This window comes from Acinonyx jubatus, chromosome E4 (assembly GCF_027475565.1).
Source record: "Acinonyx jubatus isolate Ajub_Pintada_27869175 chromosome E4, VMU_Ajub_asm_v1.0, whole genome shotgun sequence".
NCBI classification, from domain to species: domain Eukaryota; kingdom Metazoa; phylum Chordata; class Mammalia; order Carnivora; family Felidae; genus Acinonyx; species Acinonyx jubatus.
In genome coordinates this window covers 2,828,184-2,969,754 of record NC_069395.1, presented here as the reverse complement: position 1 = coordinate 2,969,754, position 141,571 = coordinate 2,828,184, and the positions used below count along the sequence as shown (strand labels likewise).

Sequence of the window (141,571 nt, the reverse complement as noted above, 5' to 3'; positions counted from 1 at the left end):
TCTGTCCTTGACCGTTTGTGGCCTGGTTTCCTTGACTGACCCGGAGTCTTTCTGACTTTCCTCCTGCCCCCGCCCCCCGTCCCATTTGAATCCGGGACAAAAGCAGCACCCGCGTCTTCCCCACCCAGAGCGCCTCCAATTCCGGGGTGGATTTTGATGAGCAGAGCTGTGGTGGGGAGAGACCTCAGAAGTGCTGACGGGGTTGCAGGCAACATAAGCAGCGTGACCCGGATTCAAATCACTCCAATTCTGTAATCCTACGGCTTCACAATCATTTCCCTAGTGTTACGCCCTCAACTCACAGCTATGAAAACATCAGTGTTTTGTCCTTTGCGATGGCAGATACGAGCTAATCACAGAACGTCTGCAAGAGTCCTCGGCGACCCCAGACTAACCTCACGTGAGCTCTGGTGCTGTCTTGACCACTGTCCGTGCAGAACAGGTGAGTGGCTCGGAAGGAGGGACAGCTGTGGTGAATAGTGAGGTGGCCCAGAGGTGGCCGCGAGGAGAAGGTTCTCAGAGCTGGGTGGTCAGTCCCCACCCGGGCCCTGCCATCACCCACCTTCACGCGCTGTGCCCGCAGTCAGAGGTCTCCACCTGCTCGCGTCCTGTGTCCCGTTGCACAGGGCCACTCGGACGAACGCAGGCTGGTCCTCTTTTGCCAGTGGCGGGTACAACGTGCCTGCGGGGGTGTGCCTGGCCTCCTGCCAGCCCAGCTCCCAGCACACCACGGCCACCTCCTTCGTGTCCCCATCATCGTCACACGTGGTACCCAGCGACCCTTCTGTTCCACCTCTACCTGCCTTTTGCAGAGGTGGGGACCATTCCTACGGCGGACTTTGGATGGGGCTCTGCAAACAGGAGGGGTCAGAGCACAGCCAGACGTGTGGTCTTCCAGCAGAGCGTGGTGCTGGGGGAGGCTGTTTGGGGGTGGGGGTGGGGGGCTTGTGGCGTGGAATCCATCTCCTAAGGGGAGCCCCCACCAGTGACCCCCACCTAGAGACCCTTGGGGAAAGCATCCCTGCGTTCTGAAGACAAGGAATGTGGGGACAGAGGGATTTATGCTTTGACTCAGGAGCACAGAAAGATCTTAGAAAAACAGAGAGAAGAGGCTGGAACTACGTCTGCCTTAGAGATGAAGCCTGGGGCCTGTGCAAAGCTTCTGAAATAAATCACTCGTCCGAGGCCAACCTCTCCCTGGAGCCAGAATCAGAGGAGTACAGCTCCAAGATGCAAACTTACAAGTCGGAATGCAAAACTTGGAAGGAAGATGCCAGCAGGGTGCACGGAGCTCCGGCCCGGAGAGGGGGGGGGGGCGCGTGGTGAAGGGCTCAGCGGGGGGCCGATGACTGTCCAGCAGACGACACCCTCTGCCGGCTCCACAACGATAAACTAGAGGGGAAGCATCGTGGGGCCGCCGTGTCACTGGCCAACTGTGCGTTTTCCTGACGGCCTACGGCTCCACCTTCGCACCCAGTGGCAGAGCGATCCCCCCAGGAAAGTTCCAGCATCTAAATCGCACTGCCTCGTCAGTAGAATGAGCGTCGTTACGGAGACTGAGCGAGAGGATCCCGGTAAAGGTTGGACTCACAGAATTCCGTTCATGGTTTTCCATTTCCTGAGTTATCGACAAGACTTAGCTGAACCTCCTGCTTACCGTGAGCTGTGTGCAAGTAACGGTCCCCGGCCCCCTGCACGCCCCGTGTCCCCGGCTGCCAGCGCGGCTGGGTCCCAGCACAGAGTCCTGCCACCGGGGCGCACCCCAGCTCTCTCATGCTAGAGGGAGGAGCAGGGGCGGGGGATGCTGGGCAGGTTGCAGGGTTAGGGCCCATGCAGAGGAGAGCCTGGAGAGCCGAGCGCCAGCCGAGCTCCCGACAGATGGGAGCTTCCAGTGGGCAGACGTAACTGGTCCCCTGGAAGGAGATATGGACGTGTCCTACCCAGTGGTACAATTCAAAGACCTCCGCCACTCGTCACTCCCTGATGACATAATCCCTCTGCTGGGACTGTAGCTGGGGCTGTACAGTCAGGACCTAGAGCCCCCTTCCCGAATGCCTCTGGCAGAGGCTTCCGAGGATGCTTTCCTGGATGGCCCTGCAAGAAGGGGGGTGGGCTCCTTTGCTTGTTCAGGTCCTTGCCTCCCCTTGGAGGATAGAGGTCCCCAGAACTAAGGACAGTTTGGATCTGCCCCAGCAGGGGAAGGAGACCAACAGGCTGGAGAGGAGCTTGGGGTTTGTGCAGAGGAAGGGGACCCAGCCCCACACGCGGTGACCCAACCCTGCAGCCTGGGGGTCCTGGGGGAAACTTTTCAGCTGACAACTGAGCTGGAAATCCACGTTCAAATTTAAACTTGGAGTTGTAGTGCATCGGGCTGAGTTGCAGAGAAAATGCTTGCCATTCTGATAAAACGCCTAACCCCAGGCCCGACCTTGGGCCATTCTCCTTTGGTGTCAAGAGAGACAGAGTCCGACCCAGAGGAACCGAACAAAGAAAGAGGCCGGGCCGGGAGTGTCTGTTTCCTCTGTGGGCTCTGCCCTCCAGCCGTGACTTGTTTATAGGATCAGATATCACGTAGCTAAGGATGGAAACAAGTCAGGCGTGGTTCGTTTGCAATCCAAGGAAATGGTCAGAAATGGTCCAGTCTTATGCCCGGCATGTCTCTAGCCTCGGGTAAAGGCGTTTTTCATCCCGGCCTCCAGCAGCAACAGAGGGGCCCGAAGCAGGAGAATGTTTGCCCCACAGTAACTGCTGTCCTGCCGCAGGCCCAACAGCAAGCAGAAAAGACTTCGCTGCCTTGACAGGGGTGGGGCAGGCCTTTAGCCCATCACCCAGGCAGGGAGCAGTCGAAGTGACCCTGGAGCGCACCTGCCCGGTGGGGCCCAGCCTCCCCCTCACCCCACCCCAGTCCTGGCCCTTCCCCCACAGCCCCAGGGGTGAGGCGAGACGGACGGCACCCGCCTTGTCTGCAAGAGTGAGCATGAGCGTGCCTCCCGGAGACGGGAGAGAGCACAGAAAGGGTAACTCACCGGACCGAACACCCACAGCAGCTGCGGCAGAAGAGGCAGAGATCACAGGTCTGCACACTTTCTAAAAAGGTTGTAACCTCCACCCAACACCCCCCTGTTCCCTCTGCCTTCCTCCCCCTAACCCCCACTTCTGGCCCCTTCCCTCCTCCCTCCCTCATTCACCTTCGCTTCCTTCCTTCCCTCATTGGCAAACAGCCTCCCGTGGAAACAAGTGCTCATTTTGCAAGACCCCAGCGTTGTGTGAGCATAGTGGCCCCCTTTACCGGAGTTCATTACCATGTAGGCAAATTCTCAAGAAGTTTCAGGCTTCGTCTCCTCCTCTCCCACCTTCTCTTTTTAAGACTATTTTGTTGGAGACAGATTGCCTGCCTGCTGGCAACACAGAAGCCAGGAAGGACGGGGACGGAAACGAGATGTCCGCTGGCATCTCGGGGACACTGTTTCTCCCTCCTTCCCTATTCCGGATCTAGCGCTGCGTTTGCAACCGAACGCGAGAGTCAGATTTCTCAGCAGAAGCTGTGGTCTCACCTACGGTCGGCAGGACTGGAAGCTGCTCCAAAGTGTAGTAATTCTCTCCAAAGAGATCAGCCCCAGATGTGGCGGCTGCGGTGGGGCTGGGGCAGAGTAGGATTTCTGTGGGTTGGAAATCGAATTTCCTCCTTTGATGTCCTTTTAAGAAGTGTGCCAATGTTCTGAGAGATCAAAGCAGAAATGGATGGGTTTTTTTTAATGTTTATTTATTTTTAAATTTTTAATGTTTATTTATTTTTGAGAGAGAGAGACAGAGTGAGTCAAGGAGGGCACAGAGAGAGGGAGACACAGAATCCAAAGCAGGCTCCAGGCTCTGAGCCGTCGGCAGAGAGCCCCATGCGGGGCTCGAACTCATGAGCCATGAGATCATGACCTGAGCCGAAGTCGGACGCTCAACCGACTGAGCCACCCAGGCGCCCCGGTTTAATGTTTATTTACTTTGAGAGAGAGAGAGAGAGAGAGAGAGAGAGAGAGAGCAGGAGAAGGGCAAAGAGAGAAGGAGAGAGAGAGAATCCCAAGCAGGCTCTGCACTGTTAGTGCAGAGCCTGACTTGGAACTTGAACTCATGAACCGTGGGATCATGATCTGAGCCAAAACCAAGAGTTGGACGCTTTACCAACTGAGCCATCAGGTGCCCCAGCAGAAATGGATGTTTTAAGGAGACAGAAAAGTGTCAGTATTTGCAAAAGAGATCCAGAGTCCTTTGTTTTCCTGGGAACCTGTTCTGCTCGGCATGGGTTCCCACGATGCCTGTTGGTCCCGAGTTAGAAGCTGAGGCCCATCCTTCCCAGCAGAGAGATGTGGGCTCGGGAGCAGACTCTGGGATGTCCGGGCACAGGTGGCTCTGCCCCGGCTCCGCCCAAGCCCTGATCCAGTTTCTACTGACCGAGAACCGGAAGCAGCAGCCACAATGTGAGACTGGAGACAAGATGTTATCCCAGTGACAGCTCGGGGCAGCTCAGGTCCTACAGCAGGTCCCTCCCCGTGGACTGGGGAGCCAGGCTTGGGCACTGAGGTTCAGCAGGAACTTTGTAGAAAAATGAGAAAGGCAGTAGGAAAGTTCTCTGCCAGTCGGCATCGTCCCCGCCCTGAGCCTCACAGGTACTGAGAATATAAATGTTCTTCTTCACCAAGGTGCTCGGATGTATGTGTACCGATCAGAAATGCTCCTTACAATGTAAGGTGTCTTCGCCCTATGGCTAAGGTCCCCGTAGGGAAGGCTTTCTAACACCTTTCGGTTCTCAGAGACGGTTGCTTGGGTTGTGAACCTGCAGAGATCCGCATCCCATGCCCGGTTTCTTGCAGGGGGGAATCCCTGCTGTCACACGCCCGGCCTGTGACACGGATCTGGATATTGACACACCTTCCAGCGTGCCAGCGTGGGGGCTGCTCTGCCCAGACCCACCCAGACCACAGGAGGAGACCAACAGGCACCTGTGAGAAACGACGGTGGGGCCGCACACCGGATAACTCTGCGTGTGGTCCGGGGACTCAGGAGGGCGCAAACCCGCCCCACCCTAGCCACCCCTGCCGATGAGATGACCCAGACGCTGCGGTGTTAGCCTGAGACATCAGCTCTGAACGACCCTGCGGTGGTCTGAAGGGCCTCGACACACACAGGACAGCTCAGCTCTGTCCCCTGGCACGCCAGAGTTCAGGAATAAATTTTGGAAGAGAGCCCTCGTATCCGGCTGGAAATAGAATCCATCCTGGTGGTTAAAAGAAGGGGGTTTCATAAAGGGATTGTCAGCCGAGATGTGGGCAGGGTGGAAGGGTTGAGGCCACCCAGAGGCCAGCCATGGGGGGGGGGATGAAAGTCCCACTGTCACCCTTCCTGCACCTGGAGCCCCCTGGCTGCCTCTCACTGATGGGGCCCAAGTGGAAGCCAGAGAGGTTGGCAGATCTTGCAGGAATCAGCTCCCCAGGGGACGGAGCAGCAGAGAAGGGATGGAGGATGGAACCGGGGGGCGGTGGCTGAGTAACTAGCAGAGTCCTCAGTCGTTGGGGAGAAAGGTTTGCACCAGCACTGGCGTCTTCCCGGCAAACATCTCTCTCCGTGTTGAAATCTGCCCGTGTCCACCCAATGCCGCCGGTGGGCTGATTGCTGAGGTGAGATTCAGAAGGCATTTTGGTCAGACAGAACAGAACACCCGGGTCACCTTCAGTCAGTCATTCCAGGAGCAAAACAAATGAACATCCTCTCACTAGCAATTTCAGGTCCAGCTTCCAAAGGGTGCTCCTTTCCGCCTGGCTCCTTTCCATAGCCCCTTATGACTTCTTCTCCCGAAGCCAGTGTGGCCCAGGAATACCCAGTGTGCTCAGGGGTTGGGGCAAGCCAGAGCTTAACTAGGCTAGCAGGTCGCAGGCCTGTCTCTGCTGATTGGTTCATGTTTGGGGTCTGTGGGGAGCAGGAAGCTGGAAGGGGCAGCGTCTGAGGGCTCAGACTCCAGGTCTGCCTTGTTGACTGCGTGGGAGAAGGCAGGGTACCAAAGAAGTCACACCCGCATGCATCCATACGTGTTCTATCTTGCAATCACTTTGATGCTTCACCCTCTAGAAGTGTGGACAAGTACATGTTCTGGGTAAGCTTTCAGTCAGCAGGAGAGAGAGAGGAGAGTGGCTAAGTCAAAGCAATGCCTGAGAGGGGCGCCTGGGTGGCTTAGTCAATTAAGTGTCCGGCTCTTGATTTAGACTCAGGTCATGATCTTGTGGTTCAGGGGATCGAGCCCCACGTCGGGCTCTGTGCTGATGGCACAGAGCCTGCTTGGGATTCTCTCTCTCTTCCCCTTCCCCACTTGTGTGTGAGCTCTCTCTCTCTTTCTGTCTCTCTGTCTCTCTCTCTCTCTCTCCCTCTCAAAATAAATGGATGGACTTTTTAAAAAAGCAATGTCTGAGAAAGAACAAGATGGTGTGACAAAGACGGAGGCGAACAGCAGGATCAGATGCCTCTGGAACGTTCCAACCATGGGCTGATGATTTAACAATAAGTCATGACAGCTATGCAGCAGGCTGGCAGAAAACGTGATGGCTCTTCACTATCACATGCTCCTTGGGATCTTGCTGTAAGGTACAGACACTTTCCCCCCTCAAATACGCAAACACACAAAGGTAGGAGGGTTTTTCAGATAGTTTGGGAGATTCGAAACTTTCAGAAGTGATCCAGGAACATCAGATTAAAATCAAGAGCCACTAGCCCCCTGCAACACAAAGGCTAAGCAGGACAGAGATGGACAATTATGGATTTTCCAAGGACAGATTCCTGAAAGACAGAACTTTCTTGGCAGATGCCAAACGCTAGCTCTCCTCTTTACTGATGACATTACAATTTTAAGCCACAAGAGGAAGCCTGGTGTGCTGTTGCCTGCTTATTACCCAAGCGAGAGAACGCAGGCTCTCTAAGATTTCACGCCAGGCTCCTGTCCTCTGGGGCATCCAGCCCCTCTGGGAAGGACACACAACTGGGGAAAGGGGGGCTTGGGAGCATCTGGAGAGCTCACCCCTGTAGTCTTGGGCAAAAGGGGTTGGACAGGCAAGGGTCACTGAGGCGGGCACCTGACGGCTTTCTGCCTTATGACTCTACAGTCCCTAGAGCTTTAAGAGAACCAAGAGAAGGGAACTCATGAAACTGTGAACACACTAGGGCGTGAAGGTTCTGAGACCAGCGGAGGCGGGACTTCTCACACTTTGAATCTTCCAGCCCTCCCAGAAATTTTGTCCCCAGGAGGGAGGACGTTGCCAGAAGAATGGGGAGGGCCACTGCGGCAATGGGTAACTTCCCTTGACAGTGGGGTCTTATCTGTAGGTCTCTCGTGGCTGCCGGAGCAGGGGGGCCCTGACGTTTCAGGAGCAGATCCAGCTGAGTATGAAATAACCCCCCTCAGCCTCTTGGAAGCTCTTTCCCAGAATCTTTGGCAACACTGCGGGCAGCAGACTTTGTGTCTGATGTGTTGTCCCCACCGGTGTGCATCCCCCACGACGGTCTCCTGCCCTCTACCAACCCAGGTCCTGACGCTGACACAGAAAGATTTTCAAAATCCTCTTTCTCTTTTTTTGGGGGGGGTGGTGGTGGTTGGGGAGTGGTGGTGTTTCAAGATCTAGCACAGCCCGTGAAGGGGCCTGGAATCTGTGGCACATGTGGCCAGTAGGTGGTGGCCACAAAGAATATCTTTTCCCGTCTCTTCATCTCCATCTATAGGTCTGGTCACTAGCCTGAAGTGACCCTGGGGAGAGCCAGGGAACAGTTAGTGACTGTCGTACGGTCCTAGCTATAATAATATACTAAACCCTCATGATCTGATGCCACAGGAATTCCCGTCTCTCCACGACCAAGGATGATCAGGAAAGGCGACAGGGAGAAGCACGAAAGCTCGGATTCAGGCTCCAGAAGTGGGGTGTCACGCAGATATTGTCCAGGAAGATGAGGCCACTTCGGAATATGGGCACCGAAGCCCCTCTCCCGAGAGTAGAGATGCCCAGGGAAGAGTCAAACGGTTTAAGCTGATGTCCAAGGCCACCTTCTGTGCTACCGAGGAGGAAAATGGGGTCCCGTCAGCAAGTGGCAGCTGCCTGGGAAACCACCCTCTTGTTCTAAAAATACCACCCCCCACCCCCGCCATCTGTGTGAGGAAAGCCGCAGTGTACTTCGCCATACCAGTCCAGGCCCATGAACAACAAAACACGAGGCCGCCTCAGACAGGACAGGGGAGCGTCTCTTCCCCAGGACTGGCTGGACCACGGGCCAACGTGCAAGTGGAGACTTCAAGAAGCCGTGTACTGTGGTATTGAAAACAGGGTTACTACCATTTGCAATGTTCCCTGTCATCCAATCTGAGCACACTCGACTACACGGCCTGAATTTGAGGCCCCTGGGGGTGAAACACCGAGGCTTACCCGGACCTCGTCTCCCCTGCAGTGAGCTTAGAGCCCTGTGGAGAGATCTCCAAAGTTAAAGGTGGTGCACAAAGCCTAAAGGGCACACTGACCAGAGATGTGTCCATGAGTTTCTCTGAGTTTAGTTCTTCTGTTTATTTACTTTTTTAATGTTTTTATTTATTTTTGAAGGAGAGAGAGAGACAGAGCATGAGAGGGGAAGGGGCAGAGAGAGAGGGAGACACAGACTCCAGAGCAGGTTCCAGGCTCCGAGCCGTCAGCACAGAGCCCGACGCGGGGCTCGAACTCATGGACCGCGAGATCATGACCCGAGCTGAAGTTGGACGTTCAACTGGCTGAGCCACCCAGGCGCCCCGAGTTTGGTTCTTTTAGATTCCACGTATACATGGGGTCACACAGTATTCATCCTTCTCTGTCTGACTTATTTCATTCAGCATAACGCTCTCAAGGTCTATCCATGTTGTCGAAAATAGATTCCCTTGTTTTGCTTTGTTTTCCAGTGTTTGTTTTTCACGGCTGAGCACTATTCCATGTGTATACACCCCACCTCTTCTTCATCCATTCATCCATCCATGGGCGCCCGTCTGCTTCCGTGCCTTGGCTACTGTAAACAGCCACAAACACAGAGCACAGATATCTTTTTGAGTCAGTGTTTTCATTTCCTCTGGATATATTCCCAGAACTGGATTTCTGGATCATATCATGGTTATATATATATATATATATATATATATATATATATATGTATAATTTTCTGACAGAAAGAGAGCACAAGCAGGGGAGAGGGCAGACGAGAGAGAGAGAGAATTTTAATCAGGTTCCACACTGGGTGTGGAGTCCAAGGAGGGGCTCGATCCCATGACCCTGGGATCATGACCTGAGCCAAAACCAAGACTTGAACACTGAACCCCCCCAGGCGCCCCTATTTTTAATACTTTGAGGATGCACCATATGGTCTCCCACAGTCAGCCTCCAGCAATGCTAATGTCTTCCATTACTGTAGAGCACACCAAACTCAGGAAATTGGCACTGTACAATCACAGAACTCACTCAAATTTTACTAGTTATCATGCATTTATCTGATTTACTTCTGTGCACAGATGGGTGTGTGTATGAAGTTTTGTCATATGTGCGGCTTCATGTTATTATCACAACAATCAAGGTACTTAACTAGAGCTTTGTGGTCCCCCCCCCCACAACACACATCATTCCCTAGCCCCAAGCAGCCATTAACCTGATCTCTACCTGTAAAACTATGTGATTGCACAAGTATTATATAAATGGAATCACGTAGTATGCGCCCTTCTGAGGCTGGCTTTTATTTTCATTCAGCATAATTCCTTATGGCTCACCCAAGTTTTTGCTTGCATCAATAGTTTGTTCCTTTTTTATCACAGAATGCACCACACTTTGCTGAACCATTCATTTGTGGTGTTCAGGTTTGGGCTATTAGGAATAAAGCTGCTGTAAGCACTTATCTACAAGTTTCTGCTTAAAAATAAGCTTTCACTTCTCTGCCCATGAGTACAAGTGCTGGGTTGTACAGTAAGTCCATTTTTAATACATATTTTCAAATCTGCCAAATTACTCTTCTGGTGTGGAGGTGCTGTTTTGCGTTCCCAGAAATGCCCACATGACCTCACTCTCCACATTGCCAGCAGCACTTCATGCCAGCACTATTTTGTCTTTACTTTCAGGTGTACTGTTAGATGTGTAGTGATGTCTCACTGGTTTACGCTGGTTTTTCTCTAGCTGCTGGTGTTGCGCTACTCCTCCTGTGCTTACGTGCTGTTTGTATGTCCTCTGATGGAATGTCTTCCATCTTTAATAGGGTCTTCTGTCGATTTTGCATAGGGTCTTCCATTTTCCTATTGGTTACTTTTGGTGTTTTTAAACTATGGTCTAGATACTAGTGCTTTGTTGGATATGTGGTTTAAAAATATTTTCTCCCAGCCCATAGCTTGGATTTTTATCCTCTTAACAGGAGCCTTTGCAAAGCAAAAGTATGACATTTTTATGAGGTCTGATTTATCAGTTTTTCTTTTCATGAATTGTGTTTTTAGTGTCAAATCTTTTTTTTTTTTTTAAGTAGGCTTCATGCCCAGTGTGGAGCCCACCACAGGGCTTGAATTCATCACTCTGAGGTCAAGACCTGAGCTGACATCAAGAGCAGGACACCCAACCAACTGAGCCACCCAGGTACCCCTTTAGTGTCAAATCTAATAAATCTTTACTTAGTTGTAGGTCCTGAGGATCTTATCCCTTTTTTCCTAGAAGTTTTGTAGTTGTACCTTTAAAAAAAATGTTTATTAATTGAGACACACACAGAGAAAGAGAGAGAGAGGGAATGAGCAGGAAGGGCAGAGAGAGGGAGAAAGAGAACCTCAAGCAGGCTCTGCACTGTCAGTGCAGAGTCTGATGTGGGGCTTGAACTCACGAAACATGATATCATAACCTGAGCTGAAATCAAGAGTCAGACACTTCACTGACTGAGCCATCCAGGCGCCCCTAATTCTATACCTTTTATACTTACCTCCATGATCCATTCTGAATATTTTCTGTGTAAAACATGTGACTTAGGTTGAGAGTTTTGTTTTCATTTCTAGCTTTGCCTATGAGCGTCCAATGTTCCAATACCATTTGTTTAAAAGACTATTCTTCCCCATTGACTTGTTTTTGCTCCTTTATCAAACATTAACTAGACTTATTTGTGTGGTTCTATTTCTGGTTCTTTATTTCGTCCCCCGGTCTTTGTGTCTGTCCCTACAGTACCATGCAGACTTGTTTACTGTAGCTATGCGGTAAGTCTTGGCATTGGGAAGAGTGATTGATGCTGCTGTGTTCTTTTTCAAAACTGGTTTTGCCCATGCTTAGCATTTCCCTTTCCATATAGATTTTAGAGTAAGCTGGTTTATATCTACAGAAACCTTGCTGAGATTTAGATAGCAATTTTGTTAAACCTACAGACCTATATAGAAAGAATTGAAATGTTTACTACACTGAGTCTTCCAACCCACAAATAGTGTGTCTCTTCAAGTACGTGGGCCTTCTTTGATCTCTTTCATTTGCATTTTGTAATTTCCAGCATGCAGATCGTGTATATAATTTTGTTGGGTTAATACCAAAGTCTTTCATTTTCTTTGAAGAAATTATAAATAACATGTGCTTTTATTTTTATTTCCACTTGTTTGCTGTCAGTACACAGAAACATGGTTGATTTTTGTGTGTTGATCTTGGGTCCCTTGAGCTGACAGAACTCACTTTTTAATCCTAGAAAGGGTCTTTTTGTTTGTTTTTGGTAGATTTTGGGGGGTTAGCTATGTAGACAATCCTGCCGTCTACACATAGAGGCAGTTTTATTTCTTCCTTTCTAATTTTTATGCCCTTTTCTGTCGTTGTTCTTGTCTTATTGTAGTGGTTAGAACTTCTGGTCTTATTAAGAGTGGTGAGGACATATATCCTTGTTTCATTTCTAATCTTAGGGAAGAGATATTTGGTATTTCACTATTAGGTATGATGTGAGATGCAGAGTTTCAGTACACACTCTTTATACGTTTGGGTCTACTACGTTGCTTGATTTCCACTTGTTGGAAGATTTTGCTGTTCTTTTCTGTCATTCATTTCTATTTTTATTCTATTATGGTTGGAGAACATATTGTGTGATTTCAATTATTTTGTACCTGTTAAGGTTTGTTTTATAGCCCAGGAAAGTCTGGAAATAGTCTGTTGTGGTGAATGTTCTGTGCACGCTTGGAGAGATGGTGTCTGTTGCTGATGGTGGAGGGTCCTGGGAAAGTCACTTAGATCCATTGCTCAGCATGTCGTCCAGCGATTCCCCATCTGTGTCTGTTTTCTGTGTAACAGCTTCATGAGTTGCTGAGAGCGCGGTGGGTGCTGGAGTTTCCAACTAGTATTGTGGATTGATTCCCAGGGTTCTCTTTTTTCCCTCGGCTTTATGATTCCCATGGTTTTGAAATAACACGTTCACATATTATGGAGCTTGCGTTCTTTAGTGTTCTTTCAAAATTTCTCTGACCATCCTCATAGGCTTATCTCCTCATGTAAGCTTGAGAATGAGCTTAGCTAGTAAACACAACAAAAATGAATTCAGCATTTTTATCAAAACTACGTCGAACTTTCGGACACATAAAAAGGGAACAAATAAATAACTACAAATAACATACATGAAAAATAAATATATAAATAACATTCATGATACTGAGAGTCTGAAAATAGGGTTTGCATTGTAGTGTTATTTGAACCTTGTGTTATCTTACTCATTAGAGCTTGAAAATGTGTTTATGTAAGTTCTGCAATTTTTTGCTTGGCTTGTTGCGAGGTACCCCATTTTTTTTTCTATTTACAAACAAGATCTGTTACTCTATTTTCTTACTAATGGTTGGCCTTGGCTGTTGTAAAGCTCTTTTTTAATTTTTTCCAACATTTATTTATTTTTGAGAGAGAGAGAGAAAGAGAGAGAGAGAGAGCATGAGCAGGGGAGGGGCAGAGAGAGAGGGAGACACAGAATCCGAAGCAGGCTCCAGGCTCCGAGCTGTCAGCACAGAGCCCGAAGGGGGGCTTGAACCCACAAACTGTGAGATTGTGACCTGGGCCGGTTAACCTACTGAGCCACCCAGGCGCCCCTGCAAGGTTCTTGGTTCATATTGTCAAAGGCTTTCTAGAATCACTGTATGTGTGCATTATCCTGCTCCAAGCCTCCTCACATGGTAGGGTCGTTGGGCATGATGGAAACTCTCAAAGCTCCCCTGAATGACTTTCCATGTCCCATTAAAGTAAAAGCCCGAGTGCTCACGATGGCTATGCTGTCTGGCTCCCGGATGCACTTTCTGGCTTGTCTCCCATTGCTTCCCCGCATGCTGTCGACCATGGCAGCCATCTTGGCCTTCCTGGAAAATGCTCAGCACACCCTTGCATCAGGACCTTTGCACTGGCTCCTCCCTCTGCTTCGACTGTCCCTGAGCCAGCAGCATGGTTCGTCCTCTCGTTTGTACCCGTGTCGCCCTAACAGCGAGGCCTCGCCAGGCCAGCTCACCTGGAAGGGCAGCTCTTCCCTTGTCTCCTTCACCTTCTTTGTAAAACAGCACTTACTGATACACGAAACACCACGTAGTTTATTTATGTTTTCTCTCCCCACCGGAATGTAAGCTCCACGAGGCCAAACACTTGGCCTTGTGTCTAACGCCACATCGTCCATGTCCAGCGGTGCCCATTCCACGGCTGTGCTCAGTAGGTCTTAGTGGAAAGAATGAATGGTATCCCTCACTTTGCTGGCTTGAAAAAGGGGGACCCCCCCCCCCGCCCCAGGGTCTGTAAAACTCCATGTTGCCTCAGGTGGCCCCACGCAGGATGCCCCTGCTTTCCCTTCTCACGCGGGAGGGGCTCTGGGCCTTGAAAGGAGAAGAGAGGACAGGATGTGCGAACTGGGGGCACGTGCACAGGGGGTCGGACTGGCACACAGATGTCAGGAAGCACTGCGAAATCGCTTCCTTTTCTCTGTCTGGGAAGCACGTGTCTGGGTATAGACCCAGCACTCAACTTCTGCGTTTGTGAAGGGGGCTGCCAGAGCTTCCCAGAAGGGAGAAGGGCATTTCTGAGGGGCAAGAGGCTGCGCGTGATGGGGGAAGCCCAGGGGCCCTGCAGCCTCTCTGCCTCTTCCCTCTTTACTGGAACAGAAAGGAGTCCTCATGGTCTTTAAGCCAGGCTGGCTGTTGGGTCAGGTTGGACAAGCGTCCTCCGGGGCTGTCCTCCAGGCACAGAAACCACGGGTTAGGAGAGGCGCAGGTAGATGTCCAAGGATGAGTTGGATCACTTCCTAGAAAGATTCTCGTCGACAGGCCATTAGCACCACTTCCCCTTCCTGGAAACTACTGATCCGATGCTCCTCCATCCGATGGAGGAAAACAGCTGAGAACCATTGATCGTCAATCCTGGTTCCTCACCTACCATTTTGTACGACAGTTTCCAAGGTGACAGCTCACTGATGGCCACCTAGCAATGCTCTAGGCTGCTCCCTGGGACTCGGGAGCCACGAGCCTTATCAAAACAAACCTGCTAATGGTTCTTTTGGATGGTGACTCCTGGGAAAGACTGGTGACTCCAGTTTCCCCAGTTGGGAAAACTGGGCCGTGGCCTCTTCCTTCCCTCGGTTGTTGAACCTTGTGTGTCTGCGTCTCCCAGAGTGAGCACGTTATTTTTCACATCCTAAGGCTGCATTCTCTACGCAGCGTCTATCACGATTCTGGCTGTGTATCAGGTTTGGTACTTATGACCCCCTCTGTTAGCTCACTTTACAGCGCACTGCCTCAAACATCTTTGTACATTCTGACATTTACTTTCCTCTTAGGGGGATACTTCTAAAATGGGATTACTGAACCAGAAAGAATTCGAACAGATCCTTTCACATATTGTGAAATTATTTTTCTGAAAAACTACCATTTTTCAATGCTACTGGCAATATCCTTGTTTCCAAACGACGTACTATTTATGTGTGTTTTTGTTAATTTAGCTGCGTTGCCTAAGAAAATATTGAGATATAAATATACGTGCCTTCCTCTTGTTCCTCTATTGAAGTAGAATTCATTGCCTGCTCTGCTCAGCGTCTGGCCCCGAACCAAGGTACACGGGATGGAGAAGCTGAGACCAGAGGGACTGACTTCCGGAGAGAGGGCACAGAGGCAGCTGTAGAAGAAAATAATTCTGAACAAAAGAGAAAACGCATTCAGAGATAGAACAGGTGAAGAAGGAGGAGAGTCAGGGAACCAGCGTTGGAAGAGATTTATTTCTTTAAGCTTTAGGAGTAATCGCTGCTATGCCGAGTGCAGTGTTGAGGGAGCAAGGTGTAGAAATGAGATACTGAGGAAATTTGCCTGTGTGTTCTAGATGCAACTTCGTTTTAAATGTAGTTAAGAAAGAGATAAACTTCACCCTGACTGCCACACTCTTTGGCGCCCGTGGTATAAAAAAAAGGAGTATATCCCTATAGAGTTAAAACGAGCTTCAAAATACCCATTTGAATTTAAAAGGATACGGTAGAGAACATGTGATATCTTAATAATACCCACTGGGGAAATAACACAGTTTTGAACCCCGGGTGTATTAGATGGGGAACCAGAGTTACAGGGTTAAGTCAGTTCATTGATTTGAAGTCTAAATTAATTCCCCTATAGGTCAGACTTTGTTTTTTTAACCCAGCTTCCAAGGAAATACAATTTCCTGATAAGGTAGAGTCTTTCATGGAAGGAGAAAGGTTTGGGGGGAGACTTTTGTCCTTCCCGCCACCTGAAATGGGGCCTCGTGGGGACTGAGTGGCTGTTGTGCGCACCATCAAATGAATACCAAACCACAGTTTGAGGCCATGTGCTGCCAGGAGCAAGAAAAACTCATGGCGGGAGGTGGTAGAGGGGGATCCCGAGCTGTTGTAAGAGCCCCCACCCCCACCCCCGAAGCTTACAGGTTGGCCGACCTGGGGGGTAAAGAAGTCTCAGGGATTAGGTGTGACTTTTCGAGGTCCTGTAAGGTTTCCCGGTTTCCCTTCCCCCCCGGAGTGTCACAGACTTGATGAAGCAGAACTTCCCAGGACGTGGGAAGGGCAGGGGACCCTAGCAGTGATCAGAGAAGAGCGACATCTGGTGGCACCAGGGAGGAACGAGGAAACAGAGCCTCTTCTCGCTTCTCAAGAGGCACCAGATATTTGTCCGACAGGTAGTCCGTATTTTCCATTAGGACTGCTATGAATTTCAAAAATATAAGTGAAACCAAACTTTGGCAGACTCTTGAGCCAGAGAACACCACCCTGCGGGGTGGCAGAGAGAAGCCACAAGAGCCCAGTGAGAGCAAGGTGGCACCAAGGACGAGGATGAACTTTGACCTTGACGGGACCCTGAGTGACCCGAGTAGGTTTGTTTTTCCAATTGGATGTTTCAGACCTCGTTAAAAGATCACAGTAATTTCCCTGGGGAGACCTGTGGCAGGGACCAAACCTCAAGTGTTAGGAATTGGCCATCTGGGGGCGCCTGGGTGGCCAGTAGGTTAAGCGTCCGACTTCAGCCAGGTCACGATCTCGCGGTCCGTGAGTTCGAGCCCCGCGTCAGGCTCTGGGCTGATGGCTCAGAGCCTGGAGCCTGTTTCCGATTCTGTGTCTCCCTCTCTCTCTGCCCCTCCCCCGTTCATGCTCTGTCTCTCTCTGTCCCCAAAATAAATAAACGTTGAAAAAAAAATTAAAAAGAAAAAAAAAAGAATTGGCCATCGGCCCAATCGGGGCCCCTTGTGGGGAAATTCCTTGTTTGTGCTGCTCAGTCGTGCGGATCGATATAATCTCAGGAGACGGTAGATCAGCGTGATGCAAGGTGAGTTCTGGAGCGCATTGGAAGGCGGTTTGAGGACACGTAAAAGACTTTGCAGATACTTATGGTGAAATGTTGTCCACACTAACAACAGCAACAAAAACTAAAAAGCAAAAAACAATAGTTAATACAAGTTTTTGCTAATGCAAGTTTAACACGTACTTTTAAAGGGGGATTTTCAGACCTTAGTTAATTAAATTTCCTAGACACTTCCAACCGCATTTATAAATGTAATTTTCAGGGGCGCCTGGGTGGCTCAGTCGGTTAAGCATCTGACTCTTGATCTCTGCTCAGGTCATGACCTCACAGTCCGTGGGTTCGAGCCCCACATTGGGCTCTGCTCTGGCAGCATGGAGCCTGCCTGGGTTTCTGTCTGTCTCCTTCTCTGCAACCCCCTCAAAATAAATAATCTTTAAAAATTAAAAAAAAATATGTGCATCCCAGGAAACCGTCGGGCTAATAAATCTTCTCATGTACTGAAGCAATCACGAATTAAATAAATTCCACTTACAAATATGGTGCCTGCTACATTCTCCGCGGTGATGTTTACCAACAGGACAATTCTCTTACAACTTCAACTCAAAGCCACAATTCTGCCAGGCAAGCACCCCCTCCGCCATCTAGTGGTTTGGTTTATTTAACTGATCACCCAGCCCCCATTCAAGAAAAAAGATGGGGTGCTATGATTTCTCTCAATTAACAGTTTGCGAAATACTCAGAGCATCAAGGTGGGCTGGTAGGATCCCTTGCTGCCGCTGACAGTGCTTGCTCTGGGTTCATTCAAAGAAGCTTCCTGTGGAAGGTTTGGAGCTCTGACACAGTTAGGATGCGCGGCTCTCTAGCGTCCCCTGACTCCCAGCGAGGTGAGTGCCAATGGCACACCACTGGCCGTTCTTACAAATGCAGAAATACCACTTAACTTTTTCAGAATTTGGTGACTCTATGGGCTTTATTTTTGTAATACCAGACAGAAAAATGAGGGCTTGTATGAATTATTAAAGGGAGAGTAAAATGAGAACCCCAATGAAAAGAAATTGAGCCATTGCTTCTATATTATCAGATTGAACCCATGGAGTATCAGGAAAACGATGCTGTTTTCGAGAAAATATGCCAATCATTTGGAGTCTTTGGAGTTCTTTCCTTAGAATATAATAAAAATTTTTTCTTAGTTAGAAAATTTTTCAGAGAATTACGTGCAAGACACATATTAGAGCTCAAATAAATATTGATTGTCTCCTCTCAAAACACCTTCTACAATCCTAAATCATTTTATTTATTACACATTGAAAAATGCCATTCTCGTACTGAATTTATTAGGTACTTACATATCCAAACTATCTTAAATATTACCAATATCCAAAGTACCAAATATACAAAGATTATTTCTCAGTGTAGTAGAGAAATATTAACAATATGTGTTTTCTTTACTTTGGTGGATCAATTCTTACTTCTCTCTTTAATTGGGCTAAAGCCCCTGATCCACGAAAGAAACAATTTTAGCATTTTGATGGAATTTGGAATTACTAAATATTAGGAATTTGACTAATTGCTAGTCACAGAAACCTGAGTGATGACGGCGGGAAAGTGTTAAGAATTTATCTTTATTTCACCTGAAAAACATCTATTCCTGTAAAAACAGAATCTTCACAAAGAGGGTGGCAGTCTGACTGAGTCACGCAGGGTCCCGTCCACTTTGGGTTCAACCCTTCACCGATGGTATTGTCTTCTTCCTCCTGAATGTGACGCCTTTGTCATCCTCAGTGTCCTGAGCTCCCTCTAGCTTTCTTTTCCATCACCCTTAGCACACAGTTTCCATCCTAAGGGTCGCCTTCAGGATGCAGACACAACATTCCCATGGGAGGTAGAGGAAGGAGGGACACCATTCCTGGCCACTTCTGTCTGAGGGGGAGCCAGTGGGAAACCCGGGTGTGCCTCTGTCACATCACTGCCCCTCGCTGTCACTGTTTTCTGGGCGCGGCAGCCTCTGCCACACCCTGCCGACCCCTGTGGCTCTCTGGTATAGGTGGACTGACCGTGCGTGTAGGACATCCGAGGTTGCAGACATCTAGGGTGACTTCTTTCAAAACTGTGACAAAGAAGTTGACCTCTGTTTTATAGTCTCCATGCCAGTAGAGACTTCAAGTCTCTACTAGAGACTCTTTCTTGCTCATTGTCCCTGATGCAAATTACAACGTGACAAAATTTCAAGCCTGGTTTGAGCCTATGATCCTCCGCCCACCCGTCCCCCATCAGGTCTCTTTGCCATTAGGTTGGACGTAACTGATTGTATTCCAAACCCTCTTCACAGTGTTATGTAGTAGGAACACAATACACACAGATACTTACACAACATATGGCTGTAAGCAGCATATCTTACATGCTGGCTTCTGGATCTCAGGTCAGAGCTTCTAGGGTCTTTTCTAATGAAGAAAGGAGTCTTGAAGGTACCCAAAGATAAGATCAAGAAGAAAGTTCTAGAAGGTGAGAGGAGGGGTCAGAGAAGTAAGGAGATTGGGATAGAAGTCTAGAGTGAGATCAGAAAACTGGAGATGGGGAAGCAAACAAAAGAGCTTGGGTGAGCAGATGCTATGATGAACTCTGTCAAGAGAGATCTCTGGGGAGAATTCTGGAAGTTTTTTGTGTGCTCTGTGTTGCAATATCCATCACCCACACTGGTCATCTCCTCAAGAGACAGTCAGTAAGGCCTGGGTTACTGTTCAGTACTTCTGAATTTCTGTATGTTTTGAAAGTGCCACCTTGCCAAAATGGATATTGAAAGACAGCAGAGACCTAATTTATCGGGGTTCAGCAGTGTCATGACTTGTGATACCCAACATCTGTTTTAGGGAATTCAGTGAGGACATAGTTGTATGTGGTAGACTCCTCACTTCCAGATAAGTTGTGGGAAAGTCAAGACTCATGTCTGCTTCGTGGTCAGAGCTCTAGGCAACAATAGGCTGACAGAAATTCTCCATTCCACCAAGGCATAGAAGTAGGTTAGAGATGGCTGGGTGGGGAACCAAGAAACAAAGAGTCTGTCCATCAGCAAACATTTATTGAGCAGGTATTATATTTCAGGTATTATTCTACACAGTGAGAACAATGATGAACGAGATAGATGGCATCCTTTCTCTTAAGGATCTTGTATTTAGTAAGCCTGAGGCAGCCTACCAAGTGTCCTGAAGGGGCTACATTGGAGACAAGGAGGGGAAGTGCATATAATGATGACCGGAAACCTTGAGAGACACCAACATGGAGGGATGAGCTTGCTTGAAGGCCAAATGGCACGGTCCAGAAATCTACATGGATAGAAAGTGTCTATTGAGAACCAGATCCCCAACATGTGCCTTTCTGCGCTGGATCCTACACACGCCTGATCCTGGAATCCTTCTCAGGGATAAGTGGTAGGGGGAAACATTGGGTCAAATGAGAAAACTCTGATAGAGCTGAAATTAACCTGAATTAGCAAGACTGAAGTCGATTAATTTATTTGGCAGGAGGCAGAATTAGTTTAATGGAAATTAAATGGAAATTAAACTAATAAAACTTATGAGAAAATTATTATTGTCGTACACTTTAGTTTATGACTTATTATATGTTTATTCAGTATACCTGGTTATAAATCTAATTGAATTGGAACCATCTGGAAATCACTTTGGTGTCTGTATGTGGCATGTTAATTAAGATTAGTATTTGGATTGTCATTAAAATATATTCTAGGAGATATTGATGATCAGATCATTAGCAAGTTTTCCATGTGACTTTGGATTGAATGAATCCAGTATTAAAAAAACTCAATTTTATGCTTTGACAACTTAAGGATCACTGCAGATGTGAGAATGTTTTTTAATTTTTCAGTGTGATTCAGGTCAAGTTGAATAACAAAGTGAGGATTACATTGTGGAGATTTTTAGAGGTAGAATTATAACCAAGGTAGGTGTAGGAAATATCAATGATGCTCTTGCTTCAGGACTGATATCTTGATCTGAGTATACATGAAACACGTGGCTTCAGTGTAAGGCTGGGAATGATGAGTAGATGCCAGGTTTGGGCTTCATCAGGGTTTGCACTGAGATTAAAAGAGTCCAGATTCAGATGTTCACTTTACTGCCTTCTTGAGGGTGTGTTGAGGCAAAGAGTCAAAAGATGGGATGTCACATAATCAAATACCCATAACTTTGGGGTCAGGTTGAGGGAGCAACTCAAGTTGCCTACCATGGGTTCAGGCTTAGAGAAGACCAGGAAATGGGCTGATAAGGAATGGAAATAGAAACAAGTCATGGGATAAGGGTTGGAGGAAAGGAAAGTGTTAGAAAGTTCAAGAAAGAGAGGCTGCATTCAGAGGTTTAGGTGGTGGCATTTAAGGTTTTAGAGAAGCAGATCTGGGTAACGATGGGGCCCGAGCCATAGGACTTGGAGGGAGTGAAGGTGGGAGTTTCAGAAGTTGGGTTTAGGGGATTGAGAAAAGGCTATCAGTAAGAGGCTTATCCAGATGAGGGAGTTAGGATGGGGCTTGGGGTGGGGAATCCCAAAGCCATGTGGCTGTAGACAGTTGGATGGAGAATACTGACGTCTGACACACATCAGAGGCAAGAAGTCACCAATATCAAGGAGCTTGTTTCCTTTTGGAGTTTTATCAGGTCTTTCGTTCAAGTGCTTAATTCATTTTGAGTTGGTTTTTTTTTTTTTTTGTACAGTGTAAGATAGCCATCTTGTTTCGTTCTTTTGCCTGTGGTTGTCCAGTTTTCCCAACACCATTTAAGAGACTATTTTTTCCCTGTTGTGTATTCTCTGGGCCCTTGATGAAAATTAATTGACTATATATGCATGGGTTTATTCCTGGGTTCTTATCTGTTCCCTTGATCTATGTGTTTATTTTCAGCCAGCACCTTTCTGTTTTGATTACTACAGATTTGTAGTATAACTTGATACCCAGGATTGTGATAGCTCCAGCTTTTTTCTTCCTTCTCAAGATTGTTTTGGTTTTTGATGTGTGTGTGTGTGTGTATGTGTGTGTGTGTGTGTGTGCTTCCATACAAATTTTAGGATTCTCTGTTGTAGTTATGTGAAAAATACTGTTGGTATTCTGATAGGGATTGCATTAAATGTGTAGATTCCTTTGGGTAGCATAGAAATATTTACAATATTAATTCTTCCAGGGGCACCTGGGTAGCTCAGTCGGTTAAGCGTCAACTTCAGCTCAGGTCATGATCTCGCACTTTGTGGGTTCAGGCCCCATATCAGGCTATGTGCTGACCGCTTGGAGTCTGGAGCCTGCTTTGGATTCTCTATCTCCCTCTCTCTCTGCCCCTCCCCCGCTCATGCTCCGTCTCTCTCTCTCTCTCTCTCTTTCTCTCGAAAATAAAATAAACATTAAAAAAGTTAATTCTTCCAATCCACAAGCATGGAATATCTTTTCATTGTTTGTGTCTTCTTCAGTTTCTTCAGTCAGTGTCTTATCGTTTTCAGAGTATAAGTCTTTCACCTCCTTGGTTAAATTTATTCCTAGGGCTTTTTTTTTTTTTTTTGGTGCAGTTGTAAATGGAACTGTTTTCTTAATTTCTCTTTCTTCTACTTTGTTATTAGTGTATGGAAACAACAGATTTCTGTATATTAATTTTGTATTCTGCAACTTTACTGAATTCATTTATTAGTTCTAATAGTTTTTTGGTGGAATATTTAGGGTTTTCTATGTAGAGTATTATGTCATTTGCAAATGGTGACAGTTTTACTTCTTTATTTCCAGTTTGGATGCCATTTATTTATTTATTTATTTATTTATTTATTTATTTATTTTCTTGCCTAATTGCTCCATGGGACCATGGAACTTCCAGTACTATGATGAATAAAAGTTGCAAGAGTGGACATCCTTGGTTTTTCTTGATCTTAGAGGAAAATCTCTCAGTTTTTCACCATTGAGTATGATACTAGCTGTGGGTTCATCATAAATGGCCTTTATTATTTTGAGGTGTGTTCCTTCTAAACCCACTTGGTTGATAGTTTTTATGATGTTGATAGTTTTATGAGTGGTTGTTGAATTTTGCCAAATGCTTTTTCTGTATCGATTGACATGATCATATGGTTTTTTATCCTTCATTTTATTAATGTGATACACCTCGTTGATGGATTTGCAGATATTGAACCATCCTTGCATTGTGGGAATAAATCCCACTTGATCATGGTAACTGATCCTTTTTAAAAAAATTTTTTTTAATGTTTATTTATTTGAGAGAGAGACAGAAAGAGAGAGAGAAGGAGGGAGGGAGGGAGACAGAGTATGAACAGGGGGAGGGTCAGAGAGAGAGAGACACAGAATCAGAAGCAGGCTCCAGGCTCTGAGCTGTCAGCACAGAGCCTGACACAGGGCTCAAACTCGAACTGTGAGATCATGACTTGAGCTGAAGTCGGACGCTTTACCAACTGAGCCACTCAGGCACCCTGTGACTGATACTTTTAATGTATTGTTGAATTTGGTTTGCATTTTTATTTTTTGAGGATTTTTGTATTTATGCCCATCAGGAATATTTGCCTGCAGTTTTCTTTCTTCTTCTTCTTCTTTTTTTTTTTTTGGTAGTGTCTTTGGTTTTGGTATCAGGGTATCAGGGTAATGCTGATTCCAATGCATATTTGGAAGCTTTCCCTCTTCTATTTTTTGGAATAGTTTGTGATGAATAGGTATTAGCTCTTCTTTAAATGTTTAGTAGAATCCACCTTTGAAGCCATCTGATCTTGAACTTTGTTGGAGAGGTGGCATTTTTTTGCCCCTCCTTCTGCACTGAGCCTGGGGTGGGAGGACATAGCAGTAGAAGGTGCTTGTGTACCGATGTAGCAGCTGCCTCTCTGTTTGCTATAGTCCTGCGGGTCTTAGGAATGCCAGCCCCATTGTCTCTCAGAGCTCAGTGATTCAGGGGCACATCCCTTGGGTAGAAGCCCTAGAATTTGGAGTGTTAGATGTATGGTCCAAACCCATTACTCCTCAAGGAGAAGCTGGAAGTTGGAGGTTCACCCTGAACAAGGGTGCTGTGCCATGTGTAGGAGTCACTAGACTCATTTCTGGATTTCTCTCTTGTACAATGTGTAGGAGTCACTAGACTCATTTCTGGATTTCTCTCATCTAGCTACACACTCTAGTTCCATCTACATTATTGCAAGGATAGAAATTCAGGAGCCTCCTATGTTGCCATCTTGGTGATGTTTAGAAATGGTTTTAATTCAACTTGACCAGCAACACTTCAGGGCTGTTTACAAACTCCAGTCATCTGGTTTCACAATCTTTGAACATGTCCTGAATGGATACTCCAACACTCATGTTTCCAGACCTTAGGGCCTCTGTCCAAACAGTGACCATATGAAAAGTCAGATTTATGAGCAAGACGTATTACTACCAATGATCTTACAGAGGAACTATGAGAGACATTAGAGAATGTACATTACTCCCACACAACAAAAAATAAAAATCAAATAAGTTCCATTTAAACAGCTTCATTCTTCCCAATGACTCTCTTCTTGGTCTCAAAGAAACCGACTCTGGATTCTGCCCCTATGACATATAAGATATCTGTGTCTGTGTCTGTGTTTACCTGTATTAATAAACATCTACATAGAGTTTACTCCCCTTATCTCCATTTATACATGGAGGGTTTTTACCCAACTTACTTATTTTTCACAACTTACTGGTATTTTCTTTTTTTTTAATTTTTAAATGTTTATTTATTTTTGAGAGAGAGAGAGAGAGAGAGAACACGAGCAGAGGAGGAGCAGAGAAAGAGACACACACAGACTCCAAAGCAGGCTCCAGGCTCTGAGCTGTCAGCACAGAGCCCAACGCGGGGCTCAAATCCACGAACTGTGAGATCATGACCTGAGCCGAAGTTGGACGCTTAACCGATTGTGCCACCCAGGCGTCCCACAACTTACTGATATTTTCAGGTATCAACAATTAATATTAAATTATCAATTTATTTAAAATATTAATCTGTTATGAATTATAATTTATATTACTTATAATGATTGTTAATATGATTCTAAATAATTATTCATCAAAATATTAATTAATTTACCAAATAGAAAGGATAAATAGCATAATAATTACAAGAATATAGTAGGAACTATAAATTTAAAATGTTAGCCTAGAAATGTTATGCTTATCCAGTAGCATTCAAAATATGCTGCCTTTTTATATGGCACTGACATCTTTATATAAATTTTTATCTTTATCTAACCACTAATTCCTGTCCTCCTCCTTCCAGAGTCTCAAACATGCTTGGTGCACAAGAGATAATCAGTGAACATTTCTAGTTAAATTAATAAGATTTTCCCCAAATGCATTTTTAAAAATATATTTATTTAAATTCAAGTTAATAAACGTACAGAGTAGTATTGGTTTCAAGGGTAGAACCCAGTGATTCGTCACTTACATACGACACCCAGTGCTCATAACAAGTGTCCTCCTTAATGCCCAACACCCACTTAGCCCATCCCCCCACCCACCTCCCTCCATCAACCCTCAGTTTGTTCTCCATATGTAAGAGTCTCTTATGGCTTGTCTCCCTCTCTGTTTTTATCTTCTTTTTCCTTCCCTTCCCCGATGTTCATCTGTTGTGTTTCTTAAATCCCACATATGAGTGAAATCTTTTGGTACTTTTCTTTCTCTGACTAACTTATTTCGCTTAGTATAATACACTCTAGTTCCATCCACGTTGCTGCAAATGGCAAGATTTTCTTCTTTTTCGTCACATTAATAAAAGAAAGCATAAGAACCATATGATCTTTCAATGGATGCAGAGAAAGCATTTGACAAAATACAGCATCCTTTCTTGGTAAAAACCCTCGAGAAAGTTGGGGTAGAAGGAACATACTCAAACATCATAAAAGCCATTTATGAAAAGCCCACCGCTAATATCGTCCTCAATAGGGAAAAACTGAGAGCTTTCCCCCAAGGTCAGGAACACGACAGGGATGCCCACTCTCACCACTGTTGTTCAAAATTAAATAATATTGTATTACCCGCTCTGAGAGAGGGTGGTGACAGAGAATGTCTGCAGTCTGCTCTTCTGGTCCTTCTTCTCCTTCCCCGTGCTCTTAGCCGTACCCCAGAACACCATCAAGTCTTCATTTCATTCACACCCTCTTTTCGCGAACAAGTGACGTGCTCCAGAAAATAATTAGAGAGTAAGAAACAAAGCAAACTGACGCCCCACCCAGATCTCATGGGCCGGGCATAGTGTGGACTCCCAGAAGAGGATCCGTAGACCCCAGAGAGGAGACAACTGGCATGAATGGAGCAGAAATAGTTCTCTTGGTCACGCAGATGAAGGATGATCTTCATCTTCTGGGGGAGGAAGAATTGGCATCTGACAGTGCAGCAGCCCCACAGCCAAGTGGGAAGCACAGTAAACTGTGCATGTGACTTGTTACAGAGCCATAATGGCCTTGGCGGTGGGGAGGGGGAGGTGGGGGGAGGCAGCAGAGTGTGGTGACATCCAGTAACCCCGGGGACACTTCCTGGTCCAGGGCTGGCTCGTTGGACAACTCCTCTTGCCCTCTTCCCCTGGCCCTGTCCTGGAATATTTATTCTCGGGCTACCAGACAAGGGGCTTTTTAACATGGGAATGTCTGTCTTTCATAGGAACTAGGTTTAGGATGGGAGATGTTCAGGGAACAAGTTGTGGGGCAGAAAAGAGCCAATTAAGGCTACTTCGTGCCAGGAAGTGAACCGGCCTTCCCTGCTCGGTGCTTATCTGAGGTGTCACCCCATCGGCTGCTTGCTTTGCTGTCATTTTTTATTTCCCATTTAAAAGAGGAACGCAAAAGCGGATTAAGCAAGATTAAATCAGCTAAATATTTGTTCAATAAAAGGCAGAAACGAAAACTGATCATTCTAGCAAAAAAGATATAAATCCTAGCCAATGAAGCTACTTGCAAAGGGCCAAAGTGGCTTGCTCAAGGTCACGTAGCTATTAACTGACTGAGTTAGAATGATCAGGAACACCGTGTCTTGCCTATTATGTCCACGTTGCCTTGTATGGGCTGGGGGAGAGAGGCCATGGGGCCTCCAGGAGGAAAAACTGGCAGGACATAAGTACTCTGTCCACATGGAGTTTGTGTGGTCAAAGGAAGATCTGAAGAGCTAACAGGATACTGAGGTCCACCTGCCTCCAAATCACATGCTTTAGCCTCTACGCCGTGCAGCCTCCTTGTGAGGACGTTCCAGGCAAGTCGAGAAGAGCATTGGCTCAAGTTCTAGGGCAGAGCACACCAGGGACATCGGACAGCACATCAGGGACATCGGGACAGCACATCAGGGACATCGGGACAGCCAGGGCCAGGTTTCTGGACCTGGACAGGGACAGTCAGGCAGGATACAGATGGGACAGCCCAGCTTACAAGGTTTCTCTCTGTGACCGCACTCTTCTGACTGTCACCCCTGGTCCTTCTCTCTTGGATTTCTCTTTTCAGGTGCCTGAGGGCCTCTTTTCAGGCCACCACAGCTCACAGCTTCACTGTCCTCCTGAGGGAGGCCACAGCCCAGGTGCCCTGCCTGTCCCTCAGCATGCACACGGGCCCCCAGACTGACAGGTTGCTGCTAGTTTTTAAAGAAACTTTCGGGATCTTTTTCCTGACCCTGATGAGAATGTCACTAAGTCTGAGACTTAGTGACCAAAAAATCATTAATAATGATTAACAAACCATAGGAGTGCCTGGGTGGCTCAGTTGGTCGAGCGTCCAACTTTGCCTCAGGTCATGATCTCGCGGTCCGTGAGTTCGAGCCCCGCGTCGGGCTCTGTGCTGACAGCTGGGAGCCTGGAGCCTGCTTTGAATTCTGTGTCTCCCTCTCTCTCTGCCCCTCCCTGGCTCATGCTCTGTCTGTCTCTGTCTCTCAAAAATACATAAAAAAATATTACAAAATTTAAAAAAATAATGATCAACAAACCATAAATAACAGAATATCTATTAATAGGCCATGTGACTGGACACCTACAGTTTTGGATAGTTCATGTTCTCCGGAACAATCCATTCTGTCTTTAGATTTTTTTCATGATGAGTTGAAAAAATATATTTTCCTGCAGTTTCCATACGTAGGTCTTGTTACCTCTTTAGGAAGCTCATGGACCAGTTTTACTCTTAATGCCGGAGGTCTGTGCTTACCCTTCATCAACCCCAAGTCCTCCATCCTGGTCTTGAGTTCCTTCTCAATCCTGGACACTGTGCTGGGAGGGAGGCAGAAAAACACGTGAGAGGAACAGAGGGGGTCAGTGGTGGTGTTTACGGGTGTTTACAGATGTCTACAGGGAAGAGTAGCCGAACCCACCCCAATCCTGTTTTCTAGCTCAATTACTTTTAGAAAATCAGCCCAAGACAACCCCAGTCATGTTGACAACCATGTCAGAATGCCAGTCCTTACCTTCTCCTCCCAGAAAGCACAGCCCAGTGACCCTCACCGGTGGGCTCTGTCTCACCTGTCCTGAAGCCAGACCCACATAAGACGGGAGCACACGAAAGCCTTGTCCTCCAAAGACTGAGTGGGATGAATCTCCTGGAAAAATAATGTATCCATCATCATGGTGGTGGGTTCCCATAGACTTGGTGCCTCGTTAGCTCTTCAGATCTCCTTTGATCACACAAACTCCGTGTGGACAGAGTACTTATGTCCTGCCAGTTTTTCCTCCTGGAGACCCCATGGCCTCTCTCCCCCAGCCATGTCCATACAAGGCAACGTGGACATAATGGGAAGGGCACGGGGTTCCTGATGGTTCTAAAGATTCCGTGATGTTCGCTGGAATGCAATCATTCATTCGGTCAGAGTCAACAATCACTTATTGTGTGTCAAGCTCTGGGCTGCTGAGGAGGAACAAGTCAGGCGATTTCCTGCTCTCGCAGAGACCGCTGGTAATGGGCACGCTCGTTACTCGTAGAGGGGCTTTCGCCTTGATGCTAAACCAGCAGAATGGGAGGCTCGCCCTTTGATGGCGTCCCCGGAGAGCATCTTCTGTGTTCTGAGGCGTGTCGTGGATGGATGTCCTCCAGACAACGACCTACGTCCACACAGCTTTGGGCCTCCCCACCCCCTGCGCCCCAGCCCATCGTTCCCATCTGGATGAGCCTCTTGCTGCTAACCTTTCCTCAATCTCCGAAACTCCCACCTTTGCTGCCACCTGGTCCTGTGGCTCGGGTTTCATCGTTGCCCAGGTCTGCTTCTCCTCTAAGACCCTAAACGCCGCATTCCAAGTCTCCAGTGCCTTCCCATCCTGTGAACTTCCCAACACTGGCCTTCCCTGGCCTTCCTCAGAGACATCCCTTTTGCCACGGCTCCTTTCTGTTCTCACTTTTTCTCAGCCCATTTCCCGGCCTCCTCTGCATCTTGCAAGACATTTGGGTCGCTCTGTCGGCCCGAACCCCGGCATGGTCACCTCCCAGGGTGCCTTCCCGATTAGCCTCCAAGTCCGGATCTGTTAGGCCCACACCCTCACCCCCACCCTCTGACTGCAGAGAGGGCACAGGCTGCCCCTCACAGATGTGGGTGTCCAGCCACATGCTGAAAACAGTGCTCGCCCTCATGTGGGTCTCCTTCCCCTTTGTGATGGTTTCAGCTCTGACCACTTCTCAGAGGCCCCTGTCCAGTCCAGCCTCCCTGGTTCCCCAGAAGTGATGTATCCCCCATGATACACCCAAGGCACCGTGACTGTGACTGATGTGCCGTCCTTCACTCTCCACTGACAGGTGCTGACACTTATCGATATGTTCACCCTCTGTCACATTTTTCCCTTCCAGAAATCTGAGAATTACCTTACGCCACCAACATTCAAAGAGCAAAGCCTTATAGACCCTATAATTAGTTACCTCTCGTAGCCCTCCCCTTGCTCAACAGCCTTCACGGCTCCCCCTGGACCGGAGCCTCCCTGGGGCCACACTTCCTGTGGCGCCTGACATGGCAGTCAAAACACGAGTGCCACATGCATCACATCACAGGGCGGCTCTTTGCATCCTTGGGGCGATAGCCTTCCTTTCCTTTCTTCACGTCCCTGACTCTGCTAGTAAAATATGTTGGCAGGAAAGCTTTCGTCTTTATTTTTCCTCCCTTCTCTTTCACCCGATGTCCCACATGATGGGGGAGAAATATCTCTGAGCCCAGAAGCCTGAGCTCCTTGCTGGTTGGTGGGCTCATGGGCCACAGCAGGTCTTTTCTTCTCCAAGCATAAACTCTGTAGGGCAGGTCTGCCTCCCAAAGGTGAAGGTAGATGCACAGGGTCTGGGATCCCGGTCGCAACCTGACGGAGGGTCGTCAACAGGAAAGCTGATGCTTTGAGGCTTTTCTGCATTCTGGGTCTGCTACTGCATCATTTCAAGATTTGGAGAGTGAGGGTGTGAGTAATTAGCATTTACGGACCCATTTGTGATAGAGCCTCCCTCCACCACGCGTACCTTTCAACACCAGTATCCCTGGTGCCCGACCACCAGGCGGGCTGAGACCCAGCCCTTCCAGACCAGCCTGCGTCGCTCAGGTAGATGATTCTGTTCTGTCCGCACATGCAGAGCAAAGCCTTTCCCGCTCCGGCTCTCCAGCCCACTTGCCTCTCACCTCCTGCCCAAGAGTCAACATCCCTGTGAAGTCTCTGATTAGCCCCAAGTGCAAGTGACCATGGCCTCCACTGTGGTCCCGAAGTGCTGTATACTTTGCTCCCTCAGCTGTTCGCAGACCCTGTCGCAGCTGCACGACCGTGTCCCACATCAGTGTCTTTCCTGCGCCCGTCACACTCATCTGGCTCTCTCGCTACTCGGAGCTCTTTACCAGATACAGTGATAACCAAGCGACGAAACACAGGATTAAAGAGCAAAGCCCAAAGGAGCCAAGCTTTGTGCGGAGTGATGTGGACATTTCAGAGAAGCAGCAGCAGGAGTGACGCCGGCCTACGCAGCTGAGCGCTCCGTAGTCCAGCGTTGAACAGCTCTGGACGTGCGGCTGTGCTCAATAGCAAGGCGGGAGGCTGGGGAGACCAGGGATCTTGCTACTCAACTGCTGTCTATCACATCCTGGTCCTAAGAGTGACTTGATTTCATGACCTCTTTTTTGCTTGGCTTCTGAAGATGGGCATAAACCAGGGCAGGTAGAGAAGAGCAGATCCGTGTACTAAGCCCTCTGCTCTGGACCGGAATGTCTGGCTTGAAGGAAAAGGAGCCTCGGCTGCAGAGATTGACGCCTTGACTCTGAATCGTGGCGCCTCCAAGGGCAAGTCTGGATTCACTCTACTCTCCTTCTCTATTCTCCTGGTGCTTCCATCTGGGCCAAAGGAATCAAAGTTGGTCTGTCACCCCCACGAACCCCACACGGAGGTCAAGGGTTGCCTGATCTTAGCAGGTGAAATGGCCCTACTCTTGGTCCCCGTCTGCCCTCGCGGGAGCTGATTGCCGTGGTCACGTAGTGAAGGGTCTGAAGCAGAGGTGGTTGGAGCTGAGATTAGAGCAGAACCAAGTCAGGGCAGCTTGGGGGTTTTGTAGCTTCCTTCTGTTTTCGCTATCTTCCTGCCAGTTCCGGCCACCTCCCTTCCTCTGGGGATACGCTGAGCTCAGCAAGCCTGGCTCCACCAGCTCTGCCCCCTGAGCCCATTGGCTTCTGGTCACCTGATAATGCTCTTGCTGCAGACAGGACCTCTGTCCCGCGGTGCACTTGTGCCCAGAACTCTCCGTTGCTGCCCTGGGGCCTCCTCGCAGCCTCGGATTCCAGCTCAGCCTCTCCCGTCGCCTGGCTCATGGCACTACTCTTCTCCCTAATCCTCGGTGAGTATCTCGGGCCCTGCTGGCTGAGGCTTCAGACCCCCGCAGAACCCCCTGCCCAGCTGGTCCCACTCCCTCTCAAGGAGTGACTCCTGCTCTCCTGCCCCTTCTGTGTCCAACAGTGTTTTAAACCCAAAGCCACTCAGTCCACACCCAATTTAGAATCCACTGTGATCACCAGAGGTTTTATTTTTTTTCCTATTACTTTCTATTTGCCCTGAAAGATTTATAATAGTCTATCATTTCCCCTGTTGCATAAATTTCCCCAAATGTACTCTTTTTTTTTGAAAAAGACAAGTGAACCATGCGTAGCAGCAGGTGGGGGAAGAAAAGGAAGTAGAACCACAGGCAAACACCTTCCACAGGCCACGCTGTCCAGTTTCCTCCAAAAAGTGTTTCATGCGGGGTTTCCCAGTTTCTTATCATCCAGATTCATTCACAGTAAATGGGATTTTGGAGTCAAAGGGATCTGAGTTTCAATTCTCGTCCTTTGATTTCTTGGCTGTCTGAATTGTTCAATTACCCTCTCTCTCTGGAATCTTGTTTTCATCTATGGAATGAGGAGAATATTATGTTCTCTAGAGGACTGTGGGAGACTTTTCATGAATTAAGAAGCTTGGGGCATCCAACAATGCCTACTAGGTCCCTTCCCTAACTAATCACACCCATTTTTAAGTTTTATTTATTCATTTGGAGAGAGAGAGGGAGAGATGGAGAGAGAGAGGGAGAGAGAGAGGGGATCCCAAGCAGCCTCTACTCAGATGCAGGGCTCAGACTCATGAGCCGCGAGATCATGACCTAAGCTGAAATCATGAGTTGGACGCCCAACTGCCTGAGCCACCAGGCATCCCAATCTTACCCACTTTGTATTGTCTTGATGTTCTGGTGCATCACTGGAGCTTGCACTGGGGTCTCAACCAGGCATCGACGTGCTCTGTGCAGGATGCTGGCCACTCTCCTAAACTCCAGTGTGTCTCCTGTATCACCCAAGAGCGGGCCGGCCCATCACACGCATCCTACCCTGTCTTCCCGACTTTCCTTCGGCCCCACCTCCTTGGTGAAGCCTCTCCGGTCCGGTCCCCCGCAGTCATCTACTCTGCCCCAGAGTTTTCAAGTCACTCTTGGGCTCTGTCACTTTCACACCTGCATGTCAAGGTCGACACGCTCAGTTTCCTCTCCGTGTGCACATGCTTCGTGCTCTTTACTGGAGATGTGGGGGGTTATGTGTGATACGATCTGGAGTTTTAGACAGCTGCGGACAAGCGGCCACATCCTGAAGGCCAAGGGCTTAGGGTTGTTAAGAAACTACTTGGCAAATAGTCCAGAACAAGCCACTGAAATTCTTGGGTCTGCCTGAAAGGCTCTAAACCAAAGATATTAGCTCCGTCACAAACATTCCACAAGATGTGGGGAGGGAAAAACTGTTCTGCACTGCAGAATGCCTAGGGCCTCGGGGACCACTCGGGGACCACAGGTGGACACAGGGTTCAGGACTCTTGGCAGCATTAGAAGGGAGCCCAATGCGTGGAGGATCCCGGCCACCCAGAGGTCCTGCGGGAAGAAACTATGATGTCCTAAGACGTGCCGGTGCTTAAGGCTGGGGATTGGGAAACAAATACAGAGCTGCTTTCCGACCTGTTGAGCCCCCGGGGGCCAGCAAACAGCCTCCAAGCTAAGGGTGGTGTTTACATTTTTCAACGGTGGGAAAAAAAATCCAAAGAAGAATGATATTTTGTGCACCGAAGTCTGAATCTCAGAGTCTATGAACAAAGGTTGGTTGCGACATGGCCATGCTCTTTGTGCTCGTTCAGACACATGGCAACTCTCACGCTACAGTGACAAAGTTGAGTAGTGGTGACAGAGACCGTGTGGCTACAAAGCCCAGGTTATTTGCGATCTGGCCCTTTACAGAAACAGTACGCTGGCTGTGGTCCCAATGCAGCGCCAGTGAACGTAGACGATCCCTCCCATTTCCCCCGCTCTGAGCTGCCGTGGTGGTGTCGCTGCCTTCTGCACCAGAGCCCGTTCTGGGGACCTCTGACACCTCTTCCTGTGGAGCCCAGAGGCTGCACAACACCCCTGGGGCAGAGCCAACGTTGCGTGTTCGGGGAACATGATGGGCTGTGGCAGACCGGTCTTTGTGGTTCCCAGCCACTGTCCGTGTGTCCTTGCAGGGGAAGGTCCCCACAGGACCGAGTCTGGAGGCTCTGTACCCACACTTTAGCTGCCCCACAAAGTCTAGCAAAAAATTTCTAGACAGTCGTGTTGTTCGAACAAAGCCTTGGAAATGGACTGTATGATCTCACTCAACTTCCTTCTTCTCTCCCCAGCCATTTGCACTGGACCTGGCATTTTAGGTAAGACTTTTTGAGGTCCTTGAGAGGCGGGGGGGTGGGGGGCTCCAAGCTCCAGAGATGGAAAATTTGAAACTTCCTGGGGCATGGAGAGAGGCTCTATTCGATACAGCCCTGGTAGATTTCCTTCCCAGTTTCTCAGTCCGCCCACTCAGTCTTATGTGGATGGCTTCCCACCTCCAGAACCTGGGAGGGATTCGGGTGGCATTTCCCGAAAGGGGATTCCCTCCCACTTGGCCTCTGTGGCCCAAGACTCTTGGGCACCTCCAAGCAGCAGATGGCCTTGTTTGGGGCTCGGAAGGCACCTCACCTCCTCGCGGGCATATCTGGGTGAGGAGCTTCCTCTTGCCCTGCTGGGCTCTACCACTGGCGGGACCCTGTGTCAGCCTGCATGGCTCCTTTGAACTAGAAATGCGTCAACTTGTATGTGGCCTGTGGCTCGACCGGCAGCAGGCGGGCTGGATTTCAGCCTCCACCGGCCCCTCGAGTGAGGGCCCTTGGGCAACATACGAGGGGAATGGGTCTCTCAAGAGGAAGACTGATGCTCCAGACTCTAGGGGGTTGGTCGTGGACTATCATCAGCTCCTTAGATATTACCCCATCCGTCTTCTTTGTCTTGACGGTAGAGGCTTCGCGAGAGAGGGGCAGCCACTAGCCTCTAGCCTCTTTACTAGAGAGGGGCCCCGCATCTGCAGGGTGCAATTCGATTCCTTCTGGAGTGCTGCCTGGGGTTCTCAGCCTGACGCTCAGATTACACGGGCCCTTTCCTGTGGCTTCCAGGGCTGTTCTTGCTGCTGGCACAGCGACCACTGCTCTCCAGCTTTCCATGGCCCGGGACGCTCCCCCTCCACCCCAGGGTTCTGCTCTGGAGCCATCAGCCAACACAGTAGGTCGAGGACACTGCCGGGGATGCAGCTGCCTCGATGGTCCCCCAGCCCTTCTCCCTGGCTTTCAGATCTCTTCGCAGTTGGGTTTCTTGGACACTAATGCTGTTTCTTTCTTACATATTTCTTCTTTCCTAGGAGGTGTTCTACGCCTCCTTTCTGTGGAAAGGAAAACTCACTTAGAGCCAGAATTTTACAATTCAGAACCAGATAATGTGTGCAGCCAGCATCCCGGAGGACACAATAATGCCTGTCTAAACGCTAATCTTGCAAGGAAATGCTGTTTCTGGGTGACTCCTCTAGGGTTATCTTTATTTGTAGGCTGCAAACTTAGGTGTGCAAAAATGAAAACCTTGCTTAGTTGTTTTGTAGTTACATTTAAATCTCTGCCTCTAGCCTCCATGCCTCACATTGCTTCCCTCAAAAGACACATGGAGGAAGAGGAGAGACACAAAAGCAAACGAGCAAACCAAAGGTCAACTTCCAAAGCACTTTGAAGTCAGCCAGCTCAGAGCTTTCCCACTCAGCCATGTCTTCTGGGGTTGAATGCAGGTTCTAGAGGATTTGTGTGCCGCAGAGGCAGTGGGAGATCTGCTCCTTCGAGGTCATATTCCATTCCTGCAGGTGCCTGAGTCACCCACGTGTCCCACGTGGTCATAGGCGACAATGTTCGCATCCTGGTTGGTCACAGACCAGCAGGCACGTGCGGTCCCTCCAGGTGCCCCAGACCTCTCTAGGTCAACCGCCCCATCCCGTGGGAGCAAGGCTGACTCAGCTTTTCTGTGCCACGTTGTCACTCAGAGGCTGCAGGAGACCCGCTGGGGTTGCCTCAGATGTCTTAAATATAATGTCCTTGAGGACCGCAGTGTGGACAGTCTTGTTGGTCACTGTTCTTTGAGTTCATGAACATAGTATGTGCTCAATAAAAGTGTGTTGCCTGATAAGCTCGTCTCTGTCCTCCCCACAGCCATCACTCTATGTCTATGTCTTACTGGAAGAGGGAGAGGATTTCAGTTATTCTTTTCCACCCTCAGAGTTGTAGCCGGGAAGCAGCAACAGGTTCTGGATTCCTCAGAAATTATCTGGAGGCTCTGGGGAGGCTGCCTCCTACTCCAGCTGCTGGAACCCTCTGGACTAATGACCGAGGCTCAGATGTGCAAAGCCTTGGCCCTTTGCCTACTTCTCTCTGCATTCTTCTGAGCTGTGTTCTCGGACATGGGAAGATGTCATAGGGAGCAGCAAGGTAGGGGAGATTGTTGATATTGAGAGAGAGAGAGAGTCAGGTTGTTCAGCCCAAATTATATCTAAACATCCTGCCTCATCTGGTGGCCATGGGGAAGGACAGGGTCAAGAAGAAAGAATGCAACAGGGAACACCTCTACGTTTGTGTTCTGACCTGGGGGTCCCACCGTCTGGCCACGTGAGCATGTGTTTGTAGGTGTCTTGCCGTGGAGTTTCTTGGCAGGGTAAATTAAAAGGGAGCAGAATCAGAGTTTAGGGATGAGGTCCTGAAGCTCCTCTCCCCCGCCCCTTCCCTTTTGAGCCCTCCTTTCCCATCCCCCAGCTTTCCAAACACCCTCTGTCAGTGATGGAAGTTTCCTGAGATGCCTGCATCCTCTCCGGGCTCCTCCGGATGCCCAGCCAGGCTCCCGTTCCTTTGCAGGGTCTTTGTCCAGAGTGCGGCTAGTGGGAGGTGACCACCGCTGTGAAGGTCGTGTGGAGGTGCAGCAGGATGACGAGTGGGTCACCGTGTGTGATGACTACTGGAACATGGACTCTGTGGCCGTGCTGTGCCGGGAGCTGGGCTGTGGACCGGCCAGGAAGACCATGAGTGGCACTGTGTATGGACCAGTGACACCAAAGGACCAAAAAGTCTTCATCCACTTGTTCAGATGCAATGGGATCGAAGAAAGCCTGTCTCAGTGTGAGAAGGAAGATGCAATCGGATGCTCCCATGTTGAGGATGCGGGAGCCGTGTGCGAGCGTGAGTCCCACAGCCCCTCAGGTCAGTTCACCTGTCTGAGCCCACTGTGGACGCGACACGTGGCTAACTGGCTCCTCACCCTTCGTGTCTCACCTCTTCCTGATCGTGGGCCCTGCAGGTGAACACTACCCTCACTTAGTATTGCCCGTGCTCTTTGGTTGAGGTACCGCATTCACCTTAGTTTCAGCCTACGTGAAGTGCTGCTTCTCCCCTTTGTGCACGTGTGCGCGCGCGCGCACACACACACACACACACACACACACACACACGAGCACGCACAGACCCATCCACCACTAAATGTTGGATCAAGAGTATAACCTGTGTCTGGAGCTTGGCGGGAGGTATGGGGAAGAAAAGAGCCGGTGAAGTACGATGTATGCTTCCCGGGTTTTGGTGCTAAAAAAAAAAAAAAGTACAGGGGCGCCTGGGTGGCTCAATTGATTAAGTGTCCGACTTCAGCTCAGGTCATGATCTCGCGGTTTGTGGGTTTGAGCCCCGCATCGGGCTCTGTGCTGATGGCTCAGAGCCTGGAGCCTGCTTCGGATTCTGTGTCTCGCGCTCGCTCTTTGCCCCTCCCCCGCTCATGCTCTGTCTCTCTCTGTCTCAGAAATAAATAAACATTAGAAAAAAAGCAAAGTATGATGCATGCTCTTCCAGCTCTCAAGGAGTCCACCATCTGGAGCGTGGACGAGAGCCGTTCCTAGGAAACCCACACAAGCCTGGTGTATGTATGTATAGTTGCCGTATTTCTTGGCCCTCTCCACACACTTGCTTCCTGTGCGCTAACAGTCCCCTCTCTGTGTGCTCTTCCCCCCCATTAGACTGTGGTTTGGTGGCGGTTAGGGTTAGGTTGCTCCGTGTCCTCTCTTTGTCACCCTGCAGACTGTAACCAGGGACACAACCACTCAGGCTGCCTGACGCTGGAATCTCGTCCCTATTTCTTGGAGAGGTGGAGGGTCAGGAGCGCTAACCCACGATACTTGGGTGATAAACGCTGAAAACAAACCCAAAAGCTTTTGGTCTTGGACACAATGTGTAGGTGACTGTTGCATTTATTTTGTAAAAATCTATGCAACGCCTCCGCTTGCCTCTTAGGAGGAACAAATGAGAATACGAACGTGAAAATAACTTGAAAAACTAAAAACGTTACAGAAATAATTAACTCACTTGGAACTGAAAAATGACATTCACTCCATCGACTCACTTGTCCATCCTTTCCACAAGCACCCACGAGGCAACGCTGAGCACTCTAGATGCGTCGTACTAAGCGCCAAGAGCAGAGGGACGTGTCCGTGGGGCTCTATTCTGGGAGGATCGTGTTGTTGGGTAAGCAGACACCTGCTCTTTGCTTCCCCACAGTGCCGGAGAGTGTGAGGCTGGCCGATGGCCCCGGGCGCTGCCAGGGCCGAGTGGAGGTGAAGTTCCAAGGGGAGTGGAGCTCTGTGTGCCAAGCAGGCTGGAGCTTTGCAGCCGCCAAGGTGGTGTGCCGGCAGCTGGAGTGTGGACGGGCCACTCTGACCCGGAGAGGCTGCAACAAAGAGACCCAGGGCCAAGGGGCCATCTGGCAGAGAAAGGCGTCATGCTCAGGACAAGAAGTGAACCTTCAAGATTGCCTTTCTGAAGTTTGGGAACACAACTGTACCCACGATGAGGACATGTGGGTCGAATGTGAAGGTAATGCCTATGAGTCCAGAGGCAGGTTCAGTCATGAATTTAGGTCAGTCGGATTCGCTTTCACCAAGGCTCACGGAGAACCCGTCATCCATCAGATGACGGTGACAAAGTTACTTAGCTGTGCTGCCCATCAATTCTCTTGTTTTTAAAATGGAGACAATTGGAGAGTCTGGCTGGCTCAGTCGGTTAAGCGTCCAGCTTCGGCTCAGGTTACGATCTCACGGTTCTTGAACTGGAGCCCCGTGTTCAGGTCTGTGCTGACGGCTTGGGGCCTGGAACGGTCAAATTCTGCGTCTCCCACTCTCTCTGCTCCTACCCTGTTCATGCTCTGTCTCTGTCTCTGTCTCTCTCTCAAAAATAAATAAAACATTAAAAAAGTTAAAATGGAGACAATAATATGTGCCCTTGTATATGGAGGTGCTTTAAGCCATCTTAAACACTATATTCATATGAACTATTATTATATTGAATTCTATTTAGTAGGAACAGGCACACCATTCCAGGTATTGTTGAGCTCTTCAATTTTTTAAAAACTAGTGGAAAGTCATTTAGTAACGTTAGATTTTTTCACGTTTTTAAAAAATGTGTATTTTTGAGAGAGAGACAGAGCGAAAGTGGGGGACGGAAGATCCGAAGCAGGCTCTGCCCTGACCGCAGTGAGCCCGACGCGGGGCTCAAACCCACGAACCTTGAGACCATGATTTGAGTCAAAGTCAGAGGCTTAACTGACTGAGCCACCCAGGTGCCCCTACTAACGTCACATTTTAATAAAGGTGGGAAATCCTGGTGGAGGAAAGGGACCGGGGCCGCAAGTTCAGGTCCAGAGGAGGGGATGTACCTTGGAAGCCGGGTGGAGAGTCTCAGGTGCTGATGGGATCTGAGTGCCGGCTCAGAGGAGCTTACCCATCATCCTCCCTGCCTCCCGCCCACCCCCCTGTTCCTCCTGCACCTGCAGATCCCTTTGGCTTGAAGCTGGTCGGAGGACGCAGCCACTGTGAGGGGAGGCTGGAGGTGCTGCACAAGGGCGAGTGGGGCTCTGTCTGCGACGACGGCTGGGGACAAGAAGCAGACCGGGTGGTGTGCAGGCAGCTGGGCTGCGGGCAGCCCCTGTCTCCACCTGTCAAAATCCGGAGAAGGTTCGGCCCCGGGGTCGGCCGCATCTGGCTGGATGACGTCAACTGCTCGGGGAAGGAGCCGTCCCTGGAGCAGTGCCCACACAGGTCCTGGGGCTACCACAACTGTAACCACAGAGAGGACGTGGCTGTGGTCTGTGAAGGTCAGTCCTGGGTGGATGGGCCAGCGTGGCGGGAGGGGAGGACGGGGGGGCTCCCTCTGGGGGTGAGACCCCGGCTGCCACGCCGCTCCCCCACTTTACGCTTTCTTCCAGGGACACGAGTGAGGCCTTCCAGCCGTAAATAGAAACAATAACGATACTGATTGTTGATAAATCCCAAACCGTCTACCTATTGATGTGAGAGCAAGAGAGGTTTTAAAAACGGTTGGATCGACACCCTTAGATCAAACACGACGAGAGTGAGGGTCAGAGAGGATAAGCAACTTTCCAGAATCATAAAAATTGCTTGGAAATGATAGAGCAGAACGAAAGTGCCGGGTCCTGACTCTGAACTCAGGGGTCATTGTCCCAGACGACCCCAGCCCTCGCACCCTGACTTTAAACTATGGAAGCCTGTCCCTCCTCCTTCTACCCGTGTGACTCCCTTATTTGAGGTGAACCCTTGGGAACCGGGCTGGGGTAGGGGGCTCTCTGGCAACGCCCGGGAGACAGAGTCTTCTCAGACAGCTGGCAGACCAGCCCCGAGCTGCAGGCGTCTTTGGGGGAGGGAAGGAGGAAGCCAGAAAAATGCAGGCGCGGCCCCTGGGGTCCAAAGCTCCGCTTTGTGAGCAGGGTAGATATGCAGGCCTGCTCGGGTGAAACAGCGCCGTGGGGCCGGGTAAGGGCCGACGGGGCCAAGCAAGGCGGTGACCTCTCTTTCCTCTCCGGGACCCAGTCTTCTCTCTGAGCCTCTTAGAGCTTGCATGAAGCCTTCCTTCTGGACGTGCCCCCTTCTCACTGTACATGCTTCTTCTTTCTGCAGAACAGCAGTCTGGCCTACTTGATGCTTGACCCACAGGCCCCAAGCACCCTTACTTCTCCTGGGCCCTGATCGGCCCGGCCTGAGCCCCCCAGCCGCAGGCTGTACCCACAGCCCCGCTCTGCCCCCAGGAAGAGTCTGAACTCTGCCTACGCCTTGCTCCAGAGCCAAGCGCTCCCGTGGTCGCCCGGAGTTACCGGGTGTTGCAGGCCCTCCGCCGGGGGAGATGGGCCCTCGTCCCCTTGCCCGCACAGCGGCCCCCCTACCCCGGCTGGGGCCTCTCCTGCCTCCCCTCGCCCAGCCCGGTGCTCTTTGCAGCACGGGCTGTTGCCCGGCCCCATCTCTGTGCCTGCAAAGAACGTGAAGGGCGCAGGACGGTTGCATGGAACTTGGGGGGAAAGCTTAGAACCTTTTAAACTCTTTTTCTCACGCTTCGGACGACCCCGACGATTCATTGCACCTCGCCGCCCTCCTGCTCCTCGGTGGCATCACGTCCTTTCAGCAGCTGAGCAGCATCCTGGAATTCTAGACCCTTTCGTGGCACCTGGAAACCATGTTGCACCCCCTGAACACCTGGAAGCAAACGGCTCTGGTGACCAGCCAGCGAGGTTGCGGCCTATCGAGCCGCTGCGCGCACACACGCGTCCTAACGGGTCCCAGGGGACGCGCTGGCTGTGCGGCTGCGACCAGAAGGAGGGAGAGGCCCGAGGCCGTGCCTCACGCCAGTCAGATGGTGCCTCTCATTTTAGCCTCTCACATGCTGGCACCTGCAGGTCTGAGGTGACGCGCGAGGCTGGTAAGGAGAGAATCGGCACTTGATTCTAAAACTCGAGCCTTAGACTCTGAACACCTGTAATGTGCCTGCATTTACGCCGCCTAATAAAGTCGATCTCACGGTCTAAACGTCTCGACTGTTGGCTCATGTGCGAGGTGCTTTTTTTTCTGCCCCGGGGAAGCAGGTGCGTCAGCGACGGCCTTTGGGGCAGCAGAGACCCCGCCAGCACTTAGGACCCCGTGCCTTCTAGAGCCCTACCCTCCTGCCTCTTCCCTAGGGTGGGGACAGGGGACAGCCTGGTTCCGGAGCAGAGAAGAAAAGGCCTTATCACACATTTGGGGACCGACCCTGTGACTCAAAGAGACTTGCCTTCATTTGCTCAGCTCCCTTTATCAGATGAGGTCTTCCCGATTTCCCCCACAGACCAGTGCCCTGTTCCCGTCACCCCAGAGGAGCTGGAAACCTAGAGCTGCCTGCACCGAAAAGCCGTTGTATCCAACGTAGAGCAGAAAGGGTTGGAATTTCACAACAGGAACTCTGAATCTCCCTTAATTTCTGCATTAGAATTTCGTTTGTTTCCATGCCGGCCAAGTCCCCTGAGAACCCGTCAGATCAGAGTAACAGCACTTGGAAGAGACGGGGTGGATCCCACCCGGAAGCAGGAGCTGGCAGGAGCCTAAGTGGTGTCACCGAAGGAGAGAATGCGGAGCTGACGCTGGCCTGTTGGAACCGTTGGGGAGGAGGCCACCTCGATGTCCACAGCGGGCACGGATGAAATAGCGAGTCAGGGCCCGAGGAGATTCGCGTGTGACAGTGAGTGCCCGCGCTTAGACTCTGCTGTGTCCTCCGGGACACGCGGCTAGTCTCTCCCGGGTGCCTCTTATCAGAGGACACAGCGGCCAGCGCCCCCAGCCCGGCTCCGGCAAAGCAGTCTGCTCCCCTCGAGCTCTGCCTTCGGGGGGAAGAGTGCCTGCACAGGTCAGGGGTTGTGAGCTGGCTCACACCTTCTCCTCCAAGAGACCCTCCTGAGACCCGACCCCTCCTGACCCTTGTCAGGGCCCTTGCCGGGGCACTTCCTGGCCCACACATGCCCCGTGTGCACCCCCTCATCTGGCCTGGGGCAGATGGGGCCCTCCGGGCCCGTGGGGCTGGGGACCGACCGTACCACCTGCACAGTCTCCAGCATAGAGGGGTCCCCGGCCCTGAAAATCACCCTGAGGCAGCAGTTACAAGTCTGTGACAATCAGCACCCCCTTGCAACCTGACAGGGTCCGGGGCCTCGCCAGCAAACAGGGCTCCCAGATCTGTCTTAGTAGAAGACACTGTGGGCAACCCTCTGGGCACTCAGGCAGGCAGGCCACTCTCCCGCCACTGTGCCTTCAGTGGACTATTGTCCCCTGGGGAGGTGACTTAGGGCTCGCAAGCTGCCATACGCCTCATTCCCCAAGGGCCACTCTTGTGGCCCTGCCTGTCCCACCCTCGACAGAGGGTCCCGATCACGGCACCCACACCCACACCCAGCCTGCGCAGCCAGCAGGGGCAGAGTCCCCAGTACCAGGGGCCACGCCCTGAAATCACCCTCAGGCAGCAGCTGCAAATCGGCTGCAGTCAGTGAGTCCCCGCTGGGACCTGCCACCTCTTGGTCCCGGCTTCTCCAAGCAACCGGGGCTCCCAGCTGTCCCTTCCGTCGCGATGCAGCACGTGGCCGGTTCTCAGAACAGACGGGACGCCTTCCCACCGGGGCAGTTGACACAGCTCGCTTCCCCCGGGGCCGTGTCTCTCTCTCTCTCTGCCGGTTGGCGGTTGGAGACCCTGATGACGTGGGGAGGGCAGAGCCAGAGCGTGGAGGGGCCCGGACACCCAAATGGCCCGGTGGCATATGCACCTCATCGGGTCTCTGCTGATAAGAAACAAATATGGCTTGTGTTAAGCCGGGAACACCTTTGGGTGTCTCATTTACGGCCCTCGGCTGATTCCGGCTCCCACGGACATAAACAGTTTTTACAAAATCAACTGCATTGCTTCAGAGCTCACCAACACACTCTCTGACGTGACTTCGGCTTCCTCGGAAGCCTCTAGAACTTGGCGGTAATCAGGAGACGTGCAACCTGGCCCACTGGTAATTCCATAGTTAGTGTAAATTAATAATCTTTTATTTTTGACAGTCTTCTGAGCCTTTTGGTTTGTAAACTATACCCAGCCTGTCCATTGCAGCCGTCATTGTGTGTGTGTGTTTTAGGACTTTTTAATTATTCATAAAATACTTATCATTATTAATATTTTAATATTAATATTAACAACTATTAATTAATATTCATTATTAATCGGGCCGAGAGAGAGGGAGACACAGCATCCAAAGCAGGCTCCAGGCTCCGAGCTGTCAGCACAGAGCCCGACGCGGGGCTGGAACCCGAGAGCCATGAGATCGTGACCTGAGCTGAAGTCGGATGTTTAACCAACTGAGCCACCCAGGCGCCCCTAGGACTTTATTATTTTTTCAAGAACAGTTTTAGGTTCCCAGCGGGATTGAGAGGAAGATACGGAGCGTTCCCATACACCCGCTGCCCCCACACGTGCACGGCCTCCGCCGTTACAAACATCCCTCTTCAGCGAGCACGTTAGTTACCACCAAACTGCTGTGACACATCGTGACACATCATTATCCCCCAATTCCATAGGTTACACCGGGGCTCACTCTTGGTGCTGTTCTAGGGTTCGGGCAAATATATACACACGTATCCACTGTTACAACGTCACACAGAGGAAGTTTATCCCCCTACAAACCCTCCGGAGTCCTCTGTGTTTGCCTAGTCACCCCTCAGCCTCTGTAGACCACTGATCCTTTCACTGCCTCCATTGTTCTGCCTTTTCCAGGAAGTCATAGAATTGGAATCACACCCCACGGAGCCTTCTCAGACTGGCTTCTTTTACGAAGCGATACGCGCGTAAATGTCCTCCATGTGTTTTCACGGCTTGGCCGCTCATTTCTTCTTAGCGCTGAGCAATATTCTGCAGTCTGGATGCACACAGTTTAACCTACGGAAGGATATCTTGGTTGCTTCCAAGTTTGCAAACCCGTGAACAGAGCTGCTTATATAAACATCCACACACAGACCTTACTGTGGACACGGTTTCAGCTCCTTTGGGTAAATACTAAGCAGCATTTTCAAACAACACCACCCTGTCCTCCTGGCCACAGTCCATTGGTACCATGAGTGAGCGTCGGTCTGGAGCTAGAAGGATCACCCCTTCCTGGGAGATGGGAGCTGTCACTGAAGGAACATTGGTTTCTTCAGGTGGCTGGGTTTGTAGTAAGTTGTCCCAGGAGCAGTGGGAGGATCAGAGCATCAGAAGCCCTTCCACAGAGATGCACTAAAATGTAGGAAACAGAGGGGAACACAGAGGAGAGACAGAGAATCTGGACAGTACTTTCCGTTTCTGGTCCTTGTCTTTTCCCGTCTGCATTCCTAGCGTTGCACTCCGTGACAAAGCGCTGTATGCTTATCGTATACATTTTATGGATGTATATGTCCATCTACAAAAATATACGCTTAAATTTTGATCGACTTACCTCACTGGTTCTTGCACTGCTAACCAAAATAACCCTAACCGGTTTACGTGCTTAAAATTAATGCGCCGATAATTTGCGCATCTCGGGTGAGGTTCGTTAGGTGAGCTCGTGTGTTAGTAATGAGTCAATTCTCACCGCACTTGAAGCATCAAACCTGGGAAGGATCCGAAAAGGCAGAGATGCCACAGCAACGGGTGCAGGTGGCTGTGTGTCCCGGGGTGCCAGCGTTTCGCCCACGCCTGTGTGTCCCGGGGTGCCAGTGTTTTGCCCACGCCTGAGGTCATGACCTCTCTGAGATCGGCAGAGCTGATGTCCCTCCAGCCACGTCCTGTCCAGCCTCCTCTCTCGGCCTCTTTTCAGGCAATGGCCTGAAGCCGTCCTGCTCTCGAGTGACACCAGTGTTCCTGCTGTGTCGGTGGGCGCTCAGTATACACCATGTGCAGTGACAGCTTGGAAGGAGGCTCGGTCTCTCTAACTCCCAGGAGGAGAGAGGGCACCCTTGACCTCAGTGGCCCTTCTACCGGACTCTGTCCCTGTGAGAACCTCCCCGTGAGGTTGCCCCAGAGACACAGGAGGGGAGTCCCGTCAGGGTCAGAAAAGCAGGGAGGAAAACACTGCAGATGGTCCCTGGTTGTCTGAGGGGGAAAGAGGGACGTCTGAAGATAGGAGCATAGAGATGACGTTCTGGTGAAGTCATAAAGCTTTGCCCGGGGCAGGATGGTTGATGTCCGCTGAAGGTCAGTTAATTTCCGTAAGTAATTTCTAGTGGATGCTTCCACTCCCCAAAGTGTCCTGGTTTGGATGACAAATTTTGTGCTCATTTTGGCACTGAGGGATGGTTAGTACTTGAGAACTGCATTTGACACGACGGGGGCCATCAAGAGTGGGATGCCATTGCCCAAAGCTCGACACCCTCTTCCCCACAGAGCAAACTCCCAAGGACCCAGCAGGTGGATGGGCGAGTCTCATGCCTCGGCCACTTCCTCTCCGTGACCTCGTCTCCCTTCCCAAGGTCTTTCTCCCGCTGCTTCTTCAGCAGGACCAGCCAGTAACCTGTGGTGGGGAAGGTGGCCCAGACCATGAGGACTCAGTGGGATTGGCCCACAGTTCGATTTGAATTCGCGACAGTGCTCTGAAAGTCGGGAGAATGACCTCCTCTTGTGATTTGCTCCCGACGCAGGACCCCAGACCCAGCATGCTCCTCGGACATGCTACCATTTCTACTCTTCCCTGAACTCAGGCTTTCCCTCTTAGGGTTTCTTTCCTTCTACCCTGAGGTGAGGGCATCACATATTGTGGGGACTTGACGGGCAATGGCCCAGGTCCCGCTGTTCCCTGCAGGCTGGCCGTGGGCGGGATGAGAAGGCGTCTTGTCATTGAGAGTCATGGTCGAGTCAACTCTGGCTGGTGGAAATGTAATGTAGAATGTAGAATGTAGAATTTTCTAGTAGCCATAGTGGAAAAAAGTAAAAAGAAAGAAAGAAAGAAAGAAAGAACGAAAGAAAGAAAGAAAGGAGGAAGAAAGAAAGCGAAAGAGAGAGAGAGGGAGGGAGGAAGGAAAGAAAGAGAAAAGGAAACAGGTTGGGGGGGGCGCGCCTGGGTGGCTCAGTCAGTTAAGCATCTGACTCTTGATTTCAGCTCAGGTCATGACCTCACGGTTCGAAAGTTCAAGCTTGTGTTCAAGCTGACAGCACAGAACCTTCTGTCTCTCTCTCTCTCTGCCCCTCCCCCACTGTGCACACACACGCTCTCTCTCTCTCTCAAAATAAACATTAAAATTTTTTTAAATAAACTTTTAAAAAATTAGTAGATTTTATAGAAAATTCCAAAATCCTGGCTTCTGTGAACAATCAGATGATGGAACAGCATGTCCTTTTACCCTCAGGGCAATGACCTTCTGCTCCCCGAGGTGGGTGGTCCCTCCTCCAGCCCTGGCGCCCCCGCTGGCCCAGCTCCCCGTCTGAAGGATCCCCACGCTCTTCGTGCAGGGTGTGCTCCATTCCAATCTCCCCTGTCTCTTCAGCCTCCCACTGTGCCAGCACTCCCTCAAATTGTGTTCCAGAACCTCAGCAAAACGCCTCTCCGTTCCGCGACTTGGTGCGTGCGTGTACTCTTAGCCCTGTGTGCATCCCTCCTCACCCAGGCTTCTGGAGACTCCCAGCCACCTCGGAGGCCGGCTCAGACCTCAGGGCACCTCTGGAGCGCCCCGTCTCCCGACACCGGCTCCCTCGGCCTCTCTGCTCTTATCTCTCCCCCAGAACTCCCGCGGTCACGATTGTCGCAATGCCCTGTGTTCCGTTTGCCCGCGAATCTTTCTCGCCTGCCACACTGTGGGTTCTCGGTGCTTAAGGAACGTGCGATTCTCACGTCCATATATACGTGCTCAGAACGCAGCATAATGTGTGGCACGTATCGCCGTTTTCAGGGGACGGGTAATGCTCCTTCATCCACCCAAGCGCAGGACGGACGGAGGGTAACGGGAGTCCCAGAGAGGGGAGCAAACTTGAGCTTTCCACCAGTAAAAATTGCTTCGAAGGAACTGGCTGTGCTGTGTGGCCTCAGTGGTTCTCATAAGTGACCACGACACTCAGCAGATTTCCCATCGGGGCCACAGGCAGTGTGGACGGCCCTGGGCCTCTGCAGCAGGGACAGAGCCCGGCGTGTGGAGGGGGGGTGACCAAGGAGACCGCACAGAGGCCTGCTTCTCAAGGACAGAGCCCACGTGGCACCCAGCCACACAGGCTCAGCTGCTGCTCCTGGGTTTATCGGCCAGATAAGTCACATCCCCTTGGTAATTTTCTCCCTGAGGTACAGTGAAGAAAGTTTCTCCCGTTTACGGAAACACGAGGACCCTTGGAGGCGTACCCCTAGCGGTCTGTAAATAGGTGAGTGACACCACTTCGAAGATGAAATGATAAATGAAGGTGAGAATGCATGCTGGTGCCCGGCCACGAATCTGTCATGGAGCCGCGTCAGCCTCTCCTGCGGCTGTTGCCACAGCGATGTCGCCGGCTCCCCGCTGATGGTTACTTCTTGCCCAGCCGACTGACGTTTTGCTGGGCTCAGCTGGGCTTGAGCTCGAATTCCCTGTGTCTTCTCATGCTGGAAAGCGTGTCAAAGGGCAGCCAAGAGACACCGTGCGCCCGCGGCCAGGGTCCCATCGCATGCGGCCATGCCTCGCGCACTTACACCCGCCGGCCAGCTCAGAGCCAAGCCGGAGCCAGTGACACGGGGACGTCACTCCTCCCCAAAGATGCTTGAGTGAGTCACTTGATAATGAGAAAGCACATGCAATTCCTTTACGGGAAGGGAGCCAAGGGGCGCCTGGGTGACTCAGTGGGTGAAGCGTCCGACTCTTGATTTTGGCTCAGGTCACGATCTCCCAGTTCGTGGGTTCCAGGCCTGCGGGGGGCTCTGCACTGACAGCTCGGAGCCTGCTTGGGGTTCTCTCTCTCTCTCTCTCTCTCTCTCTCTCTCTCTCTCCCCCTCTCTCTGCCCCTCCCCAGCTCCCTCCCTCTCAAAATAAATAAACACATTTAAAAAAAGGAGGGAGCCACTAGTGGCAAGCAGTAATCTAGTCTGAACAGTGACGGCAAACAAGCGTCTTCCCACTTCCCCCATTTTCCTCGTCTGGAATGGATGGGAATGACGAGTCGTCCTTCCAACCACGTATCTGGGCCCCGTGGCCCAGCAGCTGATGCAAGATTCACCGTCCCAGCCTGCCCTACAGAAGGCCAGTCCCACTCTCCCAATACAGCGGGTGAGGGCTACAGATGTCTCCTTTCTGCCACGTGCCGGCCACCTCTGTGTCCTCCTCGCTGCTCCCCGGACCAGAGTGGGGGTCTCCTAGGAGAAGCACAGACCCACCCCCCCGGGAAAAGTCTTACCCTGATTTCGGAGCCCCCGTGACAAAGTTCTTCCCACATTCCTCTCCCTGCTGGTGGTGCTCCCTCTCGCTCACTGCCTCCACATCAGACCTCGCCCCTGTTTACCGCATCAGAACCTTGGTGGGTTCAGATCTCATCATGGAACCGCATAGTTTATATGCGTATAATTCATACAAATGTCCTTCTTGGTGTGTGTCTGTCAACGATGTTATAGACATACAAGCGTGAAAGAGCTTAACGAATCATGTACAGCCTTAACCTGCAGAGGAGGGGAGAGAGATTTTTCTCCTGAAGGAATTGTGAAGGCATGCACCCCAGCACGGGCAAAGAGCATGTGTGCACACACACAACCTCACACGCTGGGCCGAGAGGACGCCACGTTCCTCAACGAGGGTGGAGCCTTGGTCCTGAAACTCTACACACAGGCTTTCCTGAGCCAGCAAACAGAGTCGGGGCGCACTGTCCCGTCTCTGGGATTCCAGGGGCCCTTCGGTCAGCCTCTGGCACCGCTCCCTCTTCCTCCAGGTGGCTCCTCGCTGGCCACCCTGATCACCTGCTTCTCTTCTCACGCCTCTTCCGACTCTACACTCAGACTTGGATGTCATTGCTCAATGGCGTCTTGCCATGTCCCCTAAGAGCTTTGCTCCCACACGTTGTTGGGTTCTTCTTAACCTTAGATACTCAAAGACTCAAGAGATGTTGGAAATTAAGATGGTTTCTTCTCCTCGAACCATAATCTGAATTCCACGCAGGCTCTGGGTGCCCAGGACTGGATCCCCTGCGTGCTCGAGGCAGAGATGACGCTGACTTGGGGAAGGGGAGGAACACCACCATAAGTGCCAGGCCAGGAGCTAGTGCCGAATGTCCCCCAACACCCAGAAGCTAGTTTGCATATGCCTCTTTCCTGTGTTTCACTCACAGACATCCCCCCCACCCAGGCAGTAGTTTCCTGTGATTCTGTTTTCTTCTGTTTCTGGTTCATTGACTGCTACACCCTGCAAGTTTAAATATGGGAGCTGGCACCTTACAAATAGCCTGACTCTGTACAAATCATCATCCACAATGGTTCTCCGATGCTGCAGGGGACCCGGGTGACGGCCCATTGGTCTCTGGCTTGGACATTCGTGCCCAGAGCGGCCACAGTGCAGGCTGTTGAGAAACGAGAGTGTGTGTGGAGAAGACGTGGGCCCGGAGACATGCTTCCCAGTGAGGAAAACCCGCCATTGAACTTCCACGGGACCGTGGTCTGAGGAAGGCTCATCGGGGTCAGAAATTGCCTCTGGGAAAGTTCCCTTGAGATACCCCCTGTGCTCCATAGGGAGGCCCTGGTGTGCACCCTCTTCAAGTCGTGGACAGTCAAGCAAATACAGAAAGGAGCACCTTTGCCCGTCTGGGCCCCCACAGGACAGGAAATAGAGGAGGGCCGTCGGAGCACCCTGGTTCTTCTTCTATTTCTGTAAACGTGCTGCAGCGTGACTTCCGCAGCCCTCTGACAAGCTGCTGCTTCTCGACTCGGAGCTGGATTCTTCCTCCGATGAGAAAGCATCTCCAGTGACAGCCCCCGACCTGGCCCTCATGCTGCTGGGGCTCATGCTGATGATGTGCGGTGAGTAGGGGGTCCGAGCAGGTGCGGGGCTCCGGCCCCAGTGCCTCCCGAGGCCTCTGCCTGCGCCCGCGGGTGCTGGGATCTCTGCCTCCAACCGGCAGCTCAGAGTCGGTCAGCAGGTGGTAAATACTGGAAAGGCAGGTGTTTGAAGGGCACGTTCATTTCAGTTTTTACCTCCTAGGAAGCGTTCGCTGGCTGTCTTTCCTTCCAGTGTGAATTCTGTCTGTCCTCGCTGTTGCTGATAGCTACGAGGATAATTCATACAACAAACTGGGCCTTCGTTCCTTGTCTTAAACACCTTTCCCTTTATCGTCTGTCCTTGGCCCCCTCATTCCTACCATCAAACCCTAGAATTTATCACCAACAACTGTTCGCTTTCAAAATCCCTGTTTCGGGCACCCCCCCACACCCGCCGAGTGGCCACTCTTTGACCCCCGGAGCGACTTTTCGTTGCCAGGTACTGTCCTCTGCCCCCTCCCCGCCTTAGATTCTGGGGCGCAAGGCTCCCGGCCACACCTGCACCTCTCTCCTCGTGAGCAGCCCCCGATCAGCATACTTCTCTGCACGCATCACACCGGTGCCTTCACACAAAAGGCACCGTCCCATTGACTCATGTCCCTTTCAAGGTAGGGCACACGTCTCCAGTGGTCCTGGCAGGGCCGGTGACCTCCTACACCTGCTAGTCTGAGCCTCACGCCTGGACCACTAGGTCCCAGCTTCTCCGCCTCCTCAAACTCCTCCCTTCTCACACTCAGCTTATGACCTTGCTGCCTATGTCGCTGAGGACATGAACACTATCAGAAGACAAAGTCCTTGCCTGCCTGCGGCCGTGCTCGGATCTCCCCGCCACCCCTCACACGCCCTCCTTTGGGACTGCCCTATCCCCGTCCCCACGCAGGGGCCCTCCCTCCTCACTGGGTCCCAGGCGCTCCTGCTCCCTCAGAACCTCCACTCTGCCATCAGCACGATTTTTCCTTCTGGGTGATTCCCGTAAACATACAAACAGCATAACGTCTTTCCCCCGAAACCACGGAAATGCATCCTGACGGCCTCCGGCTGGCCTTTCGCAAAGTTTCTAGGTCGTTGCTGGGCTTTGCTTTATCTCCTGCCATCGTTTTGAGCTCATTTTTAACTGACGGGACAGTAAGATTTGCTTTTCTGATACGCCGTCTAAGATTCTCCGGAAGGATTTGCAGCCACGTGACCACCAGCACGCTCACCACATTTCTAGCGCCTCAACCCCTTTGGCATCACACCCGCCCGGCCCCTAAGCCCTGGGACCGTCGGCCGGTTCTCAGTGCTCGCAGGTCCCTCTCGCCCTGTCCTGGGCCGCGGCCGTCCGTCTTTCGTCCCCAGTGCTGTTCCCTCCGGGACCAGCAGCCACCTGCGTATCGCCCCGGCCTGGACCCCGGGTTCCATCTCCTCGCACTCGGCCTCCCGGGGATGGTCCTCTGCTCCCTCTTCTGGAAACGCTTCTTCCCGTGGCCTCTGGACTACCACATTCTGCTGGTTTTCTTTCTAACTCAACCCCCGTTGTTTCCTGACCTTCCCAAGGTTTGACTTTCCCAAGGTTGCTGCCCAGACCTGGCTCTTCCCCACCCACCCCCACCTCGCTCACTTCCCAGCTGCACCGTTCAGATGCTTTGTGGCCACTTTAACCTTGAACTCAGGCTAATTTTCCCCAGCGCTGGTCTCTCCTCTGAGCACCTTCCAAGCAGTCAACGGCCGCCCAGCCTCAGCCGGCATCCTCAGGCTTCCAGACCGAGTTTCCACCCATGTCCTCCCTGCTTGTCCTGCAGGATGGTGGTCCGTCCTCCTCCCAGTGTGCGTGAGAGTGATTTTACAAGCGTAAGTTCAGTCAGAGCTGTCCACGGCTCCCAGCACACCTGAAATGAAATCCAGGCCTGGCACCACGTCCAGGAAGCCCTCCGTGACTGGCTCGGACTGCCTGTGGGTACCACAGCAGTGCCCATCGCTGCCCCTCCCTCAGCTGCAGGGGCACTGCCTTCTCCTCCCTCCACAGATGAGCTCACTCCTTCTCAGGTCCTCCGCATTTGCTCCTTCTCTGCCTGGGGTGCTGGTCCCGAACACTGGGAAGGCAGCTCTCTAATTTCGTTCTGTTTTCTACCCAACTGACAGCTATTCGAATGGTCAAGATTGTCCGATGATACTCTGTAACTGATTTCTCAGCTTTATCTTTTTCTTCAGTTTATTTATTTATTTTGAGAAGGAGAGACAGAGAGAGAGCAGGCACGAGTGACTGGGGGAGGGGCAGAAAGAGAGGAAAAGAGAGAGTCCCAAGCAGGTGCCGTGCTGTCAGCCCAGAGCCCAACACGGGACTCGACCCCACTGAACGTGAGGTCACGGCCTGAGCCAAAATCAAGGGTCAGACGCTTAACCGACGGAGCCACCCAGGCGCCCCTGGCCTTTATCTTTCCTACACGCTGATCACTCTCTGAAATCAGATTGCATATTGGTTTTTTAATTGGCGCTCTCCCCCTGAACAGCAAAGACTTGGTCATGCTCGCTCTGGCCACCCGCGTCCCACTCGCAATGCGTGACGCACAGGAGGCCCTCAAAATGCTTTGTAGGACGGATGAATGAACACCGTGATGGTCATGCCAGCCCCCGTTGACTCCACTCTCCTACCCGAGGAACGCATCATTCAAATAAGCATTTAAGCTAAAAAAAAAACAAACAAACAAAAAAAACAAAAACAGGCTAAATATGTCAGACTAAGTATGGGTTCAAATAGATAGTGATAATGAGGTAATATTTACTGAATGTGGAATAAATTCCAGGCATTTTACAGATGTCAACTTATTTAATCCTCATGAAAACTCCGTGAAGTAGGTTCAGTATTACCTCCCTTCTACAGAAAAGGAACATAGGGCACAGAGAGGGAAAGCATTTTCTCCGAGGTAACACAGCTAGTGGGGCAGAGCCAGGGTTCAGGCCCGTGCCTTCTGGCTGAGAGCCTGCATCTCCCCAGAATCTCCTGTCCTTGGTCATCATGTCATAATACTGTGGTCAAATCCTTGGGATATGAGAGAATCTTTGGGGAAATCAGAATTCCTTCTCTGGACCTGCTGCGCTGAGAAGTAGGTGAATAAAGGGCACAGTGTGTGTGTGTGTGTGTGTGTGTGTGTGTGTGTGTTGGTCAGGAGCCTGGCCGTTGTCACTGCGAGTTGGCCGGGCCGGGGCAGGGTCCTCTGGACTTTTGAGGGAGGGATAAGAGGGAGGTGCGGTCACCAACGAAGGTACCGCGTCCTAACAACGGATGGGGGCAGTGATCAGAAATGAATGCGGGAGAAAGAGCGGAGGCCAAGAAGGAAGCAGAGAGGAGAAGGAAGAGGCAGGAGTGAAGCGGAGAGGGAAGGTGGGGGAGGAGGGGGGGAGGGGGCAGTGCCGGGGGAGATCCACCCAACTCCAGATCTGCACTGATCTCTCCCGAATTCTCTCCTAGCGCCGCCCTGCGAACTAACTGGTGAGTAGCTCTCTTCCCCTCCCCCTCTGCGGTCTGTGGGAATCTTGTCGCAGCCGTGGATGCTATCTGACATCTGGTGACAGCGGCTCCCTCGGGGCCCCCGCGGCCTGTGTTCAGACCAGTGTCTGCACCTGACACGAGCCTGCTGCGCTGGGGGTGGGGCGGTCTTGCTGAGACCTTCTCAGAAGCACGGTCCTCTCCGCTCTCCGGAAGGGAGATGCTGTTTCACGGGGAAGTCACAGAGTGCCGCGGACGGATGTGAGAAGACTGTCCACCCCCCCGGCCTCAGGGGCCCCAAGGCCCCTGTGTCTTCCCCGCTGGGTGCTCCCCCAGGAGCGCTGGAGGAATCTCGGCCACCACCCATCCGCGGCGACGATGACGGTGGATGCCCAGCCTCGGGCGCGCCAGGCGTCACTGTGCCTTCTTCCTCCTGCACTCCTGCTGTAGCCACAGCGGTCGGCCCGCACGACGTCTCTCCCAGACCCTGCTCGGTGCCACCGTTCACTCTGATCCTGATCCAAAGTCTTACCTTTACCAGAAGAGAAGAGGAAGTTTCCCCCCAGAAGGAACCTTCCACTGACATGTGTTTACATCCAGGAGGCGTCAGAACTGCTCTCCTCTATGCAAAGTACTGTCCACGGGGCCGGAAGGGGCCTTCTGCGTCCTCAAGAACACGGGCTGCACGTACAACCGGGGGGAACAGGCCTCTGATGCCAACGGTCAGGGGTGTTCGGGACCAGCCCAACCTTCTGGACGGCTCTTCTGAGGTTCGTCCAGGTGGAACTCAGGCCATGGGCTCATGGGCTCAATCCGAGCGTAAGCAGAAATCCAAGACCACACCCAGAAGAGACGAAACTCCCGCCACCGGGAATCTGCCAGGTGTTTCTGGGAACACCCGAGAATGATCTGGGGCAAGCTCTGAGCTCGAGGCTGAGCTCCAGCCCTCGCAAACGGCCCTGTCCGGGTCCTACTCCACGCCTGCCCTGCCCCATTCAGAAGCATGGGGCCCAGCTGCCTAGACGCCTTTTTTATTCCTTCCTCTGCTCAGCTCAAAAGCTGTGCTGTCCTCGGCCCACTGGGACTGCAGTTTTCCAAGGACAGAAAATGCCTCCCGGCGCACAGGTGTTCCGTCCAGGCCCCAGCACGGAGCAAGCATTCTGGTACCGACGTCGGGAGCGAGTTCTTTTGAGTTCCCAGGCGAGGCATTCCACCAGCCAGGCTTGAGGTGACAGGTGTTGGAGCAGCCCCCGCCGCTCTGTGAACTAGATCACGTGGCATTTTTCGCTGGTGAGGGGAGACAGGCTTCTCTTAGGAAAATTCGTAAACTTTCCCGAAAAGCAGAGGCTCTGAGCCTTCCACAAACAAATGTCGCAAGAGCCAGTGTGCTCAGGGATTCTGGGGTTTCCCGGGCGCTGACGCTGGGCAGAAGGAGGTGAGGGGAAGCAGGACCCAGCTTTGCCCACCCGTGGTCCCCCTGGAGAAAAGCCTTACGGCCGAAGAGGGAGGCATCCCTGAGCTCCAGGTACGGATTGAAATTGCTCTGCACAACCTTGCCTTCTACGGAGGTGTGGGCACAGTCCCAGAGCAAGGGAGCCGGTGCGTGCGTGAGGCATTTTCCGGCAGGTGCGCCCCTGTTGCTTCCAGTGGGAAGGAGAGAATCCGTAAAGAAGGCATCGAGCGCCTCTCAACCTTTCCCTGACTGGCAGATCCCCCGGTGTCACGTTCCGTCCTTGGAAGAAATAGTGTGGCTCTGGGACACCAGGGGAACAAAGCAGAAGAAAAACGACCGCCCTGATTTACAAGAATGAATGAAACCCACTCACTTTTCCTGAAGCGTCAGGCTTCACCGCCTCCAATCACAGTCATCAGTGCCCTGCCCTGTGCCCGGAAGGGGTGTGTTTAGTTCGTGGCTAGAAATGTCGAAGCGTGAGAACCAAGTGGCAGGCAAGGGTTGTCTTATGGATGGAAGAGGTGCTGCGCGGGGGGCGCCGGGGTGCGGGATGGGCTCTGCACCCCACTGGGCGGTTATCCAAGCACCAAGTGCCTCCCCCCGGGGACTCTGAACCCCTGGGCCCTGGAACATATGTGTTTCATCCCTCTCTCCAGCCCTGCTCCTGACCGCCACGCCCTCTCGGCCCGTGGAGGGAGGCTCAGTGACCCTGGCCTGCAACGTTCTGGTCCCTTCACGGAGGCTGGACGGCCCCCTCCAGTTCTGCTTCTTCAGAGACAGCCGGGTCCTGTGGCCAGGCTGGAGCAGCTCCCCGGAGCTCCAGCTCCCCAAGGTGTGGAGGGAAGACTCAGGATCCTACTGGTGCGAAGAAAAGACCATGGCAGCCAGAGTCACTCGGAGCCCGAGGGTCCAGATACAGGTGCAGAGTGAGTGCGGGGGCCTGCGGTGGGGGGCAGACACGGGCGGGGGCACGAGGCTGATCTCCCCCAACACTGGGGGCTCGGCTCCTGCAGGAATGGAGGTGTACCGAGCTTCTCTCCTGGTCAGAGTCCCGGAGGGATCTTCCCTTATCCTTGCTAATCCCGCTTGAACGTGCAGAAGGGTATTTAGGAAGCCCTCACTGTGCTGGAGAGTGGGGCTCCCCGGTTTCCAGGAGCCACAGCTCCCGCAGCGCCCTCAACAGCCAGGGCAAGATGTGTGGCCGTGGTGGGGGGCTGACGGGAGCCACGAAGAAGGGAGAAATCAGAGCCGCACGGAAAGGGGAAGCTTTGTACAGGAGGCTATTGGAGGAGAGGTTGGGGTTTGGTTTTGAGAGAGAAAAAGAGAAGGGGGGTGTTTTGTGACTCTGAACCGTGCTGCCCCACGTCAGGGTGGACACGCCAACGTCCTCCCCCCATTCTCGGTCCGAGATGCATCCTCGGAGCTGGGAAGTGGGTGTCGATTACCTCCAGAAGGCCGGCTTTCCCACCTTCGCTCACAGCCCAGCCCTGGTGAGGCTGGAGACACACGGGGCAGCGGGCCATGCTCCCGGCCCGTTGCACCACGTAAGGGAGCCCTCCCGGCTTTGGGAGAGAGCGATTGTTGCCCGCTCCCCTGTGCAGACGGGAAATCGAGTCCCAGGGAAGTTAAGCCCTTGGATCAAGCACACACAGTAAGACCAGAGCCAGCACCCAAGCCCAAGCAGCTTGACCTTCGATCTGCACCATGGCCTCCTTACCGTTGTGCCTTGCAGAGTGAGGGTCCTGGGAGCCCCACTGTCCTGGGGCGGGAGGGGGTGCATGGTAACAGGATGGCCTTTGCCACACTGCCAGCATCCGCTGGACCAAGGCAGACCCAAATCGGCAGAACCCCCCCACCTCAAAACGGCCCCCAACGTTAGCCATTCAACCGCATGAACTGTTGACTTTACCCAAGGCCTTTGGGTTCAGGACAGTCACCCCTCCCGGGTCACATTGTGTGTGTGTAGGAGTCCCCGTCTGTAATGTGAGCTTGGAGACGCAGCCTCCCGGCGGGCAAGTGCAGAAGGGAGAGAGGCTGGCTCTCATCTGCATGGTGGCCAGGGGCACAGGAGACATCACCTTCCTCTGGTACAAAGGGGCCCTGGGTTTGAACCTGGAAACAAAGACCCAGCGCTCTCTGGCAGCGAAGTTTGAGATCCCGGCGGTGAGGGACAGTGACACGGACAAATACTACTGTGCGGCCGACAACGGCTACGGCCCCAGCCTCAGCGAGCTGGTGAGCGTCACCGTCAGAAGTAAGTTCTGCGACCCACCAGCAGCCCGCCAGCTGGGCTCCCCATTCCCCTGGGGCACCCCAAGGGAGTTCAGCGGGGCTGGGCCTCCATGGGCTGGGATTACCAGTCCGTCCCTGTGTGGGGACCTTTTCTGACGGCCCCCCTGTCTCCCTCAGTTCCAGTGTCCCGCCCCGTCCTCACCATCAGGGGGCCCGGGGCCCCGGCCGAAGTGGGGGATGTGGTCGAGCTTCGCTGCGAGGCCCAGAGGGGCTCTCCCCCCATCCTGTACCGGTTTTATCACAAGAATGTCACCCTGGGGAGGAGCTCAGCTCACGCTGGAGGAGGAGCATCCTTCAACCTCTCTCTGACCGCAGAACATTCTGGAAACTACTCCTGCGAGGCCGACAACGGGCTGGGGGCCCAGCGCAGCAAGGCGGTGCCACTCAACGTTACAGGTACAGCCCAGGGCATAGAGCTGTCCTGGTCACTGCCTCTTTCTAGCATCCTGGGAGAGGTTGTGTTAATTCTACTTAAGTTCAAGTTAGGTAACAAACAGTGTAGTCTTGGCTTCAGGAGTAGAACCCAGTGGTTCATCTCTCTTGTTTTTAATTGGTAGAATTATTTTTTTAATGTTTATTTATTTTTGAGAGAGAGAGAGAGAGAGAGAGAGAGAGAGAGAGAGAATGAGCAGGGGAGGGAAGAGACAGAGAGAGAACAGAATCCGAAATAGGCTCCAGGCTCCAAGCTGTCAGCACAGAGCCTGACGCGGGGCTCCAACTCGCGAAACTTGAGATCATGACCTGAGCCGAAGTTGGACGCTTGGCTGACTGAGCCACCCAGGCACCCCCAGTGATCCGTCTCTTACATACGACACCCAGTGCTCGTCCCAACAAGTGTCCTCCTTAATGCCCATCATCCATCTAGCCCATCCCCCCAGCCACCTCCCTCCATCAACCCTCAGTTTGTTCTCTGTAGTTAAGAGTCTCTTATGCTTTGCCTCCCTCCTGGGGGAGTTCTCCTGACCCCGCCACGTTTCTGGCATCGTGCAACCAACGATGGGCGTCTGTGGGCGGTGCTGTCCTGGGAGGTGTATCTGAAGGGCACGGAGGCGATGAAGGCTTGAAGGCTGGTGCCTCTTCTCCTGTCATCAGTGTGAAGAGCTGTAGGCCCCTCGATACAGAAGTCAGTTCACTGTCCCCCCGCCCCATCCCTGAGAAGGGCAGACCTTGGCCTCAACCCACGGCCAGGATGTCTGCTCTCCAAAGGCCAGCCGTCCAGCACAGCAGCTCACGCTCTGACCTCTCCCTCCAGTGCCCACGGAGGACAGGAAAGAACTTCTTGCCTCGGGAATCCTCGAGGGGATGCTTGGCGTCCTTGGTCCCGTCATTCTGGCCTTATTCTGCTGTGGGCTCCGGAAAAGACTAGGTTAGTATTTCAGAGACTGGTATTTTGTGACCGTGACCTTTGTTTTCACAGACACAGGCTGGGCCGGTGACGCGTACACGGAGGGATGGATATGCCCTGCTGGCCACCCTGCCTGCACACCTGCTCCCAGCCCCCCGCACGGGAGCAGCACCCATTAAACTGACGCAGTGTCTTAGGTCAAGTCTTCCATCTGCTACGTGTTATCGGTTCAGGTCCCCCCGATATCTTGTGTTCATCTGACCTAATATTTGCACCAAAATGTAACTCTATGTAAACTAACTAGTCAGCGCCTGGAGGAGACACACGGTTAGCAATCCCAGCCCTGCTGACCATCTCCCAGGTAAAGTCAGTGCCTCGGTTCTTATCCCCTCCTCCCCTGAGCATGGTCACGTGCCTTTCCCGCTTTCTGGAATGCTTGTCCACACATCCTCGTGTTCCACTCACTGCAGGATCCCTCCTGCTTTCCAGCTTAAGTATCACTTTCTCTGAGAGGCTTCCCCTGGCCACAGCCCGTGTTCTCTCATTATTCTCCATCAGGGCGCTAAGCTGGTTAGCCCCGCCGTGCTCACAACGGGTAATTACATATGTATTTGTGCATTTGATCCGGGACTCCTGTTCTCCGCCGAGCAAGATGGGGACAACGTGAGGTTTTCACTTGAATGCCCAGCTTTTCCTGCCTCTTGGGGCACGTTGCCCCGTCTATAACGTGGCTGTGGCAGTGCCTGCTTCTCAGGACTTGTCATGACAACATTAGGGGGTGTGGTTGTTAAAACCCGAAGCAAACAATACAAGAAGTGGAGGTGTAAGGGTTCAGAGGTGTGGGTTCAAGTCCTCGCTCCGGTGTGAACCATCTTTGGGAAGCTCGTGTGACCATTCTGCACGGAGTCTCCTCACCTGCAGGACGTAGGATCTGTGCAAGCGAGTGCCAGCTTGTTCTCTGGCATGTGGTGGCCTTGTGAGGGGCACCGTGGCCCGGGGTGCAGTCCCCACACGAGGGCCACCTGAGAACAAGTGGTGAACAGAGTCCCCCTTTGACATGTCTGCTCATCTGCTTGACTTGTAGGAAGACGTCCCTCCGGGAACCCACGCGGGTGAGGCCCCACTTTCTCCATGTGCACGGACGCGGCAGAAAAACCCATCTTCCCGGTTTTGAGTTCTCTTCTCTCCTGTGCTTGTTTCATGTTATTATAACCCACCCTGCGCACCCTCCCCCCGCCCCAGAGGTCTCCCCCTGGTAGCTGAGAACCTGCTTGCCACCCCTCTTCGTTGTACTTGCATTTAAATCCTTGCATCATTCTTCTTAGTTTAGCTCCCTCGACAAACTACCTTGACCCGTTTCACACATTCACCAATGAATTGATGCATTCAATCAATTCACCGGTATCTGAGGGTCTGTGAGTCGTTCCGATGAGGAAGGAAAATGGGATCCTAGGGTCTTAAAGTATCCCAGAGGCATTAAGATACGGGCACATTTCGGTAATTGAAGCCAGAGAGTGATAACCATTGCTGGTGAAGTTCTTTAGAAGTTTAGGGGGGTGGGGGGAGTTCTTTTTAAATCCTTGCATCTGGGGACATCAATGTTTAGTTGATACCGTGTTGTTTTTATGCTGAGAAAATACAGATATTTTCCCCCAGATCAGGGTAGCACTCTTCCAGGGGTACATGCACGCACAAGCCCACTTTCTTCTCTCCCTTCCTCAAGCTGCTTGTTCTGCCTAACAACCTGTTTTCTGTCGGGGGGGAATCAATATTGCTTCATTCAATATTCACTGAGCGCGTGTGATGTGAGGGGCACCGATGCGGGTGTGGGCGACACCACCGTGAGCCTGTCAGATGGGGGCCGGCGCTCACGGACTGTGTGCCCCAGCGCTACCCGCTGCATGCTGCTGGGTCAGGTCAGGGCGTGGGCGACGCAGCCGTGCCGGGGACTCTCCCCAGGAGTCAGTATTCCGCCCAGGACCCTCCCTAGCAGGCTTGGCTCCTTCAATGTCTTGCTCACAACCGTCGAGGGAGATGTGCGGGGCATCTGGGATGCCACCCCACGCAGATGACATGTGTTTCCATGTCTGCAGGAGCCCTCCGAGCCCTGTGCCACCAGCATCCAGCTACGTCAACTCACCCGCCCCGCTGCAGGGACAGTCTGTGTACGAAAACGGTGAGGGTCCCGAATGACCTGGCCCGAGGAGCTCGAGTGAGCTGGGGAAGGGGCGACGGGGTGCCATCTGCCGGCCCCACCTGTGGCTGCTGTGCCCCAGCCACCGCCTCCGTGAACAGGTGGCGGGTCTGTCCGCATGGCCACGGGTGGTCGGCATGGAGTGGGAAGAAAGGGCCGTGTCACGACGCCTGCTTTCTCCCCTTCCAGCGAATGTTGTACGCGGGGACGAGGTTTACTCTTTGGTGTACCACACGCAGCAGGAATGGCCACCAGCAGGTGAGACGCGAGGGAGTGAATTCGTCTCTGACTTTGTCCCTCCTGGAACCAAGGGGATAATCAGGGGCCGCGAGCGGCTTCGGTGCTGCTGCTCTGCCTCCCTGAGCTCCGGCCTTGGGTCTGGGAGCCGCCCCGAGGAGAGCCCAGTGCCGGTGCCTGCTTAGTGCCCCCAGTCGGACGGCACACGGGGGTGGCGATGTCGACCTGCGCTCCTCGAGGGGCCCCGTGCTCTCTCTGAGGCCCGGGCGTCTGCTCACCTGCCGTTGTCCCATCCATACTTGATGGCTCCAGAAATGCCAAGTGTGTAAATGCCCAGAGGGACCTACTCACCCGTCTGCCCCCACGAGGCTGCAATTGTCCTGTGAACGGCAAGGCAACCGTGTTTGTGAAAGGCAGAAAAGCAAGACCAAAAACCGAGGGCAACCAATACACCACAAGTAGCATAAAAAAGCATATAAAAATTTACATTTAAATATAAATGACATCTTATAGCGCACATCTTCTCTCCCACAGTACCGCCCCCGAGGACACGTGTCGAGGACCAGGTGAGTCAGAATCCCCATGGTATTTTCCCTCCTGCTCGTCTCTCTTTCTTCTGCCGACGGGCTCCTCAAACTTTAAAACTTATGGCCACTTAGCAAAACCCAAATGCCTCCGGGGTCTGTCTCTTCCCTTATCTCCCCACACAGTGGGATAAAAACATTTGGTTGTAACAGTAAAGCGTCACTGTGCAAGGGAATTTTGGAGGCTTGCGTGGACGTTTCCTTTGGCCACAGAGACATGGATGATTTGTAGTTACACTCTGGCACGTGCCAAGTCTAAACATGCCATTCCTTGAAAATCCTTGTTGTGAAATACTGTTCAGCCACACACACACACACACACACACACGACTTTGTGTTGTGAGGTTAACCAAACAACCCGTGGAAAACTAAATTAATATTGAACGAAGCTAAACTAAGAGGGATTTGTGTCATTGAAACTCAGTGATCTGTCAACCCTGAATAATTGACGACATCACTGATAATACGGAAATATGCTCAGAAAATTGCGGGAATCCCAGCTCGGCGTGTGTACAAAGACAGTAGATGCTTTGTAGTTTTGTTGAGTGCGGTGGGGAAGCCAGATGTGTCACGACAGAACCCATGTCCTTGGGAAACTCCAGTGACACGCTGAATTTAGCGTATGAGTGTAAAATCCTGAAATCCTGCAAAAAACGCCAGCCCGCAGAACTGCCTAGCAGTGGCCCCTCCGAACGGGAGAGGGGCTTACGCGTTTGGATCCACCGGGGGGATGGGACGCAGGCCCTTTGAAAATGCTCGCCCAGGGCCGCGGTCTTCCAAGAGGCTGTGCTTCATGTGCGCGGCACGTCATGATAGGACGTGCCCCGGCTGCCTGGGGAAGACACAGGCCCCATGTGTGTTCCCTGCTCTGGTCCTGTCTATGTGCCTTTGCTTGTAGGATGCCTCAGCCATCTATTTTAGGCTGAAGAAGGCAAACGTTACAGATGAGGACTATGATGACGCTATGTAACGTTCCGGAAGATTCTGCCCTTTGGAAACCATCCACGACCCTAAGCCTCAGAACCAATACGTTCTTCAGAGATCCTGGGGTAGTCAGCCCTCCAGTGCTTCTCACCCAGCTGCTTTCCTCCCAAGACTATTCCTAAAATCAGCCAAGAGAACCAACATGAATGCGAGGGCGGGAAGGACCTCGTTACCAGGACCCCATACCTACTGGTTCTTCTAGGCACAGGTAGAACTGTGCTCTACCTTCTTATAAGAGGACACAAGGTGGGTGAAAGAACTTAGGATCTTGGGGTGGAGGGACAGTGCAGCTCACTCAGCGGGCCGGGATGCAAGGTCAGTGACTCCACGGGGCTGCCGCACACGGAGATGGGTGTCATCACCTCATAAGTGTAGACAGGCTCTGTACTGATCTCCAGAACAGACGTCCAGTCCTGCCACTTGCGTGCAGCCTGCCTCTGTGTAAAATATGTCACTCGGTGCATTTGGGGTCACTGACACCAAATTAGAATTCAAACAAAGTTTTGTAAATACGTACTGTGGGTGCACTCAACTTTGGCGACGTATTTTGTGTGCATAGGCCAGTCTAGATGCCACCATATTTGTAATGAGATAGAATCTTGGTGAGTTTCACCACATCCAAAGTTCTGTGCTTGCTGTGGCTTCTAGAAGCTTTATGAATACAGTTTTCTTCTTTTATTCACAAGCCTTTTAAAAATGTGACAATACAATTTGGAGTCTGTATTTTCATTTGAAAACAATTATTCACCACCTCTTACAAATTAAAACAATTTAAAAGTATACAATGTAAAAACTAAGGCTCTTCCCTATATCTAACACCACAAACGGTGCCTGTTGCTTAAAAACTTAGCTGCACAGATATTTTTAATTCTTCATACAAACTCTTATACATGCAAGTAAATATACAAATATTTAGAAATATGCCTACCTTTAAAAATTGTGGAATATTTTCAAGGCTTTACATAGACATCTACTATTTTAAAAGGCTATATATATACTGGCTATATACAGATAAACCATAATATATACTTTTTTTTTTTGCAAACTAGAAGTAACATAAAATTTTCCACAATGACCATTTTAAGTGTACCATTCAGTGCTGTGAAATACTATCATAGTATATTGTAGTCTTTTCAACCACTGATGGACATGGGGTGGTTTCCAAAATTTTTATATTATAAAAACAATACTAAAATAAATGTCCTAGGGCTCCTGGGTGGCTCGGTCGGTTGAGCGTCTGACTTCAGGTCAGGTCATGATCTCCTCATTCGTGAGTTTGAGCCCCACGTTGGGCTCTCTGTTGTCAGCACAGACTCCACTTTGGATCCTCTGTCCCCCCCCTCTCTGTACCTCCCTCCCTCACTCTCTCTCTCAAAAATAAACATTAAAAATAAAATAATAAAATAAAAGTCCTTGTACAAATATACTTCTCTGTTCCTGTTAATTCATCTGAAGGGTAAGTTTGTAAATCAGGGATTAGGACATTTTAGGTTGTGCACATTTGATGTTTTTGTTAAATACTCTTAAACTGCTCTGTAGTAAGGCTGGATCAGTGCACACGTCGACCAACAATGCGTGAGATAATCGACCTGTGAGAGAAAAGCACCATTGTCATTTCAGTTAAAAATTTTAGGGGCGCCTGGGTGGTGCAGTCGGTCAAGCGTCCGACTTCAGCCAGGTCACGATCTAGCGGTCCGTGAGTTCGAGCCCCGCATCAGGCTCTGGGCTGATGGCTCAGAGCCTGGAGCCTGTTTCCGATTCTGTGTCTCCCTCTCTCTCTGCCCCCCCCCCCCCCCGTTCGTGCTCTGTCTCTCTCTGTCCCAAAAATAAATAAACGTTGAAAAAAAATTTTTTTAAACTAATGCAATTGAGCATTTTCCCCATAAAGGGACTGTTAATTTGTAGTTCTTCCAAAAGTTTCCTGTGCTGACCCTTCGCCTATTTTCTCAGTGTTCGTTTACCTTTTTCTTATAGCTTTTGTAGGAACGATTTATAATTTGTATGCAGTGAGGTGCACACATTTTATGTGCTTAGTTCTGTCAGTTGGACAAAAGCACGCACCCAACTAACGCAAAGTCTTGTCAGGATAGAAAATTTCTCCATCATTCCAGAAACTTCCCTCACATTCCCTCCCCTGCGATTACGTTATAGAAACGTTCGTACATTTTCTTAAAATGCTTTCATAATCTTGATATATATTCACACAGTGTATCATATGCATGTTTGGGGTGAGGTAAGAATCTGCCTTTTCCTATTCTGGTGTTTTATATTATATTTATATTATGACTTTACTTTTTGGAATTAAAAAAATTATATGAGCCAGAGATCTAACTGTTTTTCCGAACAGGTATAAATTATCTACTATGATTGGTTAGGTCTATTCTCTTTCCTTTTATTTCCATGCTACCTTAGCACGCCTGACGTGAACTTCCTTTCTACTGCTTCTGCCTAGTGCTAATCTCAACGATCCAGAACGAAGTGAGGGTTCTGGAGGGAAGAGGGTGGGGGATGGGCTAGATGGGGGATGGGCACTGAGTAGGGCACTTGTTGGGATGAGCGCTGGGTGTTGAATGTCAGCGATGCCTCACATTCTACCCCTGACGCCAATATTGCACTTCACGTTAGCTAACTAGAATTTAAATACAGTTTTGAAAACCAAATACTGACACCGTTTGAACTTCTGCTGAGAAGGAGTCTGCCCGTCACACGACGGGCTCCTATCACGTGCCCTGTGTTCTTGGCACACGCACCCCGCTGTCCCAGCTCCACACTCACCCCTGCCCCTGCCAACCCAGGCTCCATGGGGCGCCCTCCCCATCACGTCCCTTGGCTGGGTTTCTCTCTTGAGTCTCTGTTTCTGGCCCATGGAAATGTTTAACTTTTTCTTTTTTAGGACAAATGTAGATTTTTACATGTTACATTTTTTCTGCCACCGCGAAGTATTTGGACCTCAGGGAGGGCTCAAGAAATGAAACGTGAGCCCCGAGGGTCCAGAAGCGTGAACTTTTTTTCCTGGATTTACACGGGAGCCCCACCATTTACTGGATCTGCAGTTTGGGTCAAATTATTTAAACTCTGTATTTGTCAGGGTGCTTGGGTGGCTCAGTCAGGTTAGGCGTCCAACTCCGGCTCAGGTCATGATCTCACGGTCTGTGGGTTCGAGCCCCACGTCGGGTCCTGTGCTGTCAGCTCAGAGCCTGGAGCCTGCTTGGGATTCTATGTCTCCCCCTCTCTCTGCCCCTCCCCTGCTCACACTCTGTCTCTCTCTCTCTTAAAAATAAACATTTAAAAATATAAATAAAAATAAACTCTCTTCATGCTTAAAACTGGAATAGCAATCATATCTGATACATCATGCTGCCTTGCTAATTATGTAAAACCATTTGGTTAAAATGCTTCAAGCTGTACATGGCACACATTAAACACTCAAAAAAATAAATTATTATTATGATTCCATCTCAAATTTCCCTTTTTATTATTTATAGCATTTTACTCTATGAGTGCCCTACTTTATTATTTTAACAAACTCGAAATAGTATAAATACATTTACTTTATTGTAATTCTTAGGTTATTCTTCTGCCTGAAGTTTTATGTAGTTAAGCCTGCATTTGTCACATTTCCTGAATCTTGGTCATTGTAACTTGGTGGGTTTTGTGACTGCAGATTGAGACACTTCTTGTGCATTATAGGAGTCTCATGTGGCCGGGGCTTCTCACTCTGTCCCTCAAAAGCCATTTTGCATGTGCTTCCTCCAAGCCCTGGGGGTGTCAGTGGCCCGGGACCACTTTTCATGATAATTCCCCATGTGGAGCTTCCCAGAGCACCCACGGGAGTGGCCTTGTCTTGGGGTTTTGATATTTCAGGGGAAAGTCTATTTTCCCCCAGAGCTCGTAGAAAGACCAGGTTACTGTCATCTCTGTGCTGGTGGGTGAATTTTTTCCCCACCAAACCACTCTTTTATTAAGAGGAAAGCCTTCTGATGGCCCAGATTTTATGTGTTTTAGTTTCAAGCTTCTGCCTTTCACAGGCCCACGATTTTGTCTCCTGGTTCCTCCTGGATGAAATGCTAAGTTCATAAAAATCATCTCATGTAATATTTTCTCCTCACGGCACCAGAAATGTCAATTTACATGTGTAATACTCTGTTTTCACTTCCTCTTTATCTTCTTATCTGTAATGGAGGAATTTCCCTTTTCGTTTACCTGTTTAATGATGCATTTAAAAAATTATGTAATATTTATCCATCACGGAATGGATGAGTGAGTGAATGCACGCTTCCTTGGACTGGTCAATCACCATCTCCTGGTGAGAAGGAGCTGTTAGCAGGGCACGTGAGATGAGCAAATCCCTTGGCAGGAAGTCAGGACCGAAAGCCGGAAGTACAATCAAAGGGTCAGTGTATTCAATGTCCCAAGGGGGTCCCCTGTGGTCCAGAGTTCCCCTTGGTTGTTGGTCTTTCTGCCTGGAAAGTGACAAGTGACAACCATCCACCTTCTGGAAAACCCACACGCAGGCAATTAAAACAGAAAATAAAAGCTTCAGGTTGAATTGTCTTTGGTCCCCAGGGGCCCCTCCACACCTGCCACCCCTCCCCCACCCCAAGCGAGCCCAGGCCACCAAGCAGGAGGGATTTTCACACACCGAGGAAGGTCTGCTCCCTGCTGCTCAGACATCTACCAACAGCCTCGCTGAGCCTCCCTGCGCCTCTGTCTCCCCTCAGACATCAAGACTGGGCTTGCCTCTACTCCCCATCATGGGAATGGCATAGCCTCATTCAAAAGGGGTTTATAATAGCTTCTATTGACCTTGAAGAAGATGATCTTCCTCATGAAGAAGAAAAGTTTGAGCTCTGAAAAGTCCAGTCTCCCAAAACAATCACTACCTGAACGGAGACTTACGCTGTCCTTCTCAGATTGCCTGGAGGAGACACGTGGGTAATTCTGGGAGAAACTGGGTCTCTGGGACATCTTCATCTTCTAATCTGCCAGGAAGGTAACGGACGGCAGTTTCCAGGCATTGTGGGCCTGAATTCCCTGCCATGCTCTCTGGACTATGGAGGGCCCAACAGAATTCTAGGAACTAATGAATTGCATTGTAGAGACTCTTCTGGGCAGAAGGGTCTGCCTAAATAATGTCTGGAGAGTGTCTACACAGACACCGTCTAGAGCCCCACCATCCAGCTCTGCTGCAACAAACAGCACCCCCAAAAGGATATATCTCTTACCCTGGATATAAAATTTCTAAGTCAAACCCCATCCAACAAAGATGCCATGTTGTTCAAGATGATTATAGTGACGGTTGAAATGACTACCATAACTCCTACCACATGATGATGATGGCCGTGAGTTATGACCATGTCTACCACCATGTGTACAACAATTCCTGTGATAAGAGATCGCATACGTGGTGACATTTCATTCGGTCATCACGGCCTCGTGGCCCCAAGGTCAACCAAATACAACAGAGACCTCTGAAGTTATCCAGCTTCATTTTCTTATTGTGACTATCCTAGTAACTTCCTCAAATGGGAGATGGTATTTATTTTGTTCTGAGTTGTATTTCATGAAGACTCTGCCTCTGTCTCAATCCCTACACACCCGCTTTGCCATTGTACCTGACGTCCCTTCCAAGACACTGGACAGAGTTGACAGGGACACTGTTGCTCTGCGTCTGACAGAGAACCCTTGTGTATGCTGCAACCCTCAGAATCTCCAAGCCAAGAGTCTACCTGGTCCATCCGAGAGGATTTCGAGTCTTTATAGAACTCTGCCTCCCTGTGGCACCTGTGACTCCATATTGCCGGTGGCCAAATATCCTCGCACAAGGATCTTTCTATCTCTCCTTTTGGCCAATGGCCCCCTCCCCCCCACGCCTCCCACCCAGTTTCACTTCCTCCACTGTAACCTTGAACATGAATTTACTTTGTTCTCCAATGAACCACTGAGCTTCTCACCTCTGGCTGCGGCCCCTAGTTTGCATCTGAGTTTAGATGTGCCTCTAGGTCATGGCCGCCCATATGCAAATGTCTGCCATCTGTCAGCTGTGAGATCACCCAGAGGCCTATCATCTTAAGGACTTGCTGCCGCCCCAAGGGCCCCCCTACTTCACTGTGACAAGGCATATTTCTCTCCCCTGCATCACTCACTGGCACACAAACCACACCCCCTCCTGTTTGAAAATGCCGCGGAAAAGAACTAATTCTCAACTCCAGAGGCCCCATTCCCATACAGGACAGAATGGAATCGCAAATATTTTGAAAAATCTGCTCAGAAGTCTGAAAAACCAATACCTATCACCAGCTCTTCCTCCACTTTTTGCAAGCACCTTTTTCTGTATTTTCTTCCTTAATTCACCGTCATCCTTCAGCATCCTTTGCCGTCCTGACTGGGCAGGACAAGGAGGAGCCACAGACCGTCTAGAAGCCCTTCCACAGGCAAGGGCTGGACGAGCAGCTTGGTGAGCGGCTCTGTCCCAGGGAGAGAAACACCTTCTTCCAAATACAAATGGACCATTGGCCCTGCAGAAAGTTAAAGTAGCATTGCTTGATACACTTTGAGGCGAGAGAGGCCAAAAACACTGGGCCTTATTTTTTACGAATTTTTTAGAAATACAAAAACAGCATATGTTCACTTTATATAATATATATTATATATTAATATGTAATATTTATTTTAGATGATATATATTAACTATATAATGTTTACTTGCTTTATTATATATTATAACATATAACATTTATTTTAATGTATATTATCTAAAATAAATGTTATATATTGGAATTACACATTACAATAATTATAATATATATTAATATGTCATTAATACATAATGTAAAATAAACATATGCTTATATATATTATATAAGAATACTAGAACACTAGATATATAGAAGACTAGAACATATAATGTTTTATATATATATACTAGAATATTTATTATATAGAATATAGAATATATATTATTCTATAAATTATATTCTGTAAATATATAGAATATATAGTAATATATTATATATCATAATATTCCATATATAATATTCTATATGTTCTATATACTAAATAATAATATATAATAACATATAATCTATATTATATTCCATATTATATTCTAATTATATTCTATATATGTAGAATATAAATTATAATCTATATATTATGTAAGAATACTAGAACACACTGATAAGCAAAGTGTGGAGGATAAAAGCCACCTTTAATTACATTATTCAAATACGATTATACCAACATTTGGTGTTTACTGTCCCACACATTTTTATTGGACAAATGAGGGGATGATAATGTACAAGTAAATTGCATTCAGCAGCCCTTTTTTCTTACCAGTATATCATGAACGACTTTTATTGCTATTCAATATTGTACAAAATCATTTTAGTGGCTGCTCGGTAGTACATGGACATATAATTTATTTTTTTTACCTGCCTTTTTGGGCGTTTTCAGCACTTTTTTTACACTGCTATAAGCAAAGCTTTGATGATACGATGTATGACATCACATACGACACCAACATGTCCCAAAGGGAAACTATGTTTGTGGTGAGTGATAATGTTGAGTATTCACCTGAACAGATGACGTTTATGGTGAGTGACAATGGTGAATATTCACCTGAACAGAGGACGTTGAGCCTATGATCGCTTCACTGTCAGCCCACAGGTTACAAACAGCTATGATTTTGTGATTTAAAGTTTCAGGCTACATATAGCCCAAAAAGGCAACGTACACCTGCCTGTCCAGCCTGTCCGAAGGGGCTGTTACACACAACACCTGTGGGGACCACATCTGATGAGAATGAGAGTGACAACCGGCTTTGGGGATGCGTGCCCTGGAGGGTGTGGCTGCATCGGGAGCAGTATGGATTAGAAATACGGAAGAAGACAACGTTTTCAATGATACCAGGACAAGCGGTTTGAATCTTAGCAACATCCCATTCCGGAAGGCTGAAAAAATCTTCGCCCGAGAACCCCACGTGGCTGCAGAAATGGCCCTACTATCCTAAGGATCATTGAGAAGCATGGTGTCACAGTGAGATGTGACAGCGTTTGAGAGCCAGACTGTAGAATGGGCCCTCCTGAGTTTGACTCCCAGCTGTCGCTCCTGGAAAGTGGCCATGCTGATCTTGGTCAATTGCTTGCCTTCTCTGGTGCCTCAGTTTCCCCAGTCATGTAACAGGGATAGTGTGCACTTCAGAAGCTTGCTCAGGGCACCAAATAACTCTGTGAGCATAAAGCACTTACAGCCATGTCCAAGGCACCAGCAGACAGAAGTTAAGTGTAACTGTCATCAGCATCAGGAGGAGGAGTTTCTTTGCATCTAGAGGGGCCATCTGCATTGACTCAGTGCCTGTAGGAAGGAAGACAGCGGCCAGACACTGACAAGCCCTTCTACTTCCTTTTTTTGCTAATTGTATACAACTTACTTTGAAAGCCGTTTCCATTCCCTGCACACAGACTCCAGCGGGTGGCCAAAGGGACATCTCTTCTCGGATAGTTGACCCGGGTCCTCATGCTGCTGTGGTCACTGCTGGTCATCTTGGGTGAGTCCCATAATGTGCATCAGGACTGAGGTGGCAGCTGACGGGGTCTCCAGCCCCTGGACGCCCTCAGGGTTTATCAGAGCCCAGGGATCAGTGGAGATGCTCAGGTCTCTGTTTGCAGCTTAGATAGCAGAGTCCGAGGGGAAAGTCAGACGGTCACGCATCCTCGCCCTTAGTGTTCAAGGCTTATGATCTTAGATAATCAGTAATTAGTGATATGTTCTCCTGAATCCAGTTTTCATAATTTCAACATTTACTATTCCTCCCTGAGAACTACTCGCACACATCTCTCCAAGAGTGGGTTCAGAGACGCGTGGACACTCTTTGCTGAGGCCCCTCCGTTAGCCGTCCGCTACCAGGGAAACAAGAGTCCTTTCTCCACATTCAGGAGGCGCTAACATTTGTTAATGAGTAAAAGGACTCTCACATAAAACGTGGCCAGGGAAAGGGAATCTGCTCAAGGTGGGTTCGGCTTTCAAAACTGTGTGCTGCTCTCCGCCTGTCGGTAAGCGAGGTTGTGGCCGGTCCAGCCCTCGTGGGTCTTATTAAGACGGCAAGATGCCCTTCGGCATAAATGGTCAGGAAGCTTTGAAAAACGACAGGTTTATTACTCCCGGGGCCGGGCAGTTCCACGGCACCCGGGGACCGCACAGCGAGGTGGAGGGGAGAGACAGAGCCTGGGTCCGGGGTTCTGCTCGTGCTGGGGTGGAGGCTCACTCTTTGTTGGAGAATTAAAACAAGTGAGTGGGAATTTGAAGCATGAGAAGTCAATAAACCAAGGGGCTCACATGGTCAGTTACGGAAATCAACCGAGACCCCTAGAACAGAAGAGCCTCAGAGTGGAGGGAGGGGACCGGCTCTTGGCCTGCAGCCTGTGGCCGTCACTGTCTTTGAAATGGGTGCCTTAGCATCAAAGCTTAAGTCAGGCACAAGGTCGGGCTTTATGCAACAGAAAACCCCCGACTTTCAGGACTCACACTACTCACTCTGACTGGGTGTGTTTCCCTATGGACTCTTGGTGACTCGGGATGCCGTGTCGTGGTGCAGTCGACACACCGGGTGTGGAGGTGGTCGACGGGGACGGGGGAAGGACAAGGAAAAGGAGAGAGTCACTGGATACCCAGCGTCCATCCCTGGGACGTGCCTCGGGTGGTCCCTTCGGTCCAGGGATGGGTTTGCACCTGCCTTGTGGATGTGACATGAGCGGGGGGGGCCAGTTGAGGTTGGAGGGGTGGGATTGCTGGTGATAATGGAGTAGAGGACAGAAAAGGGAGTGATGGGAACTTTGGGGGCACTCTAGCAGAGTGATAATAGATTTCTAAATTGTGGGGGCAAACGCTCGGGGCTAACCTCAGGTTTCTGATGTCCCCGCAGCTCCAGTCGATGGAAAATCAGGTGAGTCACCTCTGGCCTGTTGTTCTCGGGGTCCGGGTCCCACGAGGTCCTGCAGAGTGGGACAAGGAGAAGCCTCGGAGACGTTCCGGTGTCACTGTTCCCCTGGGACAGCCTGCCCCGTGGCTGCTCTGCTTGGCTGGGTGAGGAGGGTGTGCCCGGCCTGCCCAGGCCCGCGTCCGCCGTGTGGCCACAGCCCGCAGGGAGGGAGGCGTGTGGAAATGTGCAGGCTGGACACGGGCCCATGTGGGAGGATGGTTCTCCAGGCCCTGGGACCCTGGCTCCTCCACAAGGTCCGGCTGAAGGTCCTCACAGCTCTGGCTAAGAGCGTCTGCGTGGTCGGACGGTCCTGTGCCATCATGCTTCTCTGGCCGGGGCCACCACCGTGGAAGGGGCTCTCGGGGCCCCAAGGAACCGTCCTGGGATGACAGACTCTCGTCTGTCTTCCCCCCGACAACATTCTCCCCGGGGAATTCTTCCAGTTTCTGGATGAAGTCTGTACCCGTGGTTTAAAAATCAGCTTGATTATAAGTCCCACAGCCGAGTCCCCAGGGGATCCAGTCCCCGTCACTGCAGGAAGGCAAACATCTCCAATTAATCTAATTGTTTCCGCAACCCACCTCGTCTGCCCTTCTAACTCCACGTTTTATAACCCAGATTGTCCCCCAGTGCCCAACAGGGAAATCTGGTTCTCCGAGTGGACAGCCAGTCACACGTCGTCCAAATTTCATCAAACTCCCGTGAAAGGGCTCGGGTTCTGGTTCCGCATTTTAGGAGACGCTTCGTCTCTTACGTGACCGAATTCTGCCTCCTTCCACTGCACCTCCAGATTCTGCCAGTCCTGCTACAGTTGAACAGTGTTAGAAGATTTGTGTCGAGATATAGCTTAGTTTCTCACCTGGAGGTCGGAATCCTCAACTACAAACCCTAAAATATAATGCAAATGTCCCAGACGCTGAACGCGGTCTGGTACGCAGAAACGGCCCCAGGGGACGCTTATTTTTGGCAATGACTTTTTTTCTCGTGAAAGTCAGTCACCTAAGAGCTGACCCTTGGGTTAAAGGTCAGCTCCACCTTATTACTCATTGAAGGGATGGGGGAATTTTCTGGAAAATGCTCAAGGGGGCAATTTCTGAGGATTGAGACACTGGATCCCATTCCAGTAGCCAGTTGACTCCCCAGTGATCTGGGCCCCCTGGCGGTTTCCTCCGGCAAGGCGAGAAGACGGGGCAGAACGTGAATCCAGAGCACAGTGCGGGGCCCTTAAAGGGTGGATAAAAGCAGAGGGGCAGGAAAGCAACATGTCCCCTGAGGACAATGGTCCCCCGGGTGACATCACCAATAGACAGAGCCGGGCAGGAGAAGCACCAGCAGGACACTCCCGCATCCACGTAGAGAAAGAAGTTTACGCTGAGACCCCTGCGATGGGCTGAATGTTTGAGTCCCCACCCCCCAAATCGCATGTTGAAACCCTAATCCCCAGCGGATGGTATGTGGGGGTGGGGCCCTTGGGAGGTCATGAGGTCATGAGGTCATGGAGGCGGGGTCCTCGTGATGGGATTAGTCCCTTCAGAAAAAGAGGCCAGAGAGCTGCACGTGCAAACACACAAGAAGTCAGCAGTCTACAGCCTGGAAGAGGGACCCCACCAGAACCCAGCTGCGCCAGCACCTTGGTCCTGGACTTTTAGGCTCCCGAACCGGGAGAAAGAAATGTCTGTCGTCGAGAAGACACCCAGCGCATAGTATTTTGCTACAGCAGCCCAAACTGACTCAGAGACCCCCTCAGGACAAAAATAGGAGGCGGCCCCGAGTAATTAAGGCGTGGGTTGGAACCTCCATCCTGCCGAAAGGGGAAGGGGCCACACGGACACCCTCTCGCTGCCCAACAGCAAAGAGACAGGTCAACATCTGCGTCCCCCTCACCCCTTCTCTTGCAGACTGGCTGACCCTCGTGGCTCCCTCTGCCGTCTTTGAAGGAGACAGAATAGATCTGACATGTCAGAGGAAAAACAACTGGTGGAAAGTCACGAGGGTGTCATATCACAAGGACGGAGAAGAGTTACAGTTTTCAAGCGAACTCTCCAACTTTTCTATCCAAAGAGCAGTTTTGAGTGACAGTGGCACTTACCACTGTGCTGTTGCTCTTGTTTGGCCTCTCTTTCCTTTCCAAAAGGAAAAAACCTCTAGAAGTGTAAGGATTGAAGTTCAAGGTACAGTCTTCCCTCCTGCGGGACAGGGGCTGGACCAGAGCAGGGCAGGTCCTGGGAGGGGCACCTGACCCCCCGCCCCACCCCCACACGCCGACCAGAGGGGAACCCGAGTCTTGTAGTCCGACAGCGGGAAGGGAGACCATGTGTTGGGTGACACGGCTGGTCTGAATGTCTTGTTTGCTGGGGTGGCTTTTCAGCAGGAACCTTCGATCTCACTGTGACCCTTCTTTCCAGAGCTATTTCCACGCCCTGTGCTCACAGTCAGCCCCTTCCGGGCCATCGAGGGGAACCCGGTGACGCTGACCTGTGAGACCAAGCTTTCTCCACAGAGGTCAGATGCCCAGCTCCGATTTTGCTTCTTCAGAGATGGTAGAGCCCTGGGGTCCGGCTGGAGCAGCTCCCCAGAGCTCAGGGTCCCTGTCATGTGGAGTGGAGACTCAGGGTCCTACTGGTGCGAGGCAGAGACAGTGACTCCCAGCGTCAGAAAACAGAGCCTCCAGTCGCAGATTCACATGCGGAGTAAGTGGGAGTGGGTCTGAGCACCGGGGGACAGGGGTCCTTCAGCCCCTCTCCGGACGCCTAGTCTTCCGGGAGTTTGTGCAGCTCCTGTCCTTCTGAAAGGTGGGAACTGAGCTAGAAAATGGGCATTTCGTAAAAATAACAATCGGACAAAGCCCCCGTTGAAAAACGGAATCCAATGGAGCAAATGCGAAGACCGAATTGGCTTTATCAAGCCATTTGTGAGTCAGCTGGACCCCAGCCAGCCTGTGGAGAGACGCTCAGAGATGCGCAAAGCGGAAGGTTTTTATAGGCAGGAGGTGGGGCCAGGGAGTGATGAGAAAATTTAAAAAGCATCGTTTCAGGTCCCGGACATCTTTGTGGGGAGGAAACTGCAGGGGTTTTTTTGGTTTTCGGTTTCCGTTCTATCATGCAGATGACCTCGTGTGGATCCAGGAATTTCAGACTGACTTTTAGAAGGTCACATTGCCAGGGCACCTGGGGGCCTCGGCGGGTTAAGCGTCTGACTCTTGATTTCGGCTCAGGTCATGATCTCACGGTCTTGTGAGTTCGAGCCCCCCATGGGCTCTGCGCTGATGGTGTGGAGCCTGCTTGGGATTCTCCCTCTTTCTCTGCCCCTCCCCTCGCTTGCACTCTCTCTGTCTCTCTCAAAATACAGAAACTTAAAAAAAAATTAGAAGGTCACCTCCCTAGGATTGGCTGAAACCATAATTAAGTCTCAGTTGGCCGTCAGTGAAGGACAAATACTCCATTTGGGGCTTTTCTTCTTCTCTTTTAAACACTCCTTATAATCTCTCCCTTCTTTATTAAAGTAATGTCCATCAGTCATGCCTTCAATGATCCCTGGGCGCCTTTGCATTTAGCAGCGGGCTGGGCACCTGCTCCACAGTGGCTCTGCCTACAGCCCCACATGCTGGCTTTCAACCCAAGCTGGTCTATTAGAAGGCACCACGGTGCTCCAGTGCGGGCGGCTAAGCGAAGCATCAGAGGAAGCAGAAATCAGAGTGAACTAAGCAGTCGGAGGAGGGGTGGTAATTCGTGTTGAGCCTTGAAGTTGGGAATAATGAAGGAATGGTCACAGATATTGTTAGTGGGAGCAGCGTCTCTTCCAAGGTAAGACTGATGCTACCAGGACGCCCTCACTCTGCGCTCAATGCATTGGTCTGGACAGCGACTCCTCCCCCCCCCCCCGAAATACTTCCTGTCTCGTGGAGCAGTTGACATGTTCTTTAGTGACGCCCTGAAATTAGGTGGGATTGGGGTTGGGGCATGCAGTGTCTTATCCACACTCTTCAAGGGCACTCGCTGCGGACCCCCCACCTTTCTGTACTTACAGTGGATTACGGGGGCAACGCCCGTGCACCCACTTCTTGGACCACCTGGTCCCAGAGTCCTCCGCGGTCAGGTCCTCACCTGCCATCTTCTGTCCGTCTAGGAGTGCCTGTCTCCAACGTAAGCTTAGAGATGCGGGCCCCCAGGGGCCAGGTGATCGAAGGGAGGAACCTGGTCCTGCTCTGCTCGGTGACCGAAGGCACAGGAAACATCACATTTTCCTGGCACAGAGAGGCCACAGGAACCAGCGTGGGGAAGAAGACCCAGCGTTCCCTGTCGGTGGAGCTGGAGGTTCCAGCTGTGCAGGAGCGCGATGCTGGCCGTTATTACTGCAGAGCGGACAATGGCCATGGCCCCATCCAGAGCAAGGTGCTGAGTATCCTTGTGAGAAGTGAGTTGCGCTCTGATTCAGCCCAGACAGAAACCCCAGAGCCAAGGCCACAGTCCTGGGGGTCCTGAGGAAGGGGCTGGAGGGTTGGTGCTATGCAACACCAACAGCAATGGAAGGATGGGTTACCCTTGCAAGTTAAACTGTGGATGTCTTTCTTTTCCTAGAAGGGAATTACAAAGGGGGCTGGACTGGCATTAGAAAAACACACGCTGAGAATTACACATGACCGTGTCTCCAGATACTTCCCCAGAATTGATATTCTCCCAAATTCTTAAAGACGTTGTTGAGGGTTGGAGAGGCCAGGCCCGTTGCTGAGGTCCTAGTCTGGGGGTCTGTGTCTGCCACGTCCTCACAAACCCTGTCCACGGCTCCTGTCTCCCTCAGTCCCAGTGTCCTGCCCAATCCTATCCATCACTGCACCCAGAGCCCAGGCCGTGGAGGGGGACGTGGTAGAGCTTCGCTGCGAGGCCCAGAGGGGCTCTCCCCCCATCCTGTACCGGTTTTATTATGAGGACGTCCCCCTGGGGAACAGCTCAGCCCCCTCTGGAGGAGGAGCGTCCTTCAACCTGTCTCTGACCGCAGAACATTCTGGAAACTACTCCTGCGAGGCTGACAATGGTCTCGGGGCCCGGCGCAGCGAGGTGGTGCCACTCAGCCTCTCAGGTGGGTTGATGGTCCCTGGATACAGGAGCATTATGACCAGTGACTCTGCCCCATCCATCTTCATTGGTACCATATTGGGGTTTCGGAAGGTAGGTGGAGGTCTAGGTGGTGGGAGGTTGGAGAAGGTGGTCTCGGTGCCTGGCTACCTCTTTTTCTCCACACTAACCTGGAAAGTGCACGTTACACTTAGATAACGTTGCGTGACCACCATTCCTGCATAGTATTGATGGGGATTCCAGCCTTTACCCTCTGAGGCTGACGCGCTGGTCTCTTCCCTCAGGGACCAGCAGCTACAGAGAAGAACATGTCACAGACAGAGCTCTTGGGCTGCTGGGTGTCCCTGCTTGTGTTGCTGCTGCTCTGCTGTTTTGCTGCAGGTTCCACAAGACACGGGGTTGGTCATCTACCATTTGTTTTCATTGTCCTTTATTGCTGTGAACTTTTCCATTACTGATAGAGATTGGACAGGAAAGGAGAATTGAGAAATTAGGAAGGAAAGAGAGAGAGAGAGAAGGGAAAAGAAAAAAAGAAAGGAGGGAGGGAGGGAGGGAGGAAGAAGGAAGGAAGGGAGGAAGGGAGGGAGAGAGGAAGGGAGGGAGGGAGGAAAGGAAGAAGGAGGAAGGAAGGAAGGAAGGAAGGAAGGAAGCTCCCCAAATCTGGTCAATTCTTTTTACGCGTCACAGTTTTACATGGTGGCTTCTGCTTCAATAGCAAGTGTGGTAGTGAGTCTGCAATGTCTTTTTCCAACTAATTTCAGACCACAGTGTCACGCACGTTCATGACAATCTCATCAGGTCCCGTACCTAACACTTGCCCAGATGCAAGGGGAGAGGGCACAGTCTCCACTCCAAAGACAGCTCTAAATGTTAAAGAACTCGCAGCCATGTTTTTTAGATTTCCACACGAATCACCACGATGCCAGTCCCTGCCTTCTTCCCACCAGACTTCTGGAAGCAAGTGCCATGGGGGGCCAGCAGTTCCAGACCTAGGCCTCTCTCCGGGAGCGTCTCCCCTCTCCGACCTGGCCTGGGACGTTCTTCCCTGTCCTGTCCCCTCTTCAACACCAGTACATAGACTTCCGCCAGGATTTTGTCCAATATCTCCAGTTCTCAGAAAAAAAGGCCAGTTCCATTTCCTCCACCATCCCTAGAAGCACGAGACACCTTCTTCCATAACCAACACTCCCATAAAGCCGCTGCTGTGTTAGCACGACCGTGCATTATCTTTGTAACATTATTTTTAAGACCAAGAATTTAGGAAACTCTTCGAAGGGGTAGCTCATACTGATCCCTACCAGCATACTGCTAGCCAAAACACGTTACCAATGACCAATTATTGCATGTGTTACATATGACGAGCTTACACATATTATGTGTAATTATAAAAAAATCATTTGGAAGTGTGCATCATGGTCCAGGTTTAACAGTCTTGGGGAAGTTGAGTGGGCCGAGGTGCTCACATCCAGTAGAGGGCAGAGCTAAGATCCAGTGTCCACACTGGCCTGGCCAGAAAGCCTCAAGCCTGCACTCTTGACCTGAACAATTCTCCTCTTGCAAGTTTCCCCAGCTCCAGCACTGTCATTTTTTTCTTTAAAATTTTAAAAAATATTTATTTTATTTTTGAGAGAGAGAGAGAGAGAGAGAGAGAGCAGGGGAGGGGCAGAGAGAGAGAGAGAGAGGGAGACACAGAATCCGAAGCAGGCTCCAGGCTCTGAGCTGTCAGCACAGAGCCCGATGTGGGGCTCAAACTTACGAGCTGTGAGATCATGACCTGAGCTGAAGTCAGACGCTTCATCGAGTGAGCCACCCAGACATCCTGAGGTGTCATTTATTAATCTGTAAGATACAGGACAAGCATGGGAGACAACAGAGTTGCAAGATAAGCTTTTTAAGCTCCTACAAAATGTTCCCTTAGACCTATCATCTACCACCGAGTGAGAGAAATTTTGGAAAGTCACCAGTCATTCCTTTTCCAGATGGTGAAAATGTAGCTCAGTTTTTTCAAGTTCAGCGGAAGTTATATTTTTAAACAGACCATCTAAGACTAAGGAATTGTGATATTGTTTTTTCTTGCACTATGGTTTTTAACTGATAAAAATATGTCTATGAAGAGCGAGGTTGTTTTTCTAAAATAATTTCTAATTCATCCACTGTTGAATTCTCCCACTCTTTCAAGTTATACACCAATATAGTATTGATTTTTTTAAAATATAGAAACAATCTACAAAGCAATAGAACATTTACTTTCTATTTTCCAATTTTTAAGCAATTTATTTTTCACGTCTAATTATATGCTCAAGGGCCTCTGAAATGTTATGTTATGTGGATGCGCTTGTCTAGCCCTTGTTTTTGAGGGAAATTTTTCTAGTATTTCTCTGCTATATACTATATTCAAATACTCCTTCTAGAGAAGTTCCAGTTTTCTTTTTTTTTCCAATATATGAAATTTATTGTCAAATTGGTTTCCATACAACACCCAGTGCTCATCCCATAAGGTGCCCTCCTCAATACCCATCACCCACCCTCCCCTCCCTCCCACCCCCCATCAACCCTCAGTTTGTTCTCCGTTTTTAACAGTCTCTTATGCTTTGGCTCTCTCCCACTCTAACCTCTTTTTTTTTTCCTTCCCCTCCCCCATGGGTTTCTGTTAAGTTTCTCAGGATCCACATAAGAGTGAAACCATATGGTATCTGTCTTTCTCTGTATAGCTTATTTCACTTAGCATCACACTCTCCAGTTCCATCCACGTTGCTACAAAGGGCCGTATTTCCTTCTTTCTCATTGCCACGTGGTACTCCATTGTGTATATAAACCACAATTTCTTTATCCATTCATCAGTTGATGGACATTTAGGCTCTTTCCATAATTTGGCTATTGTTGAGAGTGCTGCTATAAACATTGGGGTACAAGTGCCCCTGTGCATCAGTACTCCTGTATCCCTTGGGTAAATTCCTAGCAGTGCTATTGCTGGGTCATAGGGTAGGTCTATTTTTAATTTTCTGAGGAACCTCCACACTGTTTTCCAGAGTGGCTGCACCAGTTTGCATTCCCACCAACAGTGCAAGAGGGTTCCCGTTTCTCCACATCCTCTCCAGCATCTATAGTCTCCTGATTTGTTCATTGAGAAGTTCCAGTTTTCTTATTTTATCAAGACTACTTCTCAGAAACAACTTTTAATTTTTGCTAATACCTTGTTAGTACCTGTGAAGATAATAATATAATCTTTCTCTTTCATCTATTAAATCAATTAGTTAAATTATACCAGAATACTTAATGTTGACTAATCTTTGCATTCCTGATAAAAACCCAATTTTGATGGTGCATTTTTAAGAAAGTAGCATTCTTTTGAAGTTTTCTTCCTTGATGGTAATGTGTGACATTTGCCAGCTTTGTTGCTACCGTGATCTTTCCCGGGTTTTGTACTCCACGTTATTCCATTTTTGCAAAAGGAAGCTCAACATTGTCCTACTTTTTATATGTTTTGTATGTTCTGGAATAGTTTACATAGCAGTCTAATTATCTGTTTTTTAAAGAGTCTATGTGCTCCCCTATGGAACCTTTGCCTGGTGGGGCTTTGGGGGAGCAGGTCTTCTGGAACTTTCTCTGTTTCTGCTCTTGTAACCAATCTTGTGAGAGATGCTGCTAATGTTCACCCAGCCCTCCTTTACTTCCGGGCATGTGGACAGTCTGTGTTTCCCTGTCTCCGTGAAGTTCCATGTGGCCAGAGACATGTCCGCAGAAGCGGTACATGTTGTTTCCTGTCAGAAGTATTTACGAGTGAGATGCTGATGCCCCTTCTCCTTCCCGTGTGCCGGTGACCAGGCACACACATGCTGAGCGGACAGTGTCTCCGGCTGGAGTGGCCTCTGGCAGCCTCAATCCCTGAGTGACTGTGGTGACAGACACTCCCCCACCAGCAGACTTCTGACAGGTCTGCAGCACAAATGGGAAATTTGCAAACGCAAATCCCCCACAAGTCGAGCCTCGCTTGTTAATGCAGCAGAACACACCCCATCCTGACGCCACATTCTGTTCACGTTTCCTTTATCTTCTGGGGACTTTTCCTAGAAAAGTACCTGTTTTACCCAGGGTTCCAAATTTCCTTCCTTGGAATTGAGTGAAGTCCTGCACTTCCCTGTGATTCTTCTCGCTCCCTGTGGCAGCACTCAGTCCCCCGTTCTTTCTCGTTCACATTCTTGAATGGCACAGCGTATCCATCCTCTGGATTGCAAAGTGAAGCTCCTAGAATCATTTATTTCATCTACCAGTTTGCTTTCTAAATCTGAAATTTCTGCTTTTCTTAGTTGCAGCATTTTTCCCGTTGGTCCTATTCTTTAGAACAAATCGGATATTTAATGTATTTGCTTTCCTCTGTCTTATATATTTATCCATGCACTCAGCAGCTTAAGACTTAATTCCCTTAAATGTACAAGTTATAGACACATCCAGGTTTCTTCATGGTTTTGTTGTGAATTATCTGCTCCACTAAGATCTAAGATTGTTGATATCATACTCACTTTATAGACTATTTTTGAAGTTTTCTTTGGAAGCCAAGATTTCATCGACTTTTGTTAATATTCAAAAGTGCTTAAGAAGTCCATTTTAAATCCATTTTTAGGGGTGCCTGGGTGGCGCAGTTGGTTAAGCGTCCGACTTCAGCCAGGTCTTGGTCTCGCGGTCTCGCGGTCCGTGAGTTCGAGCCCCGCGTCAGGCTCTGGGCTGATGGCTCAGAGCCTGGAGCCTGTTTCCGATTCTGTGTCTCCCTCTCTCTTTGCCCCTCCCCCGTTCATGCTCTGTCTCTCTCTATCCCAAAAATAAAATAAAACGTTAAAAAAAAATTAAATCCATTTTTAAAATAATGTATTCAGTAAGGAGTTGCTAGGCTCACACACCCTGATTTCATACTGTTTGAAGATATGTGTGCCTTGCCTTATGGTTGAGTGACTGTTTGGCTTGGTAGAAAATCCTGAGGTCATTCTTCCTTTCCTTGAAGAAAATAAATTAGTTCCTCATTCTCTTTGGAGAATACACTTAGGTTAGCCTTCCAACACTGTCTCCTGAAATCCTGATAAAGTTGGAGCGCTGGCTGTATTACCAGGTGAGGTTTTTCATGATTGCTGAGCTGCACCTAAACCAGAAGGGCTCTGGGTGGGATTACAAATGTTTGATGGGAGGCACAGTGGGCATACCCCCAAGTGCAATGCAACCCTTGAGACTAACTGTGTCCCTTGTAGTGGTCCCTGCTCCCATCCATGTGGACTTGTCCCCTCAGCTCTTAGGTGAAGGACCGGGAAAGAGTTTCTTGACCACTGTAAAGACTCCCTCTGGTGACACAGCCCATACTTCCATGCTGAGACGCCATGTTTCTTGCTCCACATCTCCCTGAAAAGCTAAACAGTGCAAAGGAGGGCCCATTGGGTCCTATGAATGTCAACATCAAGCCTTACCCCAAGACCACTGCTTTAGACTTGAGTTGCTAATATCAGAACATCTAAAAAGTGAGAACCCTCAAAGTCCAAATAAGGAAAGCAGTAAAGTCACCAGCAGTTAACATATATTTTTGCAACAATCAAAACAGCAATAAAAAAAAATCCAGAAACAGTGACCCATGCCCGTGGGGTTTGCCGTCTGAAGTGGTATGTCAAATCAGTGGGGAAAAAAGAATGGATTGTCCAACCGACCACGTCGGAGGGAACAAGTAGTTATCAGGACACAATATAACTGTATCCCTACTCTGTGTCCTACATCCTGCCGGTAACAACATGTGATTAAGTTGGGTGAGAGTTTTAAGAGCTAAAGCCTCCTCCTCTAAAATGAATGTTCCTTCATCTGATTTTCAGGAAGACACTCTGTCACTAATGCACTCAGGTGAGAGCTTTTCCTATTGAAACTGGGAACTCCAGAGACCTTCCTCATTCACAATTTTAAATACTTTCTGCTCCTTCTGCTTGCGCAAATTACACAGTATCTCTCTGTGACACTCACCCGTGTCTATTCACTACATTTCTGCTATCAGGGTGCTGTCTCAGGCCACAATTCTAGGTGTTATCTTCATAGGATTCAGTATTTCTTGTTTAATTTTTTTATTTTGAGAGAGTGAGCATGAGTAGGGGAGGGGCAGAGGGAGAGAGAGAGAGAGAGAGAGAAACAGAATCTCAAGCATACTCCAAGCTCAACATGGAGCCCAACACAACCCTGGGATCATGACCTGAACCAAAACTAAGAGTTAGACACTCAACCAACTGAGCCACCCAGGCACACCAGGGTTCGATATTTCTAAGTGAATTTCGTAATTCACATAACCAAGATTATTTATGGAGTACTTACAATGTATGAGCAAGTTTTTGTTAGATATTTAAAGGTGTGAAAATGCATAAAATAAGGTTTATTTCCACAGGGGACATATTGTGTCATGGAGAATATAAGATGTGTACAATAAACAAAAGAGAGAGAGAGAAACTGATAAGAAAGACGCAGATGAAGTTCTAAGGAGAGTTTATAGGAAAAAAAAATTAAAGCAGGGGCAATATCATTATCTTACTTATAACTTTTGAAAAAGCTAAAGATGAGGAATAGAATATTTTTGCCAGATCAGAGTGGCCATCTTATTAAAGAAGTACATTGTGGGGGTGCCTGGTTGGCTCAGTCGTTAGGAAAGGACATTGTGATTCTGTGGCCTGTCTCCGCTTGCCCCCCTGAAGTGATGCCTGAAAGACCATCCCCGAGAGTCTAGACAAAGGGCCACCAAATCACCAGAGCCGAGTGCTGTGTCTTCCTGGCTTCTCCCCAGTCTCTCCCCAGCCTGCCTCCTCTCTGTTCTTGCTCTTTCCCTGGAAACTGTCATGTAGTGAGTTTCCTTTCTCTCAGAGATGTTCCCAGTGCAAATTCTCAGGCGTCCACCCCCTCCAGCCCATCCCCAGCCATCGAGGACCTGCAGCCAGATTATGTCAATGGTGAGTCTCCCCACTAGAAGGGGCTCCAGAGCTGCGGCCGGGAGGGAAGAAAGCAGGTGGAGAAAACCAGGGGGTGGTCTGGACGCCCTGCTTCCAAAAGGCCCAGTCTCAATAAAGAAGTGACCCTCAGAATCATGCTGGGGTTGGGAGGACAGTCACTGAGCAGGGGACTGGGAAGGCACATATGAAGTTTGAACCCTCGTCCTCGGACACCTGTGAACCATTGTCTTCTCCCTGCAGTGGACCCTGGAGATGGGGATGTGGCTTATTCCTTTGTCTGGAGCATCCAGCTACCAGAAGACTCAGGTGAGAAACTCCAGAGTGGTTCTTGTCAGATGCATCTTCCCAAGAAAGTGGGACCGCATGTGCAGTGGAGGCTTTAATACAATCCTTGCCCTTGATGTGAAATCTGCAGACCCAAGAGGGAGCAAGAGATATTTGCAGGAAGGTTCTTGTGGAGAAGCTGAATTAAAACACACACACACGCACACACTAAAACAGATGGTCAGTTGAGAACAGACAAGTAGGAAGAATCTGGGATACAAAAATCAAGTCAGGTAAGAGTGAGAATATCTTTTATTTTTTTATTTTCTTTTTTTAAAGTTGAGCATAATATGACCATTATCCATTTCAACAAGTCAAATTTCATTATTAATACTAACGAAAGTACTCAACTACTCGAATTTCAATCTTTCTTTGGGGACTTTACATACTTATTTATATCTTTATTTTTTAACTTATATCCAAGTTAGTCAGCATACAGTGTGATACTGATTTCAGGAGTAGATTCCAGATTCCTCCGTTATACATAACACCCAGTGCTCATCCCAACAAGTGTCCTCCTTAACGCCCCTTGCCCATTTAGCCCATCCCCCCAGCCACAACCCCTCCAGCAACCCTCAGTTTGTTCTCTGTATTTAAGAGTCTCATGTTTTGTTCCCCTTCCTGCTTTTATATTATTTTACTTCTCTTTACTTATGTTCATCTGTTCTGTATCTTAAATTCCACACATGAGTGAAGTCCTATGATAGTTGTCTTTCTCTGACTGCTAATTTCGCTTAGCATAATACCCTCTAGCTCCATCCACGTGGTTGAAGAGTGAGGATCCCTGAAGTATGGTAGCTAAAGCCCAGGGGGAATTGTCCCAGCTGAAAAGGGTCATTGCAGAGCCTCTTTTAAAGGACCTGCCGTGTGGAGGTGACATGGAAGGTGTTACTGAACAAATCATCCTAATCTAGAGAATGTGTGTTGCCACGGGCAGCCTTGCAAGGATCGAGACAGCGGTTCTTTAGCTGTTCAGAGCCATGTCCTTCAGGCTGCAGCCACAGTGCCCTTGAAGCTGCAGTCTTCAAACATGGGCTTTGTGCTCCCAGCTACTTCTATAGGAGCCAGTGGCCACCAGCAGCACAGCCGGTTTCCCTGCAGGTGTTGGTGGGTGACCAAGGGCAGGGAAGAGATTCAGTCCCACACTGCCCACCTGCAGTGAAGGGAGAAAGAAGCAGCCACCATGCCCTCAAGCTGGTGTGACTCAGGATCTCCCCACCCCCCTTATCTGGGTCTTCTGGTTCCTTCTCTATGGAGCGTGAACCACTGTGGTTGTTATCTGGAGAACATAGAGAGATGACGGGAAAGTGAGCCCTCACAGAATAATGTCAATAATCCACAGAAGTTGCATCAAAGAGAAGAAGGATTTTGTTCAGCAAGGGTTGGTGGAGGGCTTAGAGCATGGGTGGTCTTAGAAGGACTTCAGAGGGGACATTAAGGCATGGAGTTTACATCAGAGCGGAAGAAGCTGGAAACCTACACGTTAAGCACAGCCATCCTGTGCTCTGGTGCATCAAGTCTGGGAATGAGGTCTAAGTGGAAACCCAAGAGCTCAGTAATATTTTTTCCTCCACAGAAAACACCAGAAGGACAATTCTGGAGAACAAGGTGAGCTAGACTCCTGGAAAGTTCCCCATCTTGCCTCCCTCCACCGTGTTCCTTCTCTTCCTTCACCTGTGCATCTCTCCTAGGACCCCCACGTCATCTACTCTGGCGTGAAGGAGATGTAACACTTGGAGGAATGGGGGGCAGATCACCAACAAAGATGGAACAGCACTAAAGGCTACATAAAACCTTATAAAGACGCCCAACCCTCATGACCTCTCACAGACAGAATGTGCTCCAGGGGATGAGCAGGCTGCCATTTTTGTTATCATGTTCTTTCCCAATGTCTCCTTCTGTTCATTCAACATTGGTTGAAGTGTTATTGTACCCCAGATACTGTGCAGTGAGATTATCTCTGTTACCTGTTCTTAAGGTTCAATGTTCGAAGAGTTGAGAAAGAGAAATGAACAAGAGAGACAAGCTTTTGCCTACACCTACTCTGAGATGATGTGAACAGAATCCATTTCTGGGCTTTGCTTTCTCTTCCAAACTGGGACCTCATTGTCCTTCGTCTCCACAGACCTCTCAAGTTTTAAATGAATCCTCTCTTGCTTTTGTGAGAATGTAGGGTTGAGTTTGTGGGAGGGAACAGCATCTTGAATGAGCTTGCTTTATTTGTCCATTCTTGAATGTTTGGTTTGTACCCTGATTCACATTGATGTAGAAGCAACAAGGGTATTTACCTCTGTTTGAAATGGTCAGTGGCCATTACATTCATTGTAACGTAATCAATTCACATCGATGTAAAAACAACAAGGGTATTTATGTCTGTTTGAAATGGACAATGGCCATTACATTCATTGGCACCCTCATGTAAGGGGTAAGAAGACCACAGCCCTTGGGACCCTTTGCCTGGGGCAGTGTCCCAACCCCATCCCCCACTAATCACATGGTCTTGAACCAACCACTTAACCTCCCTGTGCCTCCGTTTCTTCACCTTTAAATGGGCAAAACCTACAGGTTATTATGAGGATTAAATGTTCATAAATCACCTGGAACAGTGTCTGGCATGGTTAGCACTAAAGAAGTATTCCTTAAATAAAATCTGCATAACGATCACTTAGCCTCAAGCCTGGTACAAAGAAAGTTCGAAACGTTGAGATGAGAATCTCTAACAAAATGACTATCAAATACAAGTGTCAGAATCTTTACTGAAATACCTCCTCGGTTAGCATCTCTTATAATCCGCTCCCTGCTAAAGGTAGGTCACCAACGGGAAGGACATAGTTGACTGCAGGCTTGGGTTTGATCATTAATCTACACAGAGATAATTTGGAATATTTCATAAGCCACACACATCAAATTTGAAGCGTACCAGAAAAAAATAAATAAGAATGGTTACAATGATTATTTCAATTTTATGCTGAGACGATGATGCAATCTTGGCAAGACCACCAAACTACTGAGCTCTGAGCATCAGGGACTGAGAACTAGCATGATCCCAACAATCTAATTGTGACAGGGTGAGGGTAATCTCGGTCTGACCGTTAACCCTGGTACCATTTTAGCAATGATGAACCTCTCCTCGCTGTTCTTTACACCCAACTATCCCTGGAGGGTATACACAGCCTCGTGATTAATAGTAACTCTGGTGTGAAAACTTCTAGGGAACATACCAAGACTATATATTAGGGACCTAGGTAATTTGATGTATCTCTGCTCAGCCTCCCACTAAGCCACTCCAAGTCACATTTATTCATTACAAGTTACTTATCTAGCTATTTCTGGCTTTCGAGAACCAGTGGGAAATTCTAGGCAGTCAGGTCAGGAATCCTTCCATGTTACCAGGGTCTGTTCCAATGGCTAAGAAGCCAGTGGCCACGCTGATCCATAGACGGGGACTGCCTGAGTAAGAGCTGACACTTAACGCTCCTCTGGTCCACACACTTCACACACATGCCTACGACCTGTTCTGCAACCTGAGGGGCTGACACTTGGAGCTGATGGGAGCCACCAAAACGTACGGATTTTAATACATAAGGTAATATCTTCATTGTAGAAAAACTGGAAATACAGACAATGAAAAAGATAACCATTAAACTCACTCCTACTTCCATCACTCAGACAATTTTACTAGTGTTTCAAGATCCATCAGCCAGAATGTCTTCTATGGATGTGCTCTCATATACCTAAATAGGTGATTTTACTTATTTAGTTTTAAATGTTTATTTATTTTTGAGAGACAACACAAGAGCATGTGAATGGGGGGGGGGGGAAGAGACAGGGAGGGGGGGGGACACAGGATCCTAAGCGGGCTTTGCACTGTTAGCACAGAGCCTGAACCGTGAGATCTTGACCTGAGCCAAAGCCAGATGCTTAACTGACTGACCCGCCCAGACGCCCCCATAAATATGTGATTTTAAAGGAATCATTACTGTCATCTGTTTTTAGTCAAAAAAATTCTGTGATGTTTTCATACTAATAAATGATCAAAGATCTTTGTGGCATTGCTTTGTACGTGTGAATACATGGTAATTTATTCTGTAAATTACTCATTTGGGGTAATGACAGTCACTCACTGTGATAGACACTATTGCAGTGAATATCCTTGTTTCTAAGTCAACACTTTGGATAGTGTTACAGTTGAGAGAGATCAAAACCTAAGGCTCTATTCAGAGTCAGACCATAACCTGGCAGAATTTTTCCCGAGAGATCCCAGTGGTCGTGCGAAGGGCCCATCAGCGGCCCGGGCACTACATCGCAGAGCACAAGGGAAGCAACTTCGCAGAAAAGAGTAATCTCCGTCACCCTTGCCTTCTAGGTGAGGAAGCCAGGATCAAACCCAGAGAGCCCTGGCTCACAGACCTCTTCTGTTTCACTAGCGTTTGGGTTTTGTTTCTTTTCCATTAAAAACTTTCCATTTGTGGACAAGATGGCTTCAGGCTCTTCTCTCTAATCCGTACCTTGGAAATACATAAACAGGCGGAAAGTAGGTGCCTAACAAAAGCTTACAGTAACGATCATAAATACACAGGGCGACAGAAATGAGGTGAACCCGGAGCTGCTGAGACAGGAAGAGGCAGATTGGAGGGCGGAGTGCTCTCTGGGTGAGACTTCTGCCCCCCAACACTGCTGTTGACTCTAATACGCAACGGGTAGCCTTTCATGCATTTTTTGAATTCTTTTTTCTTAGTGATTTACAGGGTCTATTTTCAAACTACTATAAATACTTTATGAATAATATCTGGCAGTTTCCTAACCAATTGAGTATGTTCTGTTACACAATAAGCTCCCTCACGTCTTTCAGCAAGGAAAAAAACCCACCAAATTTGAATAAAGACATCACCCAGTGAATCAGGATACAATTAACGTTTGCTTTAAATCTTTTCTTGGGGGGAGGGGACACCACACTCCTTCTGCTCAATTAAGAGAACCAGTTTCACAGTCTTCGGATGTTCTTTTTATTTTATTTTTTTTACACTTATTTTACACTTGGATTCCTAAGGAGCGGGTTCCCCACAGCTCAGGCTTCTTTCCACGCGTTCTCATGAAGTGTGCTTCCCTGGAAAGAGCAGGCTGGCGGCTCCGTGGAACCCAAGTACCTTTCTCTTTGGCCTCCTGGTCTCTCTGGCCTTTTTCCCTCATGCACTTCAGGAAGCTGGCCCGGCTCTTTGAGGGCTTAATCCACTCAATACGCACGTTAATTCTCTTGGCGAGAAGCTTGCCCTTGACTGGTGTGTTTACAACCATTCGGACAGCATGCTGGGTGATGCAGCAGACTCTTCCAGATTGGCCATGGGAACCTTCGTGGGGTGCTGCTGTTGGGGCATTTCCGTCATGGACACAGTATCACCTTTCTGATGGACTCGCCCGTGGGCGGCCAAAGGGACCACCCCACGTTTTCTAAAAGGCCTGGAGAACATGTCGGGGGCGCCCTCTCCTCTTTCCCTTGGTGAGTTCCTGGAAGACGGCAGTTCTGCTAAAATTTGGTTGCTTCAATAAACAACCGCTGAATAATAGAAAGAAAACAACCAAAAAGAATTTTCAAAATTCTGTTGTGTAAACTCAAGAGTCTGATAGCACGATCGAAGGGTGGGAGGGAGTTGTTTCGAAACGTAGAAATGAGTGTTGTCAGTCATCCTTGTAAGTGAGTAACGGGCAGCAGAAAACAGAAACAGAGCATGTGACTTTCGGGACAGCCTGCCCCCCAGGCCACGGCCACCACGGAGAGGATGGCTGTGCCCCCAAGTGTGCTGGGCTTGGCAAATTCACCAGGCTGTCTTCACCAAGGGCTATAAATAAAAAGGCTATTAATGCAATTTGACTTGGAAATGAAGTCTTAGAAAGGACTGAAATTTACCAGCCAAGGCTCAGCTGACCGTGAGACCGTCACAGCCAAGGGCAGCGTGGTAGCAGGTGCAGGTGGACCAAACAGAACACAGCCAAATACACTGCCCACCAAGACTATCGGGGAAGATGAGCTCACACATGCAGGGAAGGTGGCTTCTGATTCATGCTTCTCCACTCACGCTGGGGCGGCGGGGACAGCTGAACTCAGGACAGGGCACCAGCCGGAGCATGTGAGACTGGGCTGCGATGAGAGTCTTCACCTCGCTGGGCTCTGGGGTGCTCGGTGCTGAGTTCGGGGGGCTGGTTGGCTGGCTAACAAACGAATCATGAAGCAGCAAAGTCCCAAGTGGCCCAGAGCAACTTTGCTTGGCTTTAAGACTCGTGAAGTCCAGACACAGAAGTGAATAGCAAGGCAGAGTTTGGTGGCTCTATTCACCAGAAGGTGAAGCTGAACAAGCCGTTGGGTCTCCAGGTTAAAGATGCTTCATGTCAGCAGTGTTACCTTTCCGGAGGTACGATTCCCAAAAATTCCAATCTCCCCCCCCACACACACACACAAAGAAGAAAAAGGTCCTTTCAGCTAGCTCTAGAGATCTGGGATAAAGATCAGAATTATAAAGATCAGAACGCAAAAAACTTGGGGGGCTGTCATGCCCTGTGGCAATATGGGGAGGGGGGGACACCCATGTGAGAATGATGCTAAGGGACTGAGCTGAGATCGAGGTAGCCTTGTAAGGCTGACATCAAAAACCAAAGTCTAGGGTCTGTGAAGCTCCAGCAACCTGGGAAACCACCCTCCCTTTTGAGTGGGGACCTCAAAGACTGCCAGTCTTAGTAAGAGAGAATCGGAAGGAAGCGGGCCCTCCTACCGACCGGTGCCTGGTTTCAGGTCATTTGGTTAAATCCATGCTTGGACGGGGAGTAAGGTGATCCCATACTGCTAGTGCCTCCAAAAGACCAATTTTTCCCAAAATGGATTTTAGCAGCTAAATATGCTTGGGAAAAAATACAATCAACTGAGTCTTCAGATCAATTCTAGAGATTATTTTCCAAATGCAATAAGCACACAAAGACAGGCCCACAAGGAAACAAGACACCATGAGTCACACTTGGAAGAAGGAAGGAGACACAGGTCACGCCTGTGGTTGGCTGATCGGGACCGAAGTAGACAGAAGGCCCCAATAACCAATATTTGGAATGAAGAACATGCCATGATTATATATTCTGGAGTTATTAAAAATTGAAACAAGGGCCACCTGGGTGGCTCAGTCAGTTAAGCATCTGACTCTTGGTTTCAGCTCAGGTCAGGATCTCACAGTTTGTGAGTTCGAGCCCCACGTAGGGTTCTATGCTGACAGTGTGGAGTCTGCTTGGGATTCTCTCTCCCCCATTCTCTCTCTGCCCCTCCCCTGCTCATACTCTCTCTCTCTCTCTCTCTCTCTCTCTCAAAATAAATAAATACACTTAAAAAATTAACACGAGAAGATAATACACAATCTTAGTAAAAATGAAACTTAGATGAAATGGACAGTTCCCAGAAAATTTTTTTTTCCAGGAAGAAATATTGAAGACAAAACTGAAAAAGACACCATCTGAGAAAGAACACCTAAGTACTGCTGTTAAGTTATGAACGAAATTGAACCAGTGGTTTAAAACTCGCGACAAAGAAAACTCCAGGCCCAGGTAGTGTTGCTGACAATCCTACCAAGTGTTTTGAAAGAAATAATAGCAATTGACACAAACACCCGCCAATATTCGAACCAGGGAATGCACTTCGTGAGCGACTGTGTGAAGCAAGTGTAGTTTTTAGCACATCTGTTACCCTTTTCTAGAGGAGCTTGTAGAGTTTTTTTTGCCGGTCTTTAGGGATCTCATTTCTCCTGTGGGGCCGACAGAGCTCTGGGAGTTCCCAGCTGCACTCACGACTGCTTCCCCAAGACCAGCCCGGCTCCTGTGGGTATCCTCGTGGCCACACCGCCGGGCAGGCTGTGCAATTTTCCCAAAGACTCAGGGAAAAAACCATTAATTCAGTAATACCAATGTCATTTGGGCATCCCAGGGTGAAAATTCGCTTCTAATTCTATTTTCCATCTCCCCAATTCAGCCCAATACACTGAATGGTTTCTGCAGTGAGGGGGTTCTGGGTTTCAGGGTTTCCGCAATGAGATTAAACAGTAACCTAAGATCTTCCAACAGTATAATTACATCGAGATGCCACAGATTTTCCTGTACACTCCTTCCCTTGTCGGCATCCCTAGGAAGAAAGTGAGGTTCAAAGATCGGATCCCCCCGTAAGAAAAATTCCGGACACATTAAATCGAAATACAGTGAAACCTTGGATTGCGAGTAACGTGTTTCGAATACATTTTAACTTGATAAACGAGCGACGTCTTGCAATACGAGTTGTGCACGATACCCAATGTCACACGATCCCAACTGAGCCAATGGGTCCTTGAAATTCGCTTTGATATACAAGTGCTTTGGATGACAAGCATGATTCCAGAATACATTATGCCCCCGCACCCACGTTTAATGTCTCCAAAGCCCCTAACGCAGACCCACTCACATATGAGGAAGGAGGCCAGGTAAATTCTCGTTGGCACCAGTAGGATGCCAGTCGGTTAACCCAGAACCTTTGGACATAAACTCAGTGGTGAGAAACCTTCCAGCAAAAGGTTAATGTGGGCACCAAACGCTTACTATTTTGGGAGCTGGTGGGAACCACTTACTCTGTGCCGTCCCCCTGGCTTTCACTTCCCCTCTGAGTAAGATATGACACTGTGGTTGTGGACCGAGGGGAGGTGTGAGTGACAGCGTCCACACCCTCCACCAAGCAGACGGGCTGCTGCCTGGGGGGGTCTGCACCAGCCTGAGGAGCCCGGGAGGGGGTTTTGCCTTGTGCCGCACACTCAGTCCAGGTGGAACATGCGTCTCAGCGGGTTCTGGAAATTAAACTGCCGCGTGTATTTCTGAAGCGTGTGCCTCGACCAGTCCAGTGAGACTCGATCCTTCCTACGTGTGCACCCCAAGAACCTGAACTTCCTCCCCCTTTTTTAACTTCCACATTTGTTGGTCACGTCCTCAGAGGCACAGGCAAAGCCCTGCGTGCCCATTTATAATAACTACATAATCTTGACCCTTACCCACTGGTTCTTCAAATACATTCACCCCTGAGCCTAGGGAATACCGCAGGAATTCAAGAGTGAGCCTCCAATTTGCATCGTGGGCCTTCACACAGGGTGGAGTTTAGGGAGACTGATGCAGGAGACTTGCTAGGCCTGACGTGAGCAATTTGAAGCTAGATTGTTTCTCGTGTTTTGTAGCTCACAAGGAACCTTACAGCTCAAAAATATTCTGGTCACCAGGGCCTTAAAAAGCTTCACAGATTTCTAGTTTGACTAAAGCATGCCGCAGCGCTGAAGCTGTGAGTGCCCTGGAAAGTTACTCAGGCTACCCTGGCCTCTGTGGGGTCACCCCTGAGCCCCCCAAGGCTCCGCTGCCGGGCCGACCCCGTGGTCATCCCTGTGCCTCCTGCCCACAGGTAAAGCCCTGCCTCATTCGCTCCTGCTCAAAGGGATTTCCCCAACTCTCTTCAGGCCCCCGATGAGGCTATTGAACCCTTTCCTTACTGGTGTCCATGGGGTAGTCCTGCCCTGTAGAAGCATCCACTGGTCTATTTCATAAAAGCACCACAAGCCGATGTCACCTAGCAAGGTCACAAAGCCATACGCCTCAAGGCTGTGGGCTCAGTAAACTTAGAAGGGAGGTTCAGTATGAGCCTCTTTCTTCTGCAAATGCCCTGCTCTCACTAAATCCCAACGCTGAAAGCCCACCTTGTGAATATGCCGCTCCTTTGTTTTTCTTTCTGTTCTGTTTAAGCCTATGCTCCAAATTTTGTGTCTCGGAGACTTTGCTCTCAAAATTCTAGATTCCCTCCAGGGCAGGGGAAGGTCTGTGCCTGCACGGAGACTAGACCTCTAGTCTCGCGTCCGAGGCAGAAAGCGTGGAGCTGACTTGGCATGCCTCATTTATTACTCGCCCAGATTTACCAGGTGAATCATTTCACTTCTCCCGGGATGGAGCGAGCTGAGGAGACAGCCACGTGCACACACACGGCATGGGACCGGTGCCCCCGACGCAACGTTCACGAAGTTATTCACGCACGTCGGAAGTGATCCTGTCCGGTTAGGCCTGCCATACGTAGCAACTAAAAGTACAAAACTTCTAGTTACATTTGAATTTCAGACACACAAGGACTGCTTTTTTGGTGTGAATTTATCCCAAATATTGTATGGGACACAGTGACAATAAAAATCATGCGTTTTTTGTATGCAATTCGAATTTACTGGGGACCCTGCATCTGGCAACACTACACTTAATGGCACGCGTCGGGCTAGAAGCTGAGACCATAACATGCACACGATGTGTCCTCGCCTTACGGAAGGGAAGATTGGAAATCCAATATTTTTGGCACCACATGGCAACAGCATCCAAAAGGCTGCTTTCCGAGCACCTCTTTCCAGACACAGGAAACGATGGTTGGCAAGAATCAGCATCACCTCCGCCTCTGACCGTGGAATGAATTGTATTCCTTCACATGTAGAGTAAGTCTGACTCGAACACACTACATCTCAGAGCTACATTCAATCGACTCTTTCTTCTGTTGACAGTTGTGCCGGACGCAGAGAATTCAAAGCTGAGCCGGCGCCATTTCCCTCCCCAAAGGTGCTTACACTACTGGGGATATTGTCAAAGACACAAGACATTGTGCTGCACCGTCCAAGTGCACGCTCTGCAGAGGAAATCGGAGTGTTATTGAAGCACCCACGGTGAACACCCAGCTCAGATTCAGTAGGGAAGACCTCTCAGAAGAGGTGGCATCCACACTCTGTCTAATCAATAGTTTACAATAACCCCACACTACACGACAAATGGAGTGCAGTTTTAATAAATAGTTTAATGTAGTTTAGAGCGATGTAACTGATACCTCATCTCCAGACTATCGCAGGGACCTGTAACTGGGAGTGACTAAGGAAATATCCTTTAAAATTTTTTTAACGTTTCTTCATTTTTGAGAGACAGAGATAGAATAGGAGCCGGCGAGGGGCAGAGAGAGAGGGAGACACAGAACCTGAAAGAGGCTCCAGGCTCCGAGCTGTCAGCACAGAGCCCGACGCAGGGCTCGAACTCACGGACCGTGAAATCACGACCTGAGGCGAAGTCGGAGCCACCCAGGCACCCCAGGCACCCCAGGAAACATCTTAATGTCTGAACTTCTTCAATTGTCATCCTGCGCTTTGTCGTTCATTGGTCTTCCACTCATTCAGCAACCACTTGTTGACGAATCACCATATGACAGAGCTCTGGACGTGGGCACTGAAAACACAGTGGGATTTGGGATATGAGCAAGATTGTAGCGCGGGAAGCCCTGCACGCTCCTTCTTCCCGCAAACACACCAACTCAGGAATGGCTCACAGACAAATTCCCTTTGTGAGAGAAATCAGAAACTAACGAAAGGCTTCTACGTCCCATGAGAACATGAACTGAGACCCACCAGAGCCAGAAGGGAGATTTGAGTCCAGGGGACTCTGCCTCTGACACAGCAGCACGAGAGCAGGAAGAGAGTCCCTAGAACCCAGCTTCACCCAGGGGAGGTGGGGGTTGGCTCCTGCATCTGGAGCCACTGTTTCCTGCCTTTTGCCAGTCTGGAGCACCAATGGGTCTAGCCACTCAGGGAAGTGTGGGGAGTCTGCAGATGGCACTGGAAGGTGTCAGTGATCCTCCCCCCTGCTCAGCACAAAGGAACAAGGCAAAAATCCCGGTTTTCAGCTTCCCCCCGGGGAGGGAAAGAGTCGTAGAGTGCCCCAGAATCTCTGACGGGCTGATTGGTAGGGGTTTCCTCCTGCATGGGGCCAGTCTGCGAAGACCTGGGAAGGTGTCTTCTTTGTCTAATGAACAGACACCTACCCAGAGAGTCAAGGAAAATGAAGAGCCAAAGACATGACAAACACAGTAACACTTTAAATTTCCACGGGGCGCCTGGGTGGCTCAGTCGGTTCGGCATCCAACTTTGGCTCGGGGCATGATCTCGCAGCTTGTAAGTTCGAGCCCTGCATCGGGCTCTGTGCTGATGGCTCAGAGCCCGGAGCCTGCTTCGGATTCTGTGTCTCCCTCTCTCTCTGCCCCTAACCCACTCGCATTCTGTCTCTGTCTCTCTCAAAAATAAATAAACATTAAAAAAATTTTTTTTTAATTTTAAGGGGCACCTTGGTGGCTCAGTCGGTTGAGTGTGCAACTTCGGCTCGGGTCATGATCCCGCAGCTTATGAGTTCGAGCCCTGCCTCGGGCTCTGTGCTGACAGCTCGGAGCCTGGCTCCTGCTTCGGATTCTGTGTCTCCCTCTCTCTCTGCCCCACCCCCACTCATGCTCTGTCTCTCTCTGTCTCTCAAAAATAAACATTAAAAGAATTTTTTTTAATGTCCAGAAACAAATTCTAATAAAGTAGAATTATAGGATTTACCTGACAGAGAATTAAAAATAACCCCAGAAAGACACTCCCTGAGGTCCAGGGACCCATGCATGCACAAGCAAGAGCTACAACAAAGAGATAGAAACCATATAAAAGAACCACACAGGAATCACAGAACAGAAGAACACAACTGACCTGAAACATTCAGGGAAGCAACTGGACAGCAGACGAGACCCCGTGAAAGAAAGGACCAGACAACTGAAGACAGGTTGACAGAAATACTTCAGTCAGGGGAGCAAAGGAGAGAAGGTGAAAAAGAGTGAAGAAAGGAAAGGGAGAGGCCCAAGAGGCTGAACAATACACTATGAGAGTTTCAGAAGGGAGAAAGGGCCAGAAAGATAAGCAAATAATGGCTGCAGATGCTGCAGACCTGGGGAGGGAAACGGACAGTGAGAGACGCAGGTGGGGCTGAAACAGGAAATAATCAGGAGGGACCCTTGGACCCTGAGGTTGGGGAGGGCGTCTCTGAGGAGGGTCCGGGTCAGGCACAGGGCCTGTGTGTGAGCCCACAGGGGGCGTCACGCCTGCAGCTTGCAGCTGATCTTGGTGGACTTGGGTAACCGACCACTTGGACCGCTTGTGTTTGTTCTTCACGCATTTACATTCCTGCTCTTATATTTTAAATTCACTGCTACAGAGTAAGCCCATGAAACCCTAAGTGCTCTCCCCACCCCCTGGACCCCAGTGAAAGCAGAAGAACCCCAGGCCTGTGACCTCGTTGTGTGGCTGTAGGCACATGTTGTAGTTTCCAGGACATGGAAATAACAAATCTTTTCTTTCCCCCACGTTTCCTGATGGTTATTGCCGGAGGCATCTAGCCACAGCAAGAATCATGGGGGCGGGGGAGGGGGTCCAGCCACTGTCACCTGCATGAAACAGCTTCCTGTTTGTGTGCTTGTCCATTCACCCCCTCGCTGTGCAGGTCTGGGTGGGACTTAGGGAAGCCCGTTTTCCTCATCTGAAGAGGGTTATGTTTTTTGTTTCTTGAGTAATTTTTGTTTCTTAAGTAATCTCTGCCCCCAACGTGGGGCTGGAACTCACAACCCCGAGATCAAGAGTCACATACTCTACCGACTGAGCCAGCAGGGCACCTTGCTAAGCTGCAAATTTCCATTAGGTTTTTTAAGTTTTTTTTTTTTTTTAATTTTGAGAGAGAGAGAGAGAGAGAGAGAGAACATGCATGAGTGGAGTAGAGGCAGAGAGAATCCCAAGCAGGCTCCACCCTGTGGGTACCGAGCTGGACGCGGAGCTTGATCTCATGACCTTGAGATCATGACCTGAGCCGAAATCAAGTGTCGGACATTCGACCGACCGAGCTGCCCAGGTGCCCCCGCAAGTTTCCATTATTTTCCTCTTCAGCAACTTCAGCCCGGTGTATGCAAAGGTCAAAGAGGGTTTTACATCTGCTTTGATGCCTTGACTCTGTGGGGCTCACACTCCGAAACGCACACACACAGCACACTCCCCACCTGTGTCTATATTGGTACCTCACGTGACACTCAAGTTTGTGTGAACGTAAGATAATGTAGGGGGTTTCCATCCGAAAAATGAGGACAGTGTCGTTTGAATGCTAGGAAATCTACAGCGTGGCATTTTCAGAGAAGCCGGGCACAGCCTCAGACACTTTTCTGGCAGACGTGAACCGGTGGAAAGAGGCCACCAGCATCTAAAACTTCACATCGGCCAGCCCCGAACAACAGACAGGGAGGCGGCCACACTTACGTTCTGCGAACACAGGCAAGCTAGGATCACTTTGCTTCCTCTTCTTCAGTTCTCGCAGACCTTATCTGAGTCCCGCTCCCCATACTTCCTTCGCAGATGGGACAGAAGCCTGGCTTTTGGTGAGACAGTCTTCCCCTGCCCTCGGCCAGGCTCGGCCCCCATGCTTCTGTGGCTGCTGCTGATCCTGGGTGAGTAGAGCCCAGACTGGGCTGGGGGCCCAACGTTCCTAATGCCAGCCGGGGCAACCCCGGGGCGGGGGGCCAAACCCCTGGGAGGCTTCTGTCTCCGCTCCCACCGGACTTCAGAGACACAGAGAGAGGCGCAAAACGAGTAGAGCTGGTGCCCAGGAAGACCCACAGGGTCCGGAGACCCCCAGAGCAAGCCAAGTGTGGGACCCCGGGCCTCCCCCTTGTGTCCTCTCCCAGCTCCCGGGAAGCTGGGGCTTTCTCCCTGCCAAACTACACCTCGAAATGCGCAGATAAACAGTTAGGGCCCACGCGGGCGAGGGAGGGAAGGTTTGCAGAGCAACATAGCTCCCTTCCTGAGAATTTAAGTCAACGTTTCACCAGAGGTTGAAGAAAGTAGGGGGATGGGGCCCAAGCAGCGAGGTGGGGGGGGTGGGGGGGGCGTTGGGGGGGGGTGTGGGATGCGGGCCAGGAAGTGGGAGGAAGCGTCAGAGAAGCAGCTGTGGCCGGGCTGCGGGGAACGGCCGAGTCTAAGTGCAAAGGCAGGAGCCCCACCGCCCGGTGCTAACCTTTCACCTTGGCTCTCACACAGCTCCCGGACGACAGCCGGCAGGTCAGTCTTCCCTTCTCTCTTCCCCCTGCTCTCCGGGCACGGGTCCTCCCCCATACATGGGGGCTGCGGGGAGTGGGTCAACGTCAGCGGTGACACCTGTGACCATGGCGGGCGCGCCGAGCCTCCTGTGGTCTCTCCAGCCTTCGGTTCTCTCCCCCCTCGCGTGAGTGAAAGAAGCATTTGCAGAGGCAGGAGGCTAATGCCCAGAACCTTCCACGCGTCTCCTCTCTTCCCTAAGGACCCCTTACCCCCACCCTGTATGCTCAAGCCCGAGCCACCGTCAAAGGACAGAGAGATAAAGTGCTGCAGCCTGTGTGGCTGTCCCGCTTCAGTTTCTGGTCCCGTTGGTCAGCTGCAGTTTTATGCACAAAGACGATTGCGCAGGCAGCCCGTGCCCCTCCATTCCAATTCTTCATATCCCTCCGTTTGGTATTGTGTCTGACTTGGCTGGAGAGCGGACAGAAGTTGCCTTCCCCGTGAAATCTCAAGGGAAGCAAGGTTTAAAAGTAACGAAAGTGGAAAAAAATGTGTATTAATTATGAGCAACCAAGTAGGAAGTGGTTTGTCAGAGTCTAGAAAGTGCTTCTGAGGCTCATTCAGCCAGGCCCACCTGTGCCTTGGCAGGAATGTCGAGGACAAGAGCATCTCAGAATCAGCCCGCCCCCAGAGGCCCGCACGGTGTCTGCCCAGCTGCCCGTCACATCTCCGGAGCTTTTCTGAGCCCACACCAGGGACCTGAGACCTCTCCCCCGTGACATCCCCCTGCCCACCTCCAGGCTGGGCAAAGAGTAAGGAAGACCAGACTCCGCCCCAAGCAGGTCCCTGGGTCCTGTCGACTCCCTTCCCACTGGCAACCAGCCCTGGTTTCCACCCACGTCCCATTCACCTTCATCTGCCTGACCCTTTCTCTTTCCCGTTCAGGAGCACTTCCAAAAGCTTTACTTCTCCTCAAACCTCCATGGTCCACAGCCTTCAAAGGAGAGACAGTGACTCTCTTCTGTAAGGATCACCATTCTCTAGCCTGGGAATACGTATCTTGGTATCACAATGAAACTCCCTTGAGAAAACAATCCGGAAAACTCCAAATAAGCAAGTCTGGACATTACAGATGCAAGACCCAAAGATCTTCCCTCAGCGACCCCGTGCATGTGCAGTTTTTATCTGGTGAGGAAGAAGGGGGTGGGTCTCTGAAATCAAGCCCCTGGGCGGCACGTCTGGAGCCTGGGCGAAGGCAGGGAACCCAGACAGGGTTGCGAGCCCGCATGTGGCTATTCGGTGAGCTGATGCCAGTGGGGAGAATAAGGAGATAGGCTGTGGAGGATCGCGCATTGTCCGTCTCCTCCATCCAGAGAGGAGTCAGTAACCCAGAAGCCACCAGTCAAAAAGGGACTCGGGTCTGAAGAAAGGTAGGGTGTCAAATTCCTCAGCTAACGACACTTATGAGGATGTCTCAAGGACCTGCTCTGAAAATTCGTTCGCTGTCCTAGGACAAGGGAGAACTGGGTACTGGGGCCACAGGGAAATGTTAGCGGAGGACGGTCACAGGTGCATGCAGGGCTCTTTCTTCATGGGTGGAAATGAGCCTTTGCAGAAAGAAATAGATGGGATATGTCATGTTCGTTCACTCTTTGCAGACTGGCTGGTCCTCCAGGCCTCACACCCTGCCTTTGAAAGAGATAAAGTAGTTCTGAGATGCCGAGGGAAAGAAGAAGAAGATATTATGGAAAGGACTTACTACAAAAATGAAGAAAAAATTAGAAGTTCTTATAACTCAGACATCATAGTATATCCAGCCTTCAACGATGACAGCACATATCATTGTACTGCTTCTGGGACATATATTTTGGGGGGGTCATGGACAGAAACTTCACGACCTTTAAAGATCCAAGTTCAAGGTAATGGCTACACTCCCATGGGTAATAGGGCTTGGCAAGGGACCAGCGTGTGGGATGGAAGAGGGGTGCTCAGCGGTGGGGATTTCGTGAGCGGCCTCTTCCGAGCAGCCGTGGGAGGGAGACAAGAGGTGGCTCCACTTGCGTGGGTCCCTACCTCTGATCCTGAGCACAGGTCCACCTCTGCAGGAGCTCAGAGCCTCACTGCCCCAGGAACTACATTTGTTCATCTCTCTAGAGCTGTTTCCGAGTCCTGTGCTGACAGCCAGCCCCTCCTGGCCCATTGAGGGGAGCCCCATGACCCTGACATGTGAGACCTGGCTCCCTCCACAGACATCGCACACTAGACTTCAGTTCTGTTTCTTCAAAGAGCACCAGGCTCTGGGGGCTGGCTGGAGCAACTCCCCGGAGCTCCAGATCCCCACCACGTGGAGTGAAGGCGCCGCCTCCTACTGGTGCCAAGCAAGGACGGTGATTCCCAGGATCCTGAAAACAAGCCCACGATCCCAGATACGTGTCCATAGTGAGTGTCTGCGGGGTCGGTCTTGCCCCCTGGGATCACGAACGTGCCTGAGAGTAACAGCCAGGCATCCTGCCATCCTTTTCTCCTGTGCTTGGCATTGGCCTAACTTCCCCGCAGCATTCTCTTCCCTCTGAGTTAGGTGATAGTAGTTATTGATCGTGTGCGGGGTGCCCAGCCCTGTGGGGGCCACAGACACATACAGGATGTGTTTCCTTGTGGGTCAACACAGAACAAGAAGCTCTGATGACCGCACGCAGCCTGTAGAAGCCCCTATGGTGCGTCCATGTGTTGGTTGAAAATTATTCCAAAATAATAAGAAAAGAGGAAGAGAAACACAAACCAGAATAGCCAGAGCAGGATGTGGGGAGAGAGAGGTGAGGCTGGAGGGACCTGTGGAGACAGGTTTGGGTTCCGATCAAGTCACGTCAGGGCCCACGCAAGCTTCCCGTGTTCTCACTTGCTCTGCCATCCGGTGATGCATCAGAGATGCCTTAGACATAAAGGTCCATAAAACTTGACTGTGGTCAACATTAGGTTTAAACGAAGATCATAGGCACGTGCCCACATTTCCCGAGGGTGGGAATTGGTGTGTGGGGGACAGGCTTTGCTCCCTTTAATAATCACGTACACAATCAATTCCTCAATTCCTCCTTTAAAAGACCCCTGCCGGGCACCCGGGGGGCTCAGTCGGTTGAGCGTCTGGTTTCGGCTCAGGTCATGATCTCACGGTCCATGGGTTCCAGCCCCATGTCGGGCTCTGTGCTGACAGCTCAGAGCCTGGAGCCTGCTTCAGATTCTGTGTGTCCCTCTCTCTCTGCCCCTGCCCTGTTCTCACTCTGTCTCTCTCTGTCTCTCGCTCTCAAAGATAAATAAATTTTTTAATTAAAATAAATAAATAAAAGACCCCTGACTATTGCACCTGCTGCTATTGGCTTATTAACGGCAATACCAGCCTTCTCCTTGGCCCTGCAGCACCTGCCATGGAGACCCTGTCGTGTCCTCCTCTGTCCTCCTAGGGGTCCCTGTGTCTGATGTGAATCTAGAGACGCAGCCCCCTGTGGGCCAGCTGATTGAAGGAGAAGACCTCGTCCTTATCTGCTCAGTAGCTGCGGGTACAGGGACTGTCACGTTCTCCTGGCACCGGGAGGGCTCGGAGAGGAGTTTGGGCAGGAAGACCCAGAACGCCCTGTCTGCAGAGCTGCGGATAGCCTCCGTGAGGGAGCAGGATGCCGGGAGGTACTACTGTGCGGCCGACAACATGGATGGCCCTGTCCTCAGTAAACGGATCAGAATCACACTGAGAGGTAAGTTCCTCATTCCCGTCACTTGGCCCCATTCCCAAACTGGGGTTTAGGTTCTCTGTCAGCCACGAGGATCTTCTGATGGAAGCAAGGAACGGAGGTTTGAAGATTTAATGGCCAACCAAGGAACAGCAAAAATGCAAAGTCAGTCAAAACAACTTGCTTCTTGTGGAGAAGACTGAATAGCAAGGAAAACAAATAAAAATTATCCAGGATTCCTCCCCATGGTTCAAGGAGTATGTCTACTTTTAGGGGCCTTGAGTGGAGCCATTAATCTACCACAGTGTCACAGTGTCAGGGACCTTCTCTGACGGCCCCCTGTCTCCCTCAGTTCCAGTCTCGCCTCCAGTCCTCACCATCAGGAGGCCCAGATCCCAGGCCGTGGAGGGGGACGTGGTGGAGCTTCACTGCGAGGCCCAGAGGGGCTCTCCCCCCATCCTGTACCGGTTTTATCATGAGGACGTCCCCCTGGGGAGCAGCTCGGCCCCCTCTGGAGGAGAAGCATCCCTCAACCTCTCTCTGACTGCAGAACATTCTGGAAACTACTCCTGCGAGGCCAACAACAGCCTGGGAGTTCAGCGCAGTAAGATGGTGTCCCTCAGCATCACAGGTAAGCAGAATATGCTCTCAGCAGTCACAGCTAAGAACAGATTATGTCTTCTCACAAACAGAGAGGCCCCTCTAGGTTTTTTGCTGGGGTGGCGTCCCAGCAAACTCCCCACTTCTGCCTCCGCCTGAGACCTCCTGGGACTCTTCCTTGTGACCACACATTCTGAAAGTCATTTCTTCTGTCATTGTCATTGACAGCCATGTATTCCACTCAGTCTTTCTACTGGAGGCTCACAGACTCTCCAAAATACCAAATGTATGATGGCTCAGCAGATAGAAAGCTTTATCTCCAAATCCCTTTGTCCAAGAACGAAAGACGAGATTGGTCCTTGCCCACGTGCTCCTCCACTACTCCCATCCCATCCCGAATACTTCATGTCTGTCTGGATTATGAGACAGCGTGTCTCCTCACGGACACTCACAGGAACCAGACCTACAGAGCTTCCTCATGGCTTCCAGACTCTAAGAACCTCTGTGGCCTTCTGACTCCTTGAACGACAGGCTATTTCATCTGTTGTTCTCAGTATCCCCAAACAAAATTTTTCCTCGCCAGAAGACCCAAGGCATCTCACATCTCCCATTTTCAGTTAGCAAAGTGCGTGTCCACTTAGGGGAGACCCCTCATCCAAGCCAGGATTACTCTGAAGTGCCCAGCATTTGGGGGCTGGAGTGGAGCACTGGGGCATAGGAAAAATGGCAGGATAAAAGAGATAGGGCGATGACTTCCAGTGACTCAAACCCTTACATTCTCTGGATTTTTCCATGACCCCACATCACTGGCAAAAGTGTTGGACATGTACCCCAAATGTTTGTTTATTAAGTATATACATGCACAACTTGACTAACTTTAAATGCATGTTGTAAAAATGAGACTCAGAGAGATTAAAACTTCCAAAACATCGAGATCATTGAACTGACAAAGGGCAGAGACAGGACTCAAAGTTAGTTGGGTTCTCCTGATCCCAGGTCCGTGTTCCTACCACTAAATCAGGCTGGATATTTCCTTTATTATCTAGTATGCATACTCAATTAATACTGCAAATGAACTGTGTTTCCTCTTTCAGTTCCAGTGTCTCACCCTGTCCTCACCCTCAACCCTGATGTGGCCCAGGCTATGGTGGGAGATGTGTTAGAACTTCGCTGTGAGGCCCAGAGGGGTTCTCCCCCGATCTTATACTGGTTTTATCATGAGGATGTCATCCTGGGGAACACCTCAGCCCCCTTTGGAGGGGGAGCATCTTTTAACCTCTCTCTGACCACAGAACATTCTGGAAACTACTCCTGTGGGGCTGACAATGGCCTGGGGGCTCAGAGCAGCAAGATGGTGTCACTTAACATCACAGGTGGGTTGGGGGTAGCTGGCCTCCAGGTTACAGTTAAGGTCAAGAAAATATTTTTCCCTATAGACTGTACAAATTCTGCAAGCATCAAAGAGTTTTTGAACATGCACACAAGGCTTGGGACTTCCAGAGATCGGTGCTGATTTCATGGGGGAAGGATAAGGGAACTATTCAATCTTAGATGCTGATGCTCATGCGCTGTTATTTTCAAAATTACAAATTATCATGGAGATAATCAACCAAATGGAGAAATCAGAATCCGGGAGAAACCTTCCCTGAGAGATCTCTAGCCCCCACCGACATGTTGTCTAGATTAAAAACATTTGCCACTAGGACTCAAATATAGCTCTTCCTGTGTAGGGCTTTCCAAGAACAAAGTAACCCATATCACTGTGGGAGTCATCGGGTGCTTGCTAAGCATGCTTGGTCTTGCTGCTACGGCTGCTCTGGTGGGTCGCTTCAGAACCCAAAGGAAGTCAGGTGGGTGTTTATGTCTTGCCCTTTGGCATTGTGACTTTTGCCATCACTATGATAATTTGGATTTATGCGATGCATCCCATGAAGGTCATTATTCCCTTCCAAATACTAGACCCTCCGTTCTACTCACTGGCACTCTGTAGGCAAGTGACAAAATGAATTTCTCAATAAGGTTGCTACTCCATGTGTTTAATTTGAGATTTAAATCAGGTAGCAGAGTTTGCTTCCAATTAAAAATTAGAACGGTAAGTATTTACCATTCCACCCCTGGTCCAAAGCTTACTGAGAACCAAAGGCATAAAAAAAGAAAAAAGTCTTCATTTGTAACAAAAAGTAGACAACAGCCATAGACGCAAACCATAAACTCTGAGATACATCTGAATGCCAGTCACATATTGTGAAATTCGGATAAAATTAATACAGGTGCTGAGAATGAAATTAAAATTTCAGTTTCTTATTGTTGCTACTTGTATAGAAACACAACTGATTTTTGTATATGGGTCTTGTACCCTGCAACCTTGCTATATACATATTTATTAGTTCCAGTCTCTGTTTTGTAGATTCCATCAGATTTTCTACATAGGTGATTCTGTCATCTGCAAATAAAGATAGTTCTCCTCCTTCCTTTCCAATCCAGGTTCCTTTAATTTCTTTTTTTGCCTTAATGCACTGGCTAAAACCTCCCATACAATGTTGAATAGAAGTGGTGGACGAGAGCAGACATGCTCGTCTTGTCCCTGATCTTTGGGGAAAGTATTTGGTCTCATCGTTATGATAATATTAGCTGTGGATTCCTTCTAGATGTTCTTCATTAGGCTAAGGACGTCCCCACTATTTGTAATATGCTGAGAAACATTTTTTATAGAAAAACATTCTATAAATGTTTTTGTAGGCTAAGGACGTCCCCACTATTTGTACTTTGCTGAGAAACATTTTTTATAGAAAAACATTCTATAAAAAAAAACATTTTTTATAGAAAAAAATGTTTGTCAAATGACTTTTCTACATTGATTGAGACGATCATAGGATTTTCTTTTCTAGTCAATTGGTATGGATTTTGAGTTTTGAATGTTAAACCAGCCTTGCATTTCTCAAGTCAGCTTCACTTGGTCATGATTGTTGAATTTGATTTGGTAAAATTGTGTTAAGAATGTGTGCATCTATGGTCATGAAAGATATTGCCTGATAGCTTTATTTTCTTGTCGTGCCTTTGTCTGAGTTGATGTCAAGGTAATACCCACTGAGTTACTACTTCTAGTGTTTTTCATTCTTTTTCATATTTCCATAGGGTATCATTTTCTTCCTGCCTGAAGTACTTCTTTCTTTTTCCTTGTTTATTTATTTTGAGACAGAGAGAGAGACTGATAGAGGGAGAGACAGAATCCCAGGCAGGTTCTGCGCTGTCAGCACAGAGCCTGAGGCAGGACTAGAACTCACAAACCATGAGATCATGGTTTGAGCCAAGGTCAAGAGTCAGACGTTCGACCAACTGAGCTACCTAGGCGCCCCACTGCCTGAAGTACTTCTTTTCACATTTATCACAGTATGGGTCTGTTGGGGAACCTGACTGATAGTGTTGCTAAAGTCTACTCTATCCTTACTGATTTTCTACTTGATCTATCAACTACCAAAAGAGGGGTATTGAAATCGCCAACTATAATTGTGGATTGGCCATTTCTTCTTGCATTCTATTAGGTTTTGCCTCAGGTATTTGGAATGTCTTTTATTAGGTGCATAAGTGTTTATATTGTTTGTGTTTCCGATGAAATGACTACCTTATCCTTGTGAAATGATAACTTTATCTCTGTTAGTATCATTTACTCTGAGATAGTCTTTGATATTAAGGTAAGTACTATTAACATGGTATTTCTCTATCCATCTTTTTACTTTTAATCTATTTGTGCCCTTATACTTAAAGCATTTTTTTTATAGATAGCATAGAGTTAGTTCTTGCTTTCTAATCCAATACGTCAATCTCTACCTTTTAACTAAAGTGTTTAGACCATTTACATTAATGTGATTGTTGATAAGGTTAGATCTAAGTCTGTTATTTTGCTATTTGTTTTCTATTTGTCCCATCTGTTCTTTGTTTTCTTTTCTCTTTTTTTCTACCTTCTTTTCGAACAACTGAGTATTTTTTATGATTCCATTTTCTTCCTTTATTGGTTTATTAACTTTATAATTCTTTGTTTTGTTTACTTTATTGGTTGTTTTGGGTTTATAGTATAGATATTTAACTTACCACAGTCTATCTTCAAGTGACATGGGATCATTTCACATATAGTATAAGAATATTACCATTGTGTCCTCCATTCCTTCCTTCCTAGCTACATTAACGTTATTTTTGTAAATAATCACTTACCTGTTAAGTAGACTTAAGTATAATTTAAGAATCTTACATATTGAATCAAGTAGTTACCACTTCCAATGTCCTTCATTCCTTTTTGTATCTCCATATTTCCATCTGGTATCATTTTCTTTCTGCCTAAGAGACTTCTTTTGACATTTCTAATAGTATGGGTCTGCTGGTGATGAATTATCTCAGCTTTTACATGTCTGCAAAAGCCTTTATTTTGTATTCCTTGTGAAAGACATTTTTGCTGGCACAGAATTATAGGTTGAGAGTTTTTTCTTCTTTCAGTATTTTTTTTTAATTTTTTTTTCAACGTTTATTTTTTTTATTTTTGGGACAGAGAGAGACAGAGCATGAACGGGGGAGGGGCAGAGAGAGAGGGAGACACAGAATCAGAAACAGGCTCCAGGCTCTGAGCCATCAGCCCAGAGCCCAACGCGGGGCTCGAACTCACGGACCGCAAGATCGTGACCTGGCTGAAGTCGGACGCTTAACCGACTGCACCACCCAGGCACCCCCTTTCAGTATTTTAAAGATGTTGCTCTACTGTCTTCTTGTATGCATTGTTTCTGACAAGAAATCTGCCTTCCTTCTTTGTTCTCCTGTGACTGCGTTTTTCCTCTCTACATGATTTTTCATGGATCAAGGATTTTTGAATTAATGGACTCTTTTATCCAATGCCTTGGGTGCCTGTAAAGTTTCAATACTTTGTACTTTGGATTTACTAAAACCTTACTTTCTGTCTGCCACTCTGCTTGGCATAAAATGGCATTTCCTTTTCTATCAGGCCAAATGTTTCTGTTCTCCTTTTCTTAGGGCTCATACTGAAAATCAAGCAAACAAACAAATAAAATATTTGGATCTAACTTTAATGAAAAAGTTTACATATTTTTCTTAATGATGCTGGTCAAGCATTGTCCTTTTACCCTTCTTTTCATGTCAATCAATGAGCCTCTGTCCTGTTCTTTGTATGAAAAATAACACCAACACTTTATGACTGATATTTAAATTTTTTTTAACGTTGATTTACTTTTGAGAGACAGAGAGAAAGCACGAACAGGAGAGGGGCAGGGACAGGGAAACACAAAATCTGTGTGAGAGAGGGAGACACAGAATCTGGTGCAGGCTCCAGGCTCTGAGCTATCAGCACAGAGCCCGACACAGGGCTCGAGCCCACGAACCCATGAGTCCATGACCTGAGCCAAAGTCAGACACTTAACCGACTGAGCCACCCAGGCGCCCCTTATGACTGATATCTTAAAGCTACCTAGTATTTTCATAAATAACATTACCTATAAAACTACACGTGTATATCATTTTTTCAAATTTTTTTTAATGCTTATTTATTATTGAGAGACAGAGCATGAGCAGGGGAGGGGCAGAGAGAGAGGGAGACACAGAATCCCAAGCAGGCTCCAGGCTCCAGCTGTCAGCACAGAGCCCGACGTGGGGCTCGAACTCGCGAACTGCGAGATCATGACCTGAGCCGAAGTCGGATGCCCAACCGACCGAACCCCCCCAGGCGCCCCTCATTTTTCTTAATATATAAGGAGAATAAGAGCACTAACACCAACAGTACTCATCATAAAATGTGTCATTCATTTAGAGCCCACTAAATGAAATTTTACAGCTTGTCTACTTCTCCCAATCGTTCCATAACTACATTCAATCCAATCAATATTATTATCACCATATTAGAGTGAAAAATGAGGCTACTTCATAAGTGAAGTCATCTTTCCAAGTTCATGTATCTATTAAGCATCAGTTAGGGTTCACCTGGGGATCTCCCTAGCCCTTGACTCCATGTTCTCTCCACTGCACCCTGGTGACTTATGGAAGGCTGGTTACACATCCTATTTTCCCTACTTTTTTGATCTCATCACCTATGTGGGTGGCACTTATTAATTAGTAACATACTACAAGTGCAGATATTGAAACCTTACTGCCGAAGTTGATAGTGTTCAAAACACCAGCTGGTTCAGTCGAAGCAACAGCGTAAACAACACACGGGAGGCAAGATTAGCACTCATCACTTCACGTGCTCCGTGGGGACAGGAGCCCAAGAGTTTCTGACCTCCAGATCTAGAGGAGGTGTTGTTTTACATAGCGAGCTCAGTGAGAAATTCTGACAGTCCACCAATCAGGGGGCATCTGCCTTTCTCATTGCAAAATCTGGCTGACTGGCTGTGCTTCCCTCACAGCAAAGTCTTCCTTCTCATTATCCATCAGTCTTCTCAGGGAGGAGCTCAGCCCTTGCAAACTCTTCTAAAAGAGAAGAGCTCTGCTCCTGAAGCCTGAGCGTACCCAACCCATTACCAAAGGCGATGACAAATGTAATGACTCTACGATTGAGCTGCCTGGGTGAAAATTCCAGTAATGTCACTTGCCAAATACTTGCTATATGGCAGGTAAATTAAACTCTCCAAACCCTTTCTTTGTGGTCAATATAATAGTATCTACCATTTTGGGGCTATCTACATAAGCTCTTAGTACTGTGCCTGGCCCATAAGTCTTCAGTGCTATTAGCTTGTGTTATGTAAATAGCCACCTTCTGGGTCTGCTTTCTGTTTTAAAAATGAAGAGATAAACTGACTTACAGATGCATCGTGGGACTGAGCTAACCTCCCCGCAAGGGAGGACGCAGGCTGTTGACTGATGTGAACTGCAATTGCTCTAAGGAGGGAGACTTGAGCCGGGATCACGAACCTCCAGTTCAACTCAGGGTTTGCAGACATCAGTCAGTTATTCTTCAGGAGTGTGTTTACTTGGGGCAATAACTCGTGGTCTGTAAGCCCGGTGAGACAGATAGAGAGCCACAGATAAATAGGCAAAGGTCAGAGATGGGAAACTGGGAAGAGTCTGGCATGGGGGCAGGCCAAACAGATTTCAGTATTTCAGTGATGATGGAAAACTGTGGTATTTTCAAGGCCGATGGAGTAGCCTTCCAGATTACGTTTACATGTAATCACCTATTACAAAATTGTCAACTTGTCTTTTTTTTTTTTAGTCCTCAAAGTGCATGCTTCAACTTGCTCAGTTGTTTAACAAATCTTTACTGAATATTTTCGACATTCTAGCCACTGAGAATACAAAAGCAATTAAGACAGCTTGTAGCCTCAAGTAACACACTCTTTCATGGTGGAGAGATCGAGGGAAACATACAAATGGGTAATTACCATCCAATACAGCGATTCTAATATTGCAGGGCTCTCCATGTGTGGAGAGAGAGGTCATTTCATACAGCTTGCTGGGACCAGGCAAAGTCCTGGAGGAAGAAAGATAAGTTGGAATCAGCCAAGTGAAAGAGAAAAAGGGGTGTGGAGAAAACAGTATGTACCCACAGTGGTTGGGTCTGCCAGGGCCCCAGGGACACAGAGTTCTGAGCTTGTTATGGGGGCCCTACTGATTCACGCCATGGGGAACTCTGTCTCCCGGTCTCTGTCCCCCAGGGCCACAGACAGGACAGAAAAGAGGAAGTGAGGAAGCACCAGGCCCAGAGTTATTAAATAGTAAGTTGTCTCTCTTGTGCTTGCTTGGCCATACCTCCTTAGAGTGCACGCTGTTGTTACTCGGTATGATTCTGGACAAATACCTTTCAAGATCCCACCTTCCTCACCTGTAATACGACGTGGAGGGTGGGGCCAGATATTCCTTAAGATCTACTGTAGCTGAGATCTAGAATGAATCTGATTCCCAGGAAAGGACATTCTAAAGTAGGGCACATTACTGACACAGCTCACCCGCCATCAGCAATCCTTTGTTTTTCTGGAGGGGTTTCGGCCACTGAAGCACCCAGGTGAGGTCTCTGCTTCTTGTGCTGACAACATTTGCATGAATTATTTACACCCACAAGATAGGGGCACAGAATTATGTACATTCAAAGATATTTGGCTGGACTTCTCATTAACCTTTTCAAATTCTCATGAAATCCATAAATGGGATTCGCGAAAGCTGCTTTCAGTCGTATTTGTGGATGCTACTCAGACCTATGTGTCATCTGCTTATCCATGTTAATCTATTTCCTTAAATGTGTTCTGGCAGAGAGCTGACCACTGGCACCTTAATGGCACCCTCTTTCGGCTGTGCCTCACTCTTTCCCCGGCTCATTCCTCCAGGACGCAGTCACTCAGCACATCATTTTTGAGTGCTATCAGTGTTAAATTCACAATATTTATCACGGAAGGAAATAAAATTGGGGGGAAAAAACAACCCTTTTCCCGTAGAGCCTTCGGGCTACCTTATAGGAAAGGTAGATTATTGTAACACAAGCTGGAACATTGAAAGGGACCTTTTACAAAAGACCAAGGTCAGATTCTATGGGAACGCAAAAGTCTTTGTGTGTCAACGTCTAAGCATTTAAAATTTTGAGAACAATAGAAAGTTAGGCGAATACTAGTGTTTCGTGTGTCGGAAAGACCTTGAGATGGTGCACTTTCGCCCTCTGACCTTGCCTCCATCCACCTTTTCTGCAATGCTGCCTTGGGTTGCATCTGGCATCATGTGCCTTCTGGGTTTTCTTGAGGGAGCCACGCAGACTCTGGCTTCCCTGAGACTCGGTACGATCCGCCAATGCTTCTGTCCTTTGTGCCTCTCCACGTCTGTCACAGGGGCAATCCCAAGGAACATCGGGAGCGTTCCTGGCCCAGACCCTCCAACACAGGCCCTCCACGGCCCACCCAGTCTGAGCCGGCCAGCCCTAATGGAGCTACAGCCCTTGTACAGCAACGGTGAGGGTTCCCCAAGGAGCTCAGGGCTCCAGGGACGAGCCAGGCTGGGAGGACAGACTGAGCGACAGCCCGTGGCCGAGCCACACACCATTTAGTTTTAAAGTTTATTTGTTTGTTTTGGGAGAGAAAGAGCACACGGGTAGGGGAGACACACAGAGAGAGAGAGGGAGGGAGAGAAAGAATCGCAAGCAAGCTCCACACCGTCAGCCCAGAGCCCGACATGGGGGCTCAACGTCATGGACCGTGAGATCATGACCTGAGTTGAAATCAAGAGTCGGGTGCTTAACCGACTGAGTCACCCAGACACCGCAGAGTCACATTCAGTTTTAAAATGACATTCCTGGCACTGTGTCCGAGACAGTGGACGGTTATGAACTTGGTGGCTGAGAAGAATCTAGAACGTGGGCTCTTGACTACAACTGGCTATGGTCTCCTCTCTCACAGTCAGTCCTGGCGATGACGACCTGGTTTATTCCCAGATCTGGAGCAGACAGCACAGAGAAGGAAGTCCAGGTGAGACCTCTTCGCGACATGCAGAGGGGAGGCGGCAGCATGCGAGCAGATCCGCAAGGGGCCTCTGGTCCGGCCACCCGAGTAGCGCGACACGGAAGGCAGGCATCGTCTGTTCTTCTCGTGCTGCTGTTACAGGACTGCGTCCCTTCCCGCTTGCCCGTGTGCACTGCCGCCGGAACCCCATAAAGTCTCTGAGGACAGACGCTGTCATTTTTTATTAATGTATCAGTAGCATCTAGTTCAATGCTTAGAAAAGTGTGGGCCTCTTCAAGTATTTTTTGAAAGGACGCATGGCCAGCAATTGCTTGCATAAGCCGCTCATAACCTAAGGTGTAGACGATCATCGTTCTCCTAACTGGTCTCTTTATTCCTGATCTCCTCCCCGGGCCCCCAGCACTCGGTTTCCAGCACGATCCCTCTGAGATCCCACGGCCGATCACACCCTTCCTAGAATAACTGCCTCAGCGGCTTTCTTGCCTCCCGCCTCCTCAAAGCTCTGTTCCTACTCTCGCCTCGCAGACCCTTGCTGTTTTCCTTATCAAACTGGGCTGTCACATGCTTCGGTGCTCACGTGTCTTATTTGTCCTGGAATGTCCCTACCCCCACCTAGTGTACCCGGTGAGCCCTGCTCCCATGTCAAGACATAGTTCAGGTTTGTCTGAGAAACTCGGGGTGCCTCTGTCAGCCCTCCCTGTGTCCAGCCTCTACAACAGCAACAGAGTTGCTGTACCTCGGTCTTGGTGCGCATAATACTTGATGCGTTTCTTCCACGCCTGTTTTTCCCCCCCTAAAAATTATAGGCTCTTTGAGCATATGGGCTGAACCTGTAGTCATTTCTCTGCCCTTGTGGCTCACCAGTGCTTAATAGAAGGTCATTGTGGGGGCGCCCGGGTGGCTCAGTGGGTTGAACGTCCGACTTCAGCTCAGGCCATGATCTCACAGCTCGTGAGTTCAAGCCCCACATTGGGCTCCGTGCTGATGGCTCAGAGTCTGGAGCCTGCTTCCAATTCTATGTCTCTCTCTCTCTCTCTCTTTCTCAAAAATAAATAAACATTAAAAAGAATTTTTTTTAAAAAATTTTTTTTCAATGTTTATTTATTTTTGGGACAGAGAGAGAGACAGAGCATGAATGGGGGAGGGGCAGAGAGAGAGGGAGACACAGAATCCGAAACAGGCTCCAGGCTCTGAGCCATCAGCCCAGAGCCTGACGCGGGGCTCGAACTCACGGACCGTGAGATCGTGACCTGGCTGAAGTCGGACGCTTAACCGACTGTGCCACCCAGGCGCCCGAAAAAGAATTTTTTTTAAAAAGGTCCTTGTTCACTGAGCATATTGGCTGAATAAATACAAGAAAGAGATCCTGAGGACCCCTTGGAAGGATAGAAGAGACGCACACACTGAGTTTTCTTAAGGCTTCTCCGCGAATCTCCACTGGGAATTTGCTGTGTGGCCTTAGGATGCCAACCCCCTCTCCAGCCTCCTCCACTTTCCCCTCACAGACTAAACCACACGTGTCACCTTCCCCTACTCAGCGTGGCCATAGAGGCTCTGAGTGGGGGTGGGACAGGGGCAGGGACCCACTTTGCCAGAGCGATGAGCAGTGGAGAAAGAAAGAAATGCCGGGAAGCCACTCTGGGCATTTGGTGGGCAGGGGAAAGGCTTTATCAGTGTGTGGGGAAGGGATGCTCTGTCTGAGACTGGGAGGAATCCAGCAGAGCCAACAGTCAACAGCTCAGGCAGCAGAGGAAAGACTTAAGTGCATGATGAGGGGGTTGTTTAGTTGTCACCCGCAGTCTAATACTTTTCTTTCGTCCTCCCACCCAACAGCACATTCACCAAGGACGCATCAGAAGGGTGAGGTAGGTCCCCTTTTCTGGCTCGCTCTTCCTTCTGTTCTTCCTCACCCATCCTTGGGTACTTACTGTTTGTAGGTTTTCCACCAGGAACCTGCAATCGTCTATTCAGAGGTGAAGAGGGCAGACCCCGACGACCCTGCACGGCAGGACCGTGAGGAGGCCACAGAAGGCTATGAGAATGTCCCATGCGCGTCGCTGGCCTTGGACCACTAGCCCCATACCCAGAGCGGCCCCCAGATGCCTTCTCCCCATTCTCTGCAACCACTCACCTTCCATCTGGGAGGCTGGGTGAAAGATCCGTCCCACTCCTCCGTGCCTGAGTCTGGGTGTTCTGTGGGAACAGAGGGGCAGCATTTCAGTAAATGCTGCACGTGTTCACAGTAGAGACACACGTGAAGGCAGGGTGGTTGGGCCTTCACCTCCTGGGCCTGAGGAGCAGAGGAGGAAGGAGGGATCGTCTAGCCAGGATCACAAGGTCACAATCAATAGCCACGTGTTCCAAGCGTGATCAAAAGCCTTCAATGCACCATCTCTGAATAAACAGTTTGCTCCAAACACCTTGCTTCCTTTTTTAGGTAGACAGATGGTAAGTGATGATGCTGATGCTGATATTAATGAATAAGATTCGGGGGCACCTGGGTGGCTGAGTCGGTTGAGTGTCCAACTTCAGCTCAGGTCATGATCTCACAGTCCATGAGTTCAAGCCCCACGTCGGGCTTTGTGCTGACAGCTCAGACCCTGGAGCCTGCTTCAGCTTCTGTGTCTCCCTCTCTCTCTCTGCCCCTCCCCTGTGCATGCTTTGTCTCTGTCTCAAGAATAAATAAACATTAAAAAAAATTAAAAAAAAAAAAAGATAGATGCGGGTATGGGACACACACCCCAACCCACACAGAGTCTGTGGTCTTCAAGACCCTTCCTCTCTCACAACATCAAACTTCTCCCGTACCCGTAGCAGCTGAATTCCACCGTCTAATTGTTCAACATCCACTACTTGGAGGCTCCGGAGGCCTGACCACCAACCCCGGAAGCCCAGTGGAGCTGGCGACTCTCACGACTCAGCAGGCGAATCCTAGTGCCGCCCCGGAGCCCGCATGGCCTGAGCCGGCAGAAGAGGGAGGGGGCACGGCAGTCCTGGGCCCACGGGAGACACCCTCCCTCTGCCCACTGGCTCCCACTCGATTCCTCCAGGGCCTAGCAAGCACTGAGTGTCTACCACTGAAGAAACATTGGACACGTGTGGGGGATAAGTTGAAGGATTCTCTGAGCTTGCACCAATGGGTTAACAAGGCTTGGGGCGGAAAGCCGCTTCCACAGGACGAAAGCGTCTGCGAACAGGTAGAGGTGGAGGGCCGCCACTGCAGGGCGAAAGTGCCCCACGTTAGCCAGCGAGAAAGATGGCTCGTTAAGCCTGAGGCGGCATGCCTCACTTATCTTAGTCCCTAGAAAAGTTAAGATAAACAGAAACGGTGCCTGAAGTAAAGGGCCGCCTGCTGGGCGCCCAGATGTCGATCTGTCTTGACCCTAAGCCCTAACACCGCATACCTTCGAAACCCCTTCTCTCTCACACACGTGAATTAACAATTACTGTTTTATCGTTTCTTTCTGCACATCCATCACGTATGTAAGCCTTCAGACCCTAATAAATACGGAGCAAGGACCCTTACTCGGGGTTCTTGTCTCCGCCCGGACATTAGCCTCTCTCGTTATCATTTCTGCGTCCGCTCTCTTGCTGGACAAGAGAGAACTCCAGACTCAAAGTCTGCAACAAAAATAGCATGCCATGTGTGCTTAAGTCTCTGGAGAAGGGTCAGAGTCGCTTGGAGTCACTTGTGTTCGTAAGGGATAGCTGAAGTTGTTAGCCTGTATCACCTGGGGTGACGCTGAACTGTTCGCAACCACGAAAACAACAGGCCTTAGCAAGCTAGCGCACTCACTGATGACGGCTGTGTATGAACTGATACAAGTTATGGGCAGCGTGGATTTTACACCCCCCCTTGTTTATGACGTTAAGTAAACAGCACAGTGACGCTTTGCAAACCTTTGAAATAACTCAAGAATAAAAAGTAATAAGAGTATTTCAGATGTTATTCTTTTCCCCCGTGGGCGTCGGAAGCTTGGACAACAGGAAGTGTAACAGACAGCAAAATGCAGTCCAGTCTCAGGTTTCAATCTTAGCCTTAAGAAATCAGCTGGCGAGCTAATTTGCTGAGGGACAAAAGTGATGTCCTTCGTAAAGAGGAAATACATATTAAAAAAAAAATTTAATGTTTATTTTTGAGAAAAAGACACAGCGTGCAAGCAGGGGAGGGGCAGAGAGAGAGGGAGACACAGAATCCAAAGCAGGCTCCAAGCTGTCAGCACAGAGCCCGACGTGGGCTCGAACTCATGAACCGCGAGATCATGACCTGAGCCAAAATCAGACGCTTAACCGACTGAGCCACCCAGGCGTCCCTCTTTTTTTTTTTAATTTTCTTTTTTAAGTTTTTTCTTAAGTAAGCTCTACACCCAACATGGGGCTTGAACTCATGACCCTGCGATCGAGTCACATGGCTCCACCGAGTGAGCCACCCAGGTGCCAGGAAATACGTATTTTTATTATGAAAGGGGAACTTGATGTCTTATTTCCATATCATCAGATACAAAGTGCTATCTAGAACGTATGCCTGGCCTTTAAAGAGAGCAGTAAATCCGGGTGAAATCTGTGTCTACGCTTCGATCTTGCTCTGAATGCCCCCCAACTTTGGGCTGCGGGAAGAATAAAGCCATATAAGGGAGGCAGGACATGCCGTGAGGTGCCAGCTGTGGGAAACCCATCTGAAAGAGTGGTGACAAAAGGGAGCATCAAGGCAGCACCCCGGGCCCAGTAAGAGTCACTCTCCAGGAGGGCGTGTCCACAGTGTGAGTACCCACCATGATGGCAGCCACTCGAGCAGACAGGATCAGCAATGCCAGCGAGACACGAGGACAGCACGGGGACAGAACAGTTCTGAGGGGATGCAGACCTTCCTTCCAGAACCCCTTGTCCAGGTCCTCAAACTGAGGACCAACAGTACCTGTGAGCAGTCAGGGAGACTCTGAGGAATGTTTAGGAGAACATCCAAGAGGAAATCATGTGTCCAAGCAGTCAAGAAGGTAATGTGGGAGACATCAAGATTTAAGACATTATTTTCGTTCTTTGCATTGTATTGATTTTATTTATTTACAAATGTCTTGAAGAGCAATTTATACACAATAAATCACACATACCTAAAGTATACAATTCGATGTTTTGACAGTTGTATACATCCACAAAACCACCACCACAATCAAGATCCCAAACATCTCCCTCACTGCCCAGGGCATCACGAGATGCTTCCTAGCACCGCACATTAGAGCGTATTTTTCTAAAGTTTTACATCAATAGGATCATATAGTATATACTCTTTTGCGCCTGGCTTCATTCCCCAAGCAAAAGAATTCTGAGATTCATTCACATTGTTTCAAATCGCCACAACACATTCCTTTTTTGCTGCTGAATAATATTCCACTGTGTGGAATATTCCATTCATTGTCTGTTCATTCATTGTCCATTCATGTCTGTAAATGGACATTTGGACTGTTTTGTTCTTCATTATGAAAAATAAACCTTGCCATGAAAATTCACGAACGAGTGTTTGTGTGGACATGTTTCCGCTGCTCGTTTGTATACACCCGGGAGTCTAATTGCCGAGTCACACAGTAGATTCGTGTTTAACGTTTGAATACTCTTTTCCAAACCGCTACGCCATTTCATGCCCCCACGAGTGCTGATAGTTACAGGTGTTCTGCTCCCTTGCCAACTCTTGGCGTTTGCAGTCTTTCACTTGAGCCATCGCAAGGAGGGTGTGCGGTAGTGTGGCGTGATGTCCTTGTGGCTTCCGTTTCCCTGGTGACCCGTGGTTCCGCTGTCTTCCCAAGTCCTTACTGGCCCTCTGCACATCTTCTCGGGAGAAGGGTCTGTCCACATCTACCCCTTCTTTGTTGGGTTCCTTGTCTTTTTATGATTGAATTGCAAGAGTTGTTTTTCCAAGTCTGGTCTGATTTGCATGTTGCAAATATCTTCTCTATGGCTGTAGCTTGCTATTCATTTTCTTTTTTTTTTTTAATTTTTTTTAACGTTTATTTATTTTTGAGACAGAGAGAGACAGAGCATGAATGGGAGAGGGTCAGAGAGAGAGGGAGACACAGAATCCGAAACAGGCTCCAGGCTCTGAGCAGTCAGCACAGAGCCCGACGCGGGGCTCGAACTCACGGACCGTGAGATCATGACCTGAGCTGAAGTCAGACGCTTAACTGACTGAGCCACCCAGGCGCCCCTCATTTTCTTAACAGTAGTTTTTGAAGAGCCAAAGTTTGTAGTTTTGATGAAGTCCCATTTATCAACTTTTTAATGTTAGGAGTCTACTTTGTGTTTCCTATCTGAGAAGGTACACCCCCGAGGTCAAAAGATTCTCTTCTATTTTTTTCCTAGAAATTTTATAGTTTTCGCATCTACATTCAGGCCTATGCATTATTTAAAGTTCATTTTTCGTGTGTGTAGAACATGGGGGAAATGTTCACTTTCCTGTGAAATGCACTTGTTACAGCCCTGTTTGCTGAGTAAGCATTCTTCTCTCTCTCTCCCTCCCTCCTTCCCTCCCTCTCTCTCTCTTTAACGTTTTGTTTTATTTATTTTTGAGAAAGTAAAAGAGAGACAGAGAGAGAGAGGGGGAAAGGGACAGAGAGAGAGAGACAGAGAGAGACAGAGAATCTGAAGCAGGTTCCGCACCGTCAGTACAGAGCCTGACATGGGACTCAATCTCACAAACTGCGAGATCATGACCTGAGCCGAAGCCGTACGCTTAACTGACTGAGCCACCCAGGCGCCCCCCTTTTGCCTCTTTTTAATTGAATTTCTTCTTCTTCTTCTCCAGTTACTGGAGTTATTTATGTATTTGGGATATACATCCCTGTATCAGACACATGCTTAGCAAATATTCCCTCCTGGTTTGTGACCTGCCTCCATATTCTCTTCACTGTGTCTTTCAAAGGGCAAAGATTTTTAACTTAATGGCAATTAGTTACCTTTTTTCCTCTTACAGTTCACGTTTTGTGTAGCCTGTTTAAACACTATTTGCTCTCCCTCCCAAATAAATAAATAAATACTATTTGCTTAACAGAATATCAAAAGGTTCTTGGTCCACCTTTTCTTTAGGAAATGGAACAGTTTTAACTCTCATTTCTGCGTATGTGGTTCATATCAAGTTAACTTTTGTATACAGCAAGAGGTGAGAGTCCACGTTAATTTTTCCCATACAAATATCCAGTTTTGCCACCATTTCCTTAAAAACAAACAAACAAAAAGCCCATCTTTTTCCTTTGTTGTAACCCTGGTCAATGATCAGTTGACCGTATCAATGTAAGCCTACCTCTGCATTATCAGTAGATGGTCTTATACATCTATCCTTAAGCCCAAAAGCACACTTTCTTGATTATTGCTGCTTTGTGTAAAGTCTTGAGATCAGTTGGATGAGCTCATGGACTTTGTTGTTTTCTTCCAAAATCATTTTAATTAATCTTGCCTTTCCGTATGAATCTTTCCATTGATGTTTAAATTCATTCAAAAAAGCCTGTTAGAATCTCAGTTAAGGTTCCTATGAATCTATAGATGAACATGAAGAGAACCGCCCTCTTCAAGATACTGTCTTCCAATCCGTGAACTTCATACAACTTTCAATTTTGCACACTTTTTATTAAATGTATTCCTAATTGTTTTATATTGCATGCCAATATAAGTGGAGTTTTTATTCCATTATTTTATTATCTTTGTAATGTTTATTCACCTTTGAGAGAGACAGAGACAGAATGCAAGTGGGAGAGGGGCAGAGAGAGAGGGAGACACAGAATCCGAAGCAGGCTCCAGGCTCCGAACTGTCAGCACAGAGCTCGATGCGGGGTTCAAACCCACGAGCTGTGAGATCATGACCTGAGCCAAAGTCGACGCCCAACCACTTTCTTGCCTTAGATATTTGATAGAATATACCAGTGAGGCTGTTTGGACCTGGATTTTTCTTCATGGGGAAGTTTTCTGTTAAGGAATTTAAACTCTTACTTGAAAGAGGACTATTCGTACATTTTTTTTTCTTTTCGTGTCAATTTTGGCAAGTTGTATTTTCCAAGGAATTTGTCCATTTCCTCTAGATGTCAACTTTTTTAGCGTAAAATTTTACATAATATCTTCTTGTCTGGTGCCACCTTCTCTTTCGTTGCTAGTACTGCTTTTGTTCTCTTTTGCTCATTGATCTGTTTAGCTAAGTTTCTCAATTTTGTCAAAGAATTGACTTTAGGCTTTGTTAATCGGTTCTATTTGTGTGTGTGTGTTTTTTATGTGTTGCTCTCTGCTGTTATCTTTATGGTTTTATTCCTTCCACTTGCCTCATGTGTAGGAGGCAGAACTCTTTGATGGGTCCTAAGATTCCTGCCCCCGATGACGCTCATTTTTGTCTTATCCTCTCTTCTTAAACGTGATCAGGACTTGTCAATGTGATGAGATGTCACTCAACAGTTAGGTCACCAATCATTGGTCTTTGGCTAATCAAAAGGGAGCTTTTCCTCAGCCATCTAATCGGGTTAGCCTTGAAAAAGAAGTCAGGCATCAGCAAGATTTTCCTTCGGGCTCGAAGAAGAAGCCAGCTGCACGCTGTGGAGGGCCTGTGAGGAGAGGAGCCGTGTGGAGGGGCTGAGGTTGGTCCCCGGCCCACGGCCAGCAAGAACAAGGGGACGGACCCGTGTCACACGGTGGAAAGGAAATGAGGGAAGTGGGATCTTGCCCCTACGAGGATACAGTCGGCTTACATCCAGATTTTGGCCTCATGAGGCCTCCGGCCAAAGACCCGAGAGAAGCACACGGGCCCCCGACCCGCCCAAACTGGGGACGATAAATGTTTGCTGCTTTAAGCTGCTATGTTTGTGTGATTTGTTCCACAACAATAGGAAATTAATAGGCAGTCTGCTCCGCTCCTCCTCTTCTTAAAATGGCACGTCGGCTCATTCCTTTTCAACCTTTCTTCTGTTTTATTATAAGCATTAGAGGCTATGAGGTTTTGATACTAACAATGGAGTAGCGAAATCCCAGAGCTTGGTTATTGTGGATACGTTTAGATCTAGACCTTCCGGTGTTTGGTTTTTTGCTTCCCTCTGATTTGTACTTCTCTGCTCACCCTCCCTGCCTTCTCCTAGATGATTTTTAGTGTAGTGTCGTATAATTTTTAGTATTTTATTCAGTTTTAAATAGTCTGTAATAGCCATCACGATCTTTCTCTGACTCAATAATGGTATAAAAGTTTGCTGTTAATTTCCAAGTATTTGGGAATTTTCCCCAAAAATGTATTGGTACTGATTTCTTATGTGGGCCTTTTTTCACACTTAAATATTCTAAAGCTTCAATATAATGGTTAATGGTCTGATAATATTACATCGTACAGATGTATTCTCACTTGCCATTCCGTCAGCTTTGAAGTTTCATTTTTTTTCTATTTTCATAAACATTTTGAGATGGAACTTTTTTTAGAGAAAGAGAGAGTGCACATGCATGAGCAGGGGTGGGAGGTAGAGGGAGGGAGAGAGAGAGGGAGAGGGAGAGAGAGAGAGAGAGAGAGAGAGAGAATCTTAAGGAGGCTCCATACCCAGAGTGGAGCCCCATATGGGGCTTGATCTCAGGACCCTGGGATCATGACCTGAGCCAAAATCAAGAGTCAGATGCTTAACCAACTGAGCCACCCAGGCGCCCCTGGAATGAAACTTGTCTGTATCTCTGACTTTTTCCTCACAATCAATTCTTATTGGGAAAAGGATTATAAAGAACTGCCTGGCTCTTAACACAGAGATTTACATTATATGGGTCTAGAAACGTTGTACCCAAGTTTCAACACTAGGTGGTTCACTTTGTTTTCTTTTACAAAAATGATAAAAATTAACAGCAGAGAGCAAGGAGGGGAGCCTGAGTGGCTCAGTCGGTTATGTGTCCAACTTGGGCTCAGGTCATGATCTCACAGTCTGTGGGTTTGAGCCCCACGTCGGGCTCTGTGCTGACAGCTTGGAGCCTGGAGCCTGTTTCGGATTCTGTGTCTGCCTCTCTCTCTGTCCCTCACCTGCTTGCTTGCTCGCTCTCTCTCTCTCTCTCTCAAAAATAATAAAACATTAAAAAAAAATAAATTAGCAGCGGGGGGTGCTGCCTGGGTGGCTCAGTTAGTTAAGCGACCAACTTCAGCTCAGGTCATGATTTCTTGGGTCCTGGGTTCATACCCCACATCAGTCTCTGTGCTGACAGCCTGGAGTCTGCTTGGGATTATCTCTCTCTCCCTCCTTCTCTGCCCTAACCCGCTCGCATACTCCCTGCCTTTCTCTGAAAAGTAAATAAACGTTCAAAAAATTAAAAAAAAATGATAGAAATTCTTTTTTCTTGTTTAAAGTTTCATTTATTTGGTTACTGTGGAGCTGAATATCAGTTTATATGTTTCTGGCAGTGTTTTCTTCTTTCAATTGGTAGTTAAGGATCAGAACTTTACTGACTTTCTAGAAATTGGAATAGTACTTTTCTAATGAATTATGTGGATACTTTATGAACTGGGGACACTAACTCCTTATCCAACACGTGGGATGTAGACAGTCACGATGTGTCATTTGCCTTTTGTGTGTGGCACTCTGACATGTCAAAGTCACCTCAGAGATTATGAAGATACACTCTGTCCTCAGGTGCTCTCTTCTAGCCACAGGCTGTGAGCCGTAAGGACATCTGCTGAGACGTCTCCAAATGTCTCTAAACGCGAAATCCAAGCTTAGTTCAAAGAGAGGAAATATCCGCGCGAATGTGGGAAACAGGCCGGTTCTCCAACTGTGTTCTCAAGGAGAATGTCTTAAAGGTCTTACCCCTAATGCGTAAGCCCAAAGCAGTGCCTCGCTGATGAACAAAGATGAATTTTAACCCCCAGTGCGGTAGCCTCTCAAAGAGCCCTCTGACTCCTGTGTCCTCCTGAGACCCACCTCTCTGTAGATGAAGTCATGCTCCCAAACCGTCCCTCCTCTAACTGTGCACTCTGTCTCCCTTCCTCGGACTGAAGGAGGCTGACTGGATCTACCTACGCGTGCCATTCCTGCCTCGACCTCTTCCCTCTTCCTCCCGGTGGAGAATCCATGTGATTCTGCCCCCACAGCCGGTATCTCTTGTGCCCCTGAGCTAGGAAGGACCTGCCTTACACGCGGTGTGAGGGGTAAAAGCAGAACAGAGGGAAGGAGACACAAAAGGAAGGCGCGGTGGTTGGTGGCCTGCTGAGAAAGTCCTCCGCGGGCTGCAAGTCAGAAAGCTTGGAAAATGAACACTTCCGTGCAATTCCGGTTTCTGCTCTTTGGCAGTTCCGGGCAGAAGAAAAAGCATCCGTGCCTTCCTCTGTTCTTTCTTCGTGATTTCCAGGCACGCTGGCCTCCCTGGTCAGCGCCCGGAAGCTCCGAAGCATCTACCTGAGCCGCTTCCCACAGCCCACAAGAGAGCGGTCCCCGTCACTGGAGGCCACGGGAGCTCTGTGGTCACAGCCACCTGCCTGTCATTCCGTGTGAGCACAGCCTGCCTGCAAGGTAACCCTAGCCAGGGAGGAAAGGCAATGAAGGCTGGATAAGAGCCACAAAGAGAAGGGCGGGCCTTACGGGTGGCTATTGATGGAACTTTCAATCTCCTCACGGCTCCGCAGCTGACAGACCCCTGTGACGCGGGTCTGAAAACAAACACGCACCACGGGAGTCTTCCCGAGAAGTCCCCGCGTCCCACCAGAATCAAGTAGCATCACCGTGAGCAGCATGAGTTTGCAAAGCCAGCCCCCGCCCCCCCCCCCCCCCCCGGGCACCTTGCCTCTGCTCCAGAGTAGCAAGGTGCCTGCGATACTTGGCACAAACTCCTTTGGCCCCTTGACACCTGATGGGAAGACAGTTGGAAGAGAGAGACCCTTGGACGCTAACTTGGAAGAGAGAAGACACTTGGTCTCCACACAGGCTTAAATCTACTGAACGTGGGACTTGCCCTTTTGTTCATAAAATATCGACATCTTCTTTCAGAATCGAGAACATGGACCAATTCACGTGACCTCAACTAGAAGTGGGAATTTACTCTTTTTTTGTTATTTATTTATTTTTAATTTTTTAAAAATGTTTTTATTTATTTTTGACAGAGAGAGACAGAGCGTGAGTGGGAGAGGGAGACACAGACTCCGAAGCAGGATCCAGGCTCCGAGCTGTCAGCACAGAGCCGGACACGGGGCTCGAACTCACAAACCGCGAGATCATGACCTGAGTCGAAGTCGGACGCTCAACCGACTGAGCCACCCGGGCGCCCCTCTTTTTTGTTTTTTAAAGGATGGCTTTGAGAATACTGATCTGGAAGGTCAAGACCATACTGGAATCAGAAGGCAGCACGCTGTGGGAACCTGGCGGGAACCTGCCCCCGCAGCCAGCCAGACCCCGCACCTGCCGTCTGTGTCCCTGGACAGGCTGCTGGGGGTCCCTGCGCCTCTGCCTTCTGGTCCTGGTGAGGATTACAGGAGTTTATCGGTGCGAAGGGCTGGGAACTGTCTGGAACGTACCAAACCCTCAAATTTATTAGCAACTGCTCATCTGTCTGCCTATGCATCGCAGTTCCCATTTTGTTTCTTTCACAGAATTTCCCACCATCTGAAATTCTCCTGTTCGTGTAACCGTCCATTTGTGAGACCTCAGCCCTTCTTTGCAGGCTCCGCGGAGGGGGACAGGCTGCTGCGGCCGTGTGTTGGTGCTGCGACCTCGGGCTCCCTCCCGGCCCAGGGGGGGCGAGTGCGGGGAACCTCAGCGGTGGGATGGAGTCACCGGAATTCACTTGGGTTCAAATCAGACTGACGGAGAAGGTGACACATGAGACACCCGGAAGCGCTGACCCCCGGAAGGGTCTCCTGCGTCACCTGCTTCCGGGAAGGGTCCTGGCCGCCTCATCATGTACAGCAGGCCGCCTGCCCCTGATATGAACACCACGCGCATGAAGAGCTGAGAACCAGCCCCCGCGTTTCTTCCTCAGCTCACCGCTGACACGGAGTTCTACACGAGGCCATAGGTTGGGCCGCGGGAGGAGAGGAAAGGCAGCAGAGGTCTGGCAACCCGCTCGTGTAACACACGTGCCAGATGAGCCCTGAGCCCAGGGTTTTGGTCTATATGACCTCCCCCTGCGGAGGGGCCCGTGCTGTGCGGGCTCAGCCTTGTGGTCACGGGAGACTCTGCTCATGATGAGAAGTCCGGGTCGCCTCGTCCCTTGATGGCCCTTCCCTGAGCATTACATTCTAGTAAGACCCAGCGGCAAACTGGATGCCTTTTCTCCAAAGGGAATATAGTTTGATGCATAATCCGAGGAGCCCATGCCCTAACTCTCTTGTCCTGGCTCCTCGGAGGCCCACGCGGTGCCCCTGCTTGTCACGTCGGGGGACGCGAGATCTGCTATTTCCCACGTGTCAAGTGGCTGAGCAGCTTCTGTGGCAATCAGTGCTTTTGCGGCAACTTCTGTTGCCCTGGGCCTCGCTCAAACCTGACGGCCTTGTGGGCTTCTCGACGATTGGGGAAGACAGACGCACTTCAACGAGGACCATGTTGCCTCCAGAGTCCAAAGAAACCCGCCAAGCGTCGCACGTCTTCTTTAGTGACAGAGGGGCGCAAGCGGCAGTGATTAGCCCGGAGGATGTCCCAAAATGGGGGCCATAATATCATCTCACGTAATAGGGACTCTGTGGGGCCTGAGCGGGATACTGGGCCCGGTACGTGGCTGAGCGGGTGCTCACACTAGCGCTGAGGATGACGACACTGGTGGTGTGATGGTTGCCTATTTGAAATTTGAGCAAGATTGCACAGACAAGGCCTTCCCAGCTCCCCCCCTTCCCCCCGCCCTGACCACGGCCTGCCACCATCAGCAGAACTAGAAGGGACAACGGTGACGTCAGATGTGGCAATGACAGGAGAGGAGCCACCTGTCTTTGTGAAAAGCCGCCATCAAATTCAAGAAGGCGGTTCACACCTGCTCAGCTGGCTGCCCTGCGTCTGAATCATTCTGCATGGAGTGTTATGGTCCACGGAGGCCCTACGCTGTTTTACGGTTTTCTGCAAGAATTTGGTAGGAAGTGTCGCCGGTCCTAACCCCACCCCCCGCGTATGTTTGTGTGAGTGCGTGTATGAAGCAGGGCTGTGGGGTGGAGGGGGGAGCAGTAGCAGGAGAGCCCTTGGCTGCTTGTGTCTGGAAACAGAGCCAGAGATCCCAAAGCCACGTGTGGAGTGGGTTTGGTGGAAAGGGACAACAGGGCCAGCAAGGGGAGGGTAGAGTGGGGACATCACTGGGACCTCAGCTCCCTCTTTCCCATCAGGTGGGAACAGGAGTCTGTCCCAGAGAGGTCCTCATGCCATCCTGAACCCCTCTCGTGTCTGCGGGGGCGTCGGGACTGGAACGGTGACCCAGAGACCGAGCATCACAGGACTTCAGAATGGCCGCCACCCTTCTCTTACGTCTACCTCTCCTGTGCCCGTAGGGACACTCTAGAGGCCGTGCAGGCTGCCAGTGGCAGAGGCTGGGGAGGAGCCGTCAGCGTTCCCGGGGAGCAGAGGGGAGCTCCCCGCCTTCCGGAGCCTTCCGGAGTCACTCCTGCACAGCTTGCCCAGGGAAGGCCCTGAATGTCACCACAACCGTCACCTCAACCGTCATCACGGCACGTCAGCCAGAGCTTCTCAAATGGTGCTCAGGAACCCTGGGTCGTGAGGACATTTCAAGGTGCCCATGGGGACCACAGCTACGAAGAGCTCACCCTTCCCGACAAAGGCAGAGTTTGCAGAACGAACAGCTGCTTTAGCGGGCTCAACGGCTTGTTATGGCAGAGAAAGAAGGGAGAGGGTCAGTGACCGGGCAGGTCCCCACAGCAATGAGTCACCTGGGCTGGCCACCCCTAACTGAATCAAAATGTACAAGCTCGCTCCTTCATTCACACTCGCCACGTTTCTGCACCCAAAAGCCACGTGTGGCCTGGGCCACCACACTGGGCAGCGCAGGCGTGGAAACTTGCCGTGGCAGTAAGTGGCCCTGGACAGGCCTGCCGGGAGGCCAATCCACGTGCGGTCAGTGAGCTCGGGTGTTGGGGCGGCTGCGGGGTTCTGCCCAGCACCGGGGTCCCCTCCGCCAGACCCCGGGTCCCCCAGTCCCAGAGTCCCGCCCCGTCCTCCCCTTCAGGGCACCCGGGGCCCAGGCCGTGGAGGGCGACGTGGTGGAGCTTTGCTGTGGGGCCCAGAGGGGCTCTTCCCCCTTCCTGTCCCGGTTTTATCACGAGGACGTCCCCCTGGGGAACAACTCGGCCCCCTCTGGAGGAGGAGCGTCCCTCAACCTCTCTCTGACCGCAGAACATTCTGGAGACTACTCCTGTGAGGCCGACAACGGCCTGGGGGTCCGGCGCAGCAAGGCGGCGCCCTCAGTGCTGTAGGTGGGCTAATTGAGCCTGGGCTCTCCTTCCGGAAGACAGACCCGAGGTGCCAGCCTCTGAGAAGGAGCATCGGGCTGTGGTTGGCTTGACGCTGGGTTTTCTCCATGACTTGCGCTGACGTGGGGACAGGAGCCTGTGCACACAGGACATCCGGCGGTGGTCTTTCTCCCCGGGGCTGTCCTGAAAGGAACACGCTGCACACCAGCCACGGGACAGACGGGCGAATGTCCACACAACCTCTCCAAACCAGGGCAAGACCCCTGGGGACCCTCCCCGCCCCTCTGGGGGCTCCCGCCCAGGCCCCAGCCCCCAGAGCCTCCTCACAAGAGGACAAGGGCCACACTCTGGCTGCAGTGATGGGGATGCTGCTGGGGTCCTGGCCGCTCTGTTCCCTCACCTACCGTTAAGTCCCCTGGGTAACTGAGACGCACAGCCCCTGGGCTAGTTTGGGAGAATTCGCGAAACTAGCCATAACAATGGCAAACACTGAGCACTTGCTGTTGGCCAGATACTGTCACCGTCACTCGGCATGCACTAAACAAACCCAACCTTCGTTTGGGAGGTTTTCTTGCTGTTTTCCCCATTTCATAGATACAGAAACCAAAGCACAGGGACGTTGAGCAACTTCCCTAAAGCGACCCAGCCAGCAGCTGGCTGGGGAAGCGTGGCCCCAGAGCTCGTGCCCTGTTGCACCCCGTGCTACTCGCAAGGAGTACCCCGAGGCCCCCAGAAGCTGAGTGACTTTCTCGGGTTAATCAGCCAGTAGCCACATCACTCAGCTCTCCAGGCACCCGCTGGCCGTCCTCGGGAGGACAGGCCTCTCGAACATTTTTCATTCTTCCCGCTAACATGCATGAAGCGCCAGCCGTCTGCCGGGCGCCGGGCCAGGAGTGAGAGACACAGTGGGACAGGCTGGGGCACCTCCGGCCAAGAAGCGCCTCGGCCAGCGGTGCGGTGATGTGTGGGTGCCCGTCCCGACCGCACACTCCTGGGCGAGGAGCCCGCCAGACCGTCTCCCAAGGTACTTGAAATGAGTGGACCCCTTTCGTGCAATCCGTCCCAGAGACACAGCTCGCCCACGGCCGACGCTAACGCTCCGCTGTGCCCGACGGGAGCTGGACCAGTGCCCCCAGCTGAGCCTCTGGGTCTAGTCCCCGTGTTGGGCTGGTTCATTTATCCCACATTTACTATGCATGCACCGTGTGCTAAGGATGCTGGGATTGTCCTGGCCGAACAGTCAAAACAGAGCACTTGGGAAGGTCTCCAACGTGGGAATTGGAGCACGAACATGCCGTGTTCTATATCCCTTGCCTTCTCTGGCACTGAGCACGTGCTGTACCTCCTAGAGGGACCCCTTCTGTCACCTCTTCCCTCCATCCCTGTCTAACTCCTACGTCTTCATATTCCAGCCCAGTGTCACCGTCTCTGAGAAGTCTCACTGACTGTCCTCCCATCTCCACTTTTATTATTTATTTATTTATTTATTTTTAATGTTTATTTATTTTTGAGAGAGACAGAGACAGAATGAGAGTGGGTCAGGGGCAGAGAGAGAGGGAGACACAGAATCTGAAACAGGCTCCAGGCTCTGAGCCGTCAGCACCGAGCCCGATGCGGGGCTCAAACTCACGAGCCACGAGATCATGACCTGAGCCGAAGTCGGACGCTCAACCGACGGAGCCACCCAGGCACCCCCCGTCTCCCCTTTTAGAAATAATGATGAAACGTTGTAATTCTTAATGATCATAAGAGCTAATCTTGAACACAGCACTTACCGTGTGGCCCGTACTGTTCTAGCTGCTGGACATATGTCAGCTGATTGTACTCAGTATTGTTTGTGTATGAGGACATTAGGCACAGAGAGGTAAGTAAGTTAGTCAAGGTCACACAGCTAGTAAGTGATAAAGCCTAGCTTTGAACCCAGAAGTCGGGCTCCAGAATCAATACAAAGATGCCGTGGACGTAAGACACTATTTTATGACTATTTCAGGATACAAAAGAGAAACACTGCAGGAAATGTAAACTAAAACCCTGTGTTGATAATAATCGATACGTATGCACATAACAGCATCCTCTTTCTTTCACGTTGGACGTTTGCGTGCAAGACTCCCTCTCACTCAGTGTGAATCTTCTTCTGAACCCCTTTGGTCAACAGTGATATACACCTGTGCTTTTAGAGGTGATAACACAGTTTCAAGCGTATCAGAGAATGCCAAGCTTTGTTTAGAGTCAAAGTTTCATTTCTTATCTTGGTTAGACCATGTGTTACTGAAAGTTAAGCATCTTTTCTGGGACACGAGCCCCATATGATAGAAAGATACTCACACTATCTATATTTTTGAAGGAAATGACAATGAACAATGCTCTTGGGGAAAGTCTCCAACTGGGTGATTATTTTTCTCTGAACTTGACCTGGACCTCTCCAGCTTAGATTAGTCTTGGTCATACCAGGCCTTGGGGGTGACTCCTGACAGACTCCACCTGAACTGCCCATGCACAATGGATCAGGCAGCAGGCTCCCCGCCTTGAGGACGCTGTGTCTCTCTCAGTACTTGGTCCCCCGACACCGTCTACTTTTAGCCCCTTGCCGACCTTTCTCCACCTGCCCCTCCTGCCTCCATTCACTGTCCTGGGGACTGACCCACATCTCTGTGCTTTCAGGAACCTTCCAGCCAAGGACCAGGAGCCCGTGTAGAGCCAGGGAGAGTGTGGCTGTTAGGAAGGGGCTCACCTCTGTGAGGTGAGGCTTGTAGGGATGCCTTTGACAGCCCAAGTCCTGCCTAGACTCACTTGCGGTGTCAAAGTGGGTATGCAGCCAGCACCCTGTCCTTGGCCACAGGCTCCTGTCTAAGCTTGTCCTTTCAGAGGCTCTGGCGTGTCTGGACGTGGCTGGTGCCCATTTCTGGAGCATCCACCAAGGACAGGAGGGTGCGGGCGGGCTTTGGGGCGGCACCCCTGTCTTCGCCAGAGCCGAGGGGAGGTGGCTGCTGCAGCCTTGGCATTGACTGCAAGGGAGAGAGTGTGGGTCTCTGTGACAGTTTCCTTCAGAGCTGGTGCTGTCGTGCTTCTGTCCTGTCTTGGGGGACAGGTGGAAGCTGTGGGCCTGGGCTGTGAGAGGCCTGTGGTTTCCACGGCTCCTGATTCTCTCACGGCCACAGCCTCCCCTAGGGACACCTCGGAAGGAGGCTCCACGTTCCCGGCTCTTCTCTTCCAAGGACTTGGTCTCCAACCGAAGTGTGGTTCAGTGTACCTGAACAGTGGGCCCTCAACAAACATCACCTCCCTTGCTCTCCAGGACGGCCGTCTTCCTCAGGACCCCTCCGTGGTCTGTTCCACGGTGAAGAGAGGGCAGCCTCGGCGGAGGCACAGAAAGTGAGACGTGCCCTGCAGGCGTGTCTGGCCTTGGCTCAGGTGCCGGCTGGGACGCCCAGGTGCTTCCCTCCTGGAGTCTTCAGCCGCTGCTTCAAGGAAAAGGAGAAATAGTCACTAGGAAGCTGACGAGGTGGCCGGTGGCTCCAAGAAGGCTCTGAGACCGTCCAGTCCATGACCTGCTCATGACCCAGACCCAAACCCTCGGGGACCAAGGCGTGCCAAGCCGACCTGCCCTTCCTTTCTTCATCCCGTCACTCAGGACCAGCCCTTCTGCACCCTGAGGTGAAGCCAGGACAGCCAACACATAGAGGGGACACAGGCTGAGGGGACCCGGCTGAGTAGGAGCTGCCCACAAGCATCCATTCAATCCTGAGTTCTAGAAATTTCCAACAGTTATGAAATAAGGCTTTCATGTCAAGAAACACAAAAAATAATTGACACAAATGGGAATCCGTCTTTATAGGACAGTTCACTGCAACTCTTCCTAGAAGCAGACACCTGCCTCTTTCTTTTATGCCAAATATTGCGGAGTCCCTGGTCCCCCAAATACCACAGACTGTCTCTCCTCCCGCCCCTCACCTCTGTCCCCACTTCCTACCATAGACCACTACAGCCTCCTGGATTATAAGCAAAATGAAGATCCTTGGAATGTTCCCAGAAACTTGTTTAGGCAAAGTAGACAAGACATAGATTTCTGAATTAAAAGGGGGAGTGGGGAGAATCAATCCTAAGAAAGAGGAATGCCGTGGCCCATCAACTGCTGGCAGCTACAGAAATAATAAAAATGTCACAGACAGACAAGATAGGGGAAAAAACTAAATAAAAGAAGGAAAGAAGTCCTGACAAAGTACGTGGGTGAAATCGAGATGTGATGGTGAATTTTATGTGTCAATATGACCGGGCTTGGGACGCCCAGGAAATATTGATTCCAGGTGTGTCTGGAGACATTGCATCTGAATCAGTAGGTCGGGTAAAGAAGGCCGCCCTCACTGGTGTGGGCAGGCTCCGCCCACTCTGCGGAGGATAGAACAGAACAAGAAGGTGAAGAAGGGGCTTGAGGGGGCACATCCTCACTGCTGGTTCTTGGGTCTTGGACTTGGACCAGGACTCACACCGTTGGCTCCCGTGGTTCTCGGATCAGGACTCACATCGTTGGCTCCCGTGGTTTTCAGACCAGGACTCACACCATTGGCTCCCATGCTCTTGGACCAGGACTCACACCGTTGGCTCCCGTGGTTCTCAGACCAGGGCTCACACCGTTGGCTCCCGTGGTTCTCGGACGTCCAATTTGCAGATGGCAGATTGTGAGACTTCTCCGTACAGAGAAACCCACAGTATGGGTTATGCTTCCATAATTGCATGACACAATCCCTCATAGCAAATCTCTTTTCTTTGGAGAACCCTGATGGATACAAGGCACAAAGAACAATCTAGAACAACAAAAAAGCAGACGTGTTTGGGACAAGAGCATCTGGACTCCACCCAGCAGCATAGCCTCTGTGTTTTGGAGCTGGCGAGCCTGACAGGCACCTACGAGGAGGTTACAAACCTGGAAAGATCCAAACATGAGACGATGGTGTGAGAATATGTGGTTGACACGTGGTTGGGAGAGATCACTGCAGAGACTCAACAAAAGCAGCAGCAGTTCGTGGGGTGTATTTGGGAACAGACTCTTCCCCACTCTGTTTTGGAAAGACAGATGTCCACTTTCTTGTGTCTTCTTCAATTTCTTTCATAAGCTTTCTGTAGTTTTTGGCGTATGGATTTTTCACCTCTTTGGTTATGTTTACTCCTAAGTATTTTATGGGTTTTGTGCAATTGTAAATGAGATCGATTCCTCGATTCCTCCTTCTGCTGCTTCATTATTGGTGTCTAGAAATTCAATTGATTTCCGTGCCTTGGTTTTACATCCTGCGACTCTGCTGAATTCGTGGACCAGTTCTAGCAGTTTTTTTGGTGGAATCTTTTGGGTTTTCCATATGGAGTATCACGTTGTCTGTGCAGAGGGAAAGGAAGACCGGTGTTGTGTCGGCACAACAAGCAAAGGACAAGACCTGGGCGGAAGTGCTGACCACCCTGCATGTTCAATGGGCCACAAGCATCGTACCTGCAAATGGGAGCAGTCGCCCCATCTAGCAGGGCTGTTGGAGGACTGAACGAGACCTTCTAAGAAATGCCTGTCGCAAAGAAGGCAAATAATCAATGGCAAATTTAATAGTGGATCATTGTTACCATTTTCATTATAGGAAGTACCGTCCCTCTTAGACATCCCAACACCAACTCATCAGGAAGTCTCCAGTGAGTCATACCCATGGTGCTGCTGCTACATTCTCCATACTGGGTGTGCAAACCCAGCCACACGCACGGGGCCCCGAGTGCCTTCATCTACACCCATCCAGTCTTCAGAGAGAATTCAGTCAGGACTCTTGGTTCTGGCAACAGATACTGACCCTGGCTCTCATCTCAAAAAGGAGGTGCTTTCCTGGAGGTATATCAGGGGCTTGGAAACTGGGAGAATGAGACTTAGAAGATGGGTAGGAACAAATGGGGGCCAGAGTCCCAAACATCAGGAGCCACGGCAAGTGTCCTGCTACACAAAAGTGCCCCGCACGCTGCCCATCCACGCTCCTGGCCCCACAGCCACCAGCAAAGTCCTGGGGTAAAAGTCTTACTGGCTGAGCCCAGGTCACATGCCCACCCCACGGCAGCTCAGGAATGGGGGTGAAGAGTCTCCTTCCTGGGGCTTTTAAAGTAGAGGCTGCACCACTCCCCACCAAGCATGTACATCGGGTGGGTCCATCTAAAGGGAGATCAAGCGCCAATGGGAAGGGTGTGTGGTACCCAAGATATCTCATAAGTAAGTAAACAAGAATCTGCTGAAGACAGTAACTGAGAATCTGACCAACTGGCCCACAGCCCAACTTCCCCTCTTAAATTTCAGAGAACGCCCTTGCAGATATGATTCTTTAAACTTCTACTTTCTAAAGTTTCTTCATCTTAACCTCATGGGAACCCCCATTACCACAACTCTGACATCAGTTTCAGGGCACCAAGCTTCTCCAAGTCAGTGAGTGGTACCCTGTGTATTCCCACCTCTACCCCCGGACATTTGCATGAAATTGCCAAGGTCGGGCTGGTCCCAGCCCCACAGGTAAGTGAGATTATTCGCCAACGGCCTGCCCCAGCACCCTGCCCCCCCATCCTCTACGAGCACATGGCCACACGCACTCCATTCCTTTCCTGCCTAGAAAACTTGCACATTAAAAGAACTTGAGTCTCAGAAGCTCTAGATTCTATATGTTCCAATTACAGATTTATTTCATTAACCAGTTCAAATATTTTCTTGACTTTCTACTTTCTAGTCTGAAATGGGAGATTTTTGAAATTAGAAATGTTTTGTGGTTTTTATAAAACCGATACACGTACTGGGGTGACTTACTCTAATACAGGAGAATCAATTTCTTCTTGTTTCTTTCTTAATTTATACCATTGTTAAGTTCCACAGACCAACAATGACTCCAACCCGGCTCTTGCTCAACATATATGGTGAGAAAATTTTTTTTTTAATTTTTGAGCTCTTCAAGGTAGGAACTCAACCCAATTGCCAAGAATTGGACAAGGAGACCAGCTTAGGGAATCCCCCAACTACCTGAACCTGAGAGGTGTCTTCGGGGACGGGCAAGAGACCTGCATTCCGAAGTCACCGGATAGATGGGAAGGGAGACGAGACGGAGCCCTTGGACCCTGTCCTTCCCCCCTCAAGCAGAGCTCTGCCTTGGAAAATAGATGGTTTATGGCTCTTTATCTCTTTCGTGTGACATTTTTTTCCCCCAGCCATGACCCATTCCACAGTTGAAAGAAGATGCAGGGGGGATCAGGGCAGAAGGAGTTCAGAACTATTGGGCTCTGTAGAGAAAGAGCTTCTCTGTCAAAGACACAAGTGGCTTGCCATGCTGAGGATGAGGATGCCCCAGGAGAAGGGGCTTCTGCTCTTTCTTCTTCAGACCAAGTCTCCTTCGGAAGGCTTCCCTCATTGGCCTCCCACCACTTCCATCTTCTCTTTTCCTCCCGACTTACCCCACCACATGCTGATACAGAGCCTACGGCAGGACAGTGACAGGGTGGCCCTTTCCTATTTCGTGCCCTTTTGAAGAATACTGTTCTGTCATCCACCCGTTCATTCGCTTACCTGGTCTGTGTTTAGGCCACTGTGCTCCATACTATGTGTTGACCCTGGGGAGGGGGGATATATAAAATCTCACTGCACACCTATTCCTCTGGTTCGTGTTGTCGACCCACCTGGCATTTATTGTTTAAGTTAGTTGCAGTTAGGCGGTCAGGAGATTTCACACAACAATCTGTATTTGGGGCTTCTCTTAAAAAATTGGGAAATCAGCTAACGACAGATCTTCAGGCTTGGTAAGGATACCGTCGTTGAATATCCGGCTGCTTTCAAATGCAGGGGGTACAATCCAATCGACCACAGTCTCTAGCAGTGTCTGTCGTCTCCCTGAATCTGCAGCTGGGTGACAAGCTGCCATTTATTCTTTCAAATATCCGATTATTTTACTTCCAGTAGATTTAAGAGAAGAGTGGCTTTTTACCCATGTCTCTACCAAAAGTGGGGAAACAAAAGAGAGAATGAGAACTCGGAGTTTCAAGAAAAAAAGAGATCATTTCTTTCTGAAAGTAAAAAAAAAAAAAAAAAAGTCCTAAATAAATATGCAAATAAAGTGTGCCTTTGTCAATGAAATACAAATAAAGATACTATTATGAAATTAGTTACAGTAAGAATGATGGCAGGCTTGTGCTGAAGAACAGAATGAACTAAAAAACACAACTGAACTTGAAACAGGGCTTCTTTTTCGTGTTCTTCAATTCAATATTGGCCACTAGAGAAGGCAGCTATGTGTTTAATAAAAACCAAGAAGTTTCCCAAGCACAAACACCTTCATAGAGGGCAAATCTATAGAAGAATGTCTTCTGAGAGCAAAAAATATTACGTTTCCTGAAGAGTATCAAGCTGAGGCTGATGTTCAGTAAGTTGAACATATGGTTGGAACTGAAAGGCTAAGCATACGAAAATTTGAATTAATTCATGGCATTTTTCTATGGCAACTTGTAAGATTATAAGTATAAATAACACCACTTGGAATAACTGTATTCATTTCAACATCATTAAAATTAAGATGGGACTTTGGTCATGGCACCTACAGTGTACTGAGATAAGTCCTATCAGATACTAATCCTATGTAAGATACTAATCCTATATAACGAACCACCCTGGAACTTCTATTTATCTTGGGATTTTGCACTTGGGCGGCATGGGCCGGATTCAGTTAGACAGTTCTTATCGCCTGGGCAGTGCTGGGCTGATTTGTCTGGATTCTCTGATGTCAGCAGAAGGATGGCTTTGGGCTGTCTGGTTTGTGATGGCCTGACTTGGGGTGGCTGGGATCGTGGGGTCCTCTCCCATGGTCTTTTATCCTCAGCAAACTTGTCCAGGCTCGGTCCCATGGCAGCTATTGTGAAGGCAGATCCTACAAAGCCTCTTGAGATAAACATCTGCAACTTGCACAGCTGCCCCTTCTATTGGCCAAAACAAGTCACAAGGCGAGACCACATTAAAGACGTACAGAAGCAGATTCCCTCTTCGTGAGAGGAGCGGCAAAGTCACATTATAAGATCATTCATGCAGGGAAGGGAAGAAGTTGTGGCCATTTTTGCAATCTGCTGTAAGTCCTGAAAAGTTGGGTACAGCCCAGGCAAACATAGCCAACAGAACGTAGATCTGTTCCGACATTGGTCAGCGCTGGCGCCACACTTGTAAAATGCCAGACCCCACAGGCTTTGATTTCACACTGCTTAAAATAGGCTGAGTCAGAATAAAATAGATGCCAGGGACACCAATCTGTGAGAAGCAATTAAACCAGAGTAAATCGGTAAAATGTGAACTTGCCCCATTCCCATAAGGTAGAGAACACCCTCAGTGCAATGTTTTTAATGTTTAAAAGGATCTGAAGTGATGCGGGGCTCGAACTCATGAACAGCAAGATCATGACCTGAGCCAAAGTCAGACCTTAACCAAATGAGCCACCCAGGCGCCCCTCCAGTGTCATTTTTTAAATCATGCCTCTCCAAATCCTTCCCTCTGTTGAGGTCTTGGTGATGTGCAGTTCCAGATAAAAACGGGTAGTCACAGATGAAATTTGGAAGCCAAATGCGGTTTAATGTTGTTTGCCAGTGGATGGGTGGTTTTACTTTGGCGCTATCAGGGAGCAAGCATTCCTGTCCCCTTCAAGGTCCTTCTGCCAGATGAAGAGTCCAATTGACATGAAACAGATTCACAGGGGAAAATCAAGTCTAATAGCGTTTATACGGGGACTCCACGCAGACACGGAAATTCCGAAGACAGTCGGGCAAAATGAGGTCAGTACGTCACCCTGAACTAAGGAGAAGGGGGCAGGGGTCTGGGACTTCCGAGGGGAGGCAAGCAGTTCACAGGGCGACACGGAGAACAGATGTTTGGTAATTAGATGTTTGCCCTGCCATACAGATGGGTCACTCAGATCGAATTTATCTCTGCTCATAACCCTTCTTCTGGGAAAGACCCCAGTTTAGAGTCTTCTGTGTGGTTAAGGGAGGAAAGTTTCTCTTGAGCCTGTAGGGTCGATTGCCTTCTGCTCAGAATAACCTTTATGCTAGAGTGGCCTACCTTGGAACAGCCTGCCCTCGGCCCCTATAGTATCTAAGTTTTGTTTTTTATTTTATTCATTCATTCATTCAATTATAGTTGACACTCAATGTTACACTAATTTCAGACGTACAACATACGCATCTAAATTTTAAATTCTCTAACATATTGACCTCCAGTGATTTTGGTTTGGGAAATCACAAAATTGGACTAAAAGTTACAGTTTAAAACAATTTTTATTTTGCTGATTTTTTTTTCAAAATGTTTTAGTCAACGGAGGTGAAATAGTAAAAAAAAAACAAAAAATGGTTTCTGCTGTTGGAGAGGAAAAATTCTTATCCACCCTTCAAGATTCTTCTGACGGGTCTAAGAATTGAAATGACATGAGACAGATTAATGAGAGACAATACACTTTAAGGACATCCATACGGGGAATCCACATAAAGGAGATCCCAAAGACGTTGGGCAAAATGAGGTATTTACGTCATTCTGAGCTAAGGTGAACTAAGAGCTGGGCTACAGAGGGAAGGAAAACCATGAACAGGAAGATGGAAAAGTCAATGTCGGATAAACAAATGTCTGGGGGCCGCCGGCAGCCATGGGACGAAGGGAGGAATTCTAACACAGGCTTTGCTCAGCTGCTTCTGCCAGGCTAGTTCGTATTATTCTACGGTTCTCGATGGTGATGCTTCTCTTCTTGGGGCAGGTCCTCCGTCTAAATTCTTAGGAGGGGAGGGTATCAGAGTTTCTTTCGGAGTCTTTAGGGCTTTGACTGTTTTCAGTTGGAAAAAATCTGCATGCCAAAGTGGCACACCTTGGGGCCACTCATTCTGATCCCCGTGCTACCTATAAACGAAATCAGTGACAAATCAAGCTGTATTATGACCGGCTAGTTTAGGTTCAAATATAAAATTCTTGGATCCTTTGGATTCCCTGCAGAACGTGACAACGTAAGGAAAGTAAGCTCCTGGCCGCTGGCCCCAAGCCCACAGGGTCCTCCTTGTCCCCCGCCCCCAGCTCCATCTTGCAGCACAATACATGTGGGCGAGCCCCCCGCGTGCAGCCTTCTTCCACAGCCTGCAAACAGTGCCACCTTGGCCATCCCTCCGAAAAAGATAAGCAAATATGACAAAATGTGAACAATTGCCAAATCTAGATGAAGAACACACAGATATTTATTGTCTTGCTCTTGCCATTTTTCTAAAAGTTTTAATTAAAAAAAAAATGTAGGATAGACAGAGAGTGGAGGTGGGTGGATGGGCTAGGTGGGGGATGGGCATTCCGGAGGACACTTGTTCTGATGAGCACTGGGCGTTGCATGGAAGTGATAAATCACCGGGTTCTACTCCTGAAGCCTATACTACGTATGTTAATGAATTTGAACTTAGATTTTTTAAATATATTAAATTTGAAAATTAAAAAAAAAAAAAACTTTAACGTAGGGAAAAAATAGGGTTTTGTTAAAAAAAAAAAACTCAAAGTAGAAAAGTGGATCTGCCTTGACCTGTGCAAGTGACAGAGCAAATCCACAGCTGGGCCTCAGGCTACAAATCCAGAATCTGTTCCACACGCTCTCCCACATCAGTGTGGGTGTGAGTCTGGAATAGGGTGCACTAAGGAGCTGTGATTCTGTTCTAATTTGGCCCAGTTTTCGAGCAAAAAGATCTGTGTGTTCACGGGGCCCGTGGGTGGCTCAGGCGGTTAAGCGTCCGACTTCAGCTCAGGTCATGATCTCGCGGTCTGTGAGTTCAAGCCCTGCGTCAGGCTCTGTACTGATGGCTCAGAGCCTGGAACCTGTTTCAGATTCTGTGTCTCCCTCTCTCTCTGGCCCTCCCCCGTTCATGCTCCGTCTCTTTCTGTCTCAAAAATAAATCAACGTTAAAAAAAATTAAAAAAAAAAAAAAGATCTGTGTGTTCACGGGGCCCCTGGGTGGCTCAGGCGGTTAAGCGTCCGACTTCGGCTCAGGTCATGATCTCACGGTCTGTAAGTTCAAGCCCCATGTTGGGCTCTGTGCTGACAGCTCAGAGCCTGGAGCCTGCTTCCGATTCTGTGTCTCCCTCTCTCTCTCTGCCCCTCCCCTGCTCATGCTCTGTCTCCCTCTGTATCAAAAATAAATAAAAACATTAAAAGAAGTGTCTTT

General features: G+C 49.5%; 3 protein-coding genes across 26 annotated transcripts; all 3 read left to right on the top strand.

The window, feature by feature from the left end:
* The first annotated feature begins 31,442 nt into the window (after positions 1-31,442).
* On the top strand, positions 31,443-41,480 carry CD5L (CD5 molecule like). Of its 2 annotated transcripts, none has more exons than XM_027048374.2 (6): positions 31,443-31,585; positions 33,913-33,939; positions 36,484-36,804; positions 38,164-38,478; positions 39,434-39,754; positions 40,575-41,480. In XM_027048374.2, the coding sequence occupies exons 1-6, from the start codon at positions 31,558-31,560 to the stop codon at positions 40,601-40,603; spliced, it is 1,041 nt and encodes a 346-aa protein (XP_026904175.1). In that variant the 5' UTR covers positions 31,443-31,557; the 3' UTR covers positions 40,604-41,480. The 2 variants fall into 2 exon arrangements, with proteins under 2 accessions (XP_026904175.1, XP_026904174.1); XM_027048373.2 differs by having other exon boundaries at positions 36,484-36,825.
* An 8,279-nt stretch (positions 41,481-49,759) lies between these two features.
* On the top strand, positions 49,760-63,693 carry LOC106983555 (Fc receptor-like protein 1). Of its 7 annotated transcripts, XM_027048368.2 has the most exons (11): positions 49,764-50,410; positions 53,877-53,897; positions 56,004-56,273; positions 57,314-57,601; positions 57,757-58,035; positions 58,892-59,005; positions 60,069-60,096; positions 61,078-61,160; positions 61,368-61,436; positions 61,950-61,981; positions 62,898-63,693. In XM_027048368.2, the coding sequence occupies exons 1-11, from the start codon at positions 50,380-50,382 to the stop codon at positions 62,967-62,969; spliced, it is 1,287 nt and encodes a 428-aa protein (XP_026904169.2). In that variant the 5' UTR covers positions 49,764-50,379; the 3' UTR covers positions 62,970-63,693. The 7 variants fall into 7 exon arrangements, with proteins under 7 accessions (XP_026904171.2, XP_026904167.2, XP_026904170.2 ...); XM_027048370.2 differs by having other exon boundaries at positions 49,760-50,410; positions 57,443-57,601; positions 61,950-63,693; XM_027048366.2 differs by having other exon boundaries at positions 49,762-50,410; positions 61,950-63,693.
* A 7,452-nt stretch (positions 63,694-71,145) lies between these two features.
* On the top strand, positions 71,146-116,647 carry FCRL2 (Fc receptor like 2). Of its 17 annotated transcripts, none has more exons than XM_027048351.2 (14): positions 99,260-99,476; positions 99,558-99,649; positions 100,239-100,259; positions 101,181-101,423; positions 101,894-102,154; positions 102,390-102,674; positions 103,691-103,978; positions 104,307-104,585; positions 105,649-105,927; positions 106,285-106,404; positions 113,362-113,481; positions 113,926-113,994; positions 115,822-115,853; positions 115,926-116,640. In XM_027048351.2, the coding sequence occupies exons 1-14, from the start codon at positions 99,307-99,309 to the stop codon at positions 116,061-116,063; spliced, it is 2,397 nt and encodes a 798-aa protein (XP_026904152.1). In that variant the 5' UTR covers positions 99,260-99,306; the 3' UTR covers positions 116,064-116,640. The 17 variants fall into 17 exon arrangements, with proteins under 17 accessions (XP_053064930.1, XP_053064929.1, XP_053064927.1 ...); XM_053208944.1 differs by having other exon boundaries at positions 115,938-116,639; XM_053208956.1 differs by lacking the exons at positions 99,260-99,476; positions 99,558-99,649; positions 100,239-100,259; ... (2 more) ...; positions 102,390-102,674; positions 103,691-103,978 and adding exons at positions 71,318-71,531; positions 72,906-72,926; positions 74,861-75,133; ... (1 more) ...; positions 77,088-77,375; positions 77,760-78,038 and having other exon boundaries at positions 115,926-116,647.
* Positions 116,648-141,571: the final 24,924 nt, after the last annotated feature.

Bases quoted from the DNA above. Each gene is read 5' to 3' on its own strand.
- LOC106983555 (XM_027048366.2), top strand. From the start codon at position 50,380: ATGCTGCTGGGGCTCATGCTGATGATGTGCG. The intron at 58,036-58,891 runs GTACAGCCCAGG...CTCTCCCTCCAG, and splicing joins GGTGCCACTCAACGTTACAG to TGCCCACGGAGGACAGGAAA. The intron at 61,161-61,367 runs GTGAGGGTCCCG...CTCCCCTTCCAG, and splicing joins ACAGTCTGTGTACGAAAACG to CGAATGTTGTACGCGGGGAC.
- CD5L (XM_027048373.2), top strand. From the start codon at position 31,558: ATGGCACTACTCTTCTCCCTAATCCTCG. The intron at 31,586-33,912 runs GTGAGTATCTCG...TTCTCTCCCCAG, and splicing joins ACTCTTCTCCCTAATCCTCG to CCATTTGCACTGGACCTGGC. The intron at 39,755-40,574 runs GTCAGTCCTGGG...TTCTTTCTGCAG, and splicing joins CGTGGCTGTGGTCTGTGAAG to AACAGCAGTCTGGCCTACTT.
- FCRL2 (XM_027048351.2), top strand. From the start codon at position 99,307: ATGCTAGGAAATCTACAGCGTGGCATTTTCAGAGAAGCCGGGCACAGC. The intron at 104,586-105,648 runs GTAAGCAGAATA...TTCCTCTTTCAG, and splicing joins GGTGTCCCTCAGCATCACAG to TTCCAGTGTCTCACCCTGTC. The intron at 115,854-115,925 runs GTAGGTCCCCTT...TACTGTTTGTAG, and splicing joins GGACGCATCAGAAGGGTGAG to GTTTTCCACCAGGAACCTGC.